This window comes from Peromyscus eremicus, chromosome 9 (assembly GCF_949786415.1).
Source record: "Peromyscus eremicus chromosome 9, PerEre_H2_v1, whole genome shotgun sequence".
Lineage (NCBI taxonomy): Eukaryota > Metazoa > Chordata > Mammalia > Rodentia > Cricetidae > Peromyscus > Peromyscus eremicus.
In genome coordinates this window covers 46652606-46759354 of record NC_081425.1, presented here as the reverse complement: position 1 = coordinate 46759354, position 106749 = coordinate 46652606, and the positions used below count along the sequence as shown (strand labels likewise).

Sequence of the window (106749 nt, the reverse complement as noted above, 5' to 3'; positions counted from 1 at the left end):
CTGTGTGTATTCAGAGCCCCAGTTCTGTGTGGTTTTGTCCCTTGGGGTGGGAACAGAGGGTGACCTGAGGTCAGCAGACCCAGAGATGCTGGAACCGACTACTTGAGTCCCTCACACCCAAATTACAGGCAAATCTTGGTATAAGAAAATCCAAATATACAAAAGCTGAAAGATACACGCAGATAAAAATCCAAGTGGCTGATTCCGTTGCCAAAGAACTTATGTCTACAGAGAAACTGCAAAGAAAATTTTCAACTCTGTGTGTGTGTGTGTGTGTGTGTGTGTGTGTGTGTGTGTGTGTGCTGGCACATGTGGAGGCCAGATGTACCAACCTTGGGTGTCATCCCTCAGCTGCTGTCCACCTTGTATTTTAAGACACTGGCCTGGAACTTGACAATTAGATGGGGTGGGCCCAGGGAGCACCAGGGATCTGCCTGTGCCCACTTTGCCAGGACTGGTGGACAGGAGAGGGCCACACCAGGATTTTTAGGGTTTTTTTTACATGGGTTCAGGAGATCAAGTTCGAGTCCTCACAATTGCATAGCAAGTACTTTACTGACCGAGCCATAGACTCGTTTACCTGATTTTGAAACTGAGATCATAAACACGCAGCGCTGAATTTGCATTCTTTGCCATTTTAAAGCGTATAGTTCAATAGTGTTGAGTATATTCACGTTGTTGTGTAAGAGCATCTTGGAAAACCAGGACTTCTATTAAGCACTAATTCTCCCTCTTCCTTCGCTCCAGCCCTTGGCAATCACATTCCTATCTTCTGTTTCTATGATTTAAACTACATTACTGTCTTAGGGTTTCTATCCCTGTGATAAAACACTGTGACCAACAGCAACCTGGGGACGAAAGGGTTTATCTTACACTTCCAGGTAATACTTTATTACCGAGCAAAGTCAGGGCAAGAACGAAGGCAGAACCCGTGGAGGGGGGCTGCTTCCTGGCTTGCTCTCATGGCTTGCTCCGCATGGTTTCTCACAGCACCCGGGACCAGCAGCCCAGGGGTAGCACCACCCACAGCGATGTGAGCCGTGGCACATCTACCATCAGTCAGCTCCATGAGCTTGCCAGCTCCACGAGCTTGCCCCCAGGCCTGTCTTAGGTACTTCCTCAGTTGTTTTTTCACCATCTTTGATAACTCTGGCTTGTGTCAAGTGGAAAAACCAGACAAACAAATGACTACCCAGCACAATGAGATGTCTCACATGAATGGAATTGCAGAGTATTGGTTCTTTCAGGATTTACCAAGTTGAAACAAATGTCAAGATTTCCTTCTTTGGAAAGGCTCAGTCAGGTTTCACGATATGCAGGGATCATCTGAGCAGTCTGTCCCCTGGCTGCTGGAAATAATACTGCGGTATACTTGAGTGTGCAAACGTCCCTTGGAGATTCTGCACTGAATTATTTTGGATCCGTACCCAGAAGTAAAATTGCTCAGTGACAAGGTAGTTCCATTTTTAATTTGGGGGGCATCCCCTCACTGTTTTGCACAGTGCCTGCATTATTTAACCTCCCCACCAACAGAAGACTTCCCATTTCTCCACACCCTCACCGACACTCGCAGCTCTGAGTAATTCCTGTACTTCCTGAAAATGTAATTCCATTTCTCCTCGTGCACATTCCCCATAGAAGCACCAGCACACCCCTGGATGTGAGAAAAGTTCTGTTACCAGGGAGAACTAATGAATCGAGGCCTGGGGGCGGGGGGACTCCCTTATACAAAATTTGCCCCTATCCCCTTGGCTCGAATGTCTGCCAGCTGACACACAATTGGTACTTCTGTTGTGAACTGTCAATAAAGTGTTGTTCCAGAGCCGATGTGAGGGCCTCTTTGTCTGCTTGCTTGATGGATTGATTTTCCCTTTTATTTTTAAAGAAAGAAACGTTTAACCTGGGCCATCCCAGTCACTGCATTTGCACCTATTACTACTCGGGTTAACACAACCATCAATCACACACGGTCCACAGACCTCCCAGTCTGTGGGCACTACACAGAGCACAGAGGTAGGTGGGTTCCTAATCTAGACAAGCTGAACAGAGACAAAAGGCAAGCATGCACCTAAGACTCGCCAGGCTCCTCTGGCTGCAGCTGTAGGATGTTCTGTGATATGGGGGTAGTCCAACAGCAAGAAGGCTGTCAGAGAGCCCGGACTCCTTCGCTTCCTCTAGAAAGTCACACAAGCCGAAGCTCTTGGCCAAGTAGCCAGAGGTAGGCATCAGATCTGTGCTCTGACCTCTCTTGTCTTCTCACGCCTGGGGAAAGGCATAGGAAACTCGGTAGGTACAGTAACCTATCTTACACAGTGGGTGTACCACTGTCCTGTTTTCCTGTTTCTGTGGTAAACACTATGACCAAAAGCAACTTGGGAGGAAAAGGTTTATTTGGCTTCCACATCCTGATCACAGCTAATTGTTGAGGGACGTCAGGGCAGTAACTCAGGCAGAAACAGAGGCAGGAAATGTGGGGGAATGCTGCTGACTGGCTTGCTCGCTTCCCCTGGCTTTCTTAGCTTGCTTCCTTATATGACCCAGGATTACCTGCCTCGGGGTGGCATCTCCCACAGTGGCCCTCCCACACCAATCATAAATCAAGAAAATGACCCACAGAGAAGCACACAGAACAATCTCCTCTGACAGGGACAATGACACCATTAATGTTCCCTCTACCCAGGTGACTATACTTTGTGTCAAATTAATAAAACAACAACAACAAAAATAGCACAATTAGACCCTGTGATGGTTTAGAGAACCCCCATAGGCTCATATATTGAATGCTTAGTCCACAGTTGATGAGCTATTTGGAAGAATTAGGAGATGTGGCCTTGTTGGAGGAAGTGTGTCCCTGTTGGAGGAATTGGGCTTTGAGATTTCAAAGCCCACACCAGACCCAGTGCCTCTATCTGCCTGTTACCTGTGAATCAGGTTATAAAGTGCTCAGCTACTGCTTCAGCACCATGCCTATCTGCTTCCCACCATGATGAAAATGGACTCACCCTCTGAAACCGTAAGTAAGCCCCCAATTAAATGCTTTCTTCTATCAGTTGCCTTGGTCACGGTGTCTCTTCACAGCAGTAGAATAGTAACTAAGATAACTCCTGATCCACAGGCCAAGAGAGAGGCACTGGGCTTGGCATGGTCTTTTGAAACCTCAAAGCCCACCCTTAGTGACACACTTCCTTGAACAAGGCCACACCTCTTAATCCTTCTAATCCTTTCAAATAATACCACTCATTGGTGACTAAGCATTCACATATACATTAATAATGCAAAGAAAAACACATTTTTTTTCATTAGAAAGGTAAATTGTCAATTTTCCTTGGGGTCCTTGGCCACCAGCGCATGAGGGAAAAGGGAGCAGAAGTAGCAAGCAAGGTTCAGATGGCCATGAGCATGACGGGAAAAACTTCCAGGAGTCAGCTTCAGAGAGACAGTTGCCTTTATTGTTTCAGGGGTAAGGGATGTAAGGGTTCTTAGGGTTACTGGCAGGAAGGGTTGATTGGTCCCAACACAGCTCCTAATTATCATGGTGGGAGGAAAGAGCAGGACTTGTGTGCTGAGTCACACAGCTTTGCAGGGAGTTCTGTATAGGGTCATCCTCCAAATAAGGTCAGGTATCTGAGCTTAGCGACACTCTCCAAACAAGATTAGACAGAGAAGAGGAAACCCTGCTGAGAAAGGAAGTCCTCTAATTTGCACTGAGCTCAGAGAGCTATCTGGCCATGGTGGATTGCAACCTTAGCAGCAGGGTTCTCTAACATCTTCCCCTGTTTTATTTTATGACAGAGAGGTGTCATCATAGGTTTCAAGAGCCTTGTAAACTGTATTGGAGGGGTCCAGGGTCTGGTAGTGGACCATAACCTGGTTGGGGGTAATTCCAGCAGTGGTGGTAATCTGTCGTCAGAGACATTGTATAAGGCAGGGAGCAAGCATCAAAATAAAATAACAGCATAATTAGGGGGCTAACAAGGGGTATGAGCCAAGAAAACAAGGGGTTATTGAACCAAATTAATTGTTCAATGGGTTGGAATTAGTCTCAACATCATTTGATTCATTTACATAAAAGCAACATTCTTCTCCCAATACTATGCAAGTCCGCCCATGTTCAGCGGTTATTAAATCTAGGGCCCAGATATTTATCTGTTGGGACCACAGTGCAATTAAATATGTTTTCCATTCTTCCTAATGAGCGAAGCATCAGGTTAAGTTCAGTTTAGTTGGAGTTTTGAGTACCTGTCATCCCTGAAGAGGCTACTCATAAAGACCTGTAGATCTAAATGAAAAAGTATATTATTGACGTGACATTCTTTGCTGAGTGGTGGTGGCGCACACCTTTAGTCCCAGCACTCAGGAGGCAGAGGCAAGTGAATCTCTGAGTTTAAAGCCAGCCTGGTCTAAAGAGTGAGTTCCAGGACAGCCAAGGCTACACAGAGAAACCCAGTCTTGAAAAAAAAATTACTGTTTGTGACTTCTAAATCATAATAACCAATATTCAACATTATACTCAAAGGATGCAAAAAATTCTGGTAAAGTTTCCCCATGGTGTAGCATGAATCTTAGAAGGTCTTATTAATAAAATCAAACCTGAAAGCCAGATATTGGGGTGAACACTGGAGGATCAGAGAAGCAGAACAAGCCACAGCTTCCTCACCTCGCCAATTCCTCAGCTGACCCTATTTCCTCAGACTGGAAGCCTCTGAGTCCTTATCCGAATGAATCTCAGCTGAACTACTGCTCAAAAGCCTAAAAGCTTAACCAGCTCTAGTTCCTGGTCCTCATGCCTTAAATACCTTTCTGCTTTCTGCCATCACTTCCTGGGATTAAAGGCATGTGTCACCATGCCTGGCTGTTTCCCCCCAGTGTGGCTTTGAATTCACAGAGATCCAGATGGATCTCTGCCTTTGGAATGCTAGGATTAAAGGTGTGTGTGCCACCATTTTCTGGCCTCTGTATCTAGTGGCTGTTCTGTTCTCTGACCCCAGATAAGTTTATTAGGGTACACAATATTTTGGGGAACACAATATCACCACACCATGGGATTTCCACTTCTCCTGTTGTCAGCCAGTCATTCTCACTGGTTAGAAAGGTGAAGCTGTTGGCACCAGATAATAATAGTGTGTGTGCAGCTCTATGAATAACTAAAAATCACTGTTATGTACTTTTAAAAGAGGACACTTACATATAAAAAAATCTCAATTTAAAAAATACTCTTTAGATGATTTTTTACCCCAAATCAAAGCCTACCTAAAACTGTTCTTCTAAAAAAATTTTAAACAGAATACCTTGACATGGTCTTCAATGTCAGACATGGCCGTTTTGTACAGACTGAGGGTGATGCATGCATAGACTGATGGAGATATCTTCCAGAACTATTTTCAGACTGCTCTCTTCATTGGATATGCTTCTTTCAAAAACTCTTAGCTACTCATTGTTAAACCACCCTTTCTGGCAAGAAGGGGTGGGGGGGAGACTATTTTCTTTCTTTTCAAATGGCTCCAAGACAGCACCCTGTAAAGAGCCACTTGTCACCACAAAGGCCTGAAAACAGGGTGCTTGGTCTTTATCAGAAGAGACGACTGCAAAGAGATGAACTCTCAGTGGCACTAGAGACTTCCAGATCCTTCTCTGTATCAACACAAAAGAGATGCTCAAATTTCAGGCAACCATGTTACTTTTAAGTAGCAGGTGGACTCCATCCACACCATGCTCTGGCATGTTGTCCATTTCAGGCCTCGACTGCTCTGTGGCAACAGTTTGACCAGACATAAATCTCTATGACTTTAAATAAATAAACGCATGGCAAATAAATTTCCTGAGTAACACTATCCCCGTATGCCTCCAGCATCCTCAATTTAATTCTAGCCAAAGCAGTTACTCCTTCAAATGTTGTCTTCAACCACTGCCCCTCTGAGCATCGTCTCTAGTAGAGATGCTATTTACAACTGAGAGCATATTTCTCCTGGCATGCTTTCTGTAGCTCATTCACAAATGTGTACGTGTTAGTATCAAAGCAGAAGCTGCATTTATGTTTCAATCAGTACGGCCATCACTTCCTGGTTTGTTTCCATCACTCATCCCTGTCTAGTTTTCTCTGCATCCACCAGCAACTGCTGCAGAGAAGGGTGAGAATTCACTTCATTCAGTCATTCAGGAATGATTTATTGAGCACCGTGAATGAACCAACCACTGTCTGAGGAACTAATGAACAAAATTAAATTTTTATACAGCTACACTACTATCAAGAAAGGCCAATGACAGACAAGTTTTAGAAATCAAATACAAATTATCCTGTAGAATCTGCTGCGGATTGATTCCAGGACACAAATATCTTGCAAGCTTAATCAAGTCTGCCATATAAAATAATAGCTTATGAAACAAAAACGAACACAAAATAACATAGTGTCTGAGTTAACCTACCCCCATCTTTTACGGTTTGATCATCTTTGAGTTATTTATAATGTCTTCCCAAACAATGGAAATAGTGATTAGATCAGATTGTTTAGGGGATGACAACAAAAAATTTCTGTACATGTTCAGCACTGACTCAAATTTTTTTCAGATATGTTGTTCTGCGCCTCTTGAATCCACAAATATGGAACCAGTATAGATGAAGGGCCAAGCTTATGTGCCATGAATGTGTACTCACAGGCAAATTCAGCTGCCTTCTGAGACAGTGGTAGAGCAGTGGGTACAGGCAGTTGAAGAGGCCTCTGAAGATGTGACTAAGATTGTCTTGGCCTTTGAGGACAGACTGCCGGCAGATAAAGCAGTAGGAGGAAGTCTCTGAAATAGAAGTCCTACAGAATTGACTAGGACCACAGAAGCTGGTCTACCTGGAGGCAGAGTGAGGGGTGGGGGTGTGGAAGAGTCAGAGGGCAGAGGGCAGAGGGCAGAGGGCAGAGGGCAGAGGGCAAAAGGCAGCCCAGGGAGGTGACAGAGGACTTGGAGGGCTACAGTAGGGATTGTGGCTTTCATTCTGAGTGGCAATGGGAAGTCACTGGAAGGTGTGCATTAGACACGGCATGTAGTGATATTTTGTTTGTGCTCTAACAAATAAATCTTGCCTGGAGATCAGAGTGTGGAGCTAGATCAGAGTGTGGAGCTAGCCACTAGAGGCCAGGCAGTGGTGGCACACACCTTTAATCCCAGCACTTGGGAGGAGGAAACAAGAAGTGATATGGCTGGGCAGAGAGAAGAAGTGATAAGGTGGGGTGGAGACAGGAGCTTGGCCCCTTCAGGCTGAGGATTCAGTAGATGTAAGAAGTCTCTCTAGTGGCTGGCTCCTTTACTGATCTTTCAGCTTTTACCCCGATATCTAGCTCCAGGTTTTTAATATTAAGGACAATTAGGATTCATGCTACGATGGCATGACTTGACATAGGTAGAGGAAAGGATTTCTCTGGCATCACTGGAGAATAGACAGCAAAATGATAAGGCAGGAGCAAAGGCCAATTTCAATTGTCTAGACCAGAAATGAATGCACAGAGTAAAGGTAAGAGGACCTGATAATCAGATTCTGGATGTATTTTGATGCAGAACCAGGGGGACTTGCTGGAACTTTAGCTATAGGGTAGGAAAGAAGGGAGATAGCAATGCTACCCAGTTCTAACGTAAGCACTTGGGAGAGGTCATATTCTTGTAGTAGGGTGGGGGTGGGGTGGGGAGGGACATGAAGGTGGACCAGGGGTGGAGACACAGAATTCAGTTTGGAGATGGAAAGACTGTAGATAGGACTGAGTCTAGGGGCCAAGAAAAAGAGTCCCTTGTAAGAGTTTGGAATTACAGGAAGGTGTTTGGAACAGAAATATCAATTTAGAATTTGTTAGTGTGTAAACGGGATTAAAAAAGCCTTGCCACTAGATTTTTCCCATTCATCATTTCACACATATTTATTGTGGCGGCAAGAAGAGGTATTCCTCTGGACAAATACCACTCTTTTTTCCCCACTACTAAGCAACAAACCCAAAAGACGCTTTGAAGCACAACTTCCCATTACATTTACTAACGTTTTAAAATACTGCATTGCACGTGATTTAGATGGTTAAAAAAGTGTAGTATACCTCTTTATAGTCTTTTTAGAAATTATGATGGCTTCACATTCTCATTAGCCAGTATCCCAAGACAACACAGTTAGGTGAGGTTCATCGTTGGAGAATGGGGAGATAAATCTGTACTTGTACAGTACCTAGTAACTCCATTGTAAAGAGAATGTTCCCGATGAGACACTGCCACTGTAGCCTTTTCTCTTGTCCATTCCACTCCCCTTGTGATTACATCCTACCCACCCATTCCTTCTCAGAGATCTTAAGCCACGTGTCCATTTTGGAATAGGTAGTCTAGTTATGAGCAGGTACCATCATTCCTGAATCTACTTTCTCGAGCACAGATAAACTGCCCCCCATCAACACAACGCTCAGAAGGGAAAGAGATGCTACTGAATCCTTGCAGAATCTCCTTTCCATGAGGACACTCCCCCGATCAAACAGGGACACTCCTTAGAGCCCTCAAAGATGCTAGTGTCTGTCCTTGAGTTATGGCTCCGAGTTCAGTTTCCCCTTTTTTTTTTTGTTTTTGTTTTGTTTTGTTTTCTAGGGGAAAAAATCAATGGAAAATAGGGCTGGTGAGATGCCTCAGTGCTTAAGAGTACTGGCTGTTTTTACAGAAGGGCTGGGTTCAGTTCCCAGCACTCACATGATGGCTCACAACCATCTGTAACTTCAGTCCCAGGGTATCTGATGTCCTCCTCCAGCTGCAGAAGGCACCAGGCACACACATGGTACACAGACACACATGGACACAATACCCATATGCATTTTTAAAATGGAAACAAGTCTGGTCAATGGAAATTAGAATCATGCTGTTCTCTTCCCACACTCAATGGGGTGCTTTGTGCACCCTTTGTGAGACTCACAAGCCGCTTTGATGGAGCCCCTTTCACTGATAAGGGAAGCCACAAATGAGGCCACTGTAGGGTCAGAATAGAAACGGCCCCAGCTTCTGAATCAAGAGACTCCCACCAACACCTCAGTTCCCACACTCCCAGAGACACCAAACAATGAAAGACGAGCCGACATCCGAAACTTAAAGACGGAAACAAACATTCAAAAGCCGAAGTTGTTCACACCGAACACTTGCCTGGGGGCTATTTAAAAACTAAAACTGCTCATTTTCTTCTCTGAAGCAACTGGTATGAAGTTTTGTGTTTTGTTTGCTTGTTGCTGTTGTTTGTTTGTTTGTTTATGTTCTCCAAGGACTAGGGAGATGGTTCAGTGGATAAAGTGCTTCCCGTGCAAGGTCCAGAGTTCAAATCCCCAGAACCCACATAAAAGCTGAGTAGGCTTGTTGGACTATCTGTAACCCCAGCACTCAGGAGACAGAAGCCCAGGGAAAGCTGACAGCTAGAATACCCACAATTGGCAAGCTCTGGGTTCAGCAGAGAGTCAGCTTTGGAGAGAATGAGCAAGCCATTCAACCCAGTCCTCCTCCTAACTTTGTGTGTGTGTGTGTGTGTGTGTGTGTGTGTGTGTGTGTGTGTGTGTCTATGGGTGTTTTGCCTGCATGTATGTCTGTGTACTGTATGGTACTTGGTGCCCATGGAGGCCAGAAGAAAGCATATTTGTGAGTCACCATGTGGGTGCTGGGAATTCAGTCTGGGTCCTCTGCAAGAGCAGTCAGGACTGAGCAACTCTCTAGCTCCTTAGCTATGGATTTTGCACGTGTTTCAAAAGGAAACTAAGACAGTTGTTTTTTGTTTTTGTTTTTCCGTTTTTCGCGAGAGGGTTTCTCTGTGTAGCTTTGGAGCCTGTCCTGGAACTCACTCTGTAGCCCAGGCTGGCCTCGAACTCACAGAGATCCACCTGCCTCTGCCTCCCGAGTGCTGGGATTAAAGGCATGCGCCACCACGGCTCGGCTCTTCAAAGCCTTTTTTACTTGAGAGGAGTCCCTCATCTCTCCTCACACTGCATCTTGTATGTGATAGTCGATCAGGAAACAGTGGCTGTGACCCCCACCAAGATCTGCTCCGTACTTAGTCCCTGTTTCTTCTCAGTCATTGGTCGTCCTCCACCCCCTTCCCTCTGAATGTGTTCCGTGGAATAATTATATGGAACTGGTCTTTTATACTTCTGTATGCTGTTTCCTCTTTTTTGCAAGGCAAACAACTTCTTCAGATCTGACCTTAACTATTAGCTACTGTGAATGAGTCCCCCCTTTCTTGGGACAGAATTTGACTGACCCTTCAATGGTCCACAGCACTTTTTTTTTTTCAAGACAGGGTTTCTCTGTGTAGCTCTGGCTGTCCTGAAACTCACTCTGTGGACCAGGCTGGCCTCGAACTCACAGAGATCCACCTGCCTCTGCCTCCCGAGTGCTGGGATTAAAGGAATGTGCCACCACCGCCTGGCCTAAGATAGCTTTTGACTGGACCATATCTCTTCCACCAGGACAACCAGATTGTCTCTCCCTGGCTTGTCCCTAGCTTCCAAATCAGTTCAGCCACCGGAAGCCCTGGAACTAGTTAGGAAGGTGGGAAGAGAGTAAACAATGGTATTACTCCCTTGCTTTCTCCCCATGGGTCAGCTCGCCCTGGAAGTGTCTCTGGGCACTCTCTAGAGGTACCTAACTACCGAATTCTTCTCCCAGGTCCCAGTACCTTCTTCCTGCCTCTCCCTACTCCCGCTGATGCTAAGGGGTAAACACCACACTGCTATGCACTCTGGGTAACTGCACTGACATTGGTTTCCTAGAAAGTCTCTTGGTACATGCTCTCCTCATAGTTCACAGTGCTTCCTGCTAACCCCAAGAGGATGCTGCAGTCAACATCTGGACCCCGTCATGTGACTTTATAGAAGCAAGAAGTGTGTCTTTTAAAACCCTAGGGCTGACTGGGAAGGTCAAGTTTTCTCGTGTTTCCTAGATGTTTGAGAGCCCCAGAAGAAAACAAATGGCCACTCCAATTTAAGGATAAGTCTAGGATTACTTAATCCTGACAAAATGGTGGGAGGGCGAAGGGAAACTGTGGAACAGGCCCACTGAGTTATTAACAGAGCAAGAACCAGAAGAAATGGTTCTCAGAACCTGGAGGAAGAGAGTGGGAAAGACTTCCGTCTTTGAGTCCTGGCCAGCCCACAAAGAGGCCACAGCAGGGAACGAGGCAACGGTGTACCTACCAGCACTATCTTGTTACCCTCTGATCAAACTCAAGAAGCCAGAGACCAAGAGAGCTCCTCACTACAGTGCGACATCCACATCTTTTCGCAAAGAGAAAGACAGGGCTGATGTGAAGGGTAAATGGAAGATAACCATCACAGTCTCCAAGTAAGAAGAATGCATATCAGGACCCAGTCAAGGGACATTTATTAAAATGCTACCACCTTCTCAATTCAAAATTGATTTGTCTGGAGTGGAGTTATGTCATCTGTGTTCTCTTAAAATGTGTATCTTAGGGCTGGAGATAGCAGTTAAGAGCACTCACTTGCTCTCCCAGTCACCTGGGTGTGGTTCTCAGCACCCACGTGGTGGCTCACAACCATCTGTAACTCAGGTTCCGGGAAATCAGATGCCCTCTTCTGGCCTCCTGGGGTACAAGACACACATGTGGTGACAGACATACACGCAAGCAAAATACCTATACATACAAAATCTAAAATTTTTCAGAATTTATCTTAAATGCTTTTCATGAACAACCAATATAAGATCACCCAATTTTATAAGACATACAAATGATCTTGAAGATTTCAAAGGAGGTCACAGAACCCCTTTTCAACACAGAATCAAACCCAACAGGACCCAATCACTTAAGAACCCTCTATAAAGTGATTGCATTCTGTACAATTATAGCATCCTCACTGAGAAGGTACTTACCAAAGAAAGAACTGGGTCCTCAAGGACTAACCCTGACGACAGTCGAGCCTCAGAACAAGATTTAAACATTGATCATTATTGTCCTCTTCTCCGAGTGGAAAATGCAAGTAATCACCCCCAAAGAAAGGCCTGATTCCTTGAGAACCGTACTCATGAAGCCAGACTCTCAGCCCGTGCCCTGTCACAGCTCCAGCGGCTAAGGCAGACTATATTAGCAAGAGGGCTGTTCCGTGGCAATTGCGTCCTGTGGATATTTCACTTAAAGATCATCTTCCCCATTACGATCCTTGAAGTGAAACCAAGAAGGGGGAAAAATACCCCTGACAACCTGTGCTCTCAAATCTTAGCACCAGACATGCCGGTTAACCCAATACAGTAAAACTCACAAACTCCCAGAATCCTCAAGGTACTCTTAAAATTGAAATTGATTCCGTGAAACTCCTCTCACCTACACATTAAGGAAAACTCCACTTCAACTCAGCTCGCCACAGAGAGGACGTGAAGGAAATTAGTGGGTCTAGGAATACACGTTTTTACACACACTGAGACTCCAAGAAGCTGCCCAAGGCATGTCCGGTCCAGTCCGATCCTGATATTTACCTGCCACTACAGGCTCTGGGTCTGGCAATGGCCAGCTTTCTTTTCTTTTCTTTGGTTTTTTGAGACAGGGTTTTTCCGTGTAGTTTTGGTGCCTGTCCTGAATCTCCTCAAACTCACAGAAATCCACCTGGCTCTGCCTCCTGAGTGCAGGGATCAAAGGCGTGCACCGCCACCACTGCCCAGCATCTGCCAGCTTTCTTAAGTAATAAAATAGAGGAAACATCTCACACTGTCCAATCTGGCAGTATATCTGAAAGCCATGTTGCTTTCTGCAAAAGTAGTTCTCCAGTTAACACACCCAGGATTAACAAAATTTTGAGGAGGAGAGAGTGGGAAGATGGCTCAGTCCGTAAAATGCTTGCCTTGCAGGCACAGGGACCTGGATTTGAAGCTATAGTCAACCAGATGGGAACCCATGTGAGAAAGCAAGGCATGGTGCTGTGCACTTGTAACCCTGCTGTTAGCGGGATGAATACAGGTGTATTGCTGGGGCGGAGTAGCGAGGGAGTGGAGTTCCAGGCCAAGGAGACACCCTGTTTCAAAATAAGGTGAACAACATTCTTGAAGGGTGACACCAAGGTTGTACTCTGTCCTCCACATGCATGTTCTCATATGTACACACACACACACACACACACACACACACACACACTCACTCACTCAAAGGGAGTAGGTGGTGATACAGAAGGTAGGTTCCTGCCTTGAGCTCCTGCCCCCAGCTTTCCTTGATGGTGGAGTGTGAGCTGTGAGACAAAGTAAGCCCTTTCCTTCTCAAGTCGCTTTTGATCAGTGGTTTATCTCAGCAGCACGGAAGCAAACTAATAAAGACGGGCGAGGTAACCGAAAGGCTGCGTTTGGCTGCAGACACTGGAACTGGAAAGTGTACGTTGATCTATACGGTAAATGGATTGGTGCGGCTGGACTCCTGGGTCCTGTTCACTGGCAGGCTATTAATCTTCCATGGGGCCTTGAGCCAGAGCTTTTAAATGTCTCCTATCAATTTCTTGGCACGAAGAATGGAAATAAAAATATGCCTGTCTATTAGAGCGCAAACTCCTTTCTGTTGATAGATCCCACTGTAGCGAATATTGGTGGCCCTCTCTGCGACAAAATGTTGCTCACAATGGGTGAGAAATCAAAGGGATGTCAGGAGGCACTTAAGCTGCTCTCAGCGTGGACTCTAAAAGCACACACACACGAGGGGCCGAGAGGTCAGGTCCTGAAGAAAGCCGTTCTTTTTCACAATAACAAGAAAACTGGCTCTGGCAGATCAACCATTCCTTTTCCTTAATTCCTATCAACTGTCCACGACGTTTCTCCTCTGCCAGGAATCTCCTGCATTTACCACTATGTCAATGGCAGTGTCTTAGTTAGGGTGACTATTGCCGTGATGAAACCCCGTGACCCAAGCAACTTGGGGAGGAAAGGGTTTATTTGGCTTCCACTTTCAGGTAACAGTCCGTCCTTGAGGGAAGTCAGGGCAGGAACCTAGAGGCAGGAGCTGATGCAGGGGCCATGGAGGAATCTGCTTACTGGCTTGCTCCTCATGGCTTTCTTGGCTTGCTTTTTTTTCTTTCTTTCTCTTTCTTTTCTTTCTTTCTTTCTTTCTTTTTCTTTCTTTCTTTCTTTTTTTTTTGAAACAGGGTTTCTCTGTGTAGCTCTAGCTATCCTGGAACTCTCTCTGTAGCCCAGGCTGGCCTTGAACTCAGAAATCCACCTGCCTCTGCCTCCCGAGTGCTGAGATTAAAGTCGTGTACCACCACTGCTGGCTTCAGCCTGCCTTCTTATAGAATCCAGGACCACCAGCCCAGGGAGGTACCACCCACCATGGGATAGGCCTTCCCACATCAATCGTTAATTAAGAAAAGTACCTTCAGCTAGACTTGTAGAGGCATTTTTCTCAGTTGAAGTTCCTTCCTTTCAGATTACTCTAATTTGTGTCAAGTTGACATAAGACTAGTCAGCACAGGCCATCAGCAGGAATATGCCTTATTGTCCCTCCATAGCTTAAGGACATTGATGGAAAGTAACTGACTGGCCAGAGACTGCGTTCTCAAGTCCCTGTGAGCTAGGCTGAGCTCATGAGACTGAGTTCCAGCCAAAGCTATGTCCACAGAGATAACACATGCCCCCACAGCATCACCTCCACAGCTCAGTAGAGGGACTCCTGTGGTCTACTTGAGATAGTACACTCATCTCTCCCTCCTGTGAATCAGTGAGCATCACACACTTCCAGAGACTCAGTGTGGCTGCCTCCCTGGCCTCAGCCTGGGATAGGTCACCCTGGAAATTAGACTGTGTATATTTGTTACTTTTGCCTTACCCTGACCACAGAAACAACTAAAGGGAGGAAGAGTCCATTTGGACTCATAATTTGAGGGGATTGGGGGCCAACATCAAAGCATGATGGAGCAGCTCAATTCATGATAGCAGGAGTGCAGGATGGCGGCTGTTCACATCACAGCAGACCAGGAAGAGAGGCAGGAGCCCGAGGCTGAGGATAATCCTCAGAGGCTCACACGCCTGCAGGTCTCACATCCCCTCAAACAGCATTAGCAGATAAAAAACAAGTGTTCAAAAGATGAGATGTAAACCAAAATACTTGGTATCCACTGAACTCCTATAATATGCCAACATCTTTCACATGACAAATATTTTCTTTTCAAGGCTGAGGATCAAACCCAGGGCCCAAACATGGTAGGCAAGCATTCTATAGACTGAACTACATCTCCACCCTACACAATCTTATTCTCAAGAAAGGAAGAATCAGCTCCACTTAGCAGAGTTTCAGAACTGGAATCAAAGAAGTGATTTGTCCAAGGTCAAACAGAACACAGTAGTTCTGAAGTTTGAAGCCAGGTTTTCTGGCTTGGGCTGCAATGATGGTAACATTATTCCACAGATCCCTTTACCAGACAGCATGCCAAAGGAATCTCCAACTGCCATTCAGCTGTTACTCTCAACCCCAGGCATTCAACGCAGAATATGAGGGTCACCATGTGCAACCCACCTGCCCATAAAGGGCAGCCTACATGGGACTCTGAGAAATTTTAAAGGGCAGGAGAAGGAAAGATTTCTCCAAATTGTTTGATCTACATGAATGCATAGGCCATGGGGTATGACCATCTGTCCACCACTATCCTTGTATAACTGACCACTGACTGCCAGGTGTCATGCCAGCCGGCGTGGATTAGGTAGTGTAGAACCAAGTTCAATGTATTTAATTATTCAAATTGGAGCCTTTAATGTTCAATAATACTAACAGCATACTATAAACTTGGGACACTGAAAAGATGAATGACCAGAGAGGAAGTAAGAATAAGGTCATTAGTGAACCCGATTCATGCTTGACTCAAGTGTAATACTCATTTGCCCAGCAGACTCTGTCAAGCGGCCATTGATATCCTTGAAAAATTCATGCACCTGGACATATATGGATTTGTGATCACGTGATCCACCACAGAGAAACCTCACACAGCCCTCTCTGTGAATACTGCCCTTTGCTGGTTCCAATCAGACCAATGCATTCCAAATCTGCTGGCTAGAGACAGGGGGTACATCGCAGTTACCATGGCAGCCCCCAATGTCCCCCTTGAGAAGGGCTTCCATTTGCCCATACCCTCTGCTACAGGACCACAGCACATATATCACTCTAGCTTCCCGAGGGGGCTCCCAGACTGTCTGTGCTATTGATTGTTTTAGCAATTTACCAGGTAGGGAATTAGAGTTATAGGTTGGTAATTTCCTGTCTATGTCTTCCCTCAATTGCTGTGTCGCTTGAATGCCCTGATGGTGATACAAGAGCTGGGTATTTATCTGAAAGATTTGTCAAAACTTGCTAATTGTCAATATGCCTCTAGTTGATGTTACATACAAGATCAGTTGCCAAAAGAGCTTGATCTGAGAATAAATAAAAGATTCTCCTAGATGGAAGGTGACAAAGCCGGGGAAAGGTAGCTTGGCATTATATTCTCCAAAGAGGCAGAATACGCCACAAGAGAGACTACATGCAGCAAGCATGTGCCTTGCTCAATTCCATCCCCACTGCAATGTGTCAGTTTAGCCCATAAAATCATCAGTCAACGTAGTCAACCAAAGAAAGGCCAAAAAACACAGAAAAAAAAAAATAGTCCTTGTGGTGATGTATCGCATCTTCCAATATTGTGCACCCTAAAGTTTATCTGAGGATCAGAGGGAAAAGCCAGCCACTATAGTAAACACACAAGTCAGGCAATGGTAGCACATGCCTTTAATCCTATCACTCAGGAGGCAGAGGTCCGTCTGGATCTCTGAGTTCAAGGCTACACTGGGAACAGAGCCAGGGATGGTGGTACATACCTTTAATCACAGCACTAACCATAGAGGTCTAGAGGTCTGTACAGACAGACAGGAAGTGGCAGAGCTGGGCAAGACAGGAAGTGATGTAGCTGGGCGGAGAAATGAAATGAGATGGCAGAACAGAAAGGCATATAGGCGTGGGTATACAGGAAGTAGGTCTCTTTGGAGACTGAAGGCTGGTAAGGTGAGGTTGGCTGTGGTTTTTCCTATTCCTCTGATCTCTCAGGTTTCACCCAATATCTGGCTCCAGGTTTTTTTTTTTATTAATAAGACCATGTATCAGTTCATCTTACAGGTCCTCACAGGGAATGAATGCCAGCTAACATCTCCTCCTCCTCCTCTTCCTCCTCCTCCTCCTCCTCCTCCTCTTCAGCTTCCTTCTCCTCTTCCTCCTTTTGCTATTCTTTTTATTATTATTATTATTATTATTATTATTATTATTATTATTATTATTATTTGAGATAAGATCTTACCATGTAGCCCTAGTTGGTCTGGGACTTACTAGATAGACCAGGCCGGCCTCAAACTCAGAGATCTATCTGCCTCTGCCTCCCGAGTGCTGAGATTAAATGCGTGCCTTTTATTCTCTCCTCAATCTTGGATGAACTGAAATCTTTTGTTTCTGAGCTGGAATGACTTGCTCCACTCCAAACCCTACTCTCGACTCATGGGTTAGTGAGACAAGCCACTAAGACCCATTTAATTTCGTCAATGTCCTCATGCCTCAAAGAAATATTAGCAAAGAGTCTAACCAAATTCACCTACGAAGTGGCTCCGTACTGTCTTGAGGCAAAGTTTCGTGACATACCTTGTATTTCCCAATGTTGTTAGGTCCCTAAGAAACTCACATGGCTAACTGTGGTGCCTATTAGCATGCCAAAGTGTACGCTGGCCTCTAGGCTTCCCCAGCACCTGTTACAGAGTCATCCTGGCTGGCATACACACACACACACACACACACACACACACACACACACACACACACACACCACACCCTACCCTAAACTTCTCATTCTTATAACAAGCCTATGTTTCAGCTATGTGTTCTCTTGGCTCCTTTCTTGTTCCTGTACTCCTGATTCTTGGTTCTCTCTCTCTCTCTCTCTCTCTCTCTCTCTCTCTCTCTCTCTCTCTCTCTCTCTCTCCTCAGTCCTTGACTCATCTCTTGGTCCACTTGCCCTCTGCCTCTGGCTGTTCTCTCCCTCATATCTACAATAAAAGCCTAGTCAACCATGCCTTGGGGCGGTCATGTCCTCAGTTTCATTCAAACCTTATTAGCATTATGGAAATATCAGTAGCACAGATACACAGAAACTCAATCAGTGGGAAGTGTGCAAAGCTGTGCTTTACTCCTAAAAGAGTGGTTCTTTGGCTTCCCAAGTGTTTGGCAGGAATCTCCAGCTCACTCCTGCATGATCCAGAAAGCCCCAGTTCTCTCTCTCCAAACCCGCCCTCTCAGAAAATCTCCAACAAAGAAAAGGCACCAAAAAGCCCAGTTCTGCATTCTTGGCAGCTGGGACAGCACCTCCCCTGAAGTTGCTGTGGCCCAAGTCCCCGCCTAAAGCGTACCATACTTGGGCGCAAACCCAGCTTATGGAGGACATGTCATTGTTATGCCCAGATCGCAGGGACCCCCAAAAGAGCACCACAGAGACCAAATCGTGTGTAAAAGCAAAGAGTCTTTATTACCTTCAAGCTCCAGGTCTTGGTCTCTCTGTCTGTCCAACACAGCAGTAAGAGCAGAGAGCCCAGAGCCCAGGCAGGGTGGGGTTTTTATCATAGCAGAGGTTGGGGTGAGGGGATTTCCAGGGTTCAGGACCCTGATTGGCTGACATTTGTCTAGGGGTATAGGAAAAGTTTGGAATGTCAGATATTTCCTCTTAGATGCAGGCCCCACTGAGTGGGGTCAGCTTATGGCTCTTCCTGGGTCCAGGTGTTGCCTGCCAGTAAGCTTGTCACAGAAGCTGTGTCTGGGCTCCTAAGCCTGTCATGGCAGCTGTGTGGCCATGCTGTTTGGGACCACTGTACATCACACCCCTCACCTACAGGGTACGTAAGTGCTCTGCCTTAGGTCAGCCAATGATTTTCTGCTGCCTCTTCTCCCACTTTGATCTCTGGGGCTGGAGAACTCACCCGGGAGTTGCTTTGCTCAAATAAACCTGTTCTTTTACTTTTTCAATTCGGCTGGATCTGGCTTACTGTGTCGGCAGAGAAACCCGCTATCGAGGTACAGAAAACCTGTTACCAAGAGCTAAACACTGTCCTTTGGGAGGAAAGGCAGAGTCTAAAATTCACATAAAACTTACGGAGTTCGGTAGCAAGATATATCTTCTAGAATAGTGACAATGGCAGGTGGTAAAAAATAGTGACCAAGAGGTGAAAAAAGGTCCAGAGGAGTAAGGGCTGAAAGGACCGGAATCAGCACAGAACACACCAAGACCAAGTTCTCAGTGCAAAGGAGATTTACTGCCCAAGAGGGACAGAGGGCGGGAATAAGGGACAGAGACAGAGGACAAGGGAGAGGGGGAAGGGGTATTTGCCTCTGACGGACAAAGGACACATCTGGATGGAGAGGAGATAGACATGCCCTAAGGCAAATGGCAGTTTATAAATGGAAAGGGGGAACATCCCCACCACCCCGAGTTAGGATGAGTTGGTTTGTTTTTATTGGGCACGTTAATTAGGTGAGCCAAAAGTGGGCATCTGATTGCTGAACATCGGTACTTTGATAGCTGGACCTTAGTAGTCAGCCTCAGGAGGAAGGAGTGGACTAACAGGGAACAGACCTTGGTGGCCAGCTTTAGGGATATAATCTAACGGCTTTTAGCAAGGAAGAGGGAATGGGGGAAGGGCAAGGCCTGACAGAGCCATGTTTGCCATGCTGCAGTCTGTTAGCGCCCTTCGATGACCAAAGACCAACCTGTGTTTTTTATAATATTGTCAAGGGCCAGATTTGATGTGGGCATCATGGAGAGATCCACCTTCAACAGTCAAGCTTTGTCACAACTCCTGAGTTTAGAAGTTTCAGTCCGTCCGGGATCTTGACTTCACTGCTTTTGCCCCCCACCCTCACCCCCACCCCGGGAAAGGTTATTTCACCCTGGCAGCAGCATATCATGTGACAAGAACCTGATGACCAGAAAGCAGTGCAGAAGACACAGGAAGAGGAGAGGCTAGTGTCACCAAACCCCCTCTAAGGACACACCTCCAATGACCCAAGACCCACCACTAGACCCTGACTCTTAAATGTACCACCGCCATCTCCCGATAGTACCAAGCTGGTGGGGATGAACTGTAGAGGACTGTCAAGACCTGAACCGTGAGGCCACGTGGACTGAGACAGTGCCTGCTGTTTGTCAGGTGGAATTAAGGATCGCCTCCAATCACACTAAACGCCCTGCCCTGCCTTTGCACACAGTTTGATAGAAGTAGCAGCCTTTGAGGAACTGGTGTGGGCTAAGGAGAGGCACTGTACTCCCAGCAGACACAGCCCTTCTCTCAATCCCTACAAAGCACCTGCTGCCCCTCCCCATACCCCCATACTCCGCCTGGGATACCCCAACTGTCCTGCCGCCTACCACTGTAGCCTCGGGCCCTCTGCCGTCCTCTGTGCCGGGCTGTCTCTTAGGGCCTCCTGTAATTAACCAGGAGTATTTCAGACCCATATTTTGACTCATCTCACAGATTGATTTTCTAAATTATGTGTCAGCATGAAGGTGTTTAAAAAAAAAAAAACCCACTTAACTCAGCAGCAATTAACTGCAAAGCTTTTAAAGCTTATTTTTCATCTCATAGGTCTTTGAGAGCCAGAAATGATATCAGTAGCTGCGAAATCAAGTTGTGTTTAATCCCCAGCTAAAACAGGCAGCAAATGGCGTGAGCGAGTTTATTACTAAGGCGACATTTGTTAAACTTTCCCTTTTCTGTTGCACTTCTAGCTGCCAACATTTCTTACACACACATACACACACACGTGTTTACTATAAATGAAAATATATTGGGGTAAAATTTAGTTGGAATTGACATTGCTCATAAGGAGTTATTGAAGAGAGTGGTCAAGATCTCTGAGCTCTTCTAGAATGTCAGCACATAGTTTTGGACAACGCTTAGGTGTAGGGCAATTTAGCAGCTGTAGTGGAAGTTTTCCAGTGTCCCGCCCAGTCCTGTAGCTGCTTAGACCCAAGTAAACACACAGAGGCTTATATCAATTACGAATTGCATGGCCATGGACTATGGCTCAATTTTATTGCTAGCTAGCTCTGTAACTAAACTCAGTCTATTTCTATTAATCTTTATGTCGCCACATGTTCTGCGGCTTTACCTGTGTGCCATTACATGCTGCTCCCTGGATGGTGGGATGGTGTCTCCTCTGCCTCTGCCTTTCGTCTTCCTGTCTCTCTCTTCAATTTCCCACATAGCTATAACCTGACTTGCCATAGGCCAAATGGCTTTGTTTATCAACCAATCAGAGCAGCACATATTCACAGCAGACAGAAAGCTATCCCACAGCAAGTAACATCTGCCAGGCATTTTCTAAGGAAGCTAGGCCTCTGAAAATATGGCCATCGGAAATGTGACTCTCAGACATTTGAAAACTTCTCTGTCTACTCAGAGAGGCCCAGTTAGCAAGAAGCCAATTATTTTCAGCAGCACAAAGCATTTGATACCACTTTTGGGTCAGAGCCCGGGGGCATGTTGCACCCCAGGATGAGGTGAGAGGTCTACTAGTAAAACTGCAAGTCTGGGCTTACTGGGATGCCTGAGGCCAGAGGACTGTCCTCCATCACCTAATATCACAGGAATTTGGAGGCTGAGACCTGGCAAAATGTCCACTACGTGGTCTCCCACCTGCCAGGCACCAAGCAGGCTCACAGAGCTTTCTGCTCCCATGGCCTCTCTCAAGTTGTCTTTGTGCTAACCTTAATCTCATTTCTCGTTCCTCTAACAGGTGAGGAATGGGGGGAACAGTCACTCTTTATGATTGACCATCATTCTGAGGCTCCCTTGTCCCTTTGAGCTCATACTCCTAAACTCCCTTGGCCATGTATTTTATTTTGTTAGACATACACTGTTATAAATCAACGTGGTTTCCTTCCAGCTCCACTAGCAGGAACCACAGAACCCAATGCTCCACTTTAACGTGATAGAGCTCACAGCAGCTCACATTTTCCACCATCTTTGTCTTACTTTGTCTCCTGTCTCGTGCTCATGACATTCTAGAAGAGCTCAGGGATCTTGACCATTACCTTTTAAACACTCCTTATGAGCCATGCCCATTCCAGCTAAATAATTATACAATATTAGTATTTGTTCTTCCATCGTTCCTTGGGTATAATTTTTACAGCAAGTCATGAGAGAGAGAGAGAGAGAGAGAGAGAGAGAGAGAGAGAGAGAGAGAGAGAGAAACAATGTTTGTAGAGAACAAAATCACCTTTAAATTAATGATTTTTTCCATTTTGGAATAGTCCAGCCTCTGAGACCTCCCTGTGCGGACATCCTAATTGAGCAATGTGGATCTGGGGGTGGCGCTCTTCAGTGAGGTGATTAGCATGGCACACCAAAGATCCTAACACCTCCACACCTCCACACCAAAACCCCACTCCCTGAGAGCCAAGCTGCCTCTGCCTCCCGAGGAGAGCTCTCCATCTTAGCAATGATGATGGTGCTCGCTCCTCTCTGTTACCCTCTTGTTATGAGGATCAATGGGACAGCGTCTATGGAGTGTTGGATCTCCTTGGGGGACAAGGCTCTGTAGCTGTAATTATCTTTATTGACAGCAACACAGAGCTGTGGCAGGCTTTTTCTGGTACAATTCCTCATCGTCCTGCTTGTCTCGGCTTCTCAGGGGCTACTGGAGCAAGTTATAGGTTCCACACACTGGCTTTGTCCTGCTGCCAGAGGACATGCTTAACCTCAGCACCAATAAACGACCAAAGCTCCATACAAAGGAGTGCTCGCGTGTAGAAAGAGTCGAAGAAGTCTGGGAAGAACAAACCATCACCATGGCCAGTAAAGAAACTCCTGATCTTGTGAGGGTCTCTCCCGGGCAGGCGTGGCTGCTCTGATCTTAAGACAGCCATGGCTGTGTCGTTCCCAGGGGACATCATTCTATGGCATCACAGCATAGGCAGTACAGGCCTCAGATCACTGGAGTTAGTCTGCGGGAAGATAATCCCTTCCCTGGGTAACAGTGCTTGCCTGGGATTCTGTTCGTTATGCTGGCAAAAATAAATGATGTGTCCATCACCCTTTGAAGACTGTTTATCCTCAAAACTTATCTAACGGAGAGGCCCAGAATCCAGTCCATCACCTTTTACCCTGCCTCCGGCAGCAGCTACTCTCCTTTCTTATACAATGGCCGAGGCTCATTTCACAGGCAAATCCCTCTTCTGGGAGGTTCTGAGGTTCCCCAACCTGAAGCATTGCCTTTGGCAACCCAAGGTCTTTTATGTCTGTGTTTTTTAAATATACTGCTATGTCACTGTTTCCTCAGCATTAAAATATTTGGTTAAGGCTGGGAAGATAAACAAAAGAAGTCTCTGGAAGCTGCTGAAATGTAAAAGATTCACAAGGCCCCTCCCAAAGGTTACCTAAGCAGTAGCAACTGCTGAGGGTAAGAGACCCTTGTACTGGCTCTCTTGTATTAGCTGTCCCAAGCCTGCAGGAGCTCCAGGGATCGTTGCCCGGGCTGGGGTGGGCTTTTCAGTGGTACAGCTGCCTTTGCTCATCCACGCTTCTGTAACCCATCCCCCACACTGCTGTAAGTCACCCCAAAACGCTTACAGGTTGGCCAAGTGGAGTAGTTTCTCTGGTTTATCGTCAGGAGCCGATCTGGACACGCCCTATCTGGGGTAAAAACACTTTTGACCACATCTCCCCTGGGTCTCGACAAAACACAGACTCTCGGGAGTCCTTCTCCAGCCCCTTGGCTTAGATTATTTTCTCTCAAGTTTTTCCAGACAACAAAGAACATTAGAACAAGTCCTGAAAGCAGATGCCTGTCACTCAGTCCCGGAGAAAACACTTTTGTCTGCAGCTGTCAAAAGTCTGAGGACGACTCACGAGTGATGTTAGCAGTGTTGACAAAGCAGCAATGAATGACCAGAAACTTCAAGAACCAAATGAGATGAGATGGTTTGTAAGTCGGGGTCAGGAGATACTGTAAAGCTAAAATCAAAAAGAAAGAAAGAAAGAAAGAAAGAAAGAAAGAAAGAAAGAAAGAAAGAAAGAAAGAAAGAAAGGAAGGAAGGAAGGAAGGAAGGAAGGAAGAAAAAACTACACCCCCACACACAGCTTCAAAACTCATCTGGCTACACAAGCAATGTATACGGTACTTAGCATCTTGCTTAGGGGAGCATCAGTGAATGCCAGAAAAGGCGATTTCCGAATATCTGAAACTGGACTGCAAATTTGCGCTACCACTTGGGAAAGAGGAGGGGAACCGAGAGTGACGAACGTACTTAGAGTCTCGCAGACTCATTTTTCCGGCTAAATTGCTGGTTTGAGACAGCTCATCGGCTTTGGGAGAACAGGAGCTGCAGACTTGTCATTTTCCGCACTGCGCTAATACAAGCTGACTGATTATCCACGTCTGCCCGCCCCCATCAGCAGCCAGGCTCTGGTTCCTGGCTACGTGGTTAGAGCCAGAAAATGGACTTCTCGGGGGACTAATGAAGAACTGTCATCAGTCCTGTATGACTGGGTAATGGAGGAATGACTATTAGGAACAAGCGGCACCTCGTGCCGTGAGCCTCGCTAACCGAGAACGGCATCCGGTTGATTGAAGGCCCCTCAAGCCCATTGGGCTTAATAAGCTGTCGCTCTTAGTCGGTTCTGTGCCCTGGCCTGTGCTCAAGAACCACTGCCTTCTCTCTCCCCGAGATCAGATTCGTCTCAATTGAGGTCATCATTTAAATTGGGGGTACACCCCCACCATTCTCCCAAATACTTGGAGAGAAGGCTGAGATTCCCGACCTGTGAATTCCGGTATGGGTGCACTCTGCTGACCTGACTTTATCTGCCCATGAGAAGATCAAAAAGTGCTTTCTTAGGAATGATCCTGCTACACTACAGCCGTACTGTACTGAATGTGCCCGATCCCAGAAGCTAAGCAGGGTTAGGTCTGCTTGGTAAATGGATGGGGAGACACAGTACAACTAAGACATGATAAAGTCCTTAGGTTTTTGTTGTTGTTTTATTTTTGTTTTGTTTTGTTTTGTTTTGTTTTTGAGACAGGGTCTCGTGTATCCCGGGCTGTCCTCAAATACAGTATGCATCCAAAGATGACATTGAACTTCTGCTCTTCTGCCTCTACCTCCTGAATTCCGGGATTACAGGATGCCCTAGAGAACTGCCCTTGTCCGGTCGGTCTCTCCCTCCTGCCCACTGTCCATGCCAGGTGCCAATGACTGTTCTCCCAGCTTTAGCCGCTGTCATCACTCATCGTGACCCTTCTAGGTGGGACTCTGTAGCTCCCAGAGTCCTGCCTCTCAACTCCCAAAGTCAACTTTCCTCCTGGAGTATGTGGAAGCACAAGACCACGGAGACAGTCCTGCCACACCGGCCCTGAGATGGAGAGGCCATGCCAGGCTGGCCTGCCCGGGTCTCCTGTGCTGGTTCCTATCAGGGACCAGGATGGTGTGACCCACAAGGAAGGAAACTGGCCTAGGAGGGTCTTCAAGGCTAGTTGTTCCAAACCTTGGCACAGCTGCTTCCAGTTCTCAAGAATTTGGTTTTGTTGTGTCAAACACTATTTGGTTGTGGTGTTAGTATTTTCTTCTCATTAAAACAACAAAAAACACTGGCCCTGGTGGCCCACACCTTTAATCCCAACACTTGGAAGGCAGAGAGGCAGAGGCAGGTGGATCTCTGTGAGTTCCAGGGCAGTCAGGGGTACATAATGAGGCTGTTTCACAATAACAACAACAACAATAATAACAATAACAATAATTTCTTTTTTACCATTTTGGAGCCTATAGAGGCCTGCTGAGAGCAGAACTTCTGGATGGGAAATCCATCTGGAGGGCTCTGGGGTGAAGTCATTTTTGCTGGCTATTAATGGAGTCTCTGGAACCAAATGGAGCACATGCTCTTCTCTGTGTGCATACATGCACATGTGTGTATGTCTGTAGAGACCAGAGGAAATCCTCCAGGACAGTTCCTCAGGAGCCATTGCCTTGTTGAGGACCTCTCACTGGCCTGAAGCTTCCTAAAGTGGGCAAGGCTGGCTGGCAGGGTGCCCCAGGGATCCACCTGTCTCCACCTCTCCAGTTCTGGATTATGAACATGTGTCACTGTGCCCCACTTATTTTTCATACGGATGCTGGGAGTCAAACATGGGTCCTCGGCTTTCAAGGCCAACACTTTACCCCACCCCACATGCTCTTCTTAAAACTGAAAGTGTTCGTGTGTGCTTGTGCTCACAACGCAAAAAACAGCAAGGTGATTCGTGTCAGCAGATGGAACAAAGCCAGACGATCTGAAGAGCAGATTAGCCATACCCGTGGGAACAGCGCCATGGCTTCCACCACATTCCGAAGCACCCTTCCTGCTAAGGCCCCTGGACATGGGCTCCTCTGAACTCTACTCTTCCAGGATGTAGACCAGTTAAAAGTAAAGAAATAAAAGGGAGAATCTGAAAATGGGGAGAACACTGAGCAAATCCTCAAAAGGATGAGCTCTCCACATCCTTGAAGTGTGTCTAACTTAGGTAGCTCTAAATCCCTGCTTGTATTTGGTTTCTGACCCTTATCTCTGGTTTACGGGAGGTGGATAGAAGTCGGCCTGTATCCCTTCCCCACTACTGCAATGGCTGTGCTGACATCTGCAAAACTGAACCTCTGTCTATGTGCCACAGTCTGATAATTAGCATGCCCCTCTGTTCATTCTTGCCACACCGCTGAGAATCCTATTGATTATTGAAACTAAACTAACTTCCTTAAAATCCATTGACACCACCGCATGTCATCAATTGGTGATATTACTTTTTCTTAGTTTTTGTTTCTATTTTTCTAATATATTCTGGTATGTAAGAGCTGGGAGATGGAGAGGGGTTGCCATAGAATGCCGTTTTCTGTGTTTCCATGGCTGGTGTACACATGAATTCCCAGTAGCTGTGGCTATGCACGGAAGACCTGCACAAGAGTTGGCCAGTTGATGAAATTAATATCTAGGTAAATGTGATGTACAGGTAAACTAAAGATTGGCTGAAATCAGTATCAATGAGTCGATATGCTGATTCCATCAAAACCGGGCATGCTGCTAAAACATCGTGCAGGAGAAAGACAAAGGTATGTGGGGGATGCACAGTACACACACCACACGTACACACTCCTGCCATTTGTGTTTGCCACATACCCTAGTTCTGAGTTGTCTGAGGCTGAGCGTCATTTCCTTCGGATAGACTCTGTTGGCCTTTATGGGAGGGCACGCTGAATGTCAAAGGGCCAAAAGAGTTCCTGGAACATTCTGTCGTGGCTTACCTAACATTCACTGCCCACCCTCACTGACTCAGTAGGGAGTTACTGGCAGAAGCTCTTAGGCATTCCTTTCTAGAACGGCTACGCTGTTCAGAGACTTGCCAATGATTTCCTTCCCACAAACAGAATGATCAATCAAGAGCCGTTTTCTGCAGAGAGAAGAAGAAATCTCACATCCTACCAAGGACAAATTCTGATGGAGCCTCCCACAGTCTGTGGATAATGACTGTAAGAGCTCACCACAAGTCCCAGCTGTCACCGTGGGGGTGCGGTGTCAAAGACAAGAGCAGATCAACCCAAAGACATCAGTCAGTCGGAGCAGTAAGATGGATAGCCTTTCTATATTTAGATGTTCTGACCACCAGGAAATGACCACGACCCTCCTGCCTCTGTTCTCCCTTCAGAAACATCCAAGGGAACAGAGTCAAACAGAAAATTAACCTTTCTCGGCATGCACATCCCCGGCCCCCATCACCACCAGGCCCCTGAGTTCACTGCCCAGAGCCCACAGTGGAAGGAGAGAACTCACTCGTAAAAGTTGCTTTCTGACCTCTATGCACGTGCACACTCGTGTATACACACTCACAATCGTGCACATACATGCAAGGCCACAATAAAATAAATATTAAAATAATTTAAAGTTGTATCTCCATGTTTCATCTCATGTGGTAGCACCCGTTCATTACTGGTGAATAATGAGGTCTCACGCCTCTGGCTGTTACTATTTGCTAACGAAGACTCATCTCACTTTTTGCCTGTTTTTATTCTGGAATTCTTCCTCTTCTTGTGCCTTGGTCAAACTCCGGAGAGTACTATATATGTAGGCTTTCACATGGTTGTCAAATGCCCTTTATACTTTCTCTATGTTACATGCCAAGTGTAGCTCTTTCCTCTTATAGTTTCCAGAATTTTAGTCTTAAGAAAAGTCTCCCTAAATCCTAGACTATATTTGCAGTTTCTCAAATTCTTTCTATGACTTTATTCTTCTTTTATATTAATGCTTTAGTCCATCAGGAACTTTATTCTAGACTATGTTATGAGTTAAAAATCAACTTGATTTTCCCCAGGTGCATCTTTAAGCAAATCAGGATCCTTCTAGTGTGTAGAATCCCTTATGGCTCTCTGTTTCTCCTTATAATCCTTAGACCACACTGGTTTAATTACAGTGGCTTTGGAGTGTGTTCTGAAGTCTAGAATTAAGACACTGTCCCTGAATTGACTGTATTTTTCAGCAACCTGAGATACAATGATTCTCTCAAATAAATTTTAAGATCATATTACTCAATCCAAAACCATCAAAATAGCCAATCTGGTACTGTTAGGTTTTTATCTTGTTTTGTTAAATTAATATTAGCTTGGGGGAATTGATTGTTTGGGGCAGACATGCTTTCTCTTATAGGACATGGTTTCACTCTTCATTTATTCAGCTTTTTTTTTAATTATATGGGCTTTATTCTATTAGAGTTCTCTAGAGAAACAGAACTTATAGAATGAACATATATATATTATATATAATGAATATATAATCTATGTATATATATCCCATATTATATGTGTGTAAAACATGGATATATATGAGATTTATTAGAATGACTTACAGGCTGCAGTCCAGCTTATCCAACAGGGGCTGGCTATGAACAGAAAGTCCAAGAATCCAGTAGTTGCTCAGTCCACCAGGCTGGGTGTCTCAGCAACTCTCCACGATACAGTGGAATCCCAAAGCGGTAGGCTCTAATGCCAGTGAGGCAATAGGCTTGCTGGCAAGGTGACGGCCAGCAGACGAAGAGCAGAAGCTTCCTTCTTCCGTGTCCTTACACAGGCTTCCAGCAGAAAGCGTGACGAGATTAAAGGTGGATTTTCCCAGTTCAAAAGATCTGGATTAAAGGTGTGTCTTCCCACCTTAAAGATCCACATTAGTTCATCACAACTCAGCAGGCAGGCAGATCTATGAGTTCAAGGTCTACAAATTCAGTTCCACGACAGCCAGGGCTGTTACACAGAGAAACCTTGTCTTGAAAAATAAAATAAAATAAAATAAAATAAAATAAAATAAAATAAAATAAAATAAAATAAAATAAAATAAAAGATCTAGATTAGAAGTAGATCGTCCCACTTCAAATTAAACAGAAATCCCTCACAGATGTGCCCTCCATTTGCGGGGTTTTAGTTAATTCCAGATGTAGTCGAGTTGACAACCAAGAATAACCATCACACCTTTTCCACAGATATGCAATAGTGTATTTACAGCTACAGCTGAAGAACATTTTCAGCCTTGCCTAAGTGTTGCTGAAATGGATATAAGTTATTGGTATGCAAGCACTTCAGCAAATTCTGTAATAGTTCTAGCATTTTTTCTTTTTCTTTTAACCAAAAATGTCTTTGAGAAAATCATATGGTAAGCAAAAAAAAAAAAAAAAGACACAGTTTTATGGTTTTTGTTGCTTATTTTGATGCAACTTCTGCTTTGAGCCGGTCAGCAATGGTGCCCAAGCAAGAGCCGAGTGGCTGTTCATTGGAGAGATGCTGACAGATGCCTGCATCCTCATCACCTCCTTGGATTAGTCTCCTCTGCAAAACCAGGAAGAAGTAACTGGGAAGTTCTGAACCCAGAGCCAGCCCTGTTCTACCAAGTAGCGCAGAACTGATTTAGACAGCATAGCCCAGCTCCCAGATTCCTAGCCGGCTAAACAACCGATCTCATTTCATTAACTTACAAAAAATACTAGTCCACATCTTGTGTGGTTAATCCCAGGGCCTTGTTTTTCTGTCTTCCAACCAGCTTTTGCTAATTCTTTCTTGGTCTACGTTATTTTGTATCTCTATGGTTGTTGTTTAGTTTGTCTGTTTTCCTTACTCCATTCCCTCAAACCTTCAAGAAAACTATGGAATAACAACAGTAAGAGGGGCTGACCTACGTACTTGTTGCTTGATTTTAATTAAAATATATTTTGTCTTTTATTACTTAGAATAAAATTTGCTCTTGTTTCTGGTTCTTGATCCTCGTCATTTTGAAATAGCTTGGATATAAGCAACAGAGACTTGGTTGAAATTTAAACAGATATTTAGAGGCAGACAATTACTACCTTTGATTTGCTAGTGCAACATAATCAGAAGTGGAATATTTGTGACTAAGTTGACCTATTCCTCTGGCTTGTTGCCTCACAGTTACAAAATGGCTACTGTAGCTCCAGACACCACCATCACATTCAAAGCAGAAAGAAGAAAAAAAGAGATGACATCCAAAGAAAATGGATCCCTTCTTATCAGATCGGCAAAAGCTTTGTTAGGTGACCCACACAGACTTCAGGAAGTGTGAGTTACACTACAACCCTTATCTTCAAGGAAGTAGTTACTTTACCTATCTTGACTCAATAATGGACTTAGACAGGGCAGGGGAGATATTAATAGCTTAGAGTTCCCTGACCACAGTGTCTACCAGGTATGCTCAGCCAGTAGCACTCATTTCCCTTGAGAAGGGCTGGTGATTCTGTCAATGTGATGTGATCACTTTCTCTTTATTGATGGAATAAATTGTGGCAATGCTGTCCTTGTGTTTTAAAAATGTTTAAATTTTAATTGTGTTTATGTATGTATGTGTCTGTGCACACAAATGCGGGAGGCCATCACCTAAACACTCAGGAAGTGGGGGCCGGAGGATCCAAAGTTCAAGGTCATCTTTGGCTACAACAGCTAATGTGAGGCCAGCCTAAGACCCTGTTACAATAATAAAATAATAATAATAATAATAATAATAATAATAATATAAAATATAACTAGTATTATTAGATAGAATTTAACAGTAAACTTACCTGGTTTTTTCCTCTTACAATTTCTTCCCCCATAATTAACTAGTCTATTCAAGCTTCCAATGGCTTCAGTAAATTTAGTAACTCAAATCTTGATTTCTTTTCAGTCAGTTGTTATACATTCCAGTTAGTAATCTAGGACATGTTCTCATAGTCCCCCTCCCCCCTCCTCTCTCTCTCCCCCTCCCTCCTGAACATTAATCAGCCTTGCCTGCTAAAAATTTGTCTTTATTTTATTGATCTTTTCAAAGACACAATTCCATGCCCCTTTCACGCCTCTGAAGGTGTTCCATTTCATTAATCTCCGTTTTCTCTCTTATTCTAAATTGTTTTATTATGGCCTTTTCAATTTCCTTAACCTAATGGAAAAAAAAAATGTTTTTCTCTATCTTCCTTAACAGTAAAGGTATAGAAGGGCTGGTTCAGCAGGCAAAGGCCCTTCCCACCGAGCCTGTGGGGATCGACGTCAATCCCTGGACCCACTGGGTGGAAGGGGGGAACCAGCTCCCAGGGGTGGGCTTCTGACCTCTGCACATATGCAAGGTACAATGTTCTCTCTCTCTCTCTCTCTCTCTCTCTCTCTCTCTCTCTCTCTCTCTCTCTCTCTCTGTCTGTCTCTGTCTGTCTCTCTCTCTCTCTGTCTCTCTCTCTCTCTCTCTCTCTCTCTGTCTCTGTCTCTCTCTCTCTCTCTCTCTCTCTCTCACACACACACACACACACACACACACACACACACACACACAAAATCTTTGAGATAAATTGACATTTTTATTTTGATCGCTTTACTTTAAAAGTTAGCAAGCCCAGCGAGCACTTGGAATGTGGAGGCAGAAGAAGGCTCAGAATTTCAAAGCCTGGGCTACATGAAACCCTGTCTGGAAGAGGCTTGTTTTTCAAGTGGCAAAATCTGGGGAGAGACAGCAACAGTGAGAATATGTAAAAATGTTAACATTATTATGGGCTGGGGAGATAGATGGCTCACTGAGTAAAGCACTTGCCGCACAGATATAAAAACCTGAGTTCAAATCCCAGAACCCGCTGAATCAGCGATGGATGCAGAGGATGCTCCCTCCACCCCCAGACTCTCAGGTGGGATGGGAGCCCCATTCAAGCAGGAGCTGCCTGGCCAACCGGGGCCTGAATCGGAGATGGTCGCAGTGCACCTGAGCAGGGGCATGGGATTCTAACCCTGGCCTCAAGCATAACTCCAGCCAAGCCCCGACCGAACGTCATGTGGCCTGGGTGGAGGGAAAGTAGCAAAATGGAGCAACCAGGAGCCTGCAGCAACCAGGAGCCCTCCGTAGGTGCTGGGCGGTGGGCCACTATAAGGATCTCCTCGTGATGAGGACACATGGCCCAGCTCGGTGTCACAGCGACCTGAGTGAGTCAGGGAGACATAGAACAGGCCTGGGGCTGCCCACCCCGGGCTCCAAAGAGAAAACATGAGCACACCCAGTACCTTGCAGCACCAGCCAGAAGACCACTATTAGAGAAAGCAGAGGTACGGTGTCTTATGGGGGAGAGAGGAGGGAAAGAGAGAGAGGAGAGAGAGAATGGAGAGAGAATGGTTCAGGACCTGCGGACTGAGGCAAACCTAAAGAGATGAGAGAGGAGGGGAGCGGGATGAGATGGTGAGGGAACTGACCCCTAGACTAGCGGCACCACACCGGAAATCGAGCCCTGCACGTTCTCTGGGCCGCACAGCAGAGATGACCCTGTTGATGAGCGCACAGGTGAACCAACCTGAGGACCTGAGTGTAGGAGAGCTAGCCCCACCCCTCATCGGCCACGTAGTGACATGGCATGGGGAGAGATGTCCCGCCACCCCCCAACCCCTCACCCCTCATCAACACCTGGGGCGGTAAGAGAGCTGGCGCTGTGGTCATAAGTGTGGGAGAGCCATCCCATCAGCTGCAGCATTCAAGAGATCGAGCCCTGCACCTCACCAGGGCAACACAATTGAGTCAACACTGTTAGTGCAAGAGTGGGTGAGCCAGCTGCGAAACTGAGCTGTCCCCATTTCCCATCTGGCGATCAACCCTACAGCTGCCCAGGCCCAGACCCAGGGTTATGACTTGGCCCGCCCCAACATCCACCCCATGTATGATCTGCTGGAGCATGTGAAAGGACCTGACCCGCAGACCCAAAGCTGCAGGATCTCCACAACACAGGGCTCCAGCTGGTGGAGCAGGAAAGGTCCTAGTGGGGGCCCAGCATCGAACATGTAGTAGAGACCAGGGGCCTCAAACCAGACCAATGACTCTTTGTAAATAAACACTTACAAATAGAGATATATGGACAAAGGGGTACACGGCGTGACTTGTTGGGTCGAACTGCAGCTTCCACGACGAGATTTTGAATTCCTTCCCTTTTTTATATATTTTTATTTTTCTCATTTTATTTTCTGCATCTTTATCTCTTTAATTTTGTTTTATTTGGGGTGGAGGGTACAGGGGCAGAGGGCAGATGCAGAGGGACAGGGAATGAATGAGATCAAGATACATGATGTGACAAACACATAGAATAAATAAATTTTATTAAAATTAATCCCAGAACCCAGGCATGATAGCACATGTCTATAATCCCAATGCTTCTGTGGCAAGTTGAGAGATGACAGGAGACTCTCTGGATGCTCGTGGAAGAGCTAGCCTGGCACACACAGTTACAACAGCTAGCAGTGAAAAGACCCTGCCTGCCTCAATGGAGAAAGGACAAAAGGGGACGCCTGACCTCTGACTTCCATATGTACACCACGGCACACACATGCACACGTGCGTGCCCTTACACACACATCATACACACTAAAGTAAAATTAAAATGTTAACACCATTGTGATAGGGCAATGTCTTTCTGTATGCTGTGATTATGTGTTGCTCTAATTGGTTGATAAATAAAATGCTGATTGGTCTAATTGGTTGATAAATAAAATGCTGATTGGCCAGTAGCCAGGCAAGAAGTATAGGCAGGATAAGAGACAAGGAGAATTCTGGGAAGAGGAAGGCTGAGTGAGGAGACGCCAGCCCGCCATGCAGGAAGCAGCATATAATGGCACACAGGTAAAGCCACAGAACATGTGGCGACATGTAGCTTAACAAAAATGGGCTGAGTTTAAGTGTAAGAGCTAATCAGTCGTAAACCTGAGCTAATGGCTGAATAGTTTTAATTAAAATAAGCCTCTGTGTGTTTACTTGGGGGACATGAGTGGGAAAGATTTGTCCTGACCACAGGCCAGGCATGACTTGCAAAACTTCAGCTACACTATTGAATTGTGATCTGAGTAGGGGACCTCTAAAATCTCTATTTTCTTCAAATTCTAAGGGTTCTCTTATAGCCAAAAGCATAGTTCGTTCTTTTGATTCACAAAAAAAAAAGCATGCTTGCTTTTGAAGGATGAGTCAGACAAATACTACAAATACTACATTGACAGTACTGTGCCTATCTCTGCCTCCTCAGTCATAATTATCTTTGTCTGCTGATGTTTAAAGGGATCTAAAAACCATCCCTATGCTGACAACTTTCGTTGCACTTCCCTCTCCTGGGCTGTGTTCTGCAGCTGCTGTGACTTCTGCAGTGGTGGCAGGTGTCGCGTTTAACACTTCCACTTGATAACTCTTAGAGTACTCTTTGCTTAATGCCACCCCTCCATCTGCCTTTACCTCCGCTTTGTCTTTTCCTCTGCTGTCAACTTTCACCTCCTTTGGTGTGGTTTTATAATGTCTGGGTCCTCAAGGCCAGGGCATCCATGAGGCTATTACCTCCCCCACCACCTCATCCCCAGGGTTTGGGTGGGGCGCCCTGCTGTGGGATGTTCTGTATGTCAGATGTGTTGCTCTGATTGGTTAATAAATAAAACACTGATTGGCCAGTAGCCAGACAAGAGGAAGTATAGGCAGGACAAGGAGGAGAAGAATTCTGGGAAGTGGAAGGCTGAGTCAGAGAGATGCTGCCAGCCACCGCCATGACAAGCAACATGTGAAGATGCCAGTAAGCCACGAGCCATGTGGCAAGGTATAGATTTATAGAAATGGGTTAATTTAAGATATAAGAACAGTTAGCAAGAAGCCTGCCATGGCCATACAGTTTGTAAGCAATATAAGTCTCTATGTTTACTTGATTGGGCCTGAGCGGCTGTGGGACAGGCGCCTGAGAGAGATTTGTCCTGACTGTGGACCAGGCAGGAAAACTCTCAAGCTACAGCGCTCAGCACTTTATTTCTCAGAAACTTATTAGGATTTTCTTCAAAATCTCTCTTCAATTTCAATATTGGTCCCTCAATAGTTATGTCACACATTACTAATCTCCAGTCACTTCTAACAGCATGCTGGCTAGGGCAACACCAACTGCTCTGACAGATACACCTTGAAATCTAAGACGCCTGAGACCATGTAAGCCAATTTCCTGTACACACAGTCATTGTGAGGCAGGAGGCTCTGCTCTACTAGGCCACTTAGGAACTGTACCGTGAATGGCCCTCCCTCGTCAGCCCCTGGCTTCCAAGGTCTCTCCAGGCTTCATGTATAACTGGAGGACAGAGAAAGAAGGTGGGCAATCCCAGCTTGATATGGCTCATTTCTTATATCTGTCACGTGACCCCACCACACTGCAACGAAGATGAAGACATTCAAGAAGCAGATCTGGTGAACTATCCTGCTCTTACACTGGCCATTTAGTCATGTGATACTCAACGTCTCTTCAAGAAACGCACCCTCTCACACCCAGCTCAAAGCTGAGGTACAGTCCAATGCTGTTCTTCCGCCTGGGTCCACCTCAGCATCTAAGCCCATGAGAGAGAGAAGAAAGAGGTATACATGCATCTCAGGTCTTAAGGGGAGCCTCGAGCCATGCCCCAGGGGCAGGTACGTCAAGGTCATAGGTAGGTAGGACAGTTACCTGCTACATTTCTAGAGGCGGTGCTTCAAGGTCATAGAAAGAACAGGTATCCACTACACATTCACCTTCTTTTTTGATATGGGGTTTCTCACTGAGACTTGCAACTCGCTGTCCAGTGAGCACAGGGGATCCCATCTCTGCTCCCTCAGCGCTGGGGTTACAAGCACGAACCGCCACACCTAGCTTTTTATATTGGTTCTGAGGATGGAACCCAGGCTCTCATACTTACATGGCAAACATTTTTCTGACTGAACCAGTAAAATATTTATTACTTAGGCTGACTCACTCAAGAAATTTTTTTAAATGACATCAAAGCTGGAGAGTTAGTAGCTTGGATGAAGTTCCTGAATATAACAAAGTAATATTCTTCCAAGGCACACTCTTAATGGGAAAGAGGATAACACTGTGTGGAAAACATGACATTTTAGCTCTGAGGGGATGAACAATTTAGGTTATCTGGTCTCTAGATGAAGAAGCTGGAGAAGTGTGTTAGTAATTTATTTCATTCAATTCTCCTTTTTGTTAATGCACAAAACCAAAATAAAAATTTATGTCTGAGATAGCTTGGGAAAAAAAACCCTTCCTATAATGATTAGATAAAGCCTCAGGCTATCAGAACATTACATTATGATTTCATTGGAACTATTTTTTTTCTTTCTGAAATGTTAAATAAAATGATGGTGCATGTTGAAACAGAATCTAAGAACCCAAGGAAATATGGTATGTTATGTCAGGTGGGTGGAAACCTGTTTGCAAGTATATACTGATTGAGAATGTGTAATCTACGCCCAGAGGAAGAATTTGAAGAAAATGAAAAAAAAATCAGAATTGGCAAGAGAGAAGAAAAGATGTCTAGTGGAGAGGCTCCAGGGGTAGCTGAGGAGACTCTGTAACAGAGAACTGACCCCTCAGAGGTTTGACCACACGCGGCTCGTTTCTTGCTTTCCTAAAATCCCATCACCGGGTGGTGGGAGGGTGCACTGCTCCACCTAGGTCATGGTTTCTGAGACTATGTCTTCATGTTGAGACTATGTCCTCAGTTCCTAGCATGGTATTCAGACAGAAGACAGAAGTCACCCCTTTCAGAAAGGCCAAGGCGGGGAACGGGGCTGGGGAGACAGCTCAGTGGTTAAAGAGCTGCTTCAGCAGCACGAAGACTTCAGTTCTGACCTCTGGAACCCACGCAGATGCCAGGTGGGCGTCGAGGCCTCATGAATCAGGTGGAAGCATGATGGAGGATGGTTCCTGACATCCACCTTGAGTCTCCACATGCAGATGGGCCTGCATGCATGCAAACCCTGCCCCCCACACACACACCAGCATCCATATACACCACATTCATGTACACACATACGCACAGCATATACATAGACACACACAAAAAAAAGAAAAAGAAATAAGCAAAAAGTAGAACATAGAAAAATGATTGAACAACACAAGCCCTCCCCCTCATTCCGCCCACTGGAATGCACTCTGCCTATAAAAGTCTTTGGGAACAAGAGCACCAGAAGGTTAAGCCTAAGGTGGTTTAGATATAAACCCTCTTTACCTGACCTGACTAAGACATTCTTATGAACCATAAAAAGACAATCTCAGCTTCTCAAGGAATCTATGCAGAATGGGCAAGACCAGCATGTAGACAGTGGCATCGAGACCTCTCAGTTCAAATTCCATAATGCCCTTAACATTCGAGATTCCTCATGAGGGAAGATTAAGTGAGATCAAAGCGGAAAAGCATCCCGTTTGGAACCCCAGCAGATGAAGCCGCCGGTGACATGCACTGCTGTCCTGCCTCTCATCCTAGCCAGGCTGTGTAGAGACTGTGGTGTGCTCTGGCGGCCTTCCCAGCCTGACACGCTGCAGAATGTCAGTGTTGTTCTTGGCCATGCTTCTACCACTGCATTCTCCAGGGCATTGCTCTCAAATGTCCCCAAATTTCTGTCCAGTGAGGCTGCTGGCCACTTCTGCCCATGAAATTCCAGTGACAAAATGTATCTAAAGGACAGTACCATACAGCCACTGTTCTGTTTTCATCATTTCTTCTTACAGCCACCCCCTTCTTGCCCATTTCTAGTGGGTAAAAAGAGACTAAAGACACCAGGAGGTGAGAGGGGAAACAGGCAGTGAGGGGTGGACTATGGGGGCAGGGGAAGCAGAGAACATACCCTCCACCTCCATGCAGGGGAGAGCGGAAACATCCTGCAGCATTCCCTGGAAAACAACATGAATACCACAGAAAGGGGATGTTGATTGATAAGCTTTAGTTCGCACTGGTCCTGCGAACCTCAGCAGCAGACTCCACACGTCGACCACCTTGTTGGTTGGACTCTTGTGTCCTGGTATGCATTCTGTCCCTCTGGAACACTTACATCAACAATTTTCACCTTTCTGGGACAAACGGATGTGACTGGAGGGCCCTTGCCTCTGAGACTTGCAAACAACGGTTCTCAATAATGAGACGGCCCCCTATCGCAGCAGACTTGGCCCAGAACCAAGTCACACAGAGTCTTCAGTGGTGGCTTGCTGCTCTCCCACAGGCTGAAGGGGCCATCTTGTCAACAAGATGTGGGGACTTCAAAATGAAGTCTTCATTTTCCCGAGAGGTCAGTGTTCTCAGGGTTTATGTCTAGCATTAAGAGCCTCATGTGAAAACAGTTACCTTGGCTCCCGGGGCTTTGGCCCTTTGGAAAAAAAAAAAAACTCAGGCACCCATGCTACCACAGAAAGTACCCCAACAGATTGGTAGCCTGGAAGAACATTGTTCCCAGCTGCTATTCCACCTCGAGTCTTCCTTTGTCTAGTCAGCTTGGCTGGCAACAGCTGAGCTGCTGAGAGACATTATAAGCTTCGAATAGAGAAGTTAAATCAGTTCTCCCCCAAAATCAATGATCAGGAGTCTCAAACTGAAACAAAACACAAGCCTTTGCTTTGTCTTTGGGAAGATAAGCTTCCCAACTGCCACTCAAGCAAGCTATGACTTTAATGGAACAGTAAAAGTGTTGCATGAAGTACTCAGAAAAGCTCCAATAACTCCTGGGTGAACTCTGAAAGAAATCTGTTGAGTCCTTGTGGGCAGGCACACACTTAGGGGGTCATTTCACCAAGCATTCCCCTTCATGACCCCACCACATGAACCCTTAATTAATTATGGTTGTCTTAATGTGAAAAATACTTTCATAACAGAAGGGTGACCTATTCTCATACATAAGCCAACCACAAATCATTCATAACTCCCTAAACACCACCAAGGAGGTGCTCAATTTGTATCTGCGACGAACTTCAAGCGTTGCATAATTTATACCTAGAATCCACTCTCATACATCTACTAAAATACCCACTCTGACCTTCGCTCCCAATCCCAACTGCATTAAAACGGGACTATAAATCACTGAGGCACAAGCCCCTCATCACAGCCCCGCTCTCCCAAAGCCAGGCAACTTTCTTCCTTTGATGAGTTCATCATCCCCTTGAACAGGTTATGAAAGCTGCTTGCATCTCGAGATAATAATTCAAAGGCTCTTAAATCGAGGCCCATTGTCTGCACAGGAGAGCTAAGTGAGCATGTAGACAAATGGCACATCTCAGGTTCCACAGAATCTTACATTTATCCCTGCCCTGAGAGCACCACCCTCGGCCCCTGCTGGCACTCTGCAGCAGAACTGCCCTCCTGTTTACAGAGCTCAGCTCTCATCCCCTTGAAATCTCAAGTCCAAGGGCAGCCTGAGATAACTGCAAGCTCACACTGATTTTGCATTAGGGCAAAAGCTTTGCCTTGCACTGTAAGACAACATTATGTTTGCTCTGTTTTGTCATGGGTATTTAAAATTACTCAGGACTGGATATGATAGAGCTCGGTGATAGAGTGCTCGCCTAACATGAACAAGGTCCTAAGTTCAATCTCCAGCACTGAAAGAGCCTAAGGATTCTCAAACTGGTTTGTACTGCTGAGGCCAACAATAAGAAGCTTGTCACTCCAAATCCTTGTGCATGGAATACCAGAAGCCCTGCCATGAACAGGTACCACAAAAAGAAGTTTCTTCCAACTGCTCCCAGGGAGAGTTTTGAAAACGATCCAAGAGGAACTATGAGAAAGACTTTCCATCAGCTGTCACCTGGCATTGGGGAAGCTCGGGATTGTCCTCAGCAAATCTGATGTCCGTCCAGGGAGGTGAGAGAAGAATCTGGGAGACTGACTAAGCTTGCTACAGAACAGGGAGCCCACCACCACGAGTCAGTGTCCAGAGAGAATGTTCTTAGTGTGACATTTGACCTATCCTATTCAAGGGATACTATCAGTGACGCCCAAGGTGAGGAGTTTTGTTGAGGTCCTGTCCCCACAGGCCCTAAGGGCCATTATTATGATTGGTTCCTTGAAAATGCAGATATAACTTGTGAGTGTCTCAACTACAAGCCAAATTGCTCTACCAAAAATATTCAGCCAAAATACAAAATATATCTCAGCCACCACACACAGAAGAATTGGATGTGCTCTGTCACCAAAGAGGCAGAGACAGCCCACAGCTGTCAGTCTCTGTCCCTGCTCCCCTTCCCCTACAGCACATCTCCCTGGTTTCTTTTTCTATTCTTCAGTGATTCGTTTTTCCTTTGCATCTTCAGATATGGTCAAGGACTCTGTACGGTAGAGGCAAGTTGGCAACACACTGACTTGATTACTCTTCTGTTCTTATAGTCCTGGGTCAGGAAAACATCCCTGGCCTCTTGCTACAGGACAATTCTTCATGGCTAACTTGGGTCCAGACCCCAAGATATATAAGGGTGCCCTCCAAGGTCAAAGAAGTTCTTATAGTCTTTGATTGAAGAACCACCAAAAGAGTAGGAAAAGCAGACACTGAAAACAGAAAATGGAAAGAAAGCATCTCTAGATGTTTCCTCACCTTCAAGACATTTCATCCCCTAGAAGTCCTGAGACTTGATTATCAAAGCCAACTGCCCTTGGAAGGAGAGTGGAGATACAGAGGAGAATAAGAATCAAGACACAATGGGGGCTGAGGCTGTAGCTAAGTCAATGAGGCTTGCCTTACAAGAGTGAGGACTGGAACAAGATCTTCAGAATCCACATGGAAGGTGCTGGAGGGGTAGACATGGTTGGCAATCCCGGCGCTTGGGAGGCAGAGGCGGATCCCTGGGCTTTGCTGACCAGCTAGTCTAGCCTATATGGTGATCCCTAGGCCAGTGAGGGTCCTCGTCCCCAAATATGGACAGTCCTCCTGAGAAATAACACCAAGGGATGTCCTCTGGATGCCACATGAATATGCACACAAATACATGTGTACACACACATGCACACAGTAAATAAATTCATAGATAATAAAACAGATTGGGCACAAGGCAGAGGCCAGTGAAAAGGAAGCTGCTACTAAGGGTTAAAGCCACGTCCCATACCTCTTCCTTAAATAAAGATGAAACTGGGACCTGCTGCATGAGAAGAAGAAAAAACACACCTAGCAATTGCTAAGTGCTCCTTCAAAACCATTGTCTCCGAAAGATGTTAAAACAGATTCCACAGGAGTCCATTTGCAGTCACCTGGAGCAAGAAGTGGTAAAAGAGAGTCACCAGCAAGGCTTTATGAAAAGCCTTATCGGTCCACGCTCATCTGGCCGCGTGGTTAAGTGGCAGGCAGTTGCAAGAAAGTAATAGATGCTATCGCTAGACCCTCCATTAGGCTCTGGGTTCTCTTATTGCCAGCCGCAACCTAAGGAACTGGCCTTGGAATGAGAGGCTTGGGGGGCGATGGCTGGAGAGGACAGAAAGTCTGCTTTGGGACAGGGGCAGACAGGGGACAGACAACAGAAAGGGAACTGAGGAAGTTCCAAGGCTGTCCTGACTGGGGGTCAGCAAACAGTGACCCAGCTTGGGTGCCTGGGATCTGGCACAAAGCCTTCTGGAGTCACTGAATGGAGCTGGGGTTGTAGCAGAGTTGGGAAAGTGCCTACCTAGAACCATCCAGTCCCAGCTCTGTATAAATAATGCATGGTGGTGCCTACCTAGAACCATCCAGTCCCAGCTCTGTATAAACCACACATGGTGGTGCCCACCTGTAAACCTGGCACTTGGGCGGTAGCAGCATGAAGATCGAGGCCATCTCAGGCTACATAAAGAGTTCAAGGGAAGCCTGTTCTATGTGAGACCCTGTCAAAAACAAACAGAAAAGAGAGACAAAAATAACCGTGAATCCCAGAAATAACTCGCTTTGGCATCCTGCATTTTGTCTGCCTTTATGTACGGCTATTCACAGCTCCCTCTCTTTGGGTTTGAAAACAGTTCTGACTGAAGCCAATGCTGAGAAGAAACAAAATCAGTCTGCATCTTTAACCCTTCTAAAACGGAGGGCTGCCCCCCAGCACCTCTGGGATCCATCTTAACTATAAATGCTCGGGTTGGGGATTTAGCTCAGTGGTAGAGTGCTTGCCTAGCAAGCGCAAGGCCCTGGGTTCGATCCTCAGCTCAAAAAAAAAAAAAAAAAAAAAAAAAAAAAGAATAACTATAAATGCTCTTCTGCACCTGAAGTCCAGTTAATGCCTTTTAAAATTTCCATTCTAAGTCCCAAAATCCGAATAAGATTAGATTATTAATAGGAAAGGCTAACATCTGTGTACCAAAGGGGACTGTATTCTCACCCCTCATGGTGCATGTTAACTACTGCTAAAGCAATGGTTTCCCCCAGTTTTCTGGAGACGATGCCAATGTGTGCCTGCTGTCTGCACATATTTGTGCTTACCTTCCTCTGTCTGGCCCAAGGGCCCCAGTCTAGATGACAAATAGCACTTACCCTATCTGTGGACCACACACAGAGCCTCCTTCCTCTCCAATTTCCCCTCTCCTAATCACCTGCTGCCTTTTCTAGACCATAACACCACCATCACACTATAGGTCATTAATAATTTATGCTTTAGATCACACTTACTTCCAAAAGAGATTTAAATGGTTTAGTGTGCAGATACTTAACAAATATTTACCGGAAGCCTAAAAGTTTTCAGGAGCCAGCCAAGATGGTCAGTGGTTGTAATCCCAGCACTCAAGAGGCTGAGGCAGGAGGATCTTAAGTTCAAGTAGCCTGGACTATACAGGAAGACCCTGTTTCAAATAAGTAAATAGTTAACATTAATGCGACCTGAGAATATACATATGCACAAAGTTCTCCAAACAAAAGTCTGTAAGGTGGGCCTTACTCAGTGGGTAAAGGCACTTGCCACCAGGTCTGACAACTTGAGTTCAATTCCGGGGACCCACATGGTGGAAGGAGAGAAAACTTAGTTCCAAAAGTTGTCCTGTGACTTCCACAAGTGCACTATGGTATGTGAACGCGCATGTGAGTATGTATAAACACACACACACACACACACACACACACACACACACACACACACAAATAAATAAAAGCCTAAAGGCAGTGAAAAATCATCAAGGCAGAATTACTGAATTAGAGACTCTTAGTAAGACAGTGATTATAATGATATTGTCACCTCACTGTGGCCTCCTCAGGCACCTGCACACATGGAATACACACAAACTCACAAAGGCACACACATACACATAAAGTTAAAAATAATAAAGAGCCATGAAAGCCTCCAATGGCAGATGAATCCAATAATTCAGACTTGAGCCTCAGACAGTGACTTATCTGAACAGGTATGGGTTAATCCCCTCCTCCACACAGAAAGAAGAGTCTCTGCCCAAGCCTACCAGTTTAGAGACTACAAGGAGTATGCCATTGAAAGAAATGTAGCAGAACTATCAAAAGAACCTATCAGCAACAAAATGTGGAAACATATCACTCCTCAGCTGTGTCCTAGGACTGTAAAAATACCACCTTTTGAAATAACTTAAAACCAGGAATTTAGTCTGTCTTGCTTAATCTATTCCCAACACCCCCTGATATAATAAAAGTATGTAGTAGGTTTTTTTTTTTTTTTAAATCTCCACAAAGGAATGACCCCATCAACATGATACGCTAAAGCCCAACACTATGGGTACCATCTTGTGGAAGACTGTAGCTATGTCCCAGATTCCAGACACCAGACTGTCAGTGAACCCTGAAATGGACCCTGTAGTGAGAGCTAAGGGCACTGCTTGACAGACTGGGAGACTTTTCCTGAAGCTCTGTGTGCGCACCAAGCATTAGATTCGTGTAAGAGCAACAGAGTTACAGGAACCTATCATCATTCTCCTGGACCTGCCGTGGACGCTGCCCTTGAGTGTAACTGACAAGTGTAGACGCCCAGGGCAGCCCAATCAGTTCTCCACTCTCCTGCCCAGCAAAACCGAGGAGTGGTGGGGGAACCTAAGAACTCTTAGTACATAGATAGCACCCTGTCTCCTGACTTTGGCTCTGGTCCCCCAACCTCAAGATCCTGGTTTGAATTTTTCCCCTTCTGATTTCCTTCCGTCTTTTCCATATCTTGGTGCAGAGGACTAGAAACGGTCACTTGGCCACTCTTCCATGTGGGCCTGTGTCTCTGTTTCCCTCAGCAGGTTCTCCTTTTCGTTGTTCCCAGCTCTTCCCAAGAGTCTGGCCCAAGCCACCAAGAGACATTAAGAGCCAGGAACACGGCGATAAGCACACAGTCCTCATGATTCTGTGCTTCCCAGATACCTGCAGTTTGTACAGTCTGGTAGACTCTCTTTCAGAAAAGAAACACCGAATTGCAATTACAAAGTTAAGGGCAAACGCAGTAGTTTATTTAGAACGGGAAACCACAGCAAATTATCACACTTCACGTACCCGCTCTCTTTCTTAGGAAACGTGTGCAAATAGTAGAAATGTCCGCCCCTGCAGTCTCACCTCCCTGCTCATCCCAGCTCACCCAACAACGCCAGCTGGTCCACTCATGGAGTCACAGTCTGTGAATTTCACTGTTGGTGTCCTCTGCCCCTTGACTCCAGATCAGTCCCATGCACGTGGGCTTGGTTCCCTTGAGGCAATTCTTTGCCCCAGGAACAGCACACAAAAGGGCAAAGGAGCAGAGGCAATACCTAAGTGCTTAGAGATGTTGATCCTGGGGACCAGCTCCACGCAGGATGTCCTGCCATCTTTTCGCCTTAACAGCCACACTCCCTCCCACCTCCCTCCGAGGGTTGGCAGGTGTAGAATGCCTGCAACCGCAGAGAAGTAGTGGAGATGCGTGTTCCGTCCCCATGGTAACGGGGAGCGATCCAAACTTGAGATCAGAAGAGTTCAGCTAGCTCTCTGCGGGCAGGATTCAGGTTTGGGTAAGAGCTCTGGGCCTGGGCTCCCCCAGCCTGTGGGTCTTGGAGAGGCGGAAGCTAGTGGGAGAGAGTCTAGAATGAGGTAGAGTCCGAGGACAGCAACGAAGATACGTTTAAGTACCCAGACATCTCTGTTGCTCTCCTTTGTCTGGCCCTGCGCTGCCTTGACCCTTCTGTTCCCCGCCTTGACCTCCCCCCTCATCCTGCCCTTTGTGAAGGGCGGTGCTCTAGGGGTGCTATACAAATGAAGGAGCAGCCTGCCCACTCAGAGAACCCAGCCCAAGGCTGGAAGATCCTCAATCTGAAACCCCAGTCCTGCCCAGACCTACTCTAAGCCAAGGCAGGTCGCTCAGTTTCCCTCCACCATCCCCCACCCCACTGCACCCCTCACCTCTGTCCGGTGAATCCTGTTTATTAAGAGAGAGAGAGAGAGTCCTAGGAGATGTATAGTCTCAACAGGGCACTGGGTATCTCTTCTAAAGACTGTAGTGACTGGTCCTCGAGGGTTCAGTGGAACTTTGGCAATCTAGTGTTTGTTCCTGGCATGGAATGTGGATCTAGACGAATCCCAGCTCTGGCTCACAAAACTCACAAAAGTAGGCCATCAGTTGTTCCCCTCAAGAGGGACAGCTGCTGCCTTCCACCCAGGCTCCTGCCAGAGAGCTAAACAAAAGGACTTATAAACAGCCCCAGAAAGAAGGCAGCTGTGGGACTTCCTGGCCTTCTCAGAACGCTGTAGGACTCCCCCAGTCCATTACAGAAGTGAGATTTCTCCCCTTGCTCCAGCTAGAACTTCTAAACATCTGCTGCCAGAAGCCCAATGATCCCCAAGGGTCCTGTGGTCCATTCCATGTCTTCATCAGCTCCATTTCGACCGTCTGAACCCATCACTCATCCCTTGGCTTTTCCCCACTGGGGAAGTTAAGTGGATGAAACATCCAAACCATTTGTAGTCAGTCTCCTGCATGCCTCCTTCTGCAGCTCATCAGTTCAGTGCACAAACTTCTGTTGATACTCCACAGTATGCCAGGCATTGTGGCGGAATAGCATCCTGTGAGCGAGGCCGACTGACACGAAGTTTGCAGAAGTACAGCGAAAGAGCTGGGAGAAAGACACACTTTCTCCACAAGAACCTGAATGCAAGAAGAGCCCGGAAGAGCAGACCCTGAATGTGCTGCATGTGCTGCATGTGCAGAGAGACTAGTTGTGCATCCTAGCCCTTGCTCCAGCTCTGGAGGAGCAGCGTCATGTGATCTATTCCCGAGCATGGCCCGTCTGAATGCCTGACCTCTTACTAAACACTGGCCAGACTGACTCTTAATACCGGTGATGGCTATTCCTGGTTGTCAACTTGACTGTATCTGGAATGAACTATAATCCAGAACGGGAGGGCACACTTGTAATCTGGCTCTTGAGGCTGGATGACACATGCCTTTAATCCCCAGACCTTGAGGCTGGAAGGCACACCTTTAATCTGGGCCACACCTTCTGTTGGAAGCCTGTACAGAAGAAGGAAAGGTGTTCTTTGCCTGCTTGCCTTCGCATCCATCAGTCCATCCATTCCTTCTTCCATATCCCAGCAGACCAGCTGAGACACTCAGCCTCATGGGACTGAGCAGCTACTAGATTCTTGGACTTTCCATTCATAACTAGCCATTGTTGTGCTGCAGCCTGTAAGTCAATCAAATAAATTCCCATATATGTATCTGTATATGTACATACATCTATATACTTATATATAGAGAGAGATTCATTCCATAAGTTCTATGACCCTAGAGAAGCCTGACTAATACAGTACAGCATGATGTAGCATTAATAACAGTGCCTACGTTGTGGTGTAAATGTTAAATGTCCCACACTAGCTCATGTCTTTGAACACTTGGGTCCCAGCTGGTAGCACTGTTTTGGGACCTTTGGGACATAGGCTCATTAAAGGTTTTAATTGCCTCTGGTCCAAGCCTGGGTCCTCTGCTTCCTGAACACTTCAGAAGCTATGTGAAGAGGCTGCCAAGTATTCCTACTGTGGTGGGACTCACTGGCATGCCTTCCTCACCATGGACTGATCGTCTGAAGCAGTGAGCCAATAGAAATCTTCCCTTCAGTTATTTCTGTCATGTATTTCGTCACAGCAATGAGGAAACTGACTAAGTCATCCCCTTCTGGGCACGTCAAGTCTGACAGGCAAGAGGCAGGAGGAGTTTTTCATTAACTGGCTTGTTTGATGTTCCCAACTCCATTGAAAGGCATCCCACAATTATGTACCTCAGCTCGAAGCTTCCTGTGCACTGAGTCATGGAGAAGCCCTACCTCCTCTCTCTCCTAATATGTCCATTCAGAGGGCCCTGAGCCGAAAATCCTTCACCCTTCCTAGATCTCAGCCAACGGTGTAGATCAAACTAGCCCTGGTTTGACTATTTGGCCCATTTACTCTTGAGAGGCATAGCTCAGAATGTCTAGAAACACCTGCCTGTGTTCTTCCTGCCCCACCAAAAATGGGAGGCTAATTTTGTTCTATACAATCCCTCTGTCCTGGATTGAAAAATACCTAGAGATGGTATTTTGTGTCTGTCTATGAGAATGTCCCCACAGAAGATCTACGTGTGAGCCAGTGAAGTAAATAAGAAAAACCTTCCTTGAATGTGGAGGCCAGCATCCAGCAGGCTGGAGGCCCATAGAACATGGAGCTGAAGAAGGTGAAGCCAGTTCTGCTCCTGTCCTACTTTCCTAGTAGATGTGTTTTTCTGCTGCTGTCTCCTCGGACAGATTCCCAGGTCTGCAGCTTCAGCAGACTTAAGGCATAGTGCCTGCACAGGTAGCGCTCTCTCTCTCTCTCTCTCTCTCTCTCTCTCTCTCTCTCTCTCTCTCTCTCTCTCTCTTTCTTCGGCTTTCAGCTTCCTGGACTTACCCTTAGTTTTTATGGCTCTCCAAATGCCCATTGTGGGCCCATTTGCCTCTAATTGTACACAGTTTTCTCAGCCCATCTTATAATGATGTGTTATGTGTGTGTGCCTCTCTGTGTACAGACACATACACCTTCTACTGCTTCTCTGCTGAACCCTGACTTATACACACTCTGAGCTCCGATGTGGAACTCAGAATCTATGGCCTTCCGTACAGATGCCTTGGCCTTATAGAAGAGGAAGGTGCTTGGCGGCCCACCTCAAGTCCCGAGCCTGTCTTCAACCCCAAATCTCTAGATCATTTGTCCTGTTTGGATATAGTCAATGGCAAGTTTTAGCTTTATGCTGGTTCACAGCTATTTGTCATGCTTTCAGAGCTCGCCTAGGTGTGTGGGTAGACTATATTCACCCATGGCTGGGCACTCACTGCCCCAGGGAAGGGCACCCTGTAACCATATTCCTGGTTACAATATCAATATTATTCACCCAGATCTCACTGTCTAAAGCCTACAACAGGAAAGGATCAGCAGCTCTGATCAAACCAGCCTGTGCAGTCAGCTTTTTAGAAGAGGTGCTGGGGAAGGGCTCAAGAACAGACCCCTGGGGGAGCAAGGCACCTACCTGGCCCAGAACCAAGCAGTTTCCAGAACTCTCTGTCTTCATGACTGCACATGATTCTTTCTTCAGAAAGGGCTTACTGCCAAGAGGGTGTGCGTCAGTGAGCAAGGACATGGAATGATGAGTCTACCAAGGTCGTTCATTCTCTATTCTCCACATGTCTAACTCCACATGTCTAGCTATTAGGCTCCGGTCCCACCCTGAGCTCTCCAGCACACATAAGCTGTCCTGCCTGGAGTTCAGAGAAGAACAGCTTTTGAAAACAGGGTCTCACAGATCCCAGGCAGGTCTCAAACTCACTATTTAGCCAAGGATAACCTTGAACTTCTGGTCTTCCACCTCCAGAGTGCTGAGTCTGCAGGCAGGTGACAGCTTTTACGCTGTTGTGAAACTCAGAGTATCACGCGTGCTAGACAAACAAAATATCCAGTGAGCTACAATCCCAGCACAAGGACAGCTTTTAAGTGACCTGGGTGATGACACTTGGAAGACGTTCACAAGCCATCCTAAGTACAAAGTCCCCTTGCACTTGATTCTGCCAGCTTTCCCAACCACTAAATGCTCGTTTTCAGATTATAAAAGACTTCCAGCTCCACCCTTCCTACTCTCTTAATTGCCAACAGAATTCTGATTTGTGCCTCTCTAACCCACCCTGCACAAACTTAGGCCCTTCAACCAAGTCAGCTGCTCTTTTGGAAGCTTTGGTCAGGCAGAGAGAGGGAGGAGAAAGGCTAGGACACTGGGCAGTAGCAGCTTAGCCTCTTCCATAAAGGAGCTCCCCTGGGGCAGCCTCTGGCAAGCTTTGAACTTAAGCAGGGACTGCACTTCCCAGGTCGGTCGGCTCAGGCCCCAGAAGCCAGAGCTGGGGCTGGCTGTCCGCAGGCTCCCCAGTGTCTCCTTTTGCAAATATTATGATTTCAACTCATGGTAGAATTCTTTTTTTTTATTCATTTTAGAATTGCACTATGCTGTATTTTTAATTTATATTTAATAAACATAATAAGCTTAGTAAGCAAGCGGCTTTCTGGGTGTTCACCAGCAGGTGTGCCTTTGGTCATTGTAGACTCCCAGCAACCAACACAGTGTCTGGCGTGGGAAACACCTACAAGAAACGTCTGTAGAAAGAAAGAGGAAAATAAGAGGGGGCGGGGGGGGGGGGGGCTAGAAAGGAACCTGGCAGCTAATCATTTTCAGGGGCGAATTATGTAGAAACTGATTAACATACTGAGAGATAGATACACTCCCAGCTCACAAGGTCTGAGCAGGTTGGGTGGGTGAGGCAAACCCAGCCAGCTGCAGAGTGAGGCCAGTTCCTGTAAATACCTGTGTTGGGATCAAAAGGCAAATGTGAATGTAGGTCAGGAAGACAAAAGGGACAGAAGGAACAAATAAAAGCTACTCCAAGTATCTGCAGCTCAGTGCAGAGCCCTGGTGCTGTGTGTGGCCATGGAGTGGACCCAGGGCCCGCAGACCCAAGGGACAGTTAGAGGTAGCCGGCTCGGCTGTTTGTTATTCGCTAAGTGCAGAGTCTTGACACATAGATGGTGGCTGTGATCTTTGCTGTCACTGTTATTCCCAGCTTCAGGGTCACTATTTATTGTTTGTTAGAACCACCTCCCGAGGTACTGAACCTCCATCTCTGGAAATGCAATATTTTATCACCAGGGAGCCACCTGTCTGGGGTGTTTTGTGGACTTGATTCCTGACCCACGGCTTCCCTTACTCTGTAATCCTGTGATCCGGGGAACAATGCCCCTGCATGTCCGGGTAAGTGAAAAGCACAGATACAATTGCTAGCCGAGCAAACTGCCTTTCCATAAAGCCGTTGGCATCACCGTGCCGGTTGCCGCGCGCCTCCTTCAAGCAGCCTCTTGGAAGCAGCTCTTTGATGTTGAAAAAGAAAATTGCTTTGTGTGAAAGCTCCTTTAATCTTATATAGATACAAATGCCTTGTATCTTTGGGGATATGCCAAACTGCGCTTCATATTTCGGAATTAATCTTATTAAAGAAAGCCCTGTTTAATCCCCACTGCTGTTGCCCAGAGATGTTGAATAATTCTGCACCTGTTCCTATCACCGCTCTGCCATGCGCCCTTCCCGGATTCACTGTTGAAAAAGCACATGATCAGCAAGCCGAGGCTGGACAGCGGCCGGTCTTGTTTTGGTTTAATGCTGCAGGTACAAAAGGTTCCTTTTTAAGTCTTTGTCTCAGTTTCTTTAAAGAAAGAAAGAAAGAAGGGGGAGGGGAAGGAAAGACAAAGAAAGCTTGCCTGGCATGAAGAATAACAAATAATAAGATAAAGCTGCTTTAGTAAGTAGGCAATTTAATATAATTGCTTGTGATGAAACATCAATATTGCTTGGGAACATGGGGTTCATACATGATAACTAGCTGCTGAGCCTTGCTAGACATATACATATGAAACCTTGTCCTTGACTAAATGATCTTCTGTTTATAAATGTGTATGTGCACACATCAGCCGAGTTGCAGTCACTGGCTCCCTCCTTCCAGGTGCACCTTGGGGTTCTCCCCCACCACCCCAACCTACCCCAACCACCCAGCAAGTGACCCAAACAACAACCGTCTGAGATCACTCCTCCCTTACTCTTTCTGACAAGTTCTTGTCACACTCCGACTGTACTCCGGGCCCTGTTTAAGTGGTGGCAAATAACAATGGAAACAAGAAAGCAAGGTTTCTAGTCCGACCGCATGGGCCCGTAAACATAATACTTTCAAGAGTGACGTGTGTTTTGAAGAAAATAAAACATGATGAGATGTGCAGGGACTAGGAGGAGATGACCAGCTTTGAATCAACTGCTGAGGGGCAGCCTCACTGGGAAGATACGTCTGTGCTGAACCAAGCATGTGGAAATCTTTAAGGAGATACGAACTTGTCCAGACAGGGAGGACTTGCCCACGCCTGAGGTGGAAACAGACTGCGGTGGGGGAGGAAGGCTCCCAGGAAAGTAGGTACCAAGGAACAAGACCAACCTTGGCCAGCCTTGGAAGTGGAAGACATGGGGGAGACTTGAAGCAGGGAGCAACAGGACCTCACTTTTGTTTTTAAAGTCCATCTCTGGCTTGTGGAGTGCAAGAGCCAAAGCAGAGAGACCAGTGTAGAGAAGCATATTGGATGGTGCGGGTGATCATGTCATGGTGGGGGTGATGGTGGAGGTGGTGGTAGTGGTGGTGGAGGTGGAGATGGTGGTGGTGGTGGTGGTGGTGGTGGAGGTGGTGGTGGTGGTGGTGGTGGAGGTGGTGGTGGTGCTGGTGGTGGTGGTGATGGTGATGGTGGTGGTGGTGGTGATGATGGTGGTGGTGGTGATGGTGGAGGTGGAGGTGGTGGAGGTGGTGGTGGTGGTGGTGAAGATGGAGGTGGAGATGGTGGAGGTGGAGATGGTGGTGGTGGAGGTGGTGGTGGTGGAGGTGGTGGTGGTGGAAGGTGGTGGAGGTGGTGGTGGGGTGGTGGAGGTGGTGGGGTGGTGGAGGTGGAGGTAGTGGAGGTGGTGATGGTGGAGGTGGTGGTAGTGGAAGATCCTGGGTGTTTTGGAGGAGACAGGTGAGAAGGACATGCTGTGGTTTGGAAGGACAAAAGGACAATCAAGGGTTATCACATTTCCCCATCTGAGCACACAGTGAATTCTATCTGAGATTCCATCTCAGTGAAATTTTCACAGCTGCCTCTCACAACAGGGAATCTCTCTAAAGTTCTGTTTCTTAAGCACTATATCCAGGTGGGCTGGCTCAGTCGGTGGCATGCTTGGAAGGCAAGTACTAAGGCTCGAACTCAATACTCAGAACCCACATTAAAAAAAATAAAATAAAATCTGGTCATGATGGCATGTACTTATAATCCCAGGGTTGGGAGAGGTAGACATAGGCAGGCCCATGGGGTTCAATGGGCACCTAGCCTAACTTACTTGGTCAGTTCCAGGCCAGTGAGAGACTCCACCTCAAAAACAAGATTGACAGATGGCACCTGAATGGCACCTAAGATTATCCTCTGGCCTCTACACACACATCACATATGTGTACATGCTCCCACACATGTGTGCTTATACACACGTGAATATGCACAAACACACATAGTATTTACACCCAAGGAATCTCATTATGTGAGACCAGTTTGCCTCAAGCTCATAGAGATTCACCTCTCCCTGCATCCCAAGTAAAAGTATTAAAGTCATTCACCACTCTGGGCATACTAAAATTTTTTAAGGTTTATTTTTATTTCTGTTGATGTGCATGTACTTGAGGGGTGTTTTCTATGTGTGTGTAGGAAGGCCAGAAAAGGACACCAGATCCCCCAGAGATGGAGTGACAGGTGGCTGTGAGCCGCCCAGTGTGGGTGCTGGGAACTGAACTTTTGTCCTCTGAAAGAGCAGTAAGGGTTCTTAACCACTGAGCCAGCCTTCCATACTGATTTTTCCATGATGCTTGCTTTTTTTTTTTAATCTCAGCAACTGCCAAAACCCATCTTTGCAAAGTATGTCATCAATGAAAAGAATGGCATTTATCTAACTCCGCTAGTTCCCGTGATGGCTGGCAAATGCTGAATATTACGCTTCTCTAAGAACCTTAAATTATGCAGTGGCATTCTCGTGAATTCTCTGCAATGTCTGGGCATTGATTCTACCACTTGGAGCATGGAATGTTGACAGGGATGGGTGTACAAGAGAGTTGCCTGGGCTTGCTTTGCTTGTTGGACATTCAAAGATGACTAGTGACCAAGGAAACTGCCTTTGTTACTTTCCTATTACTGTAATAAGATGCCACGACCAAGGCAATTTATAAAAGAAAATGTTTCATTGGATCAAGGTTCCAGGGGGCTAGAGTCCATGATGGCAGAGTGACAGCATGGTGGTAGGAACAGCTGAGAACTCACATCACAAGCAGGAAGCAGAGAGAACTCACTGGAAATGGCACAGTCTTTTGAAATCTCATAGATCACCTCTGGTGACATACTTTCTCCAGCAAGGCCATGCATCCTAATCCACCCTAAACAGTTCCACCAGCTGGGGACCAAGCATTACAACATATGAACCTATGGGGCTATTCTCATTTAAAGCACCATGGAAATTTAAGTGATATGTACTACTAAAACAAACCCCATTCAATAGTAGCATAGAAAAAGTATCTATTGTCCAGTATTACTAATAAGTACAGTGTTCTCTGCCCAGTTTTCTAGATAAGTAACCAGAAGGCTGTTTTCTTTCAGCTGTCACTGCTACGAAGTCTCCTGGCTTGGATCCAGCTCTCCCCAGCATTGTAAGTACTGAGCCCTGAGCATAACTGCCTTGTGTTGTTCCAGCGACCACAGACTCCACAGCCATGAATAATTCTCATTGTCCTCTGTGTTAGCCACACTGGATCCCAGAAACGGCAATGTCCAAATGGTTTCTCCACGAGGTGGATTTTATTTCCCTAGGGAGAAAACATCTAAATGCATTCACCGTCAAGAGCGTGGTGTTAGATACATCGTAGATTTTACCACCAGCAGGGCAGCCGAAGAAATGTTCATATGGAATTTAAATCCTTTATACAAATTCTGACACCCACGAAAATCCAAAAACTGGATCTTTTGGGGGAATTGGCACAAGTCCACTGACCATGTGACCTTGACCCATTGTAGCTCACCTGGAAACAAATTCCAACCTGAACCTCCATGGGACCATGTAAAGTTCTTTTGAGATCCTACTTATTGTAAAGATTTGCATGCTTGCTGCAGAATACAAATAAGACCCAGTCAGGAGCCTTACCCTGGACCTTTCTAGGGCTGTTCCACATTTACAATATATCTGAATTCCACAGCACAACTGGCCACAGGAGTTTCAGACAAGAGGAGTTAGTCTTAGATGCATGGCTAATCTATAATATTATGAAGGAGGGAAAAGCCTAGAGTCGTGTGTGGCAAAGCAGAGAATATGTTCAAAATTACATATTTGGATTGGAGCCCAGCCAGGACGTGTGATTTCTCCTCCCAACGCTGGCTATCACTTGTGAGGAGCCAGATGTCTGCTGGCCCCTGTTTCAATGTTGGCTTCTTTGCACTCTGGTGGTGTGGACAGGATACACCCCCAAAATACCATCCTACCACAGTCCAAAAGTGGGATGTCTGAAGTTGAGTGTACCACCTGTTGCAACACAGCTAATCCCCCTGCTGTGTTGCTGATAGCTTGGAATGTCTGAAAAGGTTAATTATTGGGGATCCCGAAAATTAGTCTAGGAAACTTCTAACTGAAGATGGGTTTTCATGTAAATGAGTTTCCTTTTAGCAAGTAGGAACTCTGTCTACCTTATTCGTTTGTTCTTTCAAATAATTGCCATGAAAGCCTCTAGATGTTTGAAGGAATCCCTGTTGTGTGATTTTTCCCCCTGGGGAGGCATGAGCAAATGTTCACTCGTTCCACATAGGGCATTGATGTCAAACCAAACAACCACTCCACCCAAGTCCAGCACAGTGAAGCAATGACTTTATTGGGATTACTCACAGAAGCATAGAGGGGGACTTCCTTGCAGAAGCGTGGGTGACAGAAAGCCAGCTCTATCACCAGGAAGACCACCAATGTGGATGATGACTCACAAAAGCTTCTTCTGCAGAGTCTTCTTCAGAGACCTTATTCAGCCTTAGGAAGGCTCTTCCTGAGTCTTGTAACTCTCTGAGCATCCTGAGACTTGTAAGTTTAGTGACCTTCCTGAGTCTTATGAGCTTCCTTCTCCCCCAATGTTTCAATACAGAGGACATAGCAACACTACTGTCCCTAAGAGCTTGAACTGTTACATATCTTACTCATCTACTCCTAAACTGAATGTTTTATCTAGACTTTGGGATTAGACACAGCTAGAACAGAACCCCAAATGTGGTCCTTAGCAGCCATGATCTAAGTAGGTCAACCCAACTTCTGGGTTGTTGTTGGTTGTTGTTTTTTTCTTCCTCTTTATTGGATGGATGTAAATTTTTAAGTGAAAAAGAACATCAAAGCTGCTACCTTGTTCTGTTGTAGGTACACAGTTCATGTTCAGTAAAAGACAGAAAACCACCATTCCTGCCTCCTCTGTTCTCACCCTCTTACTTTCTCAAGGTGGGTGGCTGTTTAGCTTAGGGCATGTGAAGTCAGTCATGGGAGAACTAAAGCCAGTGTCCAGGGGAAAACCCTTGTAAGAATCCCTAAGAAGTGCCCTTCTCCCAAGAATATATCCTTCTAGCCCCATGATGACTGGTAACACAGTACTCAGCCATAGTAGACCTGGGTCCACTCCCAGGTGGCCACTTGTTACCTGTCTAACCTGGATGGAGTAATTTGATTTCTCTGATCCTTAGATGCTTGAGGGGAGGTGATGGTGACTATAAGCAGCCATGGTACATAAAGACAGTTAGAGCATGTGGAAGCGTTTAGCCGATCAACCTATATATAACACACAGTCACACTGTGGCAGGGAATAGAACTGAACCCAAACCCAGAAGCAAGAAAAGTATCTCTTTTTCATAAAAAGAGAATACAAGGCAAATTTGAGCCAGTCAATTTGATACTGATGATGGACACAATTCTAGAACATTCTAATATATATATTTTTCCCCTGGGAGATAACAGGGCTCTGGAGAATAAGAAATGTCCTGAACCTCTCTCTAATCGCCCCTTGGAGAAGGGAAGCCTTGAGGGCATGGGAGTCTCAGTGGAGGAGGGGCATCAGAGAGCCCAGGAAAAGAGATTCAAAGAGCTGGGGTGGGGAGGTCCCAGAGATTCAGTGGTGCTACCGAGAAGCAGGAACAGGAGCCTGAAAAGCTTCATGGAGCCAGACAATCCTAAGAACTGTGTCCAAGTCCTGATTTTCCCAGGAAAAGAAAACCTGACACACTTCCGTTTATTTTGATCCTCGGGAAGAGAACAAGTATTATCCTCAAACTGCTTTTATTTTTCGGTATTTGTAAATAAAGATTGCAAACACCCATGGTTTCCTTCAAAACTGAACCCCACTTCCTCATCTATGAAGTGGTTATCATCAGGACCCTCAGAGGGTTACAGGCCTCATACCATGGCTGCCATGGACGTGGCAGACCTCATCCCCCAAGCCTCGCTGAGGACAACAATCAGCAAGGTGGAGGCCTGTAGCCCCTGTCCTTTGGGCTCTATGACATTTCTGTCAATGGTTTTAATGAAGACACAGGAAGTGAGGCTGGGAGAGAGAGAAAATGGATGGTGGGGGCTGGAAAGCTAGCTTTCAGTCTTAAAGGTTAAGACTCACGACTGAAATATCACGAAGATGGATGGATGGTGGTGCAATAAGACTTTGGACCAGTGAGGGGGGAGGTGGAGGGGAAGAAATAGCTCAGTCAGATGAGAAAGAAGTAGATGATGCCAGGCGGTGGTGGCGCACGCCTTTAATCCCAGCACTCAGGAGGCAGAGGCAGGCGGATCTCTGTGAGTTCGAGGGCAGCCTGGGCTACAGAGTGAGTTCTAGGACAGGCTCCAAAGCTACACAGAGAAACCTTGTCTCGAAAAACCAAAAAGAAGAAGAAGAAAAGAAGAAGAAGAAGAAGAAGAAGAAGAAGAAGAAGAAGAAGAAGAAGAAGAAGAAGAAGAAGAAGCAGCTGAGAACACTGAATTGAAGACCCTGGTCTCAAACCTCCTCTATGTGGGAGTACAACATGTCACCCATCTTGCTACACAGTCACCTCCACCCCAGGCTCTGGTTCTGTTCCTGACCACTGTGTTAGGAGGCCCTCGGCACAGTATCACGCAACCAGAGGACAGGCAGAATGGTGGGAAGACCCTGGTGCCCACACCACCTGCCAGATGGAAGAACTTCAAAAATTGGAATCTCTGTGCACACATTCTACACATCCGAGAATTAGCATCACTTGGCCCATGTTGGACAGGGGTCTGAGCACTTGGGTCCTTGCCCTCAGGGACTCCACTTCTGGACACAAAATAGACAATCACAACTGAGTACAGTCCCTAGTGTATTAGAAACTCTGGGGAAAAAAGAAAGTGGAGTGGGTTGCAGGGATCAGAACTGCGCAGCAGGACAGGGAACGGCGGGTCGGGTAGCTTTAATAAGAAGGTGCTGTGAGGAGGTGAGGGTATGCCAGTTACAGATCTAGGGTACCAGCCCACAGGACAAGGAGAGTCCAGGCACAGTACTGTGGTGACAAGGAATTGCCTCTTGGTGCCAAGACACCCAGGGCAAGAGACCAAAGGAAAGCTTCACACTGCTTCCCCAGAATCCTCAGATCTGACAGTCAGAAAGGTAGACCAGAGGAGGTGTGGGAGGAGGACCCTGGTGGCAGCCAGGTCAGCACACCATGCCTTGTCCATCTTACTGTCCTTTCAGCCCAAGGCCACATGCATTGTATAAAAGAAACCTGTTCACCCTTCGGAACCAGCCTGCTTTCTTTACCCCTTCCCCTTGCTCCCAGGACTCGGTTGCCACACACCTTCAAACATCTTCATCTTCACTTGGTGTCCGAAGCCTAAGGCATTCCAGCAAGTCATGGAGCTGCAGCCCCAGTGAGAAATACAAGGAAGAGCTCAAGCACTGCGCATCCCTCTGTTTATGGAAAGATTCCTATAGGCCCTTAACCCACAAAAACCACAGCCAGACACAGAGGCCTCTCAGATCATTCCACTGGAAAACAGGCTTTTCTTCCTCTCTGTCTAGTATTGAACCGGTCATCTGCCGAGGGAGTATTCTCTTCTGTTTGCTTGCTTGTCATAGCTACTTAGGACTTCTTCATTTATTGCAACTAAGAATGTTCACTTTGGGATAAAAAATGAGATCTAAAAATAAACCTCACTGAGGGGAAATCCATCATTCTTTCATTTACTATGCAATGTGTAAGGCCTTGTGCCAGAGCATCGACCTTGACAAAGTGTCACACACTTCACCAAGTACAGGCACACAACTAGGAAGTAAGTTAAGCAAAGCACCTAGCATGTGACTAATACCCTCTTTGCTCATTCATTCATTCATTCATTCATTCGATTGATTTTGCTGAGCTCCTATTACATGTACAAAATTGACGGTCGTAAGCATATGTGAAGGTGTTTTATTGCAACAGCCTCTGAGACAAAACATTAAATCTTGGAAGGAAGCTCTTTGTAGGATGTTCTAAGTAGAGGTGAACATTCTACCCTGTAGGAATGCTACTTAAACTTCAGGAAATAAACAACTCAATAGCTTTAGGAAGTCCCTGAAACTAACCAATTCACCAGGTGACTTCCATTCCCCAAGCACGCATTAGTGATAAGGACCATCACTGAGAGACATTCTCAGACCAGCTGGATTGCCTGGAAGACGCAGAGAGCTTCTGAGCTGTCTAGAAAAGGTGATCTCCGACCTATGGAGCTGTCTGGGAGTCATGCAGAGAGATCCAGCTTTTGGTAGGCTTTGGCGATGCAGCTGTCTTTGAGGCATTTCTGCGCCTGTAAGAAACCCCTCACCCATAGTCCTATAAGTAACCTCAATAAAACTCGACGGTTCACCAAGCTAGATTTTGGTGGCATTCACCCTTCGATCTGTCGTTGGTTCACTATTTGGGGTGAGAGATATTTGATTTCATTTCCCCGAAGAGTAGTGTCACACAGCCTGGGGTGTGTGCTCATATGCACGGATGCAGAAGCCTGAGTAGGATGTTGGGTGTTAGGTCCACTTCTCTACAGGGACCAGAACCCTAAAGTCAGTCCGAGAGCAGACCGTTAGGGATCTGTTGTTTTCTCAGTGTGGGTAGAGTCGAGAAAAAGGGGCTACTGCTGGCACATGGCAGGACTCAGGTGATGCTCACCCTTCCTGCTTACTGAATAAGCACAGGAGGCCATGAAGACAGACTGGACGAGCAGTCTCTTCATAGAACTTGCCTCCGTTCAGCATCTCTTTCACGTGGGAAGGGTGGACTCCTGCATCCAAGAGAAACCAGAACTCTCAGCTCCTTATCAGTTCTGAAACTGTAAATATCTGCCCCAGTTTTTAGAAGACCATTATTTAAACTGAATGGAAATTGCTAGCTGGATTGGATGAAAGTCGACATCTTGGGAAGCTGGTCTAGCAGTCAATAAACTGCAACCACCCATTATAAAATCACTGGTCCTTTTGTAGCTATAGAAATTAACCTGCAGTCTATCGGGCAAGTCAGAGTCACAAGCTGCCTCACACACCAAGCATCAGGCTGCCGTTATGATTTAGCTGTGCCATTGGCTTTTAGTGCACATTTCTAAGATAATTAAAGTGGGGTGTTGAGAATCATTTTCTTCCTGGTCTTTGAACTGAGAATGCAGCTGGCTAGACCCCTCCCTGCCTCCTTTTTTTCAAGGCTTGGGGGTTGGGCAAGAATGGGAAGAAAAGACTTGTAACCCTGAATGACAGCATGCTGTTGATAAATGCAATCTGGTCTGTCCAGGAGCCCAGCTGATTTTGATTCCTTCAGCAGCTAAGAAGAAATCTCAAAGATGAGCATGTGATGAGCCTATGTGTGTGTACCCTTCACCCATCAGGCTGGACAGCCCTGCTGTCAAAAAGCAAACCCCTAAACAAAGCAGGCACTAAAACAGTAAAAATAGATTTTATGTAGAAAAATTGTAGTATGATTAAGGGAGCTCAGTGTAGGCCTGGGCTCAGTTCCGAGTACAACAAAGGGCAAGGGAGATCCACTGCCATGGACCAGGGAAGGACCGGTGAGTGTAATATCAGGGAGGACCAGGGAGTGTAACATCAGAGAGGACCAGGGAGTGTAACATCAGGGAGGACCAAGGAGTGTAACATCAGAGAGGACCAGGGAGTGTAACATCAGGGAGGACCAGGGAGTGTAACATCAGGGAGGACCAGGGAGTGTAACATCAGGGAGGACCAGGGAGTGTAACATCAGAGAGGACCAGGGAGTGTAACATCAGGGAGGACCAGGGAGTGTAACATCAGGGAGGACCAGGGAGTGTAACATCAGGGAACGTCAGTTCTGGGGTTACAAGTGCACACTACCACACTCATCTTCCTGGTGTGCTCTGGGGGTTGAATTCAGGTCCTTCAGTCCTTAATAGAATGAACTATCTCCTGGTAATTCTACCTTTGGAGACCACCTATTACGTAGCTATTTCCTTGAACTTAAAACCTTCCCTCTTGAAGAGAAAGTTTCGAAGACTCAAGAAGCTAAGGAAAGTTAAGGGGCTCACCAGGGCCCTCCTCGCGGTTCCATGAGCAGTTATGCACTGCTCAGGAAAAGGAGACTGCAGCAACTGAGCTCAGTCTGTGAACATGCCCAGAGCTCCGATGCGGCTTTTTCATCATCGCCCGGCCTGGAATGGGTGAGTCACTCACTCTCCTGTGATCGACCCCTGGCCCGTGATGCTGTAATAATCCCAGTAAACACATTGGCTTCACCAAGCTAGACTGGAGTAGGACAGTTTCTCTGTTCCTGTCATCCGTGCCCATCTGGGCTCAATGCATGTTCTTGTCTCCCTGGGAAAAGTCACACAGCACACCCTACCGCAAAATTCTCTCTCTCTCTCTCTCTCTCTCTCTCTCTCTCTCTCTCTCTCTCTCTCTCTCTCTCTTCTCTCTCTCTCTCTCTCTCTCTCTCTCTCTCTCTCTCTCTCTTTCTCTCTCTCTCTCTCTCTCTCTCTCTCTCTCTCTCTCTCTCTCTCTCTCTCTCTCTCTCCTCTTCCTATTTGGAAGGTGTTTGTTTGTACTTTTATATTTTACTTTGCATGTTTTTAATTTTTTCTGAGACAGGGTTTCTCTGGGTAGCCCTGGCTGTCCTGGAACTGGCTCTGTAGACCAGGCTGGCCTCAAACACAAGAGATCTGCCTGCCTCTGCCTCTAGTGCTAGGATTAAAGGTGTGTGCCACCATGCCTGGCTTAATTTTTGAGATTATAATATAATTGCATCATTTCCTCCTTCCCTTTCATCCCTCCAAACTCCCCCATACACTTCTCTTCGGTCTCTTCTAAATTCATTCTTCTCTCATTGTTATCTCATCACACACACATATGTATATGTATAGACACATATTCCTAAATGCGTAAACATAGCCTGCTTAGTCTGTTTAATGTTCTTTGTATGTATGCTTTCAGGGCTAACCATTTGGAATTGGATAACAAACTAGCTCACACAAAAATTCTTTTGTTGTTGTTTTTTGGTTTTGTTTATATGTATATGTATATATATATATATATATATATATATAATTTATTTATTTTACATCCCAATCTCAGTTTCCCCTCTCATTCCCTCCCCCCATTGTTTTATTTTTTAGAGACAGGTTCTCTCTACATAGCCCTGGCTGTCCTAGAACCCACTCTGTAGACCAGGCTGGCCTAGAACTCACAGAGACCCACCTGCCTCTGCCTCCCGAGTGCTGGGATTAAAGGCGTGCGCCACCATGCTCAGCCACAGAATTCTTAATGATGAGTTTCAAAGGCTCCATTTACTTTCACAGCTGCTCTCACCTCCCTGTTGTACCAGTTGCCCCGCCTCCCCCAACCCTACCACCCTGGTTCTTCCTACCCTCACCCCTGCTGCTGCTGCTAAGCCACCTGTGGGACCTTCTGTCTTAGTTTCTTTTCCTGTTGCTATGAGGAAATACCCTAACAAAAAGAATTTTGATTGATGGAAACTGTGAGCCAAAAATCTATCCTTCCTTTCATAAGTTGCTCTCATTAGGATATTTTCCATCATGGCAGGGGAAGTCATGACTGCAGGAGCTTGAAGCTGAGGGTCACATTGCATCCATAGCCAGGAAGCAGAGGGAAAGAAAGGCTTAGTCTTTCTCCATTTCGTGCAGTTGGAACTGAATGCAGGCCTGGGGAATGGAGCCACCTACTTTCAGGGTGCACCTTCCCACCTCAACTCATCTAATCTAGATAATCCCTCCCAGGAAAGCCTGGAGGTTTGTCTGCTAGGTGATGCTGCATCCCATCAAACTGACAGTCACTACTAACCATCACACCTCTTTATTAACTCCTAAATTCAGTTCTCCTCCAGAATGGCATGAAGCTGCCTATCAGAGAGCAGTTGCCTGGAAACAGACTGCAAGATGCAAACTGAAGAAATGCAAAATGTTTCTTGGGCTCAACCTCCAAGAAAGAAGGAGGCCTAGATGGTCCTTGTAGGGAAAACTCGGGAACTTGGACCAGACTACTGGAGAACTAAAGGGTAAATGTCCTCTCTGGGTATCCCACCTGGAGTTGGCTGGGCTTCCTTAGTCACAAGCTAGCTGTCCCTAGAGGAGCCCAGCTACAGGAGAAGACACCATGGCAGACACTGAAGGCCCTGGAAAACAGGAGCTGACTGCACAGCCAGGAACAGCTCATCTTCGAGCAGGGGCCTGGATGGCACACCTCTGTTTATGGTGGCAGTTAGTATTTCTCAACCGAATAAATACAAAAGTTCTCCAGTGGTCACGTCACCAATCCCTGGCCATGCCTTCACTTTCCAGCCTGTTTACTTCCTGTTGTGCTGGGTATATTTCCTTCCACCAGCTACTGAGGGCGAAGCCTCTGGTCCTTCTACTTGAGACAGAGGCAGGTCTTCATACCACCATGCACTTATCTGTACACATAAAGGGCCTCGAGAGACTACTGAAGCAATTGAGTGGACAAGTGGATTTCCATGGTGTCCGGTGGGCTTGTACTTACTAATGGGGTTTTATTCCTTTCTTGGCTTCCAGGATGGTAAAGTAACATTGTAACATTATCTGCTACTGAAAGGACTCGTCTGCTCAGGCTTCCTCATCATGTCTGACAAGACTTCATCATCAGGATCTTCAGGTTCTGGCTCTCCTGTGGCTTCTAAATCCTCCACACAGACGGCATCCTCGGCTCCCTCGGCTCCCTCGGCTCCCTCGTCTTCCTTAGAGGAACAGGATAGTGAAGAGCAGGAAGATGAGAGTACACTGGAGGAATCTCTGTCTAGTCTGGAGGATGAGTCTGAGTGGTATATGGATGACGAAGAGTCTCTAGGGCCTGAGGAGCTTATGGAGGAGGAAGAACCTTGGGAGGAGGAAAAACCTCTCAAGGAGGAGTACTTGGAGGAGGAGTACCTGGAGGAGGAGGAGGAGTACCTGCAGGAGGAGTACCTGGAGGAGGATGATTATCTGGATGAGAAAACATTTTTTCAGAGGGAAACGTATCTGTTTAAAGGAGCATTTGTGAAGGAGAAAACTTATTTGAAAGAAAAGAAATTTCAGAAACATCTGGCAAAGGGTGAGTATCTGCAGGGAAATGTCTAGAGAAGCACCTGGAGATAGGTGAGTATCTGCAGGGAAGGGTGTCTGAGAAGCATCTGGAAGAGGGAGAGTATCTGCAGGGAAAAGTGTCTAGAAAAGCATCTGGAAGGGGGAGAGTATCTGCTGGGGAGAGTGTCTAGAGAAGCATCTGGAAGGGGGAGAGTATCTGCAGAGGAAAGTGTCTAGAGAAGCATCTGGAAGGGGGAGAGTATCTGCAGGGGAGGGTGTCTAGAGAAGCATCTGGAAGGGGGAGAGTATCTACACGGGAGGGTGTCTAGAGAAGCATCTGGAAGGCGGGGAGTAGTTTTATGACATAGAGCATCTGGCCCTGAGTGAGATAGGAAGAGGATTGCTCTAGTTCTCTAGGTACTCAGGCAGAAAAGCAAAGGTGAGAGACTGGGAAAAAACCACCGGGCACACGCTGCTCTGTCCATGGTGCTGACAGAGAGGATGCTCACAAAGTCTGCAACTGAGCACCCTGCCTACAGAGCACCCAGGAGACTTCAAAGGTGTGAAGTGCCTGCTGCCTATTTGGTTTGCTTGTCCATCCGTTCTTTTGCTCATTTGTTTGTTGAGACAGGGTTTCATCTATCCCCAAATGGTCTCAAATTCACCCTGTAGCCCAAGATGACCTTGAACATCTATCTGATCCTCCTGCCTCTACCTCCCGAGTGCTGGGGTTTCAGCCTGCACCCCCCACTCTCAGTTTATGTACACGTTCTGAAAGCACTCTGCCAGTTGAGCGACATCCCATTTAATCTGTTCGCTATAATAACAACAACATTGTCCTTTTTTAATGAGGAATGAAGTTTTATCACGGGTGCTTTAGAAACCATATAAAATATAGGAAAAAAGAAAAAAGTTTGTAAGGATGACACTCAAGGCTGTCCTTCAGACTCCACCCACATGTGAACATGTGTACACACAATAAAACAAAAAAAGAAGAAGAAAGCAAAAATTACCACCAAAGATGATGGCTTTGGTTCTACCCTCCTTAGACTTACATGCACATATATGTGCACATATAATATACAGACTAATTGTATTACATAATTTACTAATAAAATTTTAGTTCTGTATGAGTTACCAGATTGACAAATTTTACCTTTTGGAAAAGGATCATGCTCTCTGTAGTGCTTGCTTGTAAGGTATACTGATTTAGGTATTTGTACCTTGAGACTATAAATATTGTGTTCCATGAACATAATTTTATATTTTTTAAATTGAATGTATTAATTTTTCTTTTTAATATTTGAACTGACATAGCAACTGTACACATTAACGAGCGTGGCATCACAGCGCTGAGTCGGTGTGCAATGGTCAGATGTGGCAGCTGAGAAATCTGCCCTTTGTACACATGTCTCTTCCTTAGGATGGGAACATTCAAAATCCTCTCTGTTCACTATTTTGAAATATTCAGCTAGTTGTTGTCAGCTGTAGTTATCCTGCTTTTCTTGTCCACTTGTCCACTTGTGCCCTTTACCCATCCTCTCCCCATCTCCCCACTCACCCATCCACACTCATCCCAGGCTAAACCACAATATTGCTCTTCAATCCATATTATTGATCATTCATTGTCTCCAATTTTAGTGTTACCTTTTTTTGTCTCGTTTTGTTTTGTTGACAGGGCCTGCTTATGTAACCCTAGTGAGCATGATACTCACTATGTAACTGAGGCTGGCCTCAACTTGAGGGCATCCTGCGGCCTCAGCCTTCTGAGCACTGGGGTTACAGGCCTACCACCCCTCACTTATTGTTACTTTTATAAACAGCCCTTTGAGAGTGAGAAGTAGATCATTTGGTAGAGTGCTTGCGTAGTACCCATGAGTCTTTGGGTTGATCCCCTACACCACAGAAACTGGATGTGGTAGCACATGCCTGTACTCACAGCCCTCGAGAAGCAGGACAGGATAATCAGAAATCCAAGGTCATCTTCAGCTGCATAATGAGTATTTCCTAGAACACAGACCTACAATCTGACACTAGGCCAGTCTGCTCCCCAGGGTACCTGCTCAACCCCCTAGAAGGACTATTCTTACAATGCTACTGGGTGACGGTTCTCATCCAAGGGCTGGCATTTCTCTACAGCACTGTTCCTGGGATGGGCAGCATCACCTTTTATTCTGGCTGTGGCAGCCACTATGCTATTTGCTAGCCCTGGCTAATGTGTCCCGACACAGAGATCCAGGTGGCATCTCCCCAAGATGTCGTAACTGCACGATAATATCTAGTCAGGTACAGAAATTTAAAACCACAGGTCATCTGCATCATCTTGATGTGGACCTAAATTAAGAACTAAATAGTTTCTCTGGGTTCAGTTTGGTTACCCTCCGCTTTTATCTTACAGCCTTTTGCATCTCATCAGACATAACATCATTGAGTCCAACTACCCTCGTAGACGTTGAGCCGCTGCATTGCAGAAATAACTGTGCTGTGGCTGGGAAATCCTTCTCTGTGAGCCTCTACCATCAAGCTTCCTCTTGGGATCTAATATCCCTGCTGTCCAAATACCAAGTGTAATGTTAATACTGAAAAATAGCAACTTGTGCTTTTCTTCTGCACAGTATGGATCAAGCATTCTTAACGTGTCCCCTCTGTGTGCTGGATCTTTGTAAATATATTACCCACTAGAGCAGGACAAATACAACGCTGTCGCGTGAATGGAACTGTGTATAAAGCACAGGCTTTGGAAATAAATGACCTGCTGGCAAAAATTGGAAAAGCACTGAAAACCCGGCAGGGGAGTGTGAGGACGACTTTAAAGGCACAGGGAAGAGCTCCTTGGGCTGTGCCAACCCTGTACCACACTAGATTATGCAAAACAGGTTATGAGGGAGTTGAAAATAGAATTCTTAGTTTTTTTAAAAGAATTTATATCAAGGTTTTTAATGTAGAATATTCTTCAAATGTCTTTAAGATACAACTATTGTGGGACATGGTATTGAACAAGAACGCCATCTTGACCCATCGCAGACATGCAGCAAACTGAATCAACCAATCACATTTATTTTATAAAGACACACACATACACACATGTGCACACACACAAACACATACACACATGCACATATACTTATTTTTAATAAGTTAATTGGCATTTATAAAAAGAACCTTAGAAAAAACATATGAACTACCATCTCTAGGATGAACTACCATTCTAATAGGTTACTAGGAGTTAGAGGTGGGTCACTAACTTCAAGAGGATTGAGGGGCCCTGTCTGGGAACAGCAGGAAAGGGTGTTGTTATCAGCTAGTAATGTCTGCCACAGAATCAGGCAGTGAAGTGTGACTGCCATTTCTTTATTTGTGGCAGACAGGAGTCTGCCATAAAGAATGTTTTTCTTTCTTAGTGGCCTGACTTCTTAGGTCTAAATGCCAGCTCTGTCCCACTTATGAGTTACCTGAACTTGGACAAGTCCCTTAATCTCTTGTCTTGGTATCTTCTCTTGAGGAATAGTAATAGACTACCTTACAGGATGCATCAGACACACAGTATTTTGAGACAATGTGAAAGTTGTTCATAATCTTATTATATATTATTCCCCTGCCACTGACTTGTGAGGGGTCATATTTTCCTGCTTTGTGGAATGGACATAACCAAAAGCCAAGAGACCGTGGGGCAGTGAAGAAGGGCATGTGAGACGAGTGAATGTCAGCACTGTCCCTGGAGTTGGTGACAACTGTACTTGAAGCTCTTGATGTCATGTCAATAAAGACAATCAGATTGTTAAGTGACCCCAATGATTAAAATTCTGGTGCATGCCTTGAATCCCAGCACTCCGGAGAAAGAGGCAGGTGGATGGATCTCTGTGAGTTTGAGTCTGGTCTACATAGTGAGTTGCAGAAAAGCCAGGGCTATGTAGAGAGACCCTGGATCCAAAAAGAAAAAGAAAAAAAAAACTTTCTAATCTTAAACATCCGTGCCCCCTGCTCCACGTGACACCTTTGCTGTATCCTTTCATCCTGTGGCAGAGGGGCACTGTGAGCACCTAAGATTGGTAGAGGAAACCTGGATTCTTGTCTGCCTGAGTTCTCTCCAGTTTAAAACCTCCTAATGTTAAAGGGGACCATTAAGAGAGAGAACACTGAGGTGAGACCCTATCATCCTCACCATCAGGGACTTAACAAGATATGTTTAATGTAAAGAAAAATGCTCCCTAGGGATTGATAATGCCTTTCTGTTCTTCCCCCCGCCCAATAGAACTCAAGGCAGTTGGCAAAGCAGCAGGCAAGTCCAAACTTAAAGCAAGGTAATAATCTTTTGGGATAAGCCAGGTGAAACTCACCTTTTCAAAGATGGGGAGGGGTGGGAAAGGTCTTTGGGAGCAGGTCCCTGAGGAAGGACATTGAGTAAGGAGCTCCTGGAAGTCTCCCAAGTACCTACTTGTGCTGTGCTGCCACTCACAGGGAAGGGTTCCAAGGTCAAGTGTCTGGGTGCTCAGGATGTCCAGCAATGAAAGGACAGGGCCTTCTGAGTTTGGTCAAAGTCTAGATGGGGGACAGGTACTAACCAGGGACAGGCAGTAACTAGAGGCCGTCAGCCAAAGGCTGGTAGGCAATGCTCTCCCGGGATGGAAGAGTGGATGGCCAAGGAGAAGTTGCAAGCCACACAGGGGAAGAATCCGCTTGAGCATATTCCCTAGGCTTACAGTGAATAGTGACTAAAATACTGCACCAGGGACCAGCATGCCCGAGATGATGAAAATAAACATGTCCATGGAATAAGCACATACTCCTATATACCCAGCTCTAAAGAAACCAGTAGAGACGTACCCAAGTGTCCTGGCATGCTGCCCTTGTCTTTTGTCGTGTACCCTATGATCGCCCCACAAGTGTGCTTGCAGAGGCCGGGATGGGTCATCACCTTTCTCCACTGATGAGATGAATGGACATGAGATCTAGAAAACTCACAAGGCCATTTTTGGGGGTGGTAAGAAGTTAGGGTGAAATCCCTGCTTTACCACAAGTTATAGCTCAGAGCAGCGGGCTGATCCAGGCAAGACAGCCCCCCAGTTCTGCTCTGCACTGACCCCTCTGGTCTATATTCCACACCTCTAGGGGCCAGGCAGGGTGGATCTGATGGGACACACCACACACACACCACACACACACACACACACACACACACACACACACACACACACACACACAAGGGAATAGCTTGTCAAAGACACCTTCTCTTCAGTTACTCCTTCACTTGTTTAGGGGATTGTCTGCAAAGGGGACAGACAGACACCCTGTCAAGTCAGTCTCACAGCTCCAGGCAGCCAGCTAGGCACTGCAAAGCAGCTGCTTTTTCTCCTGGCAGCCAAGTCTTCACCTGGGAGGAAGTGTTTCCCCCTGCCAGGTGTAGAGAGAGGAGAGGAATATCAGCCCAAGGGAGGTACTCCACACTGAGGATAGGCTTGTCAAGTACAAAGGGTCTTCTTCACTCTGCTCCTCGTGGGTCACTAGGTAGACACTTAGCAGGCCTAGAACATGAGTCATGACCCCAGGTCATCTAAATTCCAAAAGTACAACCCCATCCCATCTTTACCCGTATTTCATTGAGAACATTTTCAATTCCCTGGGGTCCCACAGAAAACTCTGAGGGCCAGAGAGTCCTGGAGGGATGCTTAGGTGTCCATATGTCATTTGGCCTGAGTCCCTCAGAGAAGGACCCTACAGTTTCTTACCAGACACAGTCACCACCCCAATATCTTTTGGATCTGTCACTTTGGGCCTGTCTCTGTCAGCCAATGGATATTAAATAATTTCATGGTGGACACTCCCTTTCATTCCTTTGAATTTCAATCTGGACCCAGTGAAAATCCAGATATTCCTGAGAAAGGACATAGTACGTTGGAATTGTCCTTCTTGGTCTTCAGCTGCAGGGAACCCACACCTTCACCCCAACACCCTACCATCTACATCTACAACCCTGCAGATGGGAGTGAGCCACCTACAGGGGCACGCCTCCATGCTTGATTTTAAACTTCTTGCCCTGGCATTCTATCCTTGTCTTTTGTCATGGTATGACATGTACTTCTGTGGTTTTCCCATTCCTGAAACAACTGTGAGGCAGGAGGAGCCTCTAGAGATAATAAGCAGGATTCTGAGCCAGGACTGTTAGGGAGTGTTCTAGAATATTCTGCTGTCAATGAAGGCATCCATAGATCCTTTCAGGTTTTAGTGAAACAGCACCTGGCTCCATGGAGGGGCACACAGGTCTATTCTCTGTGATCCATAAGCTAGTGCCTCCTAGTCTTCTGGCCTCTGCCACCTGGGACTGGTGGCAGTCTACAGGAGAGGAAGAGTAGCCACTGTCCTCCCAACCCCACAGTGCCATACATCTGAGATCCTAGCCTGACTTCTGTATGGAAATTAACCAATCCTTTTGCTCCCCTTTGACAGGACCAAAGTTTCCAGTACTGTTCAAGGAATCAATCTCATGGCTTCCTCTCCTTCGAGCTCTGAATATGACCTGAAGCTCACAACATCTTCTTACTACAGTTTGACAGGAGTCTCTATAACCCTAAGAGACCAGAGCAGTCAGACAGAATGGCCCTACAAGAGCAATTTGGGTAAGGGAGGCTACATCCTACCAGGACACCATGGCCGGGTTCTTATGCCTGAGATGGGAGGAATGACCCTGAGGCGCGCGCGCGCGTGTGTGTGTGTGTGTGTGTGTGTGTGTGTGTGTGTGTGTGTGTGTCTGAGGTTTGAGTGCTGTCTCCCATACTTATAACATGGCACAATTCTGGGTGATAAGATGCCAAGTCAGACATATTAGGTAAGAAGTTAACTCCCCTGGCAGCCCTGTCACCCACCATCACACATCCCAGACCCTCTTGGAAGTATCTGCAAAGAGCTGATACAGGTATTGCCTTGCTGTCTCCTCTCCCCTGTCCTTTGCCATATGAGCACAAGCAGCATTTCCCTCTTGGACAAAGGCATTGCCTTCACACATTGTGCACTGGTTCTTTGAGGCAATAGACCATGTCCAGATAATTATATGGAGACTAGTCAGCAGAATTCAGGCCACCTCAGACTGTGTCTTGGCATGCAGTTGAAGCTAACTCCATCTTAAATCCAGGCCAAACCATCATACAATAAAATACACAGAAGAGATTTCAGGGAGATGGCATCAATGGTCTCAATTCTCTACCCAGTTAAGATCAAAGGCCCTTCCCCTTGGGTCCTAGGGGTGGAAAGCTGAACAGCATTTCCTACCATTGTTAATCATTAAAGTCCAACCTTGGTAGGATCGACCCATGGCTGATTCACAGTGTTACTTCCCATCTGTAATCATGACAGCAGTAAATTGGATTCCCCATAACCTCACCTCCCTGCCCCAACCTCTGCCTGCTAAATTTTGTGGCTCAAAGGTGGCTAAACAAAATTAGAAGCCACTCCAGAAACAGTGGAGACATAGAGGACAGGCCCACACAAGCCAGTGTATGATGGGCATGTTTTCCCAGGTTTAAGGGATTCATTGGGTCCACACATGGATTCTCAGGAACCAACCCCACCCCCCAGAACTGGAACTGTGCAGAGTTAGTGACATCTGTGGGAGAACACTGAGCTTTTATCTGAATATGCATAATTGAGACTCTAAAGAGACTTACTAACTGCCTAGCAAGTGTCAACACTAAGTTGAAAGAATATGGGACAGAATCGGATAAAGAAGCCTTGTAGGAAGGAGAGGCCCAGGGTCTGACCATACCTACTGCTAACGGAAGGCCAGCCTCCAGCAGCACTATGGTGTGCAAAAGAATCCATGAATGTGGTGAGGGCTAGACTTTTCTATCTGGGGGAAAAATAAGGAAACACACACTTTCTGATGTTAACTTTCTCTTTTACTTCATCTTGAAAAATCCTCTCTGAAAATCTGTCTCCACATAGTTACATTCCACACAGTTACATTCTCCATACATTCTCCACACAGCCACACATCTATACACACAATTACATCTCTTTTTTACACAGTTATACATCTCATCTACAAAACTCTCTCTTCACCAGGTGGCAGTGGTGCACACCTTTAATCCCAGCGCTCAGGAGGCAGAGCCAGGCGGATCTCTGTGAGTTCGAGGCCAGCCTGGTCTACAGAGCAAGATCTAGGACAGACACCAAAGCTACACAGAGAAACCCTGTCTCAAAAAACAAAAACAAAAAAAAACAAAAAAAAACTTTCTCTTCTATCCATACATCTTTCCTCAACTCTCTACCCTGCTACATTTCTTCACTCATAACTTGCATTACTCTTCTACATCACTCACTCATTCTCTCACTCACTCACTTGCTCGCCTTTTCACACACATCTCTGCCCTATAAACATATCTCTGTCTCCACAGCAAAAATCTGGACAAATTGACATTGAAATTCAGGACTTAAACAATAAATAGTTAGTTTGCTGAACCTTGAGTGGTAGGGAGTATGTGCAGAGAGTCAATTGCTGCAGGGGGTTTATGTCTACTAAAGTTGTTTTGTGCCTGACTTTGGTTCAACAAATACTTGGGAATTTGTCCTTGTATATTTTCTGCAGGGGCAGCTAGTCTGTTTTGAATTTGCTCTAAAGTCTAAAATCAGCTAAATGTGTAAAAGGCTGTCTTTGTCCTATTATTACTTCTATTCATCAAAATTACACAGCTTAAGCAGAAATCATCTTCCTGACTATCAACAGCTATATGTGTGCCCAGTAGATGGAATACATACATGAGCTAAACATACAAGCAGTGGGAAAACACCCATAGCTGTTTTTCAGGTAAGAAATGTAGCAGCACATGAGAAAAATTATAGACAGAAGCAACCAGTCACTTACAGTTAGTATCCCCATGGTCTTTACCAAGTGGGGCTTCCCTTCAGAGTGTTATTCATCTGGTGGGCCGACCTGTTGAATACTAGTTGTCACCTGCTGTATACACCCACAGCCTCTGGCACATACCATTGTGGACACACACCAAAAAGACCCTCTAAGACCTTTGTGCCTCCTTCATCACAATCATTTTAGTATCCGTGCTTAACAAATACCACTCCTGCATCCACATTCAGGTTGTAAGCACCATGCACTCTGATCTGTGTAGTCATATTTGCAGCTATGCATCCTCCCAAGACTGAGTCCTTAAAGCCATCAGATACTGAGTGAACATTTATGAAGAATTGGGCAATCCATAGCCAATGTCCACTGGTGAAATATTAATGACATCAGCAGCCACAGGTATGGACTATTTTGCAGCCTGCAAGTCAAGCTCAACAGATTCCTACAGTTACTTGGGGAGAGAATCACGAACAAGTCTGTGGACTGTGAACTCACATAGGGTGCCTTGGTTTTAATCAAAAGATCCTAGGCAGCATCAAGGACTGGAAAAGGTCCATACCCACTGCAGAGGAAAGTAATTACCTCTCACACTTCCTCTGCATTTTCAGTTACTGCAGGGAAAGGGACTACAACCTGTTGATAGGCCCGAACAGACTTTTGTTACACACTCATGTCTTTCATTTTGGTCCCACTCAGTATTTCAAACAGAATCACCTGCCATCCTTTCTCTGTGCTGCATATCCAGTGGACTTTGTCCCGGGTCACTGTGTACTGTCTAAGCCTACAGGATACCCTGAAACATCATGTACTATTCTTACAAAAACCTGTGTATATTTCCAATGCTGCTCTACCCCACCTCACCCCACCCTACACCCCATCCCCACCACCATGGAAAGGGGATTAGAAGCTTCTAAAGTGATAACACTTGGTGATTGCCTCCAAGCACCTTACATGTGTGTATCAGCTCTATTTAGTTCGTCTCTTGTCAGTTCATCCCAGCAAACCTTAGGAAGAGGAAGCCTCTCCCTTTTCCCGGGAGTCATTACAGCAGAGATTGAAACACAAAAGAGAACAAGCAGCTACTGAAAATTCATGGAGCATTTTCTTTCCCCTTCTGACTATGGATTATAATCTTTCCAGAGGATCTCTGATGGTAACAGGCACATGATTGTATGGTCAATGAACGGAGCAAGCAGAAGAACAGGGGGTGGGAGATTTAGCGTCTCTCAGGGCTTGGTGTCTGCCAAATACCAGGAGCATATTTATGTCCTGAAAAACCACGCTGGCTGAAGAAGGCTGTCCTCTCCAGGGGAAGTCCCTTAGGCCAGGGAAACAAGATCACATGACCAGGCTAAGCCATGGAGGCAGCTTCCAGAGGCAAGCCCATCGTGCCTCCTGCCACATCATCCTGTGAACTGATTTTCAATTACTTCCCATTCTCAGCTTCATCCGAGTGTGTGCATGGACCAAAGCCCTAATTAATACAGAGATGCCCACCAGGGGCATCACAGGCTGGCTACGAGCTAGAGAGAGAGGCTAGAGAAAGGGCTGTGGCTTCAGCTTCTCCAAAGGGGATGTGAGAAGGAGACACACAGGAACCAGAAGCACAGACGGGGAAGTGCAAAGTTGAGTCAGGAAATGGGGAGGAGAGACACACAGAAAGACACTCTGTGGGGAGAGAAAGACCCCTGACACCATGGCATACTTTACTAAAGATTCCTACTAAAGGCGTGGTGGTGCACGCCTTTAATCCCAGCACTCGGGAGGCAGAGCCAGGCGGATCTCTGTGAGTTTGAGGCCAGCCTGGTCTACAGAGCGAGATCCAGGACAGATACCAAAACTACACAGAAAAACCCTATGTCAAAAACAACAACAACAAAAAAAAAAATTCCTACACAGGACGGGCCAAATAAGGATCTGCTTTCTTTGGAGAAAGCACCTTCCACTTCTTGCAGAAACATGGCAACTGACCACGGGGCTGAGAGCTTGGTACTGAAGGCCAGCAGGGAAGGGTGGAGGTGAGACTAGGCACAGCCTGAGTGTCCTCCACACCAGGTCCAGCAAAGATGCTCACTTACTTCCAGCCCTTATCTGAACCCTTGCCTGAGATGACCTGAAGTCTGCATTCTTAACACGGTCCCTGGAAGACTTAGCAACATGAACAGTGGAGAACTGGGGGCCTTTATTCAGTTCAGAATAATATCATGGGGCCAAGGACCTTGTGTCTGAGTAACTCTTCATTATAAAATTGTTTAGAACACACAGGTCAGAAACAGTATCTTGTATGGCACAGATTTCACTCACGAAACTGCCCAGATAAATCCCTGAAACTTGTTCTCCCAGAGGATGGCAAGTCTGACATGGAAAGAATACTAAAGAGCAGGAAATGCCTCACGGTCCAGAAGGGAAGACCAGAAAGACTGTTTACAGCCCCGAGAGACTGTCTATCTAGACACATGGCAGGTCATAAACAACGGAGACCAGAAATCCTAGCACTGAGTGTTACATCTGTGCTCAGAGAAATCAAGACTTAGCACCTGGCATGTAGCTGGCAGCTATACACTCGTTAAATCCCTTGGAGAATGTGATTGAAACCCCCCCTCATGACTCAAGATAAGGTTGTGCAGGCAAAAGAGCACATCCTGCTCCAAAGAGACGGACAGAAGTATAAGCAAAGGCACTGTGTTTTAAAATGTGAATGAACAGGAGAGTGATTCTCTAAGCCACCTGGCAAGAGAGACGTGGCCAAGGTTGGAAAACTCCCCAGAGTGTGAACCAGTGTGTGTTCACACAGTGTGTCCCTTGGTGGACATGGACTTGGATTTTATTTTCAGTGCTGGAAATGAAACCCAGCAAATGAGCATGCTGATGTGCTCCACCAAAGTCACATCCCTGGTCCCTAGTCTGTGATTCCAAAGAGTCATGTGCAGAGGTTTAAAAAATATAGGGGTGTTTCTAGACATGAATGAACAAAAATAAATGGTTCTGAGCTTTAAGAATGTGGTCAGGAAAACTGAATCCCAGGAGAAACATTCCTGTCAAATAACAACAATAATGATAAAATAAAAAAGAGGGGCTTGTGTTTGCCTGCCCCAATATCCACCCCATCTATGATCTGATGCAGCACAGGGGTGTTCAGGAAGAATCCCATTGAGGGCCCAGCATCATTGATGTAGTAGGAACCAGGAGCTTTGTTCCAGACCAATGATTCTTTGAGATGAATGCCTGCATGTAAAAATGTATGGATAAAGGGGTTTACTGTGTGACTCACGGTGTCACACTGCAGCTTCCATGACAAGATTTTTTCCCTCTTCCTTTTTTTTCTCTTAAATTTTATTTTTTTTATTATGGGGTGGAGGAGATGGGTGGGATCCGGAGGGGCATGATGTGAAAGACACAAAGAATAAATAAAAAGAAAGTTAGAAAAAAAACACATCAAAAAACCAGGGGCTCTTTTATTTACACCTGCTTGTCTGTATGTGTACCATGTGCGTGCAGTACCCACACAACCCAAAAGAGGGCACTGGAACCCTGGAAGAACTACCATTTTCAGGCAGTTGTGAACAACCAGATTTGGGTGATGCAAACCAAATCCAGGTCCTCTGCAAGAGTAGCAAGTGCTGTGAACCACTGAGTCCTCTCTCCAGCCCTGGGGTGGGAGGGGGACTCTGTTAAAATGTAACTAGAGCACAAAGAAGGTTGTAATAGACCTGGCCCCACTCTTCGGTGCTGGTGAATGGCACAGAGTCAAGCTCTACATCCACTCTTTCATATCTACTTCACTGGGAAAGAAAATCATCTTTGAATTAGAAAAAGCACAACAAACTGGATAAGAAGCAGCAGAAACCAAAATGGTTTAAAAGTCAGAAGAGAATGGTAACTGCTGCCTTCCAATCTAGACACAATAACCCCCAAATATAGAGAGAATAAGAATGACTCAACCATCTTTCTGGGATCTAAGGAATTTTAAGAAATTGGGGAGATGAGCTCATGGCCATCTAGAACAGATATTGAGAGTAAAATGGCCTCAACAAACCAGTATGCAGCTAGCAGGGACAATCAGTTAGTGCTGGTTGTCATTTTTTGACAAAATGGCCATTGGCAAGTACAATAATCCTACAGAGTCAAATCCCACCAGGCCTTTGATGCCGAAAGGCTTCTCAGTGTTTGGGGACAAGACAGCAATATGAGGTGGATGCTGAGGTGAGACAAAGAAGCATTAACAGAACAGCACCCAGAGAACCGTTGACTAGCTCAGGCTCAACCTGGTCGGTCACTAGTGGAAAGTCACGGAGCTCTTCTCAGGGCAGCCTCTGCAAATATGGAAGGGATATTCCTGTTTGTGAGTGAGCTGTATTTCATAATATAATCAGAGTCTAGATTTCGACTAAAAAACCTGGTCATTCCTATCAGATCCTGCTCTGTTAAATCCCCCAAACAACAAGCTAGGGAAGTACAGATGGAGGGGAGGCTGTGTACTGTCAGACCTCTCATTCAACAATGTCCCAGTGAGTAAATGGGATGAGAAAAGTTACCATAACCAAGTGTAACTAGAGGCCCAGCCTGGGAGTGGTGTATTCACTTTGGGGGAATGCTACGTTCCACAGGGAAAGAAGTATATTGGCTGGGGCACAGAGGACAGCTGGGGTTAGGTGAACCTGGACACCGTAATCCAAAGAACTGTTGAAGTAAAGCAGGGTACTCAGTCTGGAAGATGGTGATTGCTGTCAAGTGGTTGGGGGTACACAAAGCTACAAGCTGCCTCCTTCCCGTCCACCCTGTGGAGCTGGGACAGACCTGCTCAAGGCAGAGGAAAGATGGCCCCTGCCAATCAAGGCAATTCTGTGATAGGATGCTGTGCTGGCTAACTTTATATCAACTTGACAAAGTCATTTGAGAAATGGGAACCTCAGTTGAGAAAAGGCCTCCATAAGATCAGGCTGTAGGCCAGCCTGTAGAGCATTTTCTCTATTAGTGATCAATGGGGGGGGGCAGCCCATTGTAGGTGATTCCATCCCTGCACTGGTGGTCCTGAGTTCTATAAGAAAGCTGGCTGAGCAAGCCATGAGGAGCAAGCCAGTAAGCAGCTCCCTCCCTGGCCTCTGCATCAGCTCCTGCCTCCTGGTTCCTGCCTGGTTTGAGTTCCTGTTTTGACTTCCTTCAATGATGGATTACAATGTCAAAGTGTAAGCCAAATAAAACCTTTCCTCTCCAAATTGCTTTTGCTCCTGGTGTTTTACCACAGCATCAGTGACCTTAACCAAGACAGATGTGCTTTCTGAGATTAGTATCCTTTGCTTATGAGGTGCTGGGGCTCATGCTGAAAAATGGTAGGTGCTGGCAGTACATGTGTCTGGGTCTCTCTTCCGAGCACTGAGAGCCTGATACAAACCTAACCTTCCTGTAAATGGTGGAGCAGTGTGCTTTCTTTTCCTCATGGGCCTGTTCCTCTTCTGCCTCAAGAATGAAATGCACGGTGTGAGTGTGTGTGTATGTGAGAGAAAAAGTGTGTGTGTTTGAGAGAGAGAGAGAGAGAGAGAGAGAGAGAGAGAGAGAGAGAGAGAGAGAATGTGTATATGTGTGGGTAAGGAGTGTATGTGTGTGTGTGTGTGTGTGTGTGTGTGTGTGTGTGTATAAGAGAGCATTGTATAAGAGTGTTTGTGTGAGAGAGAAAGAGAGAGAGACTGTGAGAGAGTGTTATGTATATATGTGTAGGTAAGAGGGAGTGTGTGTGTGTGTGTGTAAGAAAATATTGTATAAGAGTGTGTGTGTGTGTGTGTGTGTGTGTGTGTGTGTAAGACAGAGTGTGTGTACTTGGGTGCACACCTGTTTAGGAATAGGAAGAAGAGATAGTAGCACAAAACCCAAAAAGCAGAAATGGCAAAGCTTCAGAAGACACAAACCAGAGTGACCGTGACGTGTGTGAGGTCTAAGGAAAACACTGTAACGAAGTGCAAGCTCAGCAGATCTATCCGCTGGCTGTTTCCCATAACGTGTCTCATTATGTGTCTCCTGGGGAGCTCTTGGCACACAAAACAATAAAAGCAGAGAAGTTTCCTTGCTTTGGTGACAAGAGTGCCCCACTGTGCATCCCCACAGCCTGGAGGCACCTGGCTCGCTGGTTCTTACAACAGGATTTAAACTTCTGAGGCCTCCCCGACCTCCAGCCCTGCTTGCCCAGGGACAGCCAGGGGAGACCACTGATTTCCTGCCTTCTTGCAGAATGTCACCAAAGAAGCCAAGGCAGCCATGCCCGGAAGCCTCCACCCTTCCCCTCCCTCAGTCAGCCCTTGGGCTCCAAGCGTCCCAGTGTACGGGCTCCACGTGTTCAGTGTGGACCCGTTGCAAAGCCCACGCCTGGAATCAGAACGGCCACTCTCTTTCATCTTTTCACAGGAACGCCCCTAAAATCAAAAGCAACACTAGGTCAAGATGACTCCTCCGCGTTAACACATAAGAAGTCTGACTTGGAAGGTAATGCTTGTGATGACTCTAAATGACCGTAAAAGTTACTAACCCAGCCACAAGAAGGTAAGAAGTGAAAAGTAGCCTGGCCCGCGCTGAGGAGAATGCTCCCTCAGCCAGGCATCCTCACTGATGGTCCATGGCCAAGGAAGGCATCATTCCTAGAATGTAGCACCAAGGAAAGACACCGAATCAGAGGCAGGACCATGGAGGTTTTCCAAGGAAAAGAAACAGCATCTATGATTGGAGGCAGGTGGGAAGATAATGATCAGCAGACATGGCATTTTCTTGTTCACTGAGCAGGATATTGAAATGGGCAAACTGTAACGAGAAAGAAGAAACAGGAACAAGGGGAAGGGACCAGTGCTTACTGAGTGTCACTACAGGCCCCAGACTGCTGTGGACCCAGCTTCTCTCTACCTGTGTGATCTCACCCTTCATCACCTCCTCTTACCCCTCAGCTTAAGAGGTGATTTTAAAATCAATTCCCCCAGGGGTTAAAAAGTCCACATATGTGGCAGTAATAATTTCTCCTGTTCTTTTTGGCATTTGAGGCCCGTAAAACAGAGAAAGGTAGACTGCAGTAAGAGTCCGACTTAACCTGTTATTTAGAGATTCCTGCAGAGTACTGTGGGCTGGGGAGGCACCCCAGGTGATTGCTCCCTTGCTAATGCAGCTTTATATATATCAAGTCCTGGAGGGGAACCCGGGGACATGCTGGCACACAGCTCCCGAACCTCCTGAAGGCGAATAAAGTAGAAAATAAGAGTCTGCAGAGGAATGCAGAATGGCCCATGTGGGAAAGGGCCAGAAATCCGTCTCCACATTCCAAAGTACAGGGAGAAACTTATATATGGGCCTTACTGGGGACCAGTGCAGTAAGACCAAGAGATGCAGGAAGGACCTTGGCAGTGGGATTTTGTGATGGGAAAGTGAGACAGGGCTCCATTGCGAACACAGCCTTGACAAGAGGGATTCACATCCAAAGAGCAGGCAGAGGTGAATGGATAGAAATGCCTGTGAAGGAGGCATCGGGGGAGCGGGTTCTCACTGAAAGCCAGCCAGAGTGACCAAACACCTAGCTTGGTAGAGTTTCTGAACCAGTGAAGAACCAGGCCTGGGGTTGAGATGCTTGGGTCTCGGGGTGTGGTGCTCCCGCTAAACAGACTCAGGAAGGCGTTTGCTACAACTAGGTTTCAGAAAGACATGGATAGTCGGGCCATGGAGACAGTCGAGGAGGTGAGTGAACTTTGGCCAAGCAAAGGTTTCTGTCGTTGGAATATGGGGATCAATGCTCCCACTGTGTGTGGGGAATGTACACGGAGCAAACATCACAAATTCAAGTGTGTGGTTCTATCAAGAAGAGCGTTGGCAGAGAGGCACCAAGACAAGTTGGAATCAAAATTTGTTCTTAATCAGATGAGAGGGAAAACGTGCTAATGGGAACTGTGTGTTATCGGGCATCAGGCTCTGTCAGGCCTGGTCTCCGAACCACCCTAAAAAGGAACACTTTTGTCCTCAGGGTACAGGTGAAGGGCTAGGCTGTCTGAGGGGCGAGCGACATCGTAAGTGGCATAGGTTTTATGAGACAGGGCCACCTCTTCCTCCTGGCCTGGTACACCGCTCTCCCCACCCTCTATGGAACAGATAACGATCTCATCAGAATGGAAGCAGAGGCCACAGGAAACCCCCCAAAGGAGCCATTAACTAGAAATAAAGATTCTGTTATTCAGTCCAGTCACAGCTCTGCCACTGCTGTTGATGGTGTTCCGCGGACACATGGACGGAGCCTGGTGATGTTAATAAGCTTAATAATCACACTGAACCCAGCCCGGCTGCACCACTGCTTAGTATTCAGGGAGGCCAAGCTCACCTCCTTCTTGCAGGAAACACTACTCATTCTCTTCCTTCAGTTAACTCTGGATTATTCGGTAAAGCCTGTTAAAATAAGGAGTCACTGGTGATGAGGTTTTGCTGGGCTGTCAGGCCCCAGCCAGGCTCAGACTCCATGTCTGCTGGCCACAGAAGTCAGTGGCATCACAACACAGAGCGTCTTACCCTTGCCACCTGCCTTGCGGTCTCTTGGGCTCCTATCATGCCCATTCACTCGCTCCTCTTCTCTGATGCTAGCCACAAGGAACTCCTGAGTGCTTGCTTGAACCCTGATGGGTTCTTGTTGGGTGTTCCTAAATGGCTTTTCAAAACTACTGTAGGAACATACCGTGTTTTTAGCACCCCGGTGATGGTGGCATGCATGACCCTGTAAGAGTAATGGGGAAAATGGCCGCCTGTGAATTCTCAGGTACCACAAGCTTGTCTAGAACAAAGCATGGATATGTAGATGAGATTTGCAGACAGAAGGAACCTAGTCAGGCACCCTGTCAGGAGTATGAAGGAGTAGAGGCTTTTTCTACTGAATCCAAAATTAACACGTGGGGACCACAAGGAATACCCGTACTCTGGACCCCAAATGCATAATAAGGGCACAGAATTAAATGAACTAAGCCATCCCTGTGACTCCCTACTGGGTTTCGAGGGCTCTCTGGATGTCCTAGCTTGAAGGACCTGTATCATCCTGAAGCTGTGGCAACAAGTCACTGTCATTTCCCTAGGGACCCAATATCCAGCTAGAGCCACTTCCTCCGAGCCCTGCCTTGGGAGCCACACCTTCCCAGGAGTCGGGGAGAGAGAGACCAGAGTTATAATTATCAGTTCCACAATTCAGTTTGCATCCCCATCACCCTGAAGGCTGGAAACCCTTCTCTATTTCCTAAGGCTGGGGCTGACCATGAAATGCAAAAGTGTGCACCATTTCTGGTAGATGCTCTTGACCGTTTTGGACTGGGGAAGCCTCTCCTAACTTGATTAGCTATGGTGAGCCATAGGCAAGTCTAGACATCAGCAAATTTGAGAGAGCTAGTGGGAGATAGATACCGTTCTTGGAACTTCTGACATAAAACCACATTCAGACTAAATAATCTCCCTTGAGAACACAAAGTCCCCCTTGACAATCCACAAGGACCTCTGCAGCTTTCCCCTGCCCTCCATCTCCTCTGCTGGCTCCCCAGTCACCTTCTTAATGCTCCACACCAGGTATCCCGTGCTTTTGCAGTTTTCCATCATGTGTGCACCTGTCTCTCCAGTCTCACGACTGGGCAGCAGTGGGGCAGGGCGGGGTGGGGCGGGGGTGGGGGAGGTGGTAATACCACCCAATCCCTAGCCATCTGCCTGCTCTCCATCTACTTCATTCAAGCATTACTTTGCCAAGCTGACGTTCACCAGACATCAGGACCACAGCAGTTCCCTAAAGTCGGCCATTGAAATTACTTATTCCATGCCTATTTTATTATTACCCCCATGTTGAATCGTACATAATTTGATGAATTTGCATCCTTGGTGATGCCTATGGTTTTCTTGTTGAACTGAAGAGGGTGAGGTAATAAATCTATTTCTCTCTCTCTCTCTCTCTCTCTCTCTCTCTCTCTCTCTCTCTCTCTCTCTCTCTCCTCTTTTCTCTCTGGTTTGATTTTTCCCTCCAAATGCACTTCCTTTCGACGTTCCTTCCCAAACTGAAAGCCTCGGAGAGCTTCCCTCAAGGGTCCTTTTGGGACACTATACTAAATGAGCCTTTTGACAAGCAGGAAGATGAAGCCTATGATGTAAGTGGGTGAAGAGCTACAATCCCCTACCTGGAAGGAGACACGGCTTTCACGTAGCTACATGGGACTCAGGAATCACAGGCCACATTTTGCCTTCTTCCAGAACATTTCTTGGGCAAGCGGGCTGAGCAGGGAGCTCCCATCACAAGCACCTCAACATCCCAGGGCTTTGCCACTAGAGGACATGAAACACAACCAAACTTACTATTTATTGCCTTCGGTAGTCTGATTCAACCTAGATTTTTGAATATTGAAGTTACCTTGTGCACATGATTTTTAAATATTGAAATGGTAAAAACGCTATAAAATAAAATTTTCAACTCTCCTCTTTACCTCCCAGAAATAGCTATTATGTAGTGTACTTTATGGATATGCCTGGAAAATTTAATACCATATTAAATATACTTATTACAATAGCACAACTAGCCACTTATGAGACCAGAATATACATCCTGTCTATTTCTCACTTTTCCCTTGGTAGTATATTTTGGAAATCTGTATTTCATTATATATTCTTTTTTGTTATGGTTTTGGTTTTTCAAGACAGGGTTTCTCTGTGTAGCCCTGGCTGTCCTGGAACTCGCTCTGTAGACCAGGCTGACCTTGAATTCACAGAGATCCACCTGCCTCTGCCTCCTGAGTGCTGGGGTTAAAGGCGTGCACCACCACCACCTGGCTTCATTACATACCTTAAACCTTTACTTAACTGGTATCCTATCCCTATCATTGGGTACTTTTCTGGTAGATGCAGTGTTTAATACATGCACACATGTGAGAGAGGAGAGAGAGAGAGAGAGAGAGAGAGAGAGAGAGAGAGAGAGAGAGAATCTGCATCCTTGACTCAAAAGATAATGACAGTTGTGTATTGCTGCAGCCTGAGAGATCAGCTCTCAAGGTTTCACCTGGGGTTACAGAAAGAATGCTTTTCAGCGTAGCGGGACTTTAGGAAACTTTTATCTGAGGGTCTTTAGGAGTAAGTTTCTATCTATCTGAGGGAATCAGAGTCAGACCCGAACTGAAGGTATTTCATTTTATTCTCTTTAGTTCTAATTCTCTAGCTTTTTTTTTTCAGCTCTAATTCTACCAACTCTCTTTGTTCTACACAACTATATACACATTTTATAGGAGGCTTGAGGCAGGAAAAAGAAAAGTTACAAAAGCTACATCTCAGGGTCATAGCACATTCCTTGAGTAAATGATAAGGAGCAGAGCCATTTTCCATGGCAACACACAGGTAAAGGACATGGTACTCAGCACTTTCCCAGGGACTGACATTGAAAGTGCCCCAAACCTAAAAATATATTCTCTTACCCTGTTTGTAACACCAGATCACAAGGAAGGGAGCTTGTAACCCTTTATTTAAGGCTGTGAGGCCAGACCATCCTCTGTAGCCCTGGCTAAGTGTGAAACTTTTTTCACGGTTTAGGTAGACATAAAGCTATTTCTCTCTGGACTTGATTAATTGATCAATTGTTATTTGGGACCTAAACAGTAAACAATTAGTTAGTTGAACCCTAAGTTTTATATTATATACTGAGGTTAGAAGTTTGTGCAGAGTGTTAATTGTTAAGGAATTTAGTAGGGAGTGGCCACTGGTCTGTGTTATCAGCTAGACCTGGCTAGAGAGACTAGCATAGTATTTTAGGTTGCTTTGTGCTTAATAACCTTGATTAGACATCTGCAACTTTGTCTTTGTGAATATCTGTAAGTTGTAACTTGTGATCCATTTACAAAGACGTTCAGTCTAGTTTGAATTTGCTCTTGAGGTTTTGAATCAATTAATTTTATGTGGCTTGTCTTAGAACTGAGAAGAAATTGTTGTTGTTGTTGTTGTTGTTGTTTATGCCAGTCTGAGCTAGTGATTAAAAAAACAGGGCCTAAGTGTTTTACAGTCTTCGTGGAACAACAGATCTAGTTATGAAGCATATCCTAGTATATTTTCTATTTATCAAAATTATACAGATTAATGAGAAGTCATCTCCCTGACCATCCACAGATATCTGTGCCCACAAGATTGAGATGTAGTCTTGAGGTCACATACACACACCATGTGAGATTACACATTACAGTGCAGGTCCTGGGTCTCCCCACAGCTGTTTTTGTACATGTGAAATTGCAGACAGAGGCGATCGTTTTCAGAGTCTGTGGTCCTGTAAACCTCGCTTGACGGAGTTCTTCCATCAGGGAGTAATTTCTCTGACGGATCAACACCTGAATTATCCGTTGCCATCTGCTGTGTATTCTTGTGGCCTCTGGTGAAGCCATTGCCACCAGCAGCTCTCACTAGTGTGTGATGACCACACCTGTAATCCCAGCACTGGAGAGGCTGAAGTAAGATAACGAGTTTGAGTCAGCCTGGGCTATGCTGTAAAGCCCTATGACAGAACCAAAACAAACAAGACTGGCAGGTTTCCATCCAAATAATTTCAGCCATTTTCCTTTTCCCAAGAGACCGTGAGAGAGCCCCTCCATGAAGGTCAGCAGCAGGACCCATCTGGCAGGGTGGAAATGGCGATGTGTTGCCTTTTGCACTCAGACGGCATGATAATGGGGTGTTTTTTCCTGCTCATAGACCCCATGTGTCTCCTCTGCAAGCACCCAGTGGAGGGGGGGCCTCTTGGCTGTCCTTCCATTCTGCTGCTTACAGCTTTTCCTACCCGGTTTATAGGAACTTCTTTTTAATTTATTGTATGTGTAGGCTGTTTTGTCTGCACGTATGTCTATGCACCACAAACATGCTTGGTGCCTACAGAGGCCAGAAGAGGGAGTCAGATTCCCTGGGACTGGAGTTACAGACAGTTGTGAGCCACCATCTGGGTGCTGGGAACCAAACCTAGGTCCTCTGGAAGAACAGCCAGTAGCCAGTGCTCTTAACCACTGAGCCATCTCTCCAGCCCTGTGGGCACTTTTTGATAAAGAAAGAACCTAGTCCTTTTCCGGCATCTGTGTTGTGAAGGTTTTTTTCAGTCTTTGTATCTCAAATTCTTAATGGTCTTCCCCACAACATGGTCATTTTTCATTTTTATGTAGTCTCGTTGATCAATATTTTCTCTTATGGCTCTCAGCTATTATTTTATGTTTATTAAAAGGTCTTTTCATGCTCAAAAAGGATTTTATAAATCACTTGGGTTTTTTTTCTACTTCTGTTAGGATTATTCTGAAAAGTATAACTGAGATGCATTTGAAACATGTACTATATACTATTATTTACATACACACATACATATGTGTGTATGTATGTATAGATGCATTTATATGTAAATATGCATACATATATACATATAACTTAGTAGATCCAGCCAGAGTGCCCTGAAATATTGAGAATCAGTTTTGCATTTCTAAAAATCACTCCGGTAGTTTTGTAGATGGTGGGTTGCAATGGAGAAACTGAGGACCAGGAGAAAAACAACTTCACAATATGAGTACAGATGAACAGTAATGTTGTCTGGCTGCTCAGGGACGTGACATGGGATTCAGTGACACTCAGGAGACTGGGAAAGTCCAGAGGAGAAAGTCACGCTTGCAGGTTGAAGCAGAAACTTCCACTTGGTCCACACTGAGTGCTAACTGCCTGTAGGAGATCCAGGTAAGGTCCAGCTAAAAGCCGAGGAGAAAGATCTTGGTTGCAGAGTTTGGTGTGGGATCCTTATTAGTTTACCAGAGTACTGAGGGGCAGTTGGCTTAAACAGCAGAAGTGTGTTGACTTTCAGGCCTGGAGGCAGGAAGCCCAAAGTCTAGGTGTTGGCAGTCTTGACCCTTCTGCGAGCTCTGAGGGAAGGCTGTGCCTCAGGTCTCTCTCCTAGGCTATTGATGGCATCTCCTCCCAGGTCACATCATCTTCTCTCCCTGGCCTTCCTTTAGTATCCTCTCTCCACTTAGGTAAGGGTCTAAGTCATGTTGGGTGAAGGTTGCAGTAGTTCATGTTGATTGTCGACTTGACGGGATCTAGGATCAACTAGAAGACAAGCCTCTGGGCCTGGCTGTGAGGGGTTCTCTCTCCCTAACAGTGAGTGGCACCACTCCGTGAGCTGGGAACCTGGACTGACATGAAAGGAGAGGAGGAGGAGGCCAGCTGTGCAATGGCCACTCTGCTGCTCAGGGGCTGATGCCCGCAACTCAGGGACAGCAGCGCCAGGGCACAGACACCAACCCCCTGACAGACAGAGACTCAACAGCTCTGCACCACTGTAACAGAGCACCCGACACAGGCTGCTCACAGTGAAACTCATTTGGCCTCACTGGTCTGGAGGTTCACATCCAAGACTGGGGTAGCCCCACCCATTTCAGGCCTCTGTCATATCCTGAGCCGGAAGCAAAGGGGAGTGGGAGAGGAAGGTCATGTCACCCCTTCAGGTGGTGTGCCTCCAGCAGCCTAAGGCCCTCTCACTGAGAAGTCCCATATCTTAAAGTTGCCATTACCATCATGGAGCACGCAGCCTTAACATGTGGACCTTTCCAGGTTCATTCAACTTCCAAAGTGTGGCTCTCAATGGTATATCCTGGCCAAACAGTACTTCTCCAAGCAACCTGGTAGAAAACATGTACATGCAAGTAGAGCTAGCCTAGGAGAAGGAATGTCACATGGTACAGGCAGCTGCTAATACTTTGAAGGAACCTTTTGAGGGATCCCAGAAGCCACTGGGGTACTAGACAGAAGGAGATTGAGTTCTCTTAGTGGTATCCTGACACCTCAATCCACTTGTTATTTCTAATTACTATTAGAAAATTGCTTATTTTTACTTCTAAGATACGTGCATGCACCACAAGTTTTTCTGTGCAAACATTTTTTTTTATTCTAACAACCAGAGATTTACCTAGGAGGGTCTCTGGGTATAGGAGACCTCACCTCTGTGGTGCCAAATAAACTCACCATCATGGAGAGAATAAATAGCTTCACCCAACAGGCTGAACAAGCAAATGGAAGGACCCCCCACATGATGTCACATGATGTCACATGGCTGGCTAAATGGAGTGGAGCAGCACAGCCTAGGTACAGACATGGACCTTGAGTGAACCCATTCCTTGGGTCCTACTACCTGTAGGATACAGTGGGCACTGTATTTTCTGGCAAATAGAACATGGAATGTAAAGTATGGTGAGAGGTCATTGGCCAGGCAGAGAGTCATCCCATCCCTAAGGAAGGGACGTCACCAGGAACATGGAGGCAGGAATGCCAGAATCAAGGGCCTTAACCTCAAACTTCCCTGAAACAATGGTGTGGGCAGTAGAGAAAAAGATATTCAGAGATGAGGACCAGGCAAGCCAGTCCTAACCTGTCCCCTTCACCTAGAAATACCATGAACCACAAGCTATACTCCTGTAACTACCCCACATCATATGTAACTTTGAAAGGTTAACGTCAGCCATTCACTCTAGGAGGTTAACAAGTTAATGATACACAATCTGTTATCACATATTGAACAATAATAACCATAACAACCTCAACTTGGAGATACGCTGGGAACAGGTAGGCTCAGTCCCTAGTTCCTCTCCAAGAAGTCTACCTTCATCTCTATCAAAAAATGTGAAAAAAGAAACAAGGTGGGGACTCAGCTGTGGGTCAGTCATAGTCAGCAGCAGAGCCTGGGACAGAACGGTCCCATTTATGAACCATAGCAGAGAGGAAGACCACAACATAAGCCCCTCTGAATGCAGAACTACCCCATACACTAGATGTTACAAAGCCTTGACCTTGAGTAAGCCAGCCATCCCTGGGAGGTCAGTCACGTGTAGAGTACAGAAAACCTGCTACACACTTCAAACATGGAGATGTGTTTGTAGTCTATAACCATCTCCACAGTCAAAACATGATTTTATGTTCCCAAAAGATTTTGTAACATACAGATACTAAATACAATTCTTCAGGGAATTGGGGTGGCAGGCAAGAAGAAGATCTGATAGTAGTGGAAGATTTCTTTATCCTTTTGTATTTTTATGGTGTGTTGTGTGTGTGTGTGTGTGTATGTACCACAACACGTTTGTAGAGGTCAGAGGACTTGCCTCTCCCATATTGAAAGAGAGTCTCTCTTGCTTTTTCTGCTGCTACTCTGCAAACTTCATGCTAGTTACCCCAAGCTTCTGGGTAATTGTCCTCCCCTATCATAGGAATGCTGGGATTACAGGCCACCACATCTAGATTTTTACACGGGTTTCAAGAATCAAACTAGAGCCATCAGGGTTGGGTGGCCATCATCCTGGCCCTGGAAGATTTCTTTAAGAGAATCCTCCTAGCCCTTCGGCAGCCTCACATGCACAGTTGGTATTTCTTAGCACTATATTCAAGTATCACCTGGTATAACTGGGGTCAGAGAAGTTATTAGCTGACAAAGCCTCAGTCTCCACTTCCAGGCTATTTCATCCTGTGATCCTTTCGCAGTCTCTTCCCAGCTCCTATCAGTCTGTGTTTAGGGAGATAATCACTGAGCTGGCATCTCGCCACCAACTGGAAGAGGAACTGGACATGCCCTTGAGCAAGCTGATGGAGGGTGAAAACAGGAAGAAGCTGGGACTCCTGTAAGTAACTGTCGAGGGCAGCTGGTCAGTGGGTGCCAGGAAACCAGATGTGGTAACAGGGCAAGTGTAAGCCCTGCAAACCTGGGGAGGAGAACCGAGCTAGGGTCAGCTTTGAGCCCTGAGTCAGGACGCAAGCCTGGGCCAGACACAAGGACATGGGTAATGCCCAGGAGTCAGTGCACACGCGATCCAGTTACCAGACCCAGAGTTCACACGGAAGGAATCGTAAGGATGTGGGGCACAAAACAGAAGCCAAGGCAAGCAATGCCTTTGATTTGTACATTGACATGAGCTCAGGTAAAAGGCCTTGATTGTTGTGGAAGGTGGTGCTTGGTCTGTCTTTAAAGATAAGTCACATTGGCTGAGCCAGCTTGACCTTTTCCTACCAGGCCTGAGTTGCTGTCTGTTTCCCACGGATATTAGTGGCATTTCTATTTGGTTGGATGTAGCAATTTGATGTTGTTTTGAGTATCGAGGGGGTTCCGAATGGTTCTGGCCAGTTTGTGGACAATGCTATTTTTCCAAGCCATGTCCAGATGTAACCCCCATGTGATTCAGATAAGGCATAGACAAGCAGACTGTAGGAACTTAACTCATACAGCTACCCTGGCACCTGGACCTCCATGCCTGCCCCTGGCCCCAAGATGACCCTCTCTGGATTCATTTTGAAAGATAATTCAAGTACCCTTGCTGATCAGTTACAGGCCATGTGGAAAGAACTGAGTAGATGCCACATGGCATCCCTTAATTCTTGAGAGTACCGACCAGAAGGGAGCCTAGGTCAGAAGCAGAGCTCTCCACCTAGCTTTCCCTGATGTTAAGACTCCACAGCCTCTAGGCCCACCTTATCCTGTATTGTGATACACAAACATGGATTAAACTTGACTTTTGAAGATTATTTACATTCCTTTTAGGTTGAAGAAGAATTTTGAAAAATACAGAGAAACGATTATGTGGATTATTAAAAAACGTGAAGGTAAGGACCATTCTACGGTCGGCACTCACGCCTGATCTTTGTTTGCCTATTTGCTTGCTAGGTTTCTCCTCTCAAATACTATTCAGGACCCCTACCACCCCCAACTGCCCCACTCCCCCACCCCATCCCCCACCTAGAGAACAGTGCCACCCACGATGGCCTGTGTCCTTCCACATCAATTAACAAGACAATTCCCACAATCAAGACTGACCCACAGACATGCCCACAGGCCAAGCTGATCTAGATAATTCCTCAATAAAACTCTCTTCTCGTGTGTTAAAACTAACCAGTAAAAAACTAAACTTCTAATTTGAAAATGAAATAATAATATAATAGTAAGGCTGGGTTCACCATAATTCACCACCATCATGCCTGTCTACACCCTGTTTCTCTGGATACCTGAAGCCTAAAATGTTTGAGCAGCCTGTACAGAAAAGCCATGGTTTTAATTGGAGTGGCTTCCCCTTCATGGTCCTGATAGAGCCAGTTCCAAGGAAACCTCTAGACACCTTTGAGATGCTGTTCACTTGCTTCTTGTGTCTGGCCTGTTGTCCCGTATTACTGATCTATCTCCCCACATTTCTGGACACTCTGATTTCCAAGCTAAGGTTGAGTTAATATGCCATCATATAGGGAGCCACTTCAAGAACAGCTCTGTGCTAGTTACAAAGCCCTGCTGGCCTTGTCCTGAAGTTCTTAGTAATTTCAGAACAAGGGTCCTTGCGTTTTTATTTTGCATCATTAAATGAGATAGCATCTCCTATCCAGAACCATCTATTCCAAAGAAAAGGCACACCATAGCCAAGTGGTGGTGCACACCTTTAATCCCAGCACTTAGGAGGTAGGTGCAGTTTGAGGCCAGTCTGGTCTACAGAGTGAGTTCCAGGACAGTCAGAGCCACATAGAGAAACCCTTTCTCAAAAAAACAAAACATAACAAAAAAAAGGAGAAGGAGGAAGAGGAAGAAAGGAGAAGAAGAAAAGAAGAGGCACATGAGAACATGATACAACTTACCATCAAAATGCAAAGCCCTTGGTTCCCATGTGGCACTGGGGCTTAAGCCCAGGGTCTTATGCATCTGTCACCGAGCCACACACCCGGTCAGTCTGCAAAGCCGACCTTCTGCTGGGTGGTATCCTGTACGCACTGTCCAATTGCAATGCCATGGTCGTTAGAGTCTAAGTTTTTCCATTTTAAGGAATCTGGGATTTGGACACTTTCACCTTTTCCTTGAGATCTGTTTCCCACTGACTCCTCCCTTCCTTCACATTGTTCCCACACATTAATTTCATAACTTTTTTTTTACAAGGTTCTCAACATTGCCTCTCCGGCCACACTGCCTTTTTGCCCCATCATTACAGAGTCAGAGGCCCCCTGCTGCAGTGCCTCAGTCGTACTTCCTGTTACTTCTGCCCGGGACACTCCTGTCTCCAGCATCCTGTGGCTCACTTCAACCAGGACTCAGCTTAAATGTTCCATTCTCAGAGATCTGTTCTCTGGCTTCCCTTCATAAAGCAGTGTGTGTGCATGCCAGCAGGCTTCCTTCTCTGCACAGTAGCTCTTCACAGTACCTGTAACCAGCTGGCATGTCACATGACACAGCTGGGACCGTAGCTCACCCCACCCCCTCCGTGCTTAGGATGGTTCCTTGGACTCAGGATGTTCATTGAGAGCAGCAGCAAACCGATGGTCTAGCAGCGCCTGCCTCTACCAGGTCACCTGTCTCTGCCACCCCATTCTCACCCCAGCCTTCAGCCACACAATACTTAGGCCAGGACCCCCTCACACACTGCATGTCACAGACATGCTGTCCTGAAGTCACCTGGGCTTCAAAACCTGCACTCCCTTCCCCTGTGAGCTCTCGTGGCAGCCTGTACTGGCCCCAAATGGTGGACACTCCGGGCTTGCGTAACTGATCTCCCCCGACCCAGGTGCCAAGTAAGCCAGGCTCCTTATCCCCACCAAGAGGGATGCCAGGGGCAGCAAATCCTCACTGTGGCTCTTTGTACCATGTTCAACTCACCAAGGAGTATGGGAAGGGAGCTTGTCCCTCCAACTCTGTTTAAAAAGGACAAAAAGATTAATACAGAAATGTGTTTCCATGAAAACTAAGTTAAATGCTCTTTTAAATGCTCAATAAGAAAATAACTTCTTAAAAACCTGCTTTCAGTACAATGGGAACTAAACATGCAAAATGTTTGGAGACTGTGTAGAGTATTTTTAAAGAGGATCAACCTTTTAGAAACTGCCAAAACTGAATAGTAAGAAATAAACTATGGGGCTGGGGATATGGCTCAGTTGGCAGAGTGCTTGCCTTACATGTACTAAGTCCTGGTTCAAACCCTAGCATTGCATTAACTAGGAGGTGAGGCATGTGCTTGTAATTCTAACACTCCAGAAGTAGTCAGTGAGATCAGGGGATCAATGCCAGTCTGAGCTACAAGAGATCCTATTTCAATCAACGAATGAATAATTTAAAACTAAATGCAATTTAAGTAGAAATAATCACAGAGCCCCAGTCACCAGACCTTAAAAGAAAGGCTTTTTCCTATATCTTAAATAACATGTTAACAGACACTTATATTTTACATTAAAATAGCACGTCCAAGGTACATTGACTTTTTCGGAAAAGTTAACCCTTGAGTGAGCCCATTTCTTTCATTCAGCAGCTCTGAGCTGGGCCAAGTGCAGCACCCTTTGTTCTGTAGTGAGCATGCAGCTGCACCCCTGCCCCCTCAAGGCTGTGCAGGCTGCGCCTCACCTCTGCTTGTCATCCAGCCGTGGGCTGGCACGCACCGGACTCCTAACAATACCTGTTGAATGGAGAAATGGAGAAATAGGCCGCCGGGATTCCAGCTCCCTCCTTTCCATTTCCAAAGGCCTTGCTTCCCCTGCTCCCCCAGCATCCGCCCCTTACCTGAGCCCTCCAACCCTGTAGCACCTCAATAGAGGGACTGACGCAGTCACCCAGCTGAAAGCATTCTCATACGCTTGTTGAACAGCAAGTCAGAAGATGGCAGAGAAGTGCACTACCATTACCTACATAATATCAACTCTGCTACAGCCCCAAGAGCCAGAGCCAAAAGAAGTCGTGAGACGTGTTTCCACTTTCAAGAGGTTGAGACTAGACATCGAATGGACCCGGGCAAAGATGAAGGTAAAAATGGCAATGTGTCGGCGCGTTCACTGTGAACAGGCTTTTTGTTTCTGTTTTCGGGTGATGTGAGGCACACACATCATCAGAGAGCTGTCAATGCCAATATATAGAGTAGACACAAACAAGAAACAATGTTCTCAATATGTTGAGACCCCGCTGCCTGTGTAGGCTGTTGGAACATTGACTAGGGTTTTAGTAGGCCTGGTTGAGCATCTTCTCCCTGTAGGACCTGTATTAAGCAATTAAGTGTAAGGATTGATAATAAACTGTGTAATAGAGTAGGTAGTTTCCTTGGTAATAAATTAGAATCGCTTTTTTAAAAAAAACCAGTTACACAGTGAGTAGACACATAAACTGTAGTACATGCATAGAATGGAGCTAGGAGGCCGAGGCAGGAGGATCATGAGTATGAAGTCAGTCTGGGTTATATATCAAGACCTGACAGAAAGAAAGAGGAAGGATGGGAGGAAAAGAGGCAGGGAGAGATGGAAGGAATGAAGAAAAGAAGAAGAGATGGAGGAAGAGAAGAGGAAAGGAGAGGAAGAGGGAGGAAAGGAGAACAGAGAAAAAAAGAGAAATGTGAGCGGTCAAGCTGAGGAGAGAATGAGGAAACTTGAGTTCATCTTACTAAGTGGAGGGAGCCAGCATGGCAAGACAGCATGGTCCAACCATCGTCTCACATTCCGGGAAAGTGACGGGCTATGGAGAGCATAAAATGATGGGTAGCTGCAGGGGCTATTTAGAGTCGGGGGATAGGAAGAGCAGAGGATTTTCAGGGCCATGAAGCCACCCGCTGGGGACCACACCTTCAATGTGTACATTTTTGAGGGAATAAGATCCAAACCACAGCATCCGCTAATGACACAGAGCCCTCTCTCCAGGCCACTGAGGCAATGAAGTCAGGACAGGACTCATAAGCCACTGCAAGCAAGCAGCTGAGCAAACAGACACCCGTTTCTTGCTCATGTCACATCCATTTCCTTTCATCTCAAAGCTCTTTGGAGTGGTTTTCCTAGGAGATGTGTCTCAGAGATCTGGGTCCTTCTATCAGTGGTCTTTATCATCCCAGAGTTCTGGTGTCTACTTGCCTTGACAGAATTCCCAAAGCCAGAGCCACATTTAAATCCCATCAAGGAAGACAACTCACATGACCCCCATGTAGCTGCAAGGGAGCTGGGAAGGAGATTCCTGCTGGGTGTCCAGAGTGGAATGTTATCAGTTTGTACTCAGAGGAAAACCAACCAGCGGTGTTCATATGACCCTGGTGGCTTTATTTTTGGTGAAGTGGACGAGAATGAAAAGGGAGCACTGTCCACCATAGCGCGTCTTCCAGCCTCCATACATGCTCCACAGCCTCCATCTTTCAGTCCTACGTGTAGAAGGAAGGTATAGGCAACCCAACCCAACCAAACTTCTGCAGACAGGGCAAAGGACTCTCCGGGCTACACAGACCATAATAGGGTCAGAAGCCTCACTAGATTCTGGCTTCCTCACTCCCCCACCCCTGGCCTCACTTCAATAAAATAAAGGAAACATTCTCCGATTAGCCAATCAACTCACATAGCCCTTCTAAACATCTGTGGGTTGTCTGCAATGACTGGGCACACAATAGCCCACTAAGTCAACCTCAGCAAAGATCATATAAACTAGGTCCTCCTGCCCCAAGGCATTTATTTAGTAACAACAATGGTATCGCCAAATGTACCATATCCATTGCCCAATGTAAGCTTCGGCGTCAAAGAAGAAATCATATTGGCCCCTGAAAATATTAGGATGAAATAGAGATGAAAGTGAAATGGATTCATTCCCGGGAAAACAGCTAAAACAATATCTGGACCTCATTATTTTCACTGCTCATAAAATGCAGGAAGAAGGGGGTGGGGTCATGAAGAAGAAGGGAAAAATCATAGTTAGCATTCAGATCCAGAAAAGAAATTTATAAGGAATAAACAAAGAACTAGAATAATTAAAACATAAACCAGTGTGTAGAAAAAAAAAAAAAACTAGTTAGGCAAGCAGGCTTTCTGGCAAGATTGATCCAGGGAAAAAAAAAGTTTTAAGTATAAAAAGAACGAAGACATAAGGACAGAGGAAGTCAAGATTTTTTTTAACTTGCAAGCTTTGTATGGCAATAAATGCAAAGTTTTACATAAAATGATAATTTCCTAGAAAAATCTAATTTACTAAAACTAATTTAAGAACAAGCTTTTTAAAAAAAAAAAAAACTAAACTTACCAGTGTTGTGGATTTAGTTGTGTTTCCTTAAAAGGACATGTTAATTTCCTAACCTCCAGGGCCATAGAGTACGGCCTCATCTGGAAAGAGCATCCCTAGGGATACAATAAGTCAAATAAAGATTAAGGCGTACTGGAGTAGGCCATGAGTAGACAGGTCCCTAACCACTTACAAGAAGGCATGAAAGGACACATTACCTCACAGAAACAGAGGCAGAGACTGGGGTGATGTGTGCCAGAGATGGTGGGATCACCAAGCACACAGGAGGAGCCTTTCTCACAGGTTTGAGAGACTTTTTTTTTTTTTTTTTTGGTTTTTTGAGACAGGGTTTCTCTGTGTAGCTTTGCGCCTTTCCTGGAACTCACTCTGTAGACCAGGCTGGCCTCGAACTCACAGAGATCCACTTGCCTCTGCCTCCCGAGTGCTGGGATTAAAGGCGTGCACCACCACCGCCCGGCTGGTTTGAGAGACTTAACCCACACCTTCACTTCACACACACTGCCTCCGCAATGGTGAGAGAATATTTCTTTTTTTAAAGATTTATTTACATATGTGAGTGATTTGCCAGCATGTACGTATGTGTACCATGTGCATGTCTGGTACCTGTAAAGGTTAAAAGATGGTGTTGGATCCCCCGGAACCAGAGTTGCAATCAGTTGTGAGCCACCATATGGGTTCTGGGAATGAACGGGGTCTCCTGTACTAGTACAACAACTAGTACTCTTGTTGGCTAAGCCACCTTCCCAGGCAAGGTAGCAGCATATCTTGGGTATGGGTGCTCGGAGCAAGTAGATGCAGGAGCCAAGCATGCTAGTGACGTGACTCCTTGTCTCTTCTTCCCAGGCACATCAAGGTGATGGAAAATTAATTGCCTACCACAGTGGGAGGAGTTTCCATGTTCTCTTTCCTAACTGCACAGGGCAGATATAGTATCCACTGGGGAAGAAGGGATGCTCATGTTGACACCTAAGATGTTCCTGTTTTGAGCCTAGCATGTGTTTTGACTGAGAACTGTGTCCTCTTTGGTGTCTAACCTTTCTCTGGGAGAGGGGGCTGTCCCAAGAAACTGCTTGTGCCTTAACCAACTCACAGCTACCCATCAGGGAACCTGGCTCTGCTTATCACCCGCCAAGGAGTCGCAAAGTTCACGTACATTGTTCTAGAAGACTGTGTAAATAAAAAGATCCGGGGCCTTGTCAACAACTCTGGCCATGCCACCTTCTATAATGAGGATGGAGGGCTCTGGTAAGTTTGAGTGCTCAGATGCCACCACTGAGGCCATGTGGAAGCTTTATGGTGGCCATCTGGTCCCTATCTCCTAATTTGTGCATGTTAGAAACATGAGAAGAGGTTCCACGAAGGACTAGAACAGACCCTGCCCTCAGAGAAGGTGTCATAGCATTCCCCAGAGGAAAAGAGCAATCACGGCCTCTGTGACCACAGGCCATACTGACTTTACTTCTAAACACCTCCCAAGAGCCCAACTTTGTGAGAACTGCCCCAGAAGGCCATGGGGCCCACTATTTTAGGAGCCTAGGAGTGAGGCTTAGGGACACACACATCATATGCAGAATCCAGAGTCAAAAGGCATATTCTAAATATTTCATTAAGATCTAACTTGGTTCTTAAGTCTCTAGTTCTGGTAAAGCTCTCTCTCTCTAGTTCAAAGGTGCTAGGTCCCCTCAAACTGTCTGTTAGCCTTTCTAAATGCTCAGTACTTCCTGTTCCAATGGAAGTGATGACAGTGTGGAGGAAACGTATTATCCTGGGTTAACCTGTTTTCATCAAAACCAAATGTGCTGTTATTTCTAAAAGTCTACCCTCGTCCACCTGGCCTTGGCTTTCAATGCCAAGGTTGGCTTCTTTACCCTTGAGAGCTGTCCGCTCTCCTCTGACGGTCCCCTGTGCAGAACATGCTGTCTCCAAAGTCAGCTCCTGGGCGCAGGGAGCACAGGGCCTTGAGGCAAACAACGCCCACCGTGAATGGTCACCAATCTTGTCTGGTGACATGCAGTGGGGTCTCTTCTCTCTGAAGTTTTAAGGCCAGAAGAGAACTGGAAAAAATCAAGGACCTGGTCACTGTAGGTGAAGAAACTTGGACCCGAAGGGTGACCACCACTTGCCCTGAGTTGTACATAAAATTAGAGGCACCCGATCTTAGGACATTTACTCCTCCTGATAAAAAGTTAGTCTAAAAGTCATCAACTAGCAGCAGTAACCCCAAGGTCTGTCAACACCCAGAGGGCAGAGAGATGGGCAGAACAGGGGTGAGAGCTGACTCCATCCTCAAGAGTCTGTTCTGTGGTTCTGGGATCTACAGGGTAGGGAAGAGTGCTGCTAAGCTCTCAAGGGAGCACAGGAGCAGGGAAGGAAGCGCAGGAGAGGAGGCTGTGCTACCTGAGGCCAAGGGAAGCCATGACCGAGCCTAAAGCCAGAACCTGGACTTGGGTGCCGTTCCTTGTTGGAATCTCTCTATCCCACTGCCTTAGTTAGGGTTACTACAGCTGCGATGAAACCCCATGAGCAAAAAGCAAGTTGGGAAGTGTTTATTACACTTCCACATCACTGTTCATCAAAGGAAGTCAGGGCAGGAACCTAGAGGCAGGAGCTGATGCAGAGGCCATGGAGGGGTGCTGCTTACTGACTTGCTCTTTATGGCCTACTCAGCCTGCTTTCTTATAGAACCCAGGACCACCAGCCCAGAGGTAACACCACCCACAGTGGACTGGGCCCTCCCCCATTAACTGCTGATTAAGAAAATGCCCTATAGGCTTGCCTACAACCGGATCTTATGGAGGCATTTTTCTCAGTTGAGGTTCCCACCTCTTAGATGACTTTAGCTTGTGTCAAGTTGACATAAAACTATCCAGCACACTCACCCTGTGGGCCTAGGCAGAAAAGGGAGAGGGGGAGTGACACAGAAGAAGAAGGGGGGCTGTATCCCAGAACCCAGCACCAGACATGGTTTCTGACCCATCTCCTTCCCCCAGGTTGAGCCTAAGCAAACTCCTGGGATACTACTTTCCCAACGGCAAGCGTCAGAAGGCCTGGAACTGGTGGAATCTGAGCGTCCACGTGCATGCCCCCCCTATCATGCGCATCACTTTGCAAGTCAACAAGTACGTCCATATACAAATAAGGAGCCAGGACAAGGTCCTCTTCTACTTCTTCCCCCCCAAACAGAAGAAGATTTGTTTAAACATGGGCACCAAGTTCAAGGTAAAGGCTTCACTCCCCCGACCGGAAATCAGTGAAAGGGAATATGAGAAGGGATCAGGGTGAGGAAAAATATACAGCCTCCAAGAACGCACGCTTGATGGCCTGCTTCCTCCAGCTAGGCTGCACCTCCCGCTCTTCATCACTCCCAATAACAATGCCATCATGTGCAGAATTCGTCAAGGGATCGATCCACATCTAAAATCCCCGTCACTCCTACAAAAGTGTGCTTTAGTACTCTCCAAGGTGATTCTCAGTCCAATCAAGAGGACAATCCTGTCTTAGTGTTTCTGTCACTGTGACAAAACACCATGACCAAAGCAACTCAGGGAGGAAAGGGTTTGTTCGGCTTACACTTCCACAGCACTGCTCATCACTGAGGGAAGTCAGGACAGGAACTCCAACAGGGCAGGAACCTGGAGGCAGGAGCTGATGCAGAGGCCATGGAGGAGTACTGCTTACTGGCTTGCTCCTCATAGCTTGCTCACCTTGGTTTCTTATAGAACCCAGGACCAGCAGCCCAGGGGTAGCACCACTCACAATGGGCTGGGCTCTCCCCCCACCCCGACTCCCACCCCCATCAATCACTAATTAAGAAATGCACTACAAGCTCACCTACAACCCGATTTTATGGAGGCATTTTCTCAGTTGAGGTTCCCCCCTCTCAGGTGACTTTTGCCTGTGTCAAGTTAGCAAAAAACTACCCTGCGCAACAACAAAGGTTAACCATGGGTTTCAATGGCTGCGAAGAGACACCATGACAATAGCAACCTTTATAAAGGAAGACATTTAATTGGGGCTGACTTGCAGTTCAGAGGTTTAGTCCATTGGCATTATGGCAGGAAGCATGGCGGCGTGCAGGCAGACGGAGCCAAGAGTTCTACAGTCGGATGGGTGGGCAGCAGGAAGAGCGAGACACACGGGACCAAAGCTGAGCTTCTTAAACCTCAAAACCCTCCCCCAGTGACACACTTCCTCCAACAAGGCCACAGCTACTCCAACAAGACCGAACCCTCTAATAGTGCCACTTCCTATGAGTCTAGGGGGGCATTTGCATTCAGACCACGACCATCTTGCCTTCTTTTCCTCACACTCAGCCATATACACATGCTTTCAGGTAACATGCCAGCACCTCAGGATTGCACACCAGAGAAACCAACACACCAAAGAGCTACCTGTGGAACAGACTCATGCTGTCAACACGCACTGCCCCACTTATTCACAGCAGCCCTGTGGGAAATTAAGGCCAGATGCAAGACAGGAGATTTAGGCTCTTTGGTCCTCCCCCAAAGCACTATCCTCACATACACGCACCCCAAAATGGCACAGAACAGCACAGACACAGAGTTGGCTCACCTCCAGTTCTGCTGGAAAGCAGCGTCATCAGCAGGTCACGTGACCGTAGGAGAAGGCCAGGTGGACATTTGGGTCACAGCAAGAAGGCTACAGGTAGCGGGGCTAGGGAATGAGATCTGCCCTCAAGGGTGAAGGTTCCAGAGACCTTCACCTTGGCCACAGTGGGGCTAAGCCCTGGGTGGGGACATGGCATCTGAGCAGCGTCGATCCTCACCCTGCCTTCTACACACCCCCCAGTTTCTAAACCTGAAACTACTTCAAGTCATGAAGAAGAAGGCAATCCTGGAGACAGACCCCCGCCCAACATCGTGGAAGATCCAGGCTCTTCTGGGGAAAATAAGTAAGAGTCTGAACTTCCTGACCCTGTCTGACTTGGAAGACTTCACGGAGGTCGTCCAGGTGGCGCTCAACAACCTCACTGCAAGGAAATCTCGAATCTGGGTTTAGGGCAGCCACCACTGGGTCCCGGGCCTCCACTGCATGTCTTGGGAAATGAGAGACCTCGGGAGCTGCAGGGACCCCACAAAGACCCGTTTATGTCTTTGAGAGTCAGCTTGTCGTTCAGGACCTGTCCCAGCTCCTTTGCTGAGGGTAAAAAAAGGGGGGGGCGTGGTAAACAGAATCTGTGGCTGGGCACAGAGAAGGCTTGGTGGTCAGCCCTGACACATCATCTCAGTAAGTAACATTGGTCACCATCTGTCCCCTTGTTCCCATCCCAGCTGTATGGAAATTCTTCTCTGGCTGTCAGTACTTGGCTGTCACTGAAGACACAGACAGACCACCAGGCTCTGTCTATCACTCTCTGTGTCTTTGGCAAGCAGCTTTTCCCCTTAGTTTCTCCATCTGTAAAATGGGCCTACAAAGAGTTCCTGCTGTGACAGAGTCGAGAGCATTGAATTCATTCGTGCAGGTCGTGTCCCAGGGAGTGAACCCACACAGCGAGCATCACTGAAACTACTCGTAGCGTGCCCCCCCCCCCTCCAGTGTGCGTCTCTCAGTTAAGGCTGGGCGTCTGCATTTCCCTTGGTTGACAGGGTCAGCCCCCATCCTCTGTCCTGGGTCTTTTTTGTCATGATTCTAACTATCATTTGCCAAGCCCATGTCATGAGCTAGTTGGGCCACTTGGCTCTGTGTCGTAGGCAGCATCTCTCTTGAAGACATGGAGGCCAAGAGTGGCACAATGACGCCCTTGACAGCCTGTAAGCTACCTGTCTATGAAGTGATATCACCCCTGTAACTACACCTCATCTCAGAGTATCTCCAAACCTCAAGGTGACCCCAAAACACTTCTACCCTTCCTCCACTTTCTTGCAAGACCCACACCCATCCCAGTCCAAACTGGGGCCCTCTGGAAGACTACTGTCCCAGCCACCAAGCTGCTGCTGACATTGCACCGGTCACACCCCACTCCCGGCCTTGGCACATTTGGGGAACAGTGCAGAATATTGTTGCTTATGCCAGGCTGAGAACGCAGTAGAAAACTCTCACTCTAGGACCCTACTGTCTCTGCACTGCCCTGAGGGCCGTCACTAACACTGACCCCATCACAGATGGCCACTTGTCCACCCAGCTCTGTCACAGCAAAAGAAAACCTAGACAGAAACCCGGTACCAATGTGCACTTAGTTCCCTAAACAAGAAGCTGAACTGAGGCCCACAGAACCCACAAATTCACTCCTCAGATAGCTAGGGCTCTTTGGGTCATTAACTCGGTAGCTAGACCAAAGCAGGAAGTGTGTCGTCTCCTAGCTAAAACACTTCACCAAAGAAGTGGTAGTGACTTCTGGATCAGAGCCCTTCTGTCCTGGGGTACCCAGCCTGTCCTAAAGAGGCTTTCTGGACATCTCAGTTCACAGGCTTCTGTCCCCTGAGCACTCTTGAAGACCCTAGTCACCCTGCTTCAGAAGAGAGGGGCAGAGGGCAAGCTTAGGTAGAAATCGCCTTACAATGGAGTATCCATCTGGAAAAAAAAATGGCATTGCTGGATGCAGGCAGCGTGAAGGAAATCTTCAGCTTTGGGTAAGCTGCTCCATCATGCGAGAGTAGGGGTGGGACAATGGCTCCTTCTATTAAAACAGTGGGTGACCCAGGGACAGCCTGTCGATCCAGCTCACAGTCACGCAAACTGAAGGCAAAAGGCAGTTAATAAAACACGAAATAACCCTGTGTTTTTTTATCCTGGCTGCTGGATTCAGACGCCTTCAGTCCAATCCAGTGTGGCAAGGGAGGGTGGAATTCTATAAACAAAGCTCCATGATACTAAGCCTGGGGTGGAGTAGTTTGTAGAAAAGTCAGAGTTGAGCTTGGTGGCCCCCCACAAAGTGCCCTTTATAGAGACATGGAGTACCCATTCTTCCCAGGATGACCTTAACCCCAGCCTCAACCAAGAAAACCGAACACCTCTCAGCCCAGCCTGGCAATTAGCCATTCTCTAGTGTGAGCAGTGACATCTAAGTGCCACCTCTGTGTCCTACTGCCCTGACGATTTCCCACCCACCGGGTGCCACCCACTCCCACCAGTGTCACCACCCCTGGACCATCCCCTGAGCAGCTGAAGTGGGACTAGAGAAAGACGGCGTTCAGAGGAGCCACCCAGTCACTTCTGTGGGACCGCCACACCGTATTGGTGAGTGGTCTCAGAGGAGGCACCCAGTCACTTCTGTGGGACCGCCACACCGTATTGGTGAGTGGTCTCAGAGGAGCCACCCAGTCACTTCTGTGGGACCACCACACCGTATTGGTGAGTGGTGTCACTGCAGAAACAGAGCACAGTTGCAGGTAATGAGCTGTGACAAACATGGCCCTGTGTTGGCATCCCCCCCACACCAGCACTTCCATGACTTCTTGGCACTACATCCGTGCTCCGTGTATGTAGAACCCTTTTTACTTACTGCTGTGCTCTGGATCTTAAACCCCTTGTCTCGCCCTTAACTGCATCAAAGCCTTGGTCCCCAGCCTGATGCGCTATTGGGAAGTAGAGCAACTTTTCAGAGGTGGGGCTCAGTGCAAGGGAGTTGGGTAACTGGGACGTGTCCTCTAAAGAGAGAACCCTGGCCCTCCTCTCCTTACTTCCTTGATGCACAAAATAAGCCGTTTTGCTACATCGTTCATTTCCCACTGTGACACTCAGCCCACCACAGGCCCAAAGAGCCGGAACCAAGCAAGCGTGGGCTGAAGCCATGACCCAAAATAATCACTCCTTTTGCCTCAGGACCCCACACACTTGTCAGGACAACCTAAGGGTCTTCCGACATTGCCTCTGTCCCCTGATGAGGATGCGGGGTATGGGGCTGTCACCACTGCTCCTGGCAGTAGATCCTGGCAACCTGTTGTGTTGGAGAGGGGGTACTGTTCAGTTTGTTACGGCCAAGTGTGTGTCCGCTTAGCTAACATTTCGTGTATTTGGGAAGACCATATATACTATAACTTTAGAGTATCTAATTTACTAATGGGAAAATTCAGGAAAATCCAGACTTTGGATTATTACGTAAGATAGCTAGCCTCTTTAAAACAGAAGTCGAAGGAAGGGAGGGAGGGAGGAAAGGAGGGAGGGAGAACTTGTCACCAAAAAAGTTGAGGTGATCAAATCAAAAGGAACTGAAGAAGGGCAGGGGAAATAGATCAAGAGGTTGCCAGGCAAGCCTGAGGAACCGAGTTCAGATCTCCAGCACCCACAGAAACACCGAGCAGATGTCCTGGCCCAACTATAATCCTAGGACTTGCAAAAGAATATTCTTATTCTTTAAGAGATTGATGCTAAAATATTTAGGAGCAAAATGTTTTAAGTACAACTTGAAAACACTTCAGCAAACTAATGTGTGGTTCTACACACTAATTAAAACTCAATTAAGTGTGTAAAAGAGCCCAATCTGGTAAGAAAATTTGTCTTAAAGTATACATAGAAAACTCTGGAAGCTATATGTCGAACACTTAATTGTTTGCTCTGGGAAGGGGTGTGGTGGTATTGTGTTCCCCAAATATTGTGTACCTTAATAAACTTATCTGGGGTCAGAGAACAGAAAAGCCACAAGATACTTAGTCTAGAAAATGTTAGCACACGCCTTTAATCCTAGCATTCCAGAGACAGAAATCCCTCTGGATCTCTGTGAGTTCAAGGCCGCATTGGAAATAGCCAGGCATGGTGACTCACGCCTTTAATCCCAGAAAGCAGCCTTTAATCCCAGGGAGTGGTGGTAGAAAGCAGAAAGGTTTATAAGGCGTGAGGACCAGAAACTGGAAGCATTTGGCTGGTTAGGCATTTGGCTGGTTAAGCTTTCAGGCTTTGGAGCAACACAGTTCAGCTGAGATTCTTTCTAGATGAGGACTCAGAGGCTTCCAGTCTGAGGAAACAGGACCAGCTGAGGAACTGGCAAGGTGAGATAGCTGTGGCTTGTTCTGTCTCTCTGATCTACCAGCATTGACCCCAATAACTGGCCTCGGGTTTGATTTTATTAATAAGAACTTCTAAGATTCATGCTACAAAGGGGAGCTCACTGATGAGACGTTCATGCTTTGTATCTGAATTCAAACACTATAAATGACTAGTCATGAGCTCTATTTGCGTAGCTGGAAAATGTCTCTTTAAGTTGTATTTTTTAAAGGGAAAATAAGGCCTTGGTCAGGTGACTGTATAACCGAATGCCTCTGCTCTGGATTCTACCTCCATGAAAAGTAGATGACTACTGAACAGGAGGCCAGCCTCAGCTACATAGTGAAACCCTGTCTCAATCAAAGCCAACCTAGAAGATAGAAAGCACCCCAGAGGGAAAAAATCCAAGTCCCTCTGTCCTGAATAGGGTCCATCGCCAACACCTCTAGGTCCCTCTAATCCAGCGGTTCTCAGCCTTCCTAATGCTTCGACCCTTTAATGCAGTCCCTCATGTTGTACTGACCCCCAACCATAAAAGTATTCTTGTTGCTACTTCATAACTGTAATTCTGTTACTGTTATGAATCATAATGTAAATATTTTTGGAGACAGTGGTTTACCAAAGAGAAACTCTGCTTTAACCAACAGCCCTCTTTAAAAGATTGACCGTATATCCTATTATAAGGTACCAGCATGGGAGAATTTAAAGATCTGGGGTTGTTAAACCAGGCAGAAAATACAAATTTGTGTGTATTGTTATTACAACACTACTTAATTTCAATGCAACCATCTGTGCTGACAGTACTTGGGAAATTGGCAGTTTTACAATTTAAAAAAAAAAAACAAAAAACAAAAAAAAACACTTTCACTCTAACTCCGATCTGGAATGTCTCCCAAATATCCCAGCCCCTAGTGCTACCAAATGTAGCGGGACTGGTGGGAGGTGGGCCTTTGAAGGGGTTAGAGAACCCAGACACACACACATCCTTGACTTCCTTTTTTGATTCCTCACCTTACAGGGGTATCTTCGCTGTACCATGCTCCCCTGGCCATGGCAGGCGGCTCCCCACAGGCCCCAAAGCAATGGGGGCTGTAATGCATTGTACTGTGATGATACTGTCATGAGCTGAGCAAGTCCTCCCTCATCTCAGCATGGTTATGTCAAGAGTCCCCCAAACTGTCCTGGGTGAGCTGCTGGCCCAGTCAGGTTGACCCCCGGCTCTGTGACAGGGGCAGGGAAAGAAGCAAAAAGTGAAGCATTTCCAGCAAGGGGTACCGTTGTTGTATCCTGTGTATAAAAATGCCTGCCTGGGACAGGGCAGCTGGACGCTCACCCAGGAAGAGAAAGCTCAGGTCAGTGACCCTACTTGATTTCCGCTGGCTGTTGGAAGTCCACTGTGATGAGGTTTCCTTTGTCTGCTCTCCATCAGGCTGATCCAGTTTGTGCTGGACGTCAGGAGTGCCTGATTTGACGATGCTCTGATTATCGGAGGCTTCTATCTGCACTTGCTACTTGTGCGTGCTATATAATTAATAAACTCACTCGTTTGAAACCAAGAGTGGCTGTAGTAGATTATTCTCCAGACTATAAAACAGGACTAGTCTCCAATCAATGCATCATGCCAGGAGCCAAAACCATGGGCCAAAATGAGCTTTCTGTGTTCCTAAGTTGACTTATCTCAGGTACGCTACAGTAACAGAAGATGAACCCCACTTCTAACTAGTAAGTCATGAAGATATCTCCGACGCTGGGTGTGGTGCGCACCTCCCAGCACCTGAGAGGCCAAGGCAAGCAGACCTGAGTTCAAGGCCAGCCTGGTCTACAAAGCAAGTTCCAGGACTGCCAGGCTACACAGAGAAACCCTGTCTCAAGAAAACTAAAAAGAGAGATTAAAATGTCCTTTCACAATGATTATTTCACAGGAGAGCTAGGGAAAGCTAAGATTAGCCGAGAACACTGATGTTAAAAACTGGTTATAGTAAACACCACAGCTTGTGAGACGTTACCACTGAGCAGAACTAGATAAGGGAACTCACCCTCAGCCTGTGAGATGTTACCCTG

The 106749-nt window shown here is 46.3% G+C and overlaps 1 protein-coding gene across 1 annotated transcript; it reads left to right on the top strand.

The window, feature by feature from the left end:
* The first annotated feature begins 45134 nt into the window (after positions 1-45134).
* Erich6b (glutamate rich 6B) lies at positions 45135-100884 on the top strand. Its single transcript, XM_059273321.1, has 14 exons — positions 45135-45212; positions 53947-53996; positions 63386-63920; positions 68145-68193; positions 70337-70506; positions 79140-79217; positions 82785-82867; positions 89244-89380; positions 90295-90356; positions 93359-93513; positions 96592-96677; positions 96841-96993; positions 98739-98967; positions 100558-100884. Exons 3-14 carry the CDS (start codon positions 63452-63454, stop codon positions 100765-100767), a joined length of 1881 nt encoding a protein of 626 aa, XP_059129304.1. The 5' UTR covers positions 45135-45212; positions 53947-53996; positions 63386-63451; the 3' UTR covers positions 100768-100884.
* The last annotated feature ends 5865 nt before the right edge of the window (positions 100885-106749 follow it).

Bases quoted from the DNA above. Each gene is read 5' to 3' on its own strand.
- Erich6b (XM_059273321.1), top strand. From the start codon at position 63,452: ATGTCTGACAAGACTTCATCATCAGGATCTTCAGGTTCTGGCTCTCCT. The intron at 70,507-79,139 runs GTAAGGGAGGCT...ATCTTTTCACAG, and splicing joins GCCCTACAAGAGCAATTTGG to GAACGCCCCTAAAATCAAAA. The intron at 96,994-98,738 runs GTAAGTTTGAGT...TCCTTCCCCCAG, and splicing joins AATGAGGATGGAGGGCTCTG to GTTGAGCCTAAGCAAACTCC.